Genomic DNA, 144,179 nt, shown 5'->3' with positions numbered 1-144,179 from the left:
CAATGCTTGAGGCTCTTCAGTTCAGAAAGAAGGCACCTGAAGTTACCAAGTTTCAGAGGTAGCTTAACTCTGAATGACAGGTACATGGGAGTGGCAAAAGGATGCAGGTATCTTGCTATCTGTATGCTCCCAGAGGCATAAGTTGGGCCACTGTAAGAGACAGGAAGCTGGACTAGTTGCGTTTTTGACCTGATCCAGCAAGGCTCTTCTTATGTTCTTATGTGCATGCTTAAATCCTCACACAGAAACCAATAGCACTCCAAAGTGCTAATCTTTGCCCATGTAATACAGGTGGAGCCTGTTTATCTGCAGATTTTGTACCCATGAATCGAGCTCAATGTGTGTCCACAGAAAACCCACTTCATTAATTGCAGTTTTCATTATCCATGGTTTTTGGTATCCACAATGGGTCCAGGAACAGATTTCCTGCAGATAGAAAGGCACCACCTGTATATGCATGGTTAATATAACAAGAACCAATTTAAGGCACAGTCCTAACCAACTTTCCAGCACTGACCTAGGCACAATGCAGCCCCAAGGTAAGGTAACAAAGATGCCCTTACCTTGAGGAGGCCCCCCTGACTGCCTCCCCACTGCAGGAAGCAGTGCACACCACACTGGCAGAGCTATGTCAGTGCTGGAAAGTTGGTTAGGATTGTAGCCTAAGGGCACAATCCTATCCTGTACTGGAACAGGCAAGCCAGGAGGCTTGCACTGTATCCAGCACAAGATTGTGGCCAGAAGTGGCTTAGCCAGACACTAGGGGAAACTTTTCCCCTTACCCCTGGGTAAGGGCTGTTGGCCCCAATGGGTCTCCTCGGACTTGCGTCACCTCTGGAGGTGGCACAAGTCCAAGCAGAGTGCAGCAACTTGAAGCCACTCCATTCTCCCCAGGAAGGGGGGTTGGGATCTTGCATAACTGCTGGATCCCAGCCCCGCCTCCTTCTCTCCACCCACCTTCCCGTGGAGCCGCCCATGTTGAGGTCTGAAACCTTAGAAATCCCTCAGGTCTTGTGCACAGGAGAAAAGTTACAGGCACTGTACTTGATGTAGCCTGTTGGTGTTTAATTCTGATGTGCCCCATGTATCTAAGTGGCAGGTGATACTAAGTGCAAACCCTGTGCACCTGAGTTTGGGCATGGCCTTATGTATAAAGTAGGCCTGCAAACAAACGCTCCCGGGGCATAAGGATTGAGGAGCCAGACTGTGTTGCTGTCTGTTTGACTAGCGTTGCTGTCTGCTATGTTGCTGTAAATATCTCCTGTAAATATACCTTGGTGGTGGAACCCAGCCTTCTGTTTGAAGTGGTTATTTGCAACTATCGTGCCTCCTGTGGGACAGTCTTGAGCATCGGCTTCAAGTTTCTGCTGCACAGCCATTTGCATTGCTCTGCTGGAAACTCCTACACTCAACAACATGCCCATTGCCTGCCCTCCCCCCACCCTAGAACATCTCCCTCCCTCCTCCTCCCCGCCTATCTTTTCGACTTGCTTCGGCCCAGCGGAGCCGACGCAAGGATCTTCCCCTCGAGGAGGCGCAAATGTGCTTTACGGCACATTTGCAACCTTCCCAAGTCGACCCAAGGGACTGTGGGACAGTCTTGAGCATCGGCTTCAAGTTTCTGCTGCACAGCCATTTGCATTGCTCTGCTGGAAACTCCTACACTCAACAACATGCCCATTGCCTGCTCTCCCCCCACCCTAGAACATCTCCCTCCCTCCTCCTCCCCGCCTATCTTTTCGACTTGCTTCGGCCCAGCGGAGCCGACGCAAGGATCTTCCCCTCGAGGAGGCGCAAATGTGCTTTACGGCACATTTGCAACCTTCCCAAGTCGACCCAAGGGACTTGGGCCAGCCTAACTACTAGTTAGGATTGCGCTCTTAGTTGCTCATCCTTTTATTTCTGAACATTTGTTCTCAACTTCCATTAATTTCATGCAGCAAATGCTATCAGTTCTTTTTAAAAAAGTACAAATTGAAAAGAATGACAGTTCAACATGTAAATAACATTACTGTAGTCATTATTTGAGTAAAAAAGTAATCTTGACAAATACTCTTTTAATGGACTGAAACTTTTTGCAATTTAATCTTAAATATATTCATGAAACTGCCTTTAAACCTCACTGAGAATTCTGGGTCCCCTCAAAAATAAACCTTTTGCTCTTCTCATCTGAAATAGTGCCGCTTCAGAAATAGGTGAGAACTATCAGTGCAAACCAATGCATGTCCACTCCATTGTTTTGCATCTGGCTTACTCCCAGGAAAGTATGAATAGTATTACAGCCTTTATGCGGCAAATAGAGCCCATTGGAGTGTATGGAATATCCAGCTGGAAGGAAGCTGGTCTCTGGAGGTGGCCTTAGACTGCAGTTGGAATGAAACGGAGCCTCCTCCCAAAGTGCACTGTGACTGCAATTGGCTATTTTTGCCCCAATCTGGCACAACCAGCAGTATTATACTGTTCCCAAAGCTTGCAGAAAAGGAAATATGTTGATGGGAGGCAAAGGCATAGCCTCTCGAAGCAGCTGTTGTTTTCCATCAGATATATTCCTGCATGATGCTGCATTCATATGTGTCAGGGTTGATGTCATCCCAGATGAACTGAGGTTAAAGGGAGTGTATGTGGATTCCTCTGCTTTCCACAGATGCTCTGCTAAGAATACCTTCACCCAAAGCTTTGGCTCATTAATTCCCAGAATAACTAAAGGCCGTTTCACTTATACATATTCTGAAGGGAGTGTTGCCACTATCCAGTGGTGGGATTCAAATAAATTAACAACAGTTTCTATGTCCTAATGAGCAACTCAGCTTCAATTGTCTGCTGCAAAGGAAGTTGAAAGACTACAGCTGCACTCCTATACTGTACAGTACACACTTTCCTGGGAGTAAGTCCCATTGAACATAATGGGACTTACTTCTGAGTAGACAGTCATAGGATTGCACTGTAACTTTAACCAAGTTACTGTAACCCAATGTCTAAATCCAAATTGCAAGGCTGCAATTCTGTCCTCTATAGTCATACTTACAGGCCTCTGGCCACTAGTTTCCAAGGAGGATAAACATGCTGCTGACATGCACACTTCACATGGACATTTTTTCTTGAATTCTCAAGGCAGTTGTATAATGAAATCAGGAAGGCACCAAGAAGAGGAGGTGGGAACTGCCAGGGCTCCAGGTTACCAACCTCTGGAGACACCACAGCAGCATAGCACCTTCACATCTGCACAAACCAACTTGCTGCACTGAGCTTTGAGCTGGGCCACCTTCCTTCTCAGTGGGAACTTGGTGATTTTTACCAGAGCAGTCAATCCTCTCAAGGATCTGGTTCACTTTTAGTGGTGAACATCTGGTTAGCAAAAGTGCACTGAGCACATAGTCATCATCAACCAAAAGCAACAACAGCATAGTAACATCTTTATATCTCCCCTTCTTTTTTGTTCTATTACAGCATTCCTCAGCATCTGCCTCTCGCCTGCTGTACCATTGTGCATGGCCCACCTCTGGGAAGTACAACTGGAAGTAACTGGAATGACTTTATCACCAGTTATTTCCATACTAAGAGGCCAGACATGATGCAACAAACCACGGTAAGAGAGAGGCTCAGGCTACAATCCTATCCACTTTTTCCTGGTAGTAAGTCCCATTGACTATAATGGAACTTACTTCTGAGTAGACATGCATAGGATTGGGCTCCCAGGGTAGATGGGAAGGCTTTTTTGAGTGCAAGAAAAGCAGAACTGAGCCTCCTACCACTGTTTGTTGCATCGTATTGCTGGTCTCACTGCCAGGCAGTGGAGGTCGGGGGGGGGGGGGTCCTGCCATGAGTACCACTGGGCACCACCTCAAGTACCACTGGTGGTATGAGTACTACTGGTTGAGAAATGCTGCTCTATTGCTTTTACCACCCAGCCCCAAAAAGAATTCCAGTGAACTCTAAAGCTTCCCCCTCCAACTTCCAACTCTGCAATCCAATGCACGTCTACTCAGAAGCCCAACAAGTTCAAGGGGAGTTGTTGACTTCCAGGGTTTGAGAGAGAATGGCAGCCTTGAAGGACAGTTTCACTAATGAGCAAAAAGGTACTATGAGGGGACTATTTTTCTAGGTTGCTTTCCAACAGGCAACAGCAGATACCCATCACTTTGGTCTACTCTAATGGCGAGTCTCCCACAAGTTTGAGGGTTGCTACTGACCAGGGAGTGCAAAGCAGGGGCCTGCAGTGGGTGGGGAGGCAGGTGAGGCAGAACCTCCCCACCACAGTCCTTCGAAAGTGTTGCAGCTGTGTAGGTGCCCAGCACCCACAACCCAGCCCAAAAATGAAAATTAAGAGCACATGTAACAAGCCTTGCAGGTTTTGAGGTTCACCCTGATCACAAGTTCTTCCCAGTGCTTCTCCAGTTCTTTTTCATTAGGTGATAAGACCTAAACCCAATTTGCAAACTTGTTCAAAAAATCTTCAATTTCTAGTCAGCCTGGCATTTCACTTGTGTGGGGGGAGGGAGAATAACCTAAAGGAACTTTTCTTCGAGAGAAGGAGCAATGCTAACTGTACCATCCTCAGCACACTGGGAATAGCAGCCCAATCCTATGCAAGCCTACACAGGAGCAAATCACATTCTATAGTCAATTGGGCTTGCTTCCCAGGTGTGAGTAGGATTGCAGCCTAAGGGTTATCCAACTTTCCAGAGCCAATGCAGCCCCGAGGTAAGGGAACAAACATTTCGTTGTCACAAGGAAACCTCCAGGACTTGGTGCTGGAAAGTTACAGTTAAGAGGACTTAGGACCTAATCCTATCCAATTTTCCAGTGCCAGTGCAGCTGTACCAATAGGGCATGCACTGCATCCTGTGGTGGGGGGCAGGGAACATTTGTTCCCTGAAATTATAGAATAAAGAGTAGGCAATAATTACTGTTAAAATAGGGGAGGGGGTCAGGGTTGCATAAGAACAGCCCCACTGGATCAGGCCATAGGCCCATCTAGTCCAGCTTCCTGTATCTCACAGTGGCCCACCAAATGCCCAGGGAGCACACCAGATAACAAGAGACCTGCAAGGCATTCTGGGAATTGTAGTTAAGAAATAAGAACAGCCCCACTGGATCAGGCCACAGGCCCATCTAGTCCAGCTTCCAATATCTCACAGTGGCCCACCAAATGCCCCAGGGAGCACACCAGATAACAAGAGACCTCATCCAGGTGTCCTCCCTTGCATCTGGCATTCTGACGTAGCCCATTTTTAAAATCAGGAGGTTGCACCATACATGTCATGGCTTGTAACCTGTGATGGACTTTGGAAATTTGTCCAATCCCCTTTTAAAAGTATCTAGGCCAGGTGGCATCTAGGCCATCACCACATCCTGTGGCAAGGAGTTCCACAGACCAACCACATGCTGAGTAAAGACATATTTCCTTTTGTCTGTCCTAACCCTCCCAACACTCAATTTTAGTGGATGTCTCCTGGTTCTGGTATTATGTGAGAGTGTAAAGAGCATCTCTCTATCCACTCTGTCCATCCCCTGCATAATTTTGTATGTCTCAATCATGTCCCCCCTCAGGCGTCTCTTTTCTAGGCTGAAGAGGCCCAAACGCCATAGCCTTTCCTCATAAGAAAGGTGCCCCAGCCCAGTAATTAGCTTAGTCCAGGGGCTAGCAACCCATCTGCTCTGGGCAGCAGCAGCAGGAGGCGTGGAGCTGCACCTGCACTTCACAGGGGAAGGCAAGTCTTCCCTTGGCTCTTCTCACTGGGGACCTTGAGCCCATCCAAGCTGGAGAAGTGTGCCGGGGAGACATAAGCGATCTTCAGTCCCTTCCTGTGTGAGAGATGGGGGGGGGGGGGGTTTGATGTCCCTAAGGGGCAAAAAGTCTTCTGGGGAGAGCCACTGGTGGGGTGAGACACTGGGAGACTGACCCTCTTGCCTGGATCAAAGGTGGAGGGGGAGCTCCAAAAACTTCTGCAGTCTGGAGCTGGAAGGAGGAGGTGCCCCTTGGAGGTCCCAGGGCTGTGTTTCATTCTCCTCCAGACTGACAATGCAATGCTAGGCATGTCTACTCAGAAGTAAGCCCCATTGTGTTCAATGGGGCTTACTCCCAGGAAAGTGTGGATAGGATCGCAGCCTCGGTGACGAAGATGAGATGCTTCCTTCTTCGCCTTCTGACTGACAGTGTCTACTCAGAGGTAAGTCCCACTGTATTCAATGGGGCTTACTCCCAGGAAAGTGTGGCAGAGTTTGCCACTCTTTCCTGGGAGTAAGCCCCATTGAACACAATGGAACTTACCTCTACGTAGGCACTGAGCACAATCCTAACCAGGTCTACTCAGAAGTAACTCCTATTTTGTTCAATGGGGCTTACTCTCAGGAAATTGTGGTTAGGATTGCAGCCACTGTCAATCAGAATGTGAAGAAGGAAGCATCTCATCTTCGTCACTGAGGCTGCGATCCTATCCACACTTTCCTGAGAGTAAGCCCCATTGAACAAAATAGGAGTTACTTCTGAGTAGACCTGGTTAGGATTGTGCTCAGTGCCTACGTAGAGGTAAGTTCCATTGTGTTCAATGGGGCTTACTCCCAGGAAAGAGTGGCAAACTGCTGGGGCTGCAATCCTCAGGGCGATGGACGGGCAGCTGAACTGCTCCTAGTCAGCGAGGCTGCACGCTGCGCTCCTGTTGCCCTCGTTAGCGGGAGGGGACACATGGAGGCGGGGGGGCTCGCCCTCCGGGGCAGCGGGGGCTCTTTGAGTGGGAGCGGCTCCAGCGTCCCCCTCTTCCTCCCGCACCCCCGACCCACCGGGAAAGCTGAGCCAGCTAGCTCAGCCGGGGAGGACAGGCGCGGGGCGGGCAACTGCTCCTGTTTCCCTCGTTAGCGGGTGGGGACACATGGCGGCGGCGGGGGGGGGCTCGCCCTTGGGGGCAGCGGGGGCTCTTTGGGCTCCAGCGCCCTCCTCTTCCTCCCGGGCCCCCGACTCACCGGGAGTGCTGAGCCTAGCCGGGGAGGAGAGGCGCATGGCGAGCAGCTGAACTGCTCCTCATCAACGAGGCTGCAGGCTGGCCGTTCGCGCCCTCTCCTGCATTCTCCGCGCAGTCGCAGGAGGGTCATAGCTGCGCGTGCGCTCCCCAGCCAACAACCGGTTCTCCGAACCAAGAGGTGAACTAAGAAGCGGTACTATAGAACCGGGGCGAACCGGCTCAATCCCACCACTGCCACTATCCCTGAAAGACAGCCCAACCATGCTCTTCATGTTTCACCTACTAGCTTCAATAGTTGCTAGGTTGAGCAAAAGATCTTCTGTACTGAGCAAGCAGGGAACCGGCCCTGTGCATGCAGTAGAACGAACAGGATAGAATCCACCCAAAATGAGAGCTTCAGGAAGAAAAATTCTGGCCCAACTTCTCACTGCCTTCTGTGGTTGTTTCGACTTGAAGAGTTTTTGTTTTCTAATATGGAGAACATTCAAATCTGGTGCCCACCTGCAATTTGAAGTGGTTTTGTCCACTCAAGCACTTTGAGGCTTTTCCACCACACTCTGCATGTGACAAATTGGTCTCATGTACTGACTGTCAAAGATTCCAGCTGTGCATACTAGGGTATTATTTGTGTTCTGATTGTGTCCTGGTCAAATGCATCCTGGTCGGCAGCCCTGGACATTCATGCCTGGGGTTGGTTTGCATTCTGGTCACTTGCATCCCTATAACTGGGCAACAAACTCCATGTTATATATCCTAAGGGCACAATCCTAACCAAGAATTAGGAGGGTCGCAAACTAGTAACCTTTTTATTTTCTTTTTTAAAATTATTTAAGAACATAAGAACAGCCCCACTGGATCTGGCCATAGGCCCATCTAGTCCAGCTTCCTGTATCTCACAGTGGCCCACCAAATGCCCCAGGGAGCACACCAAATAACAAGAGACCTCATCCTGGTGCCCTCCCTTGCATCTGGCATTCTGACATAACCCATTTATTTGACATACATTAATGTGATAAACAAAAGGAACAGCATAAAAATTACAAAATCACCAATAACTACAGGCAATTGCTTTCTAGCCAAATAAACACTACCAATGTTTACTCAAAGAAAACACATGTCGTAAAGCACATTCGCACCTCCTCAGGAGTTGGCTGGGCCGGCATAGGGACATGTGCTGGCCTGCAGATGCTACATCCAGCCTGTGTGCCAAATTAGGAAGGGAGGGTTGCATCGGCTGATGCAGGGGTCTGGGTTGGGTGGGAGGAGGTGGGAGGGAGGCGTTCTGGGGCAGGGAAGGGCAGGCGGAAGGTTGTCCTGGGGTCAGGTGGGCAGGAGGTGGGGCTGGGACCTGCCTGTTATGCTGGATTCCAACCCCATTCCCTGAGCGGCGTAGAACAGCTTGAAGCAACTCTGCTCTCCTCGCTTAAGCCATCTCTGGAAATGGCGCAAGTCTGAGGAGACCTGTCGGGGCTGTGGTGGCTTACCCAAGGGTAAAGGGAAGCGTTTCCCCTTGCCTCTGGCTGAGCCACTTCAGGCCCCTATCTTGCCCTGGATACAGCCCAGGCCTTGTGGCCTGCCTGTTCCAGCACAAATTAGGATTATACTGCACGCCTCTTATCCCTGCCATTACCTTACCTAACCGCTGCATTTTAAAAATGAAAAAATACATCTAATATAAACACTGTAGGCTTATATTGGATCACAAATGTGTAGGGATGCAAAAAGAATGGATGTAAATGTCCAATAATGGGGTGTGGTTGACTGGAAGACTGTTGACCAGGATGTAATGGTCCCATCACTCCAGTGGTAGACTGAATTACAATGAGGCCTGCTGCAGTTTGTCTGGAATAGTAGTCTATTATGTTCTTGCAGTCATAGGACCACTTTAGGGCCTGCCAAGATCCAGTGCCTGAATCAGTGTGCCAGCACTGCCTCTCCTTATCTGGTGATGTGGTAGCCTTCATTCCTCAAATTCCCTGGAATGGTAGAAGGAAACAAGGCAAAACAGAAAGTGGGGAAAAGCAGAGAGTGATGCAACACTCTAAACTGCCACTCTTCTCCTCTATCCTCCTCTGCTTTGTCTAATCCAGGGCGTAGGAGGAGCAGTAGCTGTGGAGGTGAGTGGACTGATGGAAGTGGTGGGTATCCTCCACTATTCTGTTGTCTGGGAGCCCAATCCCATCCAGTTTTCCAGTGCTGGTGCAACTGTTCCAATTGGGTGCGCACTGTTCCAATTGGGTGCGCATTGGGTGTGGTGGGAAGGCAGTCACAGAGACCTCCTGAAGCTATGGGAACATTTGTTCCCTTACTTGGGGCTGCATTGTGACTGCACCAGTGCTGGAAACTTGGATAAGATTGGGCCCTGAGACCTCAGTTGTTTTCATTGATTGGTTGGCTCTGACCATTTTTTTTTAACAAGTGCTTTCTGTCTGCTCTAAATAAATAACATCTCAATTATGTTACACTGAACTACGGCATTACCCTTGCCCCTCCCGCCCTCTCTTTCCCAGAACTAAACTTTAAATAGCCCCTTGAGGCATCCACCTTTTTCTTACTTGTTGCTTACACAGCAAAGCCTTAAATGCATCATATGCATTCATAATACTGCATACATAAGAATATTTTTTCCCATATACCAAGGAATAGGGCTGGCCCAGCTATTCAGCAGAATGCAGCAACTTGCCTTAGGCCACTTCTGATCATAGGAAGCTGCCTTATGTTGAATCATAGTCTCCATGAAGCAGACTGAAACACCTGATTTGAGCATGGCTGGTTGGAGGATGTGGCAAACTGACAAGGGGTGCCCCGCCCACCACATCTGCCCGTTGCCTCCCTCCAGCCCGCCAACCACACTGCTGCTTCACCATTTCTCCTAACCATTTCTCGCTCTCTGAGACGAAGATTGGTGCAGCCATGGCAACTCACACCTTCATCCAGCACAACTGCTGATTGGAGCAGTGGTACAGTGAAAAGAAGCATCAGGGGTGCAGTGATCCTGTCTGAATTGTTTTGCCCTAAGGTCATTAAGCAAAATCAGTTGTCCCATCCACCCTGTCTTCTTCTGCAGAAGCAGTTAAGAAGGAGGTGCAGCAACTTGCCACACAGGGCCAGGTCCATCTATGAGGTCAACTGAAGCAGCCATTTCAGGCAGCAGAATGATGTGGGGTGCCCATCTTTGTCCGCCTACTTGCCTCCACCGCTTCTCTTTGCCCTTCCACTCCTTGGATTAGAAAAGGAAGAGGGATCAGACTAGTGCTATTCTAGCACTGAGCTAGAATATTGGCGCATGGGAGAGCAAAGCTGGCACATCATGAGGTGTGGAGGGGGCAGCATTTAGCACAAGAGGTGTTAGGCTGGCCCTGTTCCCTCACCTTCATTACTGTGCTGCCTGATGTTCCTACCTTACCACTTAGCACTCAGGCTAAGAGGAGCGTGGGGGGAGTGGAAGAGAACTTTGCTCCCAACATGCTCTGTCTGCCTGTATGCATCCAGATGCAGCAAGGCAGGAACCAACAAGTAGTGGTGGTAAAGAGGGTACTCAGGGAGCACTGTACTGTCCTTCCCTCCACTGCCCTTGCCCAGCATGTTTTAAGTGGCCAGACAGGAGGAGGAAGAGGAAGAGAAGGTGGTAGTGGTGGAGCTTGCACACTTATGCCTGCACAAGAAGAACAAAGCAAAAGGTGAGGCGGAGAGACATCGAAAAATCAGGGCATCATTTTGGGTGCAGCCTTAATATGGGCTGGGCCTGCTGAGTCCCACAGTTGGCTCCTTTAGAAGCCCATGACTTTCAACAAGAGCTGCTAAAGTCTTTCCAAGATCTCAGGCACAGGTTTTTGCCAGCCTTGCTGCTGAGATGCTTTTAGCTGCAGATGCTGAGGACTGAATCTGGGACCTTCAACATGCACAGCAGATGCTCTGCCTTGAACTATGAACCCCATCTATCTACCCCCAGCTATCTACCCCATAGCTGCAGGTTTGGGGGGGGGGGCAATGCTTACCCCTAAAACATATGAAATGACAAAAGCATCTTTGGGCAAATACAGCATATGTTGTTTCCTCACACCTGAGAAAGCAGAGCTAGTCCACAGGACTGGAGATTAGAGATGCAGAATGTACAAGGGAAAAGCTGTGAATTCTAAAAAGGAAAGAATTAGTAGAGGATTTAGAGCTCCCCTAGTGAAGAAAACCTGAGGTAAAAATGTACCAGCAAATACACCATTATACATGTTATCTTCATGTGTTCAGAAGTGTTCATGATTTAAACCTTCTCAGGCTGCTTGTGAAGATCAAAGTACAGGGGGGAATACTGGTTTGTACAGGGGTTAATCTGCTTCATGAAGGTTTCCCACTAAAAGTCAACTGTAAGGATGCACATATATGGACATGCTTCCGGAAGCTGCTGAGGCCTTGATCCAATTGGATCCAAACCTGATCCAAACCCACAAGTAAAGTTGAAACCTCCTCTTCTGATATTGCTGCTCTGCTTCTTCATGACTCTGGACATGCCCCCGCCACTGTTGGAGGCAATCTGTCACTCTCCCTGTTGGCCCAAGTGAGCAACAACAGTGGCTGTGGGAAATTAAAGGGGTCAGGAACAGGAAAGGCTGGTGAGACATCTGACTCAAAAAAGGAAACTGGGGTTGGGCACAAAGTGTCCTTACTCTCTGTCCCTGAACCAAGACATTAGAGGGAAGCAGAATGACTCTGCCAGAAGTGGCTTAGATACTAAACATCAACCCGAGAGCTCGCCAGTTACTCCTGACCTCAAGTGCAGTGTAGCAAATGCACAGTGAGAATAAGATGTCCAAGACCAGGAGGGACATGAAAAGCCAAGACCTGCATCTGGAGGTGTGGCAGACCTTGCACACTTCATACTTTAAGGGAGCTTACTGAGGATATCTTGCTAATGTCCCTGAAATCTGGAGCTGGTCCTGGTAAGAGGCATCAGCTCAGGCAGGGTGTTGAATGCTCCAGCTACCATAATGTTTGTCTAACTTGGGGCTTGTCCCTTTTCTCCTGTGCTTCTGATGCACCCCAAGCATCTTGGAATCAGAATACAACTGCAGAACAATCCATAGGGAAGGGGAACAGAGGTCTGCCCCAACCTTATGCTGAGTTTTACAGTGAAAGCAGAAGTTCATGGACACCTAGACCCCATGCCTTGGGGGATGCACAGAGTGCTGGTGACCACAAATTTTGGGTTAGCTACCAATGCTAGCCAAAAAACCTTGGGAACCCCATCTGCATATACAAAATATTGCATCCAGCATTGGTGACAGGAAATTACATCTTTACCTATACTAACTATTCAGAGCCAGCATTAGCATGTTATATCCTTTGTCATATGTGAAAGGCCCAGAGCCCTGGAATGTTATTTCTGTATAGCAGATAGGATTCTCATAAACAAATTCAGATAAATTCCATGTGAAGGATTCATTTTATTTAACTTACAAACCCTTGCATCTTAAACATACATGAATTGGTTCTGAAATTAGCAGCCATTACCTCAAGTCCTGACAATATGTTTCCTTCTCAGCATCACAAGTTCCATACAAAACTATTGCACACAGTATTGCACCACAGACGGTGGTGTAGGGAGGAGGGGTTTAGATTCGTTAGGCACTGGGGAACTTTTTGGGACAAACAGGGCCTGTACAAGAGGGATGGGCTTCACTTGAACCAGAATGGAACCAGACTGCTAGCACATAACATTAAAAAGGTGGCAGTGCAGCTTTTAAACCGATCCCTGGGGGAAAGCTGACAGGAGCTGAGGGGCATCCGGTTTGGGACTCCTCATCCCTATGGGACGAGAATGGGGAGGTTAGAGAACAACAAGGTAAAGACAGAGTAGGAGAAGAAATTGGGAATGGTAGCGTGATGGGATGTGATAGACGGTTTGGCACAATGAGAGTATTCAGGGATAAAGGAGCTAATAAGCAGCCCATCCTGGGGCATTCCATGTACAAATGCGTTTATGCAAATGCCCAAAGTCTCCGAGCAAAGATGGGAGAACTGAAATGTCTGGTGACTAAGGAAAACATTGACATAGTGGGCATAACGGAAACCTGGTGGAATGTGGAGAATCAGTGGGATACCGCAATCCCGGGCTATAAACTCTACCGGAGGGACAGGGAGGGGCGTGTTGGAGGTGGGGTAGCCATTTATATTAAGGAAGGGATAGAATCCAGCAAAGTAGAGATTGAAGGCGGGTCCGACTCCATAGAATCTCTATGGGTTAAATTACCAGGGCTGAGGAGTGATGTAATACTGGGAGCGTACTATCGTCCTCCAGACCAGAAACTGGAAGGGGACCTTGAAATGAGGAAACAGATCAGGGAGGTGACAAGGAGGGACAGGGTTGTAATCATGGGGGACTTCAATTATCCTCATATTGACTGGGTCAATTTGTGTTCTGGTCATGAAAAGGAGACTGGATTCCTTGACATGCTAAATGACTGTGCCTTAGAGCAGCTAGTCATGGAACCCACCAGAGGACAGGTGACTCTGGATTTAATATTGTGCGGTACTCAGGACCTGGTTAGAGATGTCAATGTTACTGAGCCATTTGGGATCATGCTGTGATCCGTTTCGACATGCATGTCGCGGGAAGAATACCGGGCAAATCTCTCACAAAAACCCTTGAGCGGACTTCCCTCAAATGAGGAGGCTGGTTAGAAGGAGGTTGAAAGGGAAGGTAAAAAGAGTCTAGTCTCTACAGAGAGCATGGAGGTTGCTCAAATCAACAGTAATAGAGGCCCAGCGGGAGTGTATAACACAAAGGAAGAAGGGCTCGACTAAGTCCAGGAGGGTGCCCGCATGGCTAACCAGCCAAGTTAGAGAAGCCGTAAAGGGCAAGGAAGCTTCCTTCCATAAATTGAAGTCTTTTAGCTATTGTTTCCCTATTAAATCAAAGGGTCAAACCTTTAAAGTCCTGACAGACTGGGTAAAGTACATCAAAAGACGTTTCCCTCCACATAAATTGTCTCAGCTTCAAACAGACCGGGGAGGTGAAGTCTGTTCAGAATGACTTGAAAAGTGGCTTATGCACAGATTAATGTTGCCGTTCTAGCTGAAAACGGGATTTGTGAAAGGAGGAATAGAATCCTTCAGCAGAAATTGCGTTGTTTACTGAGAGACTCAGGGCTTGGCAAGCAATACTGGGCTGAAGCAATCCAAACAGCTAATTACCTAACAAATAGGCTCTGGAACTCAGCCATAGATAAATCATCCTTTGAACAGCTTTACAACCAAAACCCCGACTTAGCCCATTTAAGATCCTTTGGATGTTTCGCCTGGACTCATGTGCCGGGCAAATTTAGGCGTAAAGGGCAAGACAGAGTGCAGTGTTTAATCTTCCTAGGCTACCAGCAAGCAGCAAAAAGTTACAGATTTGCTGATAAACACAATAAAGTAATATGCTCACGTTCAGCGTCGTTCTCTGAACAAGGGTGGCAAAGGGTTAAGGAGAGTTATGTGTCTTTGCCAGAGACACAGCCAAGAGAGTTATTACCGAGACAGGCTGATAAGGAGCCAGCTCCTTCTGAGAGTGAAAGGGAAACTGTAAGTGAGGAGGAGGGGGACGAAATCCCTTTGCAGCCCAAAGCAGAATCGCCAGTGCTAAGGCGTTCTGAAAGAGCAACTAAAGGGAAGGCTCCTCAAAGGTTTATCCCAGGTGCAAATGATGTGACATTGTGCACTGTGATGACGGAACCCCAAAGTTACAATGAGGTACTGCTGTTGCCAAACAGGCGATGAGGGAGGAGTACACTGCACTTTGTAAAAAAGGAGTGTTTAGCAGAGTGCTGCTACCTGCTGGAAAGAAAGCAATAGGCTCTAGATGGGTATTCAAGTTAAAAAAGAAGGCATCAGTCGGAGGCCCAACAATGTGCAAAGCGAGGCTAGTAGCCCAGGGATGTGCACAATCATCTACCAATTACGATGAGACATTTGCACCTACATTGCATAGCGAGAGCATAAGATTGTGCCTGGCACTGGCTGCTAGCCAAGGGTACTATGTCAAACATCTTGATATAGATACCGCATTCTTGAACTCACCCCTGCAGAATGATGTTTATTTGAAAATTGCTCCTGGGTTTGAAAGTGGGGTACCCAGGGAAGTATGGAAACTACACAGGGCGCTGTATGGTTTAAAACAAGCAGCACATGAATGGATGTCTGCCTGGACAGTGCCCTAGGGAAAATGGGTTTCAAACCATTCAAAGCTGACCCCTGCATATACAAAGACCACACAAACACCCTTGTGCTTGTTTATGTTGACAATATATTAACCATGGCAAAGGATGTGAAGCGGGTGCACCAAATAATACAGGAGATGAAAAAGCACTTCACTCTTAAAGAACTAGGTGATGTGCAAACAGTATCTTGAGGTGCAAATCAAACAGATGCCAACAGGTGGGTACCTGTGGCATCAGAGGAACAAAATCATGCAGGTACTTAAAAATTACAGCATGGAACAGTGTAAAGGAGCCAAGACCCCTATGGCCACCGATTTCCTCAAAGGGGATTACAGTAACAGCCCCCAAGTTGACAAACACCTGTATCAATCCACTATTGGCTCTTTACTATATCTGGCCCAATGGTCACGCCCTGATATAGACTGTGCCGTGAACTATCTAAGCCGGTCTGCGTCAGACCCACGGCAGGCCCATTGGTCCGCAGTTAAAAGGGTCATAAGATATTTGAAGGAGATCAGCCACTACAGCCTGAAAATTGAGCCAAAAGAGGCATTAACATTGTCTGCTTACGTCGATGCAGACTGGGGGTCAGATGTTCAAACCAGGAAATCTATCACAGGGTTGCTTATCAGGTTTGTGGGTATTCTGATGGGTTGGGCTTCCGCCAAACAAACGTATGTTTCCATGTCCAGTGCAGAAGTGGAATACAGGGCCTTATCGCAGTTGTGCCTAGAGTTAATATGGTACACCCAGTTGATACAGGATATAGGCCTGGACAGCCCATAGCCTATCCTGGTGCAGGAAGATAACTAAGCCTGTATCATCTTTGCCATCACCAATGGACTGAAGGCCAGGACCAAACACATTGGCATCAGGTATGCCAACGTGAAGGATGCTATAAACAAGGGCCTCATCAGACTGCAATACTGCCCCTCTGAAGAGATTATCACAGATGGCCTAACCAAGCCACTGGGAGTGACCAGACACCACCAGATGGTGAAAGACTTGGGCATGGTGATGGATATGTAAAACTGTAATGATGTAACATAAACTGTATGTACTGCAATGCCTGTAAGACGAAACCAGCCATGTATATGTAACAGAAGAAACATAAACCCTGGTAAAAGTGTTCTAGAGTACAAACCTGAAAAATAGCAGGGATCCTGCCAGAACTCAGGAGAGGTGTCAAAGTTTGTGCCCAATCCCTTTGCTGGGAGTTACTGTTGGATGCCCCTGGGTTTGACACAGGAGGCCTATGTAAAGCCTGGCCCCAGCAGTGGCAGCTAAAGCCTGTTACAAGCAAAAAATTAAGTGCTGAGTCACTCAGCAGGTGCTAGTTGATTGCCTGCTGAGTGACTACAGACGCAGGTGGAAATGGGTGGGGCTGATTAGCCCAAGCCTGCCCTGAAACAGGCACCCATTGGCCAGCTGTTTTATAAAACCAAAGCAGCCACTGCTGGACTAAATGGGTTGTTGGATGGATGGCCGCGGAGCACTTTGTCGCTGTGCTTCACATATTGAGAGAGTAAGTGGCTCTGGTTCCCTGTAGGGGGACCCACACTTATTGCCTGTACTGAACTGCACTGTATCTGTAAATACACATTTGGTGAACGACCCTGCTGTCTCTGCTGTGTGTTTTCATCCTCGACGAAAGCTTTCCAGCACGGCTGCTACACACACACTCCCCGGGAACTGTGCCAGGCTGTGTGACCTCAGGCAGTGGGAGTAAGCTGTCTGCATTCACCAGATGCCAACCAGATAAGGCCCTTAGCCTGTTATCCTTTGATTCACAAATGGCAGTGAAGATGAAAGACTGACTTAACCAAACCTACCCCCACTGAGTCTGTAGTTGGTCAGACTTGACCTCGGTTTTTCCAGTACAACCCTTTATCCACAGATGGCTCTTTTTTTCCCCTCACTAGTAACATGGTGTGTGGGAAGGAAAAACAGTTTTCTGGTGGAATCTCCATGGCAGGGTTAGTCCATGTCATCTGGGAAGCTCCTCTCAAGCAGGCAGATCAGGTTAGAAAGTCTTCCTCAGGGGAGGAAGGAATCCCCTGATTCTCCAGACTGATCTTGCCTCTAGGCACAGTACGTTGGGCTTTTTCTGACCTTCAAAACGGTTTTTTGGGCCCTTCTTTTAAACCAAGCTGTGAGGGAAAGGATCGAGGCCGTTCTGCCTGAGCTCCCCTGACTGCTGTTGGGACAGAAAACAGGGTTGCTTCTCAGCCCTCTAAGCAGCCAGACAACTATAGGGCTTATGCTCCCTCCATTGTGGGGGAGAGCATAGGGAACTGGCTGCAGGGCAATTCTCAGCCATTCTGCCTGAGCTCCCCTGACTGTCATCCTTGCTGGGGCAGAAAACGGGGTTGCTTTTTGCCCCCTAAGCAGCCAGACAACTATAGGGCTCATGCTCCCCTCCAGTGTGGGGGAGAGCATAGGGAAATGGCTGCAGGGCGATTCTCAGTGGTGGCACAGCTCAAGCCCTTTCCCGCCAAAACTGCAGACTGCACCACAGCCACAGGCCACTACTCAGAAACTGTGGGAAAGGCAGAGCTACTCTCCTGATTCCCACTCAAATGGCAGTGCTGACAGACAAGCCTGTTTCCCGCCAAAACACCACACAGCGGGCAAGGTGCTGCCAAGGAAGCTGTGAGGGCATGGCAGAGCGGCAACACAGTCATTCCGAAGCCCCGATTTCTGGGCGAGGCTTCTTTGATTCAATAGGGGGGTGATTTGTGCACAATGGCAAGCCCCTCTAGAGAGGCTTCTGAGACCCCCAGTCCAAGCACTCTGCCCCCTCCCTCCGTCAACTGGGAGGAATTAACAGCCACAATTCAGAGCATGGTTCTGGCCAATGTCTCGTCCAGCTCAGCCACAGCCCAATGCAGTTCCAATCCCTTCTAATCCACTTCAGGGACAGGCTGAGCTAGACCTTGAGCTTTCTCCCGCCCTCCTCAAAAAAGGGTCTCTTCACATCCTTCATTAAGTACTAAAACCCTCAATGTTGGGGGGATTTTTAACCTCAGAATTTTTACCTCAGAAGCTGCCACTGCAGTTAGAGGACAGTTAGGCTCATGCATGGGCACATGCTGAGGGGCAGAATGTGCCCAGGCATGAGCTTAACTATCCTCTACCTATCTCAGCTGAGGGGGGTTTTCAGCCTGTTCAGTGGGGCATGAAGGCAGCACCCCTAAGAAATCATGAGACTGCCAACCCAGTCGTCCTTCATGGAGGAAACATATCCTGGCTGGGACCGTGTCACCTCTCTGCGTCTCAAAGCAGCAAGGCGGAGAGTTCAGGAGCTTACAGACCTCCATGCTCTGTGCTTCGGCATGTTGAGGGTCAGGCAGGCTTCAAAGAAATATGGCGCCCAGGCTGTCCCCCTCTCCCAAGCTTCGCCTTTTCTCCACAGCGTTTGCTGAGGAGTGTCATAAGGACTCCATTTTGTGAGTCATGGTTCCCTCAAGGCTTCCAAGGACGTGACAGTCACTACACCTGAAGTCTCTGCTTTCCTGCATACAGGGGCAAGTTCCCTTTCTCCAGAGCACTGGGGAAAGTGCTGGTTCAGCTGGAAGTTGGCCTGAGGGGGACTTGGGGATACCCCTTGGGCAGGACAAATTTCCTTGGCACAGGCTGCCTTGCCAGTGTCCCAGGAAGCACAAAATTTAGTGCAAGTCTGCGTTGAATGGCTTGTGGACCAAAGCAGCTTTTATATAATGCTACATCAATTCCATAAAATTTCCTACTAAACCACTAGGCTCAGGAGCCAAATTTATTTTTAGCAGATAACTATGGTGCTAAACAGAGGATTCCCTTATTCTTTCCATCGTTGTATATCTCCAAGTGACACACATCCTTTCAATCCAGGATTGTGGCATAGAGAATCACATCTTTGATTTCTTTTTTCTGGCAAGACCACCATGAAGACAACACATAACTTTTGCTTTGATGCTGTGAGTTTCTGCAGTGACCAATGAAAAGGATATTGCATCCTGAATTTATCTAGGTTCATTGGAGCGGCAGATTTCCAGGATCTGAATAAGGGCCCGATCCTATCCAATTTTACAGTACCGGTGCTGCTGTGCCAATGGGGGAAGCACTGCTTCCTGTGTTGGGGAGACAGTCTAAGAGGTCTCCTCAAGGTATGGGAACATTTGTTCTCTTACCTCAGGGCTGCATCAGTGCTAGAAAGTTGGATAGGATTGGGCCCCAAGGCTGCAATCCTAACCACACTTTCCTGAGAGTAAGCCCCATTGAACAAAATAAGACTTACTTCTGAGTAGACCTGGTTAGGCTTGTGCCCTAAGAGACCAATCCTATCCAATTTTCTAGTGCCAGTGCAGCCATACCAAAGAGGTGTGCGTTGCATTCTGTGGTGGGGAGGCAGTCACAGAGGCCTCCTCAAGGTACGGGAACATTTGTTCCCTTACATTGGGGCTGCATTGCAGCTGCACTGATGCAGGAAATTTGCTATTTAGAATCCTTCAATTGCAGATGCTTGCAGGGTCAACCCACCCATGAGACAATTACCTCAGACTGCAGAGTGGAAGGAGGCACCCACATCTGCCCCCCCCCACTCACCTCCACTGCTCCTGCTCCTCCCACTCACTGGATTGAAAAAGGAAGCAATGCTCTAGCCCAGGGATGCCCAAACCCCAGCCCTGGGGCCACTTGCGGCCCTCGAGGCCACTCAATGCAGCCCTCAGGGAGCCCCCAGTTTCCAAATGAGCCTCTGGCCCTCTGGAGATTTGTTGGAGCCTGCACTGGCCCGATGCAACTGCTCTCAGCATCAGGGTGACTGCAGGACCTCTTGCATGAGCTCCATCCACCTGTGATGCAGTAGCGACAGCAAAGGAAAGGCCAGCCTTGCTTTGTGTAAGGCCTTTTATAGGCCTTGAACTATTTCAAGACCTTCATTCATTCATATAAGTTCATCTTTAATATATTCATTTATGTAAATTTATTCAAATTTTAAATGTAAATTAATTCTTTTTTTCTCCGGCCCCCCAACACAGTGTCTGAGAGATGATGTGGCCCTCCTGCCAAAAACTTTGGACACCCCTGCTCTAGCCCAATGGTTCCCAAACTGTGCACTGCTGCCCTCTCACCGGCTTTGCTGGGAACTGCTGTCTTGAATTGGGTGAAATATCACAAGATCCAAGATAGCAGCATCCAAATCTGACAAAATTTGGGTGCTGCCATCTTGGATCACATGAGATCTTATGCCACCATCTTGGATCACACAAGATTTTGTGTGATCGAAGTTGGCAGCACCTGGCTGAGTCAGGAAGAAGAGACTACAGGAGCACCGTGACCCCAATAAGTTTGGGAATGACTGCTCTAGCCTACCACTGTCCACTCCTTTTCCACCCTTCTAGTCCCAGAAGTGGAGGAGCAGAGACTGACACTTCCCCAAGTAAGGGAGCAGCAGCATGTGGTACACTGTTTCAGGTGTCAGGAGGTCTTGGGTCAGCCCTGGACAGTGTGAATATAATCTTAAACTGTATTCAAAGCACTGAACTATGGTTATGTCATTCCGCATGGAGTGCATACAAAATGAAATGGTCAACAATAAATCCAAGAAACTGCCTAGCTCAGTGGTTCCCAACCCAGGGTTATGTGTACCCCCTAAGGTACTTGTCAGAAACTTTAGGAGTACTTGAAAAATAATTGAATAATGGCAGAAAAGGGCAGGTCTGTATGAGAATGTCTTGCGGAGCTCGCAAGGCAGGAAGGAAGGCAGTTAGCTGGCTGTGAAAGCCCCCGATACTGCTAGTTTCTGGTCATCAATTTGTATATTGTCAGATATGGATCAGTAGGTGAAAACAAATAAATTTGAAATAACAGCAACTATATTAATAATAAACACTATATTAATAATAAACTGACTCGGACTAAGCTCTTACCATTTGTTTGCTTACCACTCATTGCTTTCTCAGCCATCGACATTGGCAGCCTCCCTCCTCAACCCTCCCTCTACGCCATCTTGGGCAAACAGAAGTCACCATTCGTCAGCATGAGTGTTAAATGACTTTTCCTTCTAGTACAAATGCCATTCTTTCCTGTAGGAAAAGGACCTTCAATTAATGTGTTTTTGATAGACGCACAATTTTCCAGGAACATATCCTCCTCCTGCATAAATTGATAGCTGCCTGTATATTGGAAAGTCAGAAAAGTATGACATTTGCATTGATCAAAAATCAATATATTGACCACGTCTGACACACTTGCTAGTTCAGGGAACTACCAAGCTGAATATCTGAGGCTGATCCTGATCACATAGAAGTTCCACCAAGTTCAGAGTAAACATGCTTAGGATTGCTCTGTAAGAAAAGACTTTGGTATGGAAACATCCAAGCATTGTTTAGTTAAAACACATTATAGGTGTGCGCCACTTGACGGGGATACAATCTCCTATCCCTGTTGTTATGCAATCAGGTCACTAAGTGAACATTCAGTCCAATCTATTACCTTTGTTGTGTAAACAGACACACCCTGCCAGACACTAGCTGGCTGTACAGGCTACTGAAGATAGATTGCCTCTGCTTTGCATTAAGAGCCTCTCTGTTCTGTAAACAGATACTCTGCTGCAGGCTAAGGGAGTCACGATTGCCTCATTACGAGCAACTTTATTGTGCTTTTACCACTGTAACATATGCAGTTTGTTGTTAAGTGAACGGTTATTAAGTGGCACATGCCTGTAGTTTTACCCAGGAGTGCCTATGGGTTCCGGGTGCTTTTAAGAACAAAAGTCAAAAGAACAAAAGCTTGAGGAGAATGGCAGCATAGCAGAAGAAAAGAATGAACATGTTTTGTGTTTTAATTGTTGAAATTATTTTTAAAAGCAAATTGTAGATAATACTGTGAATGAAAACTGGATTTTATTCTGACTTTTTCCTAGTGAAAAATGTAATGAAAAGCATTTTTTTCATGCTTCTCTTTAAATAAAACCAACCACACATAAGCATTTATTGTAGCTCAGTTTTATCATGGAGTTATAATCCACACATGATGCTATATAACTGCTTTGGGTTCTTCCTGAGATCGCTTCAAGTAAAAGCCTGTAATTTCTTCCATCAAGTTACAATCTCTGAGCAGTAACACTGCCTCAGAAAGACGTCATTTCAGTTTGTGCACATTTTGCTAGGCAGCAATTAACAGTGCCAATGCTTGAATACAAAAATAAATACTGAGGCAAAAAATTTTTTTTGCTTTAATGTAAAAACAAAAATTTAATGCACAAATAAATATTGAGTGCCTAGTGAACATAGTGGGGGAGGGTTTGTTACGTGAAAATCCCCTTTTCCCTTCCAAGTTGTGATTTTTATATCTGGTTGTTATTTTGGATCATACAGACCAAGCAAGCAGGCCACTCCTCCCCCAGCACATGTTTCTAAGGGCCATGGCCAAGCTACCAGCACATGAATTACACAACCCCCACTTCCTTGCAGGTCAATGTATAACCTAATCGCTGTGTCTCCTGATTATGCAAAACAAGCCTGCACCTCCGGAGGAAAAGGTCTATTGTTCTTTTGTTGTACTCTTAAGCACCTTATGCAGATTGCCTCCCTCCCCCAGAGTCAGGCTTTGCTGATAGCTGATTTCTGGACCCTTCCACCTTTTTTTCACCTGGGTGTATACTGAGCATATGCACAGCTCTGGGATACTTCCGGTCAGTTTAGGTCAACTTCCAGGTCAAAGACAACTCTTATAAGAGAGAACTCAGAGCACATGTCTCTCTCTCTCTCTCTCTCTGATTGCCCTCCTGCCGGAGTGGTCCTACACAGGACTCTTCCTCCAACTGCCCCCCCCCGGACAGGTAAATATATCCTGCGTCTAAACTCCCTCCCTTCTTCCCTATCTATTCCTCCCTTCTCCCCCATCTTTAGTCAGCAACTGGGTTTAGCAGATTAAGGAACCTCTAAATACTTCCCTACACCCTATCCGTTTCTGATTCCTTTTCGGATGCACCCAAATACATAGCACATGCAGCCACCACTAGCTAGGTACACTATACACAAGTACTAGAAATCTATACATCAATTCTCCATGTGTATTATGTTTACCTTTGTGTGTTTTTGCAATAAAAATATAATCCTTTGATTGAAAGTTACCTTTCTCCCAGTCTCCTCATTAAGCTAGGCAAGGGATCTCTTTGCTTTACGCTGTCTTGTTATCCAGCCTATGGTCCCAAAAGTTTCCAAAAGGCTAATATACTAATTCCCCTAAATAAAACAGCCTTTTTGGTAACAGGTTGACATTAGACCAATTCATGGAAAAGAGATACAGTGGGTCCTCCTTATCTGTGAGTTTGGCATTCATAGGCCAAAGGTCTCAGAGGGCCTCCTAGCAGCAAATGGAAGCCACTTCCGGTTTGTGTGGGTTACTTCCAGTCGCATCCAAGAGGTGTTCTGAAGTGCAAGGAGGTTGCGCACTGAATCCCTGCGCCTCCCAGACACAACCATAAGCCACTTCTAGTTCACACTGAAAAATTCTGGTCATGTTCTGAGGCATGAGGAGGTCGTGCGCAACCTCCAGAGGGCTCCATGTGATCTCAATGTATCAACAAGGGAAGAACTGAAATCTGAACAGGGAATGGAAATAATCATTTTAGCAAGATGTGTGTGCGCATGTGTGCGTGAATATAGTGTAATAAGATGCATAATGGAACACAGCCAAGGGAATGAGAGTCTTCATGCTTTTATTTCAATGGTACTGAAGTCCAACATCTCACGGTAATTTCTGCTAGAGTTGTAGAGGGTACGCTCTTCAAACAAATAAATCCCTGAGAAATTTTCCAGTTGTTAACAAGGTCATTATTTAAAACAGCGGTTCCCAAACTGTGGTTCTGGACCCACTGGTGGGTGGCGGCTTGATTTTTGGGGGGTTGCCAAAGAGTGATGGAAAGACCAGACAACTTCGTCTTGAAGCTGTTCAAAAGTCAGATACTGTAGCTGCTAATTACCTTACAAATTGCTCAGCTCCTGCAGTTTGCAAGCATGTGTGAAAATAGGGAGATAAATGAGTATGTTTTTCTAGTTATTACTTATAAATAAATAAAATATCAATTCTTTCTAGATCTCCTTTTTTTAGAAGTCTGGTAAACCTAGGTGGGTCCCAACAGAGTGTCGCTTTAAAAAGTGGGTCCCGGTGCTAAAATGTTTGGGAACCACTGCCTTAAAACATTCCCAGCATAGCACTACAATACTGGCTCAATAACCTCAGAAGATTGAGTGTCATCAACTCCACGTTTTGAGACACTTTGAGTTGAACACCAGCTACAAAGTAGGCATGAACCCAAAGTGGAAGGCTGCAAAAAAAAAAAAAAAATCTTAATAAATGAACATTTGAAAAACATGAACTCAAACATAACAAGTTGGAAAATATGTCAGTGCCCATTACAAACCTTGTACAACTTATATTTTACCTTCAGCAGTGAAAATGATGTTGGCTAAATGCTGAAACCACCCCTCCCCCAATCTAGGAGACAATTACTTTCCAGGCTGAACTGCTGTTTTAACCTCTGGTCCAGATGTTTTGCCTTTTCTGTAAAGCATACTCGAGAGCATGTAGGATCTTGTCTTTGCTGCAGAGAATGTTATAGGTGCTGAGATTTAACAGTTTGTCAAAGTTTTCCTCTGAATAGGTCACATGCACTGTTCGATAAGGCGAGGAGTTTGCATTCAGGTTTACTTCGCCCGCACTCATTTCAGAAGGAGTACGTTTCACCCCTGAAAAGTAAAGAGAATACCCACTGATGAGAATGCCTTATGCCCTACATCTGACTTTAGATTCTCATTCAATGTTCAGTTTGAATTTTCAGTGCTTGCCACTTGAAAGCCAACATGTTGGCTGCCAGGTCTGTGCCCTTGTTCACTGGAGGAAAATTAATAATGGCTTATAGTTATGTGCTCCTGATTGCCTTAAACCAGTGAGAATTTCCAAGGGCAGCAGCGTAGGATTTTTGTTTTCCTTTGGATGAGAGTCATGCACACTTATGGTGTATTTATGATAGTTGTTGTTCTGCATGTTGAGAAGCATGTCGTTCTGCATGTTGACCCACCAGAAGTGATGTCATGACCGGAAGTGACATCATCAAGCAGGAAAAATTTTTAACAATAATAGGCTGCAATCCTACCCACACTTACCCAGGAGTAGGTCCCATTGACCATCAATGTTAAAAGAATATTCGTAGTAACTTGTTAAAAATACAGGTCTGTAACATTTCCCCAAATGTAGTCATTTACCATATATTAAAAATAAAATCTTGAAATGAATAGGGACCCACCTAAAATTGGTTCGCAACCCACCTAGTTGGTCCCGACCCACAGTTTGAGAAACACTGTTATAGTGTATATTCCAAGGGCAGTAGTGTAGGGTTTAGTTTAGATTTCCTTTGGATAAGAGTCCTGCAGACTTAAGGTACGTTTATGATACTTGTCTGCATGTTGAGCATAGCGCATAGACAGGGAACCAAGCAGACTGTGCTGGTCTCTGAAGCAGCATACCATCCCCCCAAATCAACTGGCATCTTGTTGGAACTGCCCAATTCCCTTCCATCTAACCAACTGCAAATGTGGCTTTGTTTGCTTCATTGCACAGCTGCAAACAGGTTCATCTGCTATGATCTCAGCCACATTGTGACTGGTATATGTGTTTAGAAACAACTTCCAGCCATTAATACCCATTGAGGAATCACTGACCGTTAAACAAGCAATAATATACGCAACAAATGGTCATTTCACAATTCTTACAATATATTCTACAGTAAAGCTTTCCTTAGAGCTCCCAGTTTAGATAGTTATTTGAATACATCTGCACTAGGTGTATATTGCATGACTTCAGACAACTTAATATACTAGGTATATATTTCATGACTTCAGACATCTCCTGCCACGTTCTGTCTCCTGCGCCACTTGTACATTTGAGCCTGGACCCAATCCAGAGAACTGTAAAAAGCAGCAGATTTGAAGGGGGGCTGGCGGGGGGACAACACCAAGAATATAAAATGTTCACAGTGAATAAATATTGTTTTGTGGTTTGTGAGGTTTCTCCAAGCAAATTGTTTCAGGAACAGTAACTACAGCATCTCAAGAAGCAAAGCACAATCTCTGTTTGCTTCAGAGGCAAGCATCTCCCACAACTTTAAAGAGAGAGTTCTCTTTTTAAAAGAATTTAGTCTATAGACTGGCATGGTATGAAACCTATGATATTGAAGAGTGGGCAGGCCTCCTGCTTGGGTATTTTTGCAGCTGCCACCAGAGCCCGTAGCTCCAAAACATGAATGTGTTGCTGTCTGGGTCTCACATTTATTTGTCGCCAACTAACAGTTGAGGGTGGCCACAGCAATGAGCATGTTGGATTTGGCATTCCTTCCACATACATCAGTCTCAGTGGCAGGAAAGTGCAAACTTATGTTGGGTTCATTATGTGCAGATGTCTCTTATTTTTTGTCACATTCCTACATTTATACTATGGAGGCATTCTATTCATTAAACAGGAATTCAATGTTATGGGTTTTTTTCCAATAGAATACTTCTGCACTGCTTGTTTTACTGAACTATATAGAAAAGTAGAGTAACACAGCCAGCTGCTCTGCTTTGTTCACCATTTTGGCAATAAACCTCCATGAGGAAGCATGTATGTGCCTGCACAACTATGTACTTCGATGCAAACCAGTAAGGTACGACACCCAAGCAGCCACCTCTTCCCACTAGGAAGCAGCAGCAACGTTGGTGGGAGCAAAATTACATTCACTTGCACTCTGTCCACACTCTTTATTTCACATACAAGGAGAAGTGTCAATATTCATATGTAACCTGGAAGTGGTGAAAAAGGACGCACAAATGACTGCACAAAGCCACAGTGATAGTCCTTCCAAATGAAGAGTTGTTGGGATTGAAGAGTTTCTCCCTCCTGAATTGCCCTGGCCACTACAGATGGAGTGGTTCTAGGTCCATCTCTCTATTCCCCTCCCCACTGCATTTAAGTGTGTGCCACAGTTCCCCATCACTGCTTGCTGTCCATGACCACAAGGACAGTGCCAGAAGACTACGGTGCTACCAAGGCAGAAGATTTTCACTCCAGCATTGCTGGCTTCTGTTCTTCCACCCATACTGACTATTCTGCTTGCTAGAAGTTGAGAGCAAGAAACAGGCAATGCCTGAACCCCAAATTCCTACCTGCAAGGGCTCAAAAGTCACTCCTTTGTTACAAGAAGTGCACTAATGTCAGAGAGTCACTGAAATGTTAACACGCTTTGGCTGAATATTTGACAAAAATTACTCTTGCCTAAAGTAAAATTCTGCCACTGATCTGATTTTCCTTACCTTCAGTTATGAAATAAATGATTTGAATTACTTCTCTGAAATTATGCTAATTGCTTCCTACATAGATATATGCAGATAAGCTGCATAGATATATTTTCAAATATAGTGACACTGCACACCATTATAGACATAAGGAGTGCTAGTGAAAAAGGGGGTATAGAAATGCCGCCGCCGCTGCTAATTCCTGACATTGCATTAATCCATTTCTGCCTAGCCCACAGGTATACACTCTTGATCCCTGTTGCATACATGCAATGTTGGGCAGAAATGGCTTAAAGAGGGGAAGCTAGTGAGACTGCTATGTGAAGGAGCTGAACTGAAAGGGTGAGAGTCTAGCCAAGAAAATATTCTGCCACTGATACAGTCCATCAAAATGAGGTAAGGTGAAGCAGTTCCATTTATGAAAAGGGAGCTTGGGGGCCCGGGAGCGTCAATAGCACCTTCTTCCTACCACCACTCAACCATGGCAGGCTGCTGGAGCCATAGGGCCGCATGCATGTGCACTTCTTCCAACTAGGAAGCTTAGTGCCTGGGCCAAGGCCAGCCTTGACTGGGCACAGATAGGGGTGCCTCCCACTATGGCACGGTAAGGTGCCTGGAGGTAGTTGGGGTGATTTTTTTTTAAAGAGAGACCAAGACCTTCCCCCAAACTGATCACTAATGTGAAATTATTGCGCTCTTTTCCATGGGTTTTTTAAAAAATAGATGTATAATGTCTATTGTAGCAGACCTAAACTGTGTCATTCTACAGTTCTGTTTTCTGAGATGTTCTCTAACCATTTCTTAATCCTTTTCCCTTGGGCCATTTTACCAAGGGGAATCACACACACAAACAGCTCTGTTTATCCCCCCCCAAAGAAACTGCAGAAAAGATGTGCATACTCATATCTTCTCTCTAGCTGAGGTAAAAGCAGCTGGGGGAGGTGATTTTGACCCTGAAAGTGGCACAAAGGTAAAGTTTGTTGAACTGTCCAATGCCTACAACGTCTTTTACTCACTGGAAATCCCACATAGGAAAATGTCTCAGCCAGAGGAACAAATAAATATGAATTCAACAAAAAAAAATTGAGAAAAAGTATCTCTGGGAATGCTCAGAATAAAGAATGATACAAGTTGATGAATATTATTAATAATAAGAGTATTTATATACCGCTTTCAAGCTTACCTGGTGCTGTGTACTCTTTGAAGGAAGAATCTACCAGTGGGAAAAAAACCACTATTGGAGCTCTGGGGTCACTGTCATCCGAGAATACATAGCACTCCTTCGGATTCTTCCTGTCTTCTTCACTCAGCTCAACTTTTGGAAAAGGGAAGCCTTGCACTTCACAGTATTTTGCAAACAGCTCTGTTTGCTGAATAAGATACCAAGATAATTCATTCTTGGAGCCAACAATAAAGATACGCAATTTGCTTTCCAGAAATTGCTTAATTCCAGAATAATGGTAAGTCAACAGCTGGAGATCCGTAACTGGAACTCCAACACTCTTTCAAAGCTTAGAAGTAGCTGTGGTACAGAGAAGTACAAATCGGTTGGGGTCAGCTGAACCAGGGGGACAATGTTTAGCCCTCTTCTCACAGCACCAATATTCCAACTGAAATCTCTGTCATGTACACACACACACACACACACACACACACACACACACACACACACACACACAGAGGCCTGGTGCCTGGGGCAGTGACCTCACAACACACAATGTCACTTCTAGATTCAGAGGAGGGAGTCAGGGCCTAGGGGAGGGGGGAAAGGGGGTAATTTGTACCCGAGCCCAGGGTCAGAAAGGGGGCCCAGGAGCCGAAGGAGAGAGCCCAGAAATTTCCTGGAATCTTACATTTTCCAATCTCATCCAGACTCTGCCCACACCAGATGCTGGGAGCGTTACTGTGGGCAGATGGCAGGAACTACTGCCACAAGTCATACACACCAGGTCCAGGAATGCATACATTCCTTAACAGTGTCAGGTCTGGGAGAAAACTGACCTGCTCCAGTAGCTTTTTGGCTTGTGGATCCGCTTACCATGCATGAAGGAGTGTAGAGGAGCTCAGCGATAAAGCTGCGGGACTGCAGCTGCTGCAGAAGTCAGTGTTAGTGTACACAGGACACTTTCCACTCTAGTGTGAAGCTAAATACAATGATACTGATTTCCTGAAATGATTTTCTATATTTTGAAAGATTTTAGGAGTGTGTTTGATTTTCCGTATTACTGTAATTAGCTGCCAGTGCTGGGCAGGCAGGTAGACCTGAGCTCTGCAGCGGAAAGACTGGTAGACCTGGTTTCCAAAGACTATTTCAGCTGTTGCCACTTTCCCCCTGCCTGTTTTGCTCCCATTCTGCCCACCTCCACTGCCACCCCCCACTCTGTTTCACTCCCTACCTCTTTGGGAAGGGGCCCCAAAGAAACTTTGTACCCCCGGATAAAATTCCTCTCAGAGGCCCTGGAAGGAGTGGTGACTACAGCAACTTCACATGCCCCATTCCTTCTTCTGTCAAAGCTCCCAGACTCCAGAGGAGAAGGAACAGGCAGTCATGCATCACCATAGCGCCCAGGGCAGATGTCCCTCAGGCTCCACCCTAGATCCAACTTTGCACACACATGCACACACACAATGCACTTTTAGCCCCACTGTGGAAGAAATACCATGTACATGATGTTTGCTTCAACCAGCCTCTGGCCAGCAGCTTCAGAAATGCAGTTAATCATGCAACTTGGCCTGATGAGGAAGGAGGATTATAGTTTTAGTTATAAATAGAAAGTGGGAAATGTGAAACAGCCCTTGAAAAAACCAATAGAAGTTCCCTCCCAATCAAAAATAGCACAGGAGGGGTACAATCTGAATCAAAACTATAACTGGGGCAAACAACATCTGTCCCAGTGCCATTTGCCCTGTTCCATGGATCCCCCACTTGTTATTTATAATTACAAGTCACTTCTAGATTCTCCTCAGGCTCCACCCTAGATCTGACGCTGCGCAGGCACGCACACACAATGCACTTTGAGCCCACTGTGGTTTCCCTCACTTGTTATTTATAATGAACCTGCATCAGATCAACTTGCATGATCAGGCACATGTCTGATTTGACCCTAATACAGGATGCTCTGTAAACAGGCATCAACATGGGAATTGGTCATCTTAGAGGTTGCTTTGAGGTGACATCTTTCCCACACAGAAAAATAATAGAGAAATAGTGTTCTCACCTTGAAGAGTTTATTCAGATCATAATCCAGCATGATGATGACATCCACGTTCCTCTTGGGGTTAAGGAGCGGTGAGCCACTATTGTTAACGAAATAATCAATATCTATCAAGCAGAGGGACTCGGCTGATGGTGTCAACGCATTGGGAGATTCATCGAACACAGTATCTGAAAAAAAGTTTTAATCTTATCAGAAGAAAGGAGGAGGCTGTGTCATAATGCCTGGGATGAAGGCAAGAAATAATTTCTGGTACTCAAAAGACTTTGCACAACTGCACACCACTTTCTGTTCACAATTTTCTGCTTACTTCCCATTAATTCCCCAGCAGTAGCGTAGCCAAAGGGGACTGTGTGGTAAGTACTTCAGGAGCTGCAACATGCTGTGTAAGCGGCCCTCCCACTTGCTCTCAGAGCCATTTGGGGTGGCAATGGCAATGCTGCTTATAGTGTGTTGTGGTGCCTGCTGCACTTACCATGCCAACCCCCCCCTCCCAGGCTATGCTCCTGTTCCCGTGAAGTCCATTGGTGCTGTGCCAATGTCCACACACTTTTCATATCCTTCAAATCACACAAACTATGTCAGAGAAGGTTTGAGAGAGCTTGAAGTTCTCACACATTTACAAACAGAGATGGATTCAAGGGACTCAGATTCCTTTCCTGGTAGTCAGAGATCAAAAGCTTTGAAGGGAGGTCTGTGCCTGGAACCTGACTTAAACATCAGGGCAGGTGAGTTGCAAAGTCTATTTCTATGGCCATCTTGGTGCTTGGCAGCTGCAGGAAGTGGTACCCTTATAAATGTGGTAGCCTTAAGATGGAATCCTGTAAATTATGACAGAGGCACACAACTACCTTCATACAGGTTATAAAGTGACATATAGCGCATATTATATGACTTTTCCCATGGCTACTACATGCCCAGTGATGGAGTGACTAGCCCTTCACACTTGAAGGTTGAATGAGAATTCTTTGGCCAAATCCAAGAGGTTCATGGAAGACCTGGGGATTAATCTGTCCTACAACTTTGCTACAAAAGGCAGTCAGCACTCTGAACATCTGAAATGCATGATGTAAATGCTAGCTCCTTTCATTACAGGCATGCATCACTTAACAGTAATGACAGACCACATGTAAGACAGTGGTCAGAGCACAACAAAGAGGCTCAATGGTCAGGTCTCCCATAGCCTGCAGCAGAGTGTCTGTTTACACAACAAAGAGGCTCTTAATGCAAGGAAGAGGCAATCTGTCTCCAGTAGCCTGTACAGCCAGCTAGTGTCTGGCAAGGTGTTTCTGTTCATACCACAAATGCACTATATTGGGCTGAATGTTCACTTAACGACCTAATCCATAACAACGGGGATCAAAGAACGTATCCCTGTTGTTAAGTGATGCACACCTATATTATCAAAACTGGCCAAGCTAAATAAGGGGGGCAGTATACCCAATGTGTTCCCACAGTGGTGAACTTCCTTGTTCGGTTGAATAAATCTCAAAGAGCAAGTTCATTTTAAAATGTAGCACTAGGATCAAACTCTTTCATTCATTCCAAGTGCAGAACCGGACATTACCTTTCTTTTTATTATTTGCTGAATACTATCTCATGGAGCCCATAAAAGAAACACAATTCTAGAAGTCTGTGAAACAAACAAGCCTCAAGGCAATATAAGATAATTGTTACAGAAGAAGGATATCCATTTCCTTCAACTTTTCAAATTTTTAAAGTTTAAAAATTGGAATGGAATGATCGTATTTTCTGAATGTTAGCTGCTATGGGAACTCCTGTCAAAAAATGAGAGAGAAATTGAATGGAAAAGAAAATGCATTCCCTGGGTCATGTAGGGCAGCAATTTCCCTACAAAACCAAAAATAATACAGAAAAAAGAAATGGTCTAACTGTGTAACTTATCTCATTGGATTCCAAAGACTGGGAACTAAGTAGGAATCCTTTCAATTGACCAAGAGGTCAATCATAATCAACTTTCAAGCACTGACCTAGCCACAATGCAGCCCCACGAGGATGCCCTCTTGACTGCTTCCCCACTGCAGGATGCAGTGTGCACCACACTGACACAGCTATGTCAGTGCTGGAAAACTGGATAGGATTGTGCCCTGTGTCAACTGACGCAGTCTAAAAGTTTCCAACTGTATTGATTATTAATGTTTAATAATTATTATATATTAATAATATAGCTAGTAATTGATAATATTTAATCACCTCTCCATTGAATAAAATTGCTTTGCTGCATATAGTCTTTATACATAGCAAGGTTTTTCAAGAAGTTGTGCGTTGCCCCCTTCAATGGACGACCAGTTAAAATGTCATTAAAAATTTCACAGAGTTTGCCAGCTGCAGTGTCTGGAGGCTTGTAGACAGTGACGCCTCCATCTTCTGAGTATTTTTTTTCCGCTGAAACAAAACCATGAAAAGATCAATTTCTGGAAAGTTCTTTTTCCAGTACATAACACTTTATAAGACTGGTCATGAATTTATGTTACCATTTTCTAAGAAAAAAGTGTCATCACAATGGGACTCTCCCTGAAAACGAAAGGAAAATCTAGTAGCATTTACAAGAATTATAATGTTGTAAGATACCAAAAGACCACTAAATTCTCTCCATAATTCTACCTGCTGCATGCTCTGGGTTAGCCCTGGAAAGGATCAGATCATAAGATAAATAATTTAGGAATGAGAATAGCCACTTGCTTAGACAGATTACTTCCAGGCAACTCTTTTAAGCAAGCCTGCCTATTTCTATTGACTTACTTGCAGAAAGAACTTGGTATTTTGCATTGGCAAATGGAAGGGGAGGCAGTTGGGAGCACAAACCTTCTGGGAACAAATTCCTTGAAAAGAGGCTTGAAATAATATTCTGGTTTCTAGGAGTCGGTATCAATTTTTAAGGCAGGAGACCTCAGTGAAATAGGGCTGTGGCTTTCAAACGTTTTGGACTGGTGGCTCCCTTGTCCTACTGGGCCATTGGCTACAGCTCCCCATTAGGGCCACAGTCCTATACATTGTATAGGGCAATGTGCTTTTTGAGAGGCTCCCCTGGCTGGTTTCTGCAGCTTCCCAGGAAGCCATGGCTCACAGTTTGGTAACCAATGAAATAGGGGGAAAGGTATTCACATTTCTAGGCAGTGCCATCACATAGTTGTTTTTGTCATAGTTAATAATAATAATAATAATAACAACAACAACTTTATTTCTACCCCGCCTTTCTCCCCGAAGGGATTCAAGGCGGCTTACAACATATTAAAAACAATTTAAAAACAAATAAAAACATATTAACACATACTAAAAACAGCAGTCAGAGTAAAAATAGGTAAAAAGAGCATAGAGCAGCAGCAAGTCATAAAAGAATCAGGCCTGTAAAAAAATATTAAAAGATGTTAAAAAGATGTTAAAAGGCCAAGAACTCAGAAGGCCTGTTTAAACAGAAGGGTCTTCAGGCCTTGCCGAAAGGTCTCAAGAGAGGGAGCCATTCTTAAGTCAAGGGGAAGGGAGTTCCATAGCGTTGGTGCCACTACTGAGAAGGCCCTATTTCTTGCAGCCGCCCCACGTACCTCCCTAGGCGGCGGCACTTGTAAAAAGGCCTTCTCTGATGACCTGAGAGGGCGAGCCGGATTGTACAGGAGCAGGCGATCTCTAAGATACCCTGGTCCAGAGCAGTATAGGGCTTTAAAGGTCAATACCAGCATCTTGAATTGGGCCCGGAAACGAATGGGCAGCCAGTGCAGCCGCTGGAGAAGCGGACTGACAGGGTCGAACCGCCTACCTCCAGTAACCACACGGGCCGCCGCATTCTGCACTAGTTGCAGTTTCCGAACCGTCTTCAAGGGCAGCCCCACATAGAGTGCGTTACAGTAATCTAATCTCGATGTCACCGAGGCATGGATCACCGTGGCCAGGTCTGCACGATCCAAGTACGGCCGCAGCTGGCGCACCAGCCGAAGCTGAGCGAAGGCCCCCCTAGCCACAGCCGCCACCTGGGAATCCAGGAGCAGCTGCGAGTCCAGGTGGACCCCCAAGCTGCGGACCTGCTCCTTCAGTTGTTCATTTAAGAACTGACAAGTAATAAGAATAATTTTTATCAAAAGAAAGAAGCAGTTGCATCATTGCTATTTGCTCAGATACTCTCAGGATCTTGCAAGGAGGGGCTTGTCCTGCAATTCTTTTTTCCTAACAGAAGGTTCAGCAAGGGAGTATTCCTAAACTCCATTATTACAATAAGGCCGCAATCCTAACCAACTTTCCAGCACTGACATAAGGGCAATGCAACTCTGAGGTAAGGGAACAATCCTTTACCTTGAGAAGGCCTCCGTGACTGCCCCCCCCAACTGCAGGATGCAGCACATGCTCCACTGGAACAGCTATGCCAGTGCTGGGAAAGTTGGTTAGGATTGCACCCTAAGAGAACTAAAAATTGATATCAAAATGTTTGGACTTTTCCCATCATTCAGAGCCTCCAAGGATGCAGAAACTCTAACTGGATTCATTAGCAGCCAGACTGGGCTCCTGTTTCCACTCATGGAGGTAGAGTTTGCCCAGAAAACAATGGCCAGTACACACACCGTGGTCACAGCATCTGTATGAGGCTATATGTTGATTCCCTTTAATCCAGGTTTACTGCAGTTATATGTTGTGCTACTGAGAGATTCTCAACCTCTTTGAGCCTGGATAAATGACTTGGGGCCCAATCCTATCAACTAGCATTCCATCAGCACAAAGCCCTCTATATTGGCACTGTAGATGCCGCAGTGTTGCACACAATGGGGCTGCCAGTGTAAATGGCTGGTGGCCGCACTCCACTGGAGTGCCTAGCCATCTCCAGAAGAAGGGGTGAGCAGTGGGTGGGGAGGGACTGCAATAGGAGGGAACAAGAGGTGTGTTGAAGGAGGGAGGTGCTGGATTTTGTGGCAATCGTGCATGTTGGATCCCATCCCCCATTTTTTTACCTACCCCTCCCCCTAGCTGTCCCCGGATATATGCCAGCTATATAGCTGGATAGGTCCAAGGAGACCCAAAAACCATCAGGGGGCCTACACAGAGGTAAGGGGAAAATACATTTCTATTATATTTACCTAGTTTTATTATTTATGTGTATGTATTTTAATAGTATATTGTAAGCTAATTTGGATGTCATTTGGGCAAAAGGCAAGATAGAAATTAAATAAAGAAACAAAGGAAGTGAAAGAGATTCTGTTCTGCATAGAGGATGTCCCGGGTTTCAATTCCCAACATGGAAGAGAAAATCCTGCCTGCAAATTCCTGCCTACAACCTTGAAGTACAGCTTCCAGTCAGTCTTGACAATATGGAAGTCTATGGTCCAATAGTTGGATTCTCTTGAAAGAAATGTCTTATGGCATGACAACAAAATTCATTACTTTATAGGATCAAAAGTAAGGCTGGCAGGATGTTATCCACCTTTAGCTCTCCTGTTTAAAGCAGAAAACTGCTGTGCAAGCAATAAAGTATAAAGTGATCAGTAGTGAAAATCTTACTTTCTGACATGTCTTTGACCCATCGTTCCCAAAATTCTTCTGATGTTGAGGACCAGTACAAACCATCCAGCAGATTCAGAGAGAAAACATTGCTCCAGATACCTGCAAGTCCAACCACACAAGGGTAAGCAGCTGTATCATTTCATATTAAACAGTAGCATCTCTCACCAAGACCAATGAATGTACAAGACCTCACTAAAACAAACTAATTTTCTGACATCAGCTGAAAATGCTTTGGCAAGTTACAAAAAAGACCTGGAATGCTGAAAGCAGACTGGTTGAAGTAAACATGCACAGAACCCCTCTATATAACTGAGTTCTGGTAGGAGGAAGTTGCAAGTCATGCATTCACATAGTTGTCTGAATCTGTGTTATCATAAAAACATATGCACTAGACTACAGGTGAGGAAGGAGCAATCAGGTCATCCACTCTTGAGAGTGCATTTCTTCTACTGAAACATGAAATCAGCTGCAATGTGATACGATTACTTGGTTTTTTCCATGCATAACATTATGGAGTCCTTCCACTTTCCTTGTCCAAAAGGATAGTATAATATTTTGGATAGTATAATAAATAGTGAGATATCGCCCTCACGCACACCCTATTGCCTCAGTTGCATCATCTGATTTGAGAGTGGCTTCCAATCCCTCAGTGCACAGAAGTTGTGAATGAAGTATCAAGAATCAATTACAGAAGAGCACAGATAACTTTGAAAAAAAGATCAACTGCCAGAGATCAACTTGTTGTGCTGCAGCTTCCAGTTTAGCTTATAAGCAACAGATTACCTTCCAGATAACAAATTCGAGACTCTGGGAGCCTCTTCATCAGTTTTCCCATGAAGAATTTGCTATCAAAATCTTCTGCACGAATGTAGGCACCATATTTCAGGAACCCGACTTCATAAGGATTGAATTCCATCCATTCTGCAACCAAAAAAGCACAAGAAGCTTTCATGCCCCACAAGTCAGTAGGTATAAATGCCACACCAATCTTTAAAGAAAAGAAGGAGAGGGGACCCAGGAAGTTACAGGTCAGTCAGCCTAATGCCTGTTCCAGAGAAGATGGTAGAAAGCCTCTGTAAAGATTTAAAAAACCGCATAGAAGTACAAGCCTTGCTGAGGGAGAATCAGCATGGCTTCTGTAAGGGTAAGTCTTGCCTCAGAAACCTTTTAGATTTCTAAAATCTAAACTTTACAAACTTCTACAAACTGCTCAGCAGGCATGTGGATGTGGAAGAACCTGTGGATATTCAGAAGGTATTTGACACAGTCCCTCACCAAAGGCTGCTGAGAAAACTTTCACAATCAGAGAATAGGAGGGAAGGTCCTCCAATGGATTAAGAATTGGTTGAGGACCTGGAAACAGAGAGTGAGTTTCAAAGGGCAATTTTCACAATGGAGACAGGTGAAAAGTGGTGCACCCCAGGCACCTGTCCTGGGACCAGTGCTTTTCAGTTTGTTTATAAATGAACTGAAGATATGGACAACAGTGAAGTGGCCAAGTTTGCAAATGACACTAAACTTCTCTGGGTAGTAAAGAACAGAAGGGATTGTACTTCACACCAGAAGGGATTGAGGATCTCACCAAACTGGGAGAATGGGCAGCAAAATGGCAGGTGTGTTTCAATGTAAGTGCAAAGTAATGTATATTGGAGCAAAAAAATCAAAACTTCACATATAAGCTAATGGGACCTGAGTTTTCTATGGCAGATCAGGAGAGAGATCTTGGGGTGCTGATGGAACAGGTTGATGGTGGCAGTGAAGAATGCCAGTTCCATGCTTGGGATTATTTAAAAGGGAAAATAAAATAGCCAATATTATAATGCGACTGCACAAATCAATAAAAAGGCCACATCTGGAGTACTGTGCTCAGTTATGGTCACATCTCAAAAAGGACGTAGTGAAACTAGAAAAGGTGCAGAAGAGTAACTAGAATGATTATTGGGCTGGGGCACCTCCCTTACGAGAAAAGGCTATGGCATTCGAGGCTCTTCAGTCTAGAAAAGAGGTGCCTGAGGGGGGACATGACTGAGACATACAAAATTATGCAGGGGATGGATACAGTGGATAGAGGGATGTTCCTCCCCCTCTCATACAACACCAGAACCAGGGGACATCCACTTAAATTGAGTGTGGGGAGAGTTAGACAAAAGAAAATATTTCTTTACCCAGTGTGTAATTAGTCTATGGAACTCCTTGCTACCCAATGTTGTAATGGCGTCTGGCCTTTAAAAGTGGACTAGACAGATTTACAAGTTTAGGGTAGCCCAAACAGGTAGTCCTAAGTATGGGCCTTTGGCCAGCGCTGAATCTGGCCCATATTGATTCTACTACAGCCTAGAATAAGGCATTTGCCAAATGGTACACTTCATATTTGGTCAACATGATCCTTCAATAAGGAGCTACAATGGCACAACAGGAGATGCTCACATGTTGCATGTGTTATACATGAGCTGCACTCACCCTATCCACCTGCACACACTGATGTGTGATGCTGAGCACAGAGGGAGCAAGGAGGACAAGGAGCACTGTGGCTTACATAGCTACACCTACCTCTGAAATCAAAGGTACTGATGTCTTTGTCTTTGACATTCATGGCTGTGTAGATAGGCAACGGGTTCTGGCCTTGATTAATAGCCGAGCGTTGTTCTGACAGTTTGCTCTCATTGGGCTATTATAAAAAATGTGGGGGGAAATTCAGAATAAATATGGAAGGCTATACCTCAAAATGCAATAAGAAAGATCTTTGTCTGCAAGTGGAACTTTACGTTTATTATCTTAGATCATTTAACCAAAGGTTATTTAACTTTATTATGCAACTTTTTCCTTATGATATCAGGCACTTACAGCAGCCTTTGCCAAACTGTGGGTCACAAGATGGGTGACCCACACCATCTGGGTCACTGGCTGGGCTCTTATCCTCCCTTTTGTCGGAATGGCTCCAAATTGTAGCCATTCCAGAGGCACTGGACAGCTCCAATGGCTTCTTCCAGGTCTCACTAGGCCAGTGACCCACTCTACCATCCTCTGTGAGGCTTAGAATGGCCTGCAGAAGCCTGAAAGTCACTTCTGCCATTCTGAGGCCCACATAGGCCAGTAGAGGGTCACTGGTCTTGTGCGACCCAGAAGAGGCCCCCTGCCACCTCCCACTGCAAAGGACAAGGTAGGTCATAGTGCCAATAAGATTTGGAACTGCTGACTTACAGTGATTTTGGGTGAACTTGAATGGCTTTGGAATGAGTTAGAATTGTCCCCATTACAATTAATGGAATAATTGTACCCTTCCAGTTTTTTGCTACAATGACCATTTTCAGAAATGAATTAGGTACAGATGAAAGGAGGGAAGACTGTACGAAGCTTCATTCTTGTATCTACATCAGTCCTTAGTTTAAACCAGAAAGAATAACATGAATAGTATTTTCTTATAATACGTTATAAACATACTTTATCATATAAGAAAGCTTCTAGGACAAGGGCCCAGAGGGCTGTGAAAGATGGAAGGTACCCCATTTCTGCCCTCTCAACCAACTCTTTGTGATAGACCTTCAGCCGTTCGATGGAAATATAATCCCACTTGCTCTTCAATATCTGGGGTTTAACTGCTTGGATGTGCTCTTCTAGATTCTTCTGTGACCAATTAGCATCTTGATACAAATTTTTCAAAGTCCTGAATGGAGGAGGAAAGTCTGCAGTTACAAAACAAGTGCTTGCCTACTAATAGCATTCCACGAATATTGATCTTTCAAATAAAAATGCTACAGAATCAACTTTTTCAACACTTACAAAACAAGACATCAGGGCTGCTCAACATATCCTGGAGCCCACAACTCTTTCAAAATTCTACCGTCTCTCTATCCATAATCCTTATATTTGGAATTGATGCCCCCTCCCCAAGGAAGATACTTGCTGAAAGGCATTGATAAGTTCAACTGTAAATTTTCATTTTGTACTTACCGATAAATTTTCATTTTGTACTTGACTGAGATCCACCTCTCATTTTTTCTGGATGAGAGGCACGATGGCTAAAGCAGGATTTGTCCAACCCACCACCACCACCACCAAATCCCAGTGGGCAGGCATAAATGAAAACCAAGAACTAAAATCTGTGCATAAATTATGTCGAATTTAGCTGGTCTGTGACATCCATTTTGTCTCTGGATTATGTCCAGTATCAGTGGGGTTCTCATTAATTAGTTCTTACCAGGTCGATCCAGAAGCACTGGTGATATAGGAAACACAATCCAAAATGTTCAGTTTCTGGAGTGCTAACAGGTTACCATACAACGCTGTCATTGCTCTGAGTCCACCTCCTGTTGCCATAACAGCTACCACTGGGACCTGTTACAGAAAATAAGCAAGTAGGTGTCTGAATCCCCCTTGACCCTTTTCAGTGATAGGGACCCAATCAGGCCTCAGAGTTCAGTGAGGAGAAAGGGATTAGCGCACCCTCCTACCTCTTCTACCAGTCTTCTGTCTACTTTCTTGGGCTTAGCCTGGTCTCAGCCCCACTGGGCAGCCTTGAGGTAGCCTGTCCAGCTTCATCATATTTTGTGTTGCATGTGAAGGTTGTACATAAGAACATAAGAACATAAGAACAGCCCCACTGGATCAGGCCATAGGCCCATCTAGTCCAGCTTCCTGTATCTCACAGCGGCCCACCAAATGCCCCAGGGAGCACACCAGATAACAAGAGACCTCATCCTGGTGCTCTCCCCTACATCTGGCATTCTGACTTAACCCATTCCTAAAATCAGGAGGTTGCGCATACACATCATGGCTTGTACCCCATAATGGATTTTTCCTCCAGAAACTCGTCCAATCCCCTTTTAAAGGCGTCTAGGCTAGACGCCAGCACCACATCCTGTGGCAAGGAGTTCCACAGACCGACCACGCGCTGAGTAAAGAAATATTTTCTTTTGTCTGTCCTAACCCGCCCAACACTCAATTTTAGTGGATGTCCCCTGGTTCTGGTATTATGTGAGAGTGTAAAGAGCATCTCCCTATCCACTCTGTCCATCCCCTGCATAATTTTGTATGTCTCAATCATGTCCCCCCTCAAGCGTCTCTTTTCTAGGCTGAAGAGGCCCAAACGCCGTAGCCTTTCCTCATAAGGAAGGTGCCCCAGCCCCGTAATCATCTTAGTCGCTCTCTTTTGCACCTTTTCCATTTCCACTATGTCTTTTTTGAGATGCGGTGACCAGAACTGGACACAATACTCCAGGTGTGGCCTTACCATCGATTTGTACAACGGCATTATAATACTAACCGTTTTGTTCTCAATACCCTTCCTAATGATCCCAAGCATAGAATTGGCCTTCTTCACTGCCACCGCACATTGGGTCGACACTTTCATCGACCTGTCCACCACCACCCCAAGATCTCTCTCCTGATCTGTCACAGACAGCTCAGAACCCATCAGCCTATATCTAAAGTTTTGATTTTTTGCCCCAATGTGCATGACTTTACACTTACTGACATTGAAGCGCATCTGCCATTTTGCTGCCCATTCTGCCAGTCTGGAGAGATCCTTCTGGAGCTCCTCACAATCACTTCTGGTCTTTACCACTCGGAAAAGTTTGGTGTCGTCTGCAAACTTAGCCACTTCACTGCTCAACCCTGTCTCCAGGTCATTTATGAAGAGGTTGAAAAGCACCGGTCCCAGGACAGATCCTTGGGGCACACCGCTTTTCACCTCTCTCCATTGTGAAAATTGCCCATTGACACCCACTCTCTGCTTCCTGGCCTCCAATCAGTTCTCAATCCACGAGAGGACCTGTCCTCTAATTCCCTGACTGTGGAGTTTTTTCAGTAGCCTTTGGTGAGGGACCGTGTCAAACGCCTTCTGAAAGTCCAGATATATAATGTCCACGGGTTCTCCCGCATCCACATGCCTGTTGACCTTTTCAAAGAATTCTATAAGGTTCGTGAGGCAAGACTTACCCTGACAGAAGCCATGCTGACTCTCCCTCAGCAAGGCCTGTTCGTCTATGTGTTTTGAGATCCTATCTTTGATGAGGCATTCCACCATCTTACCCGGTATGGATGTTAGGCTGACCGGCCTATAGTTTCCCGGGTCCCCCCTCTTTCCCTTTTTAAAAATAGGCGTGACATTTGCTATCCTCCAATCTTCTGGCACTGTGGCCGTTTTGAGGGACAAGTTGCATACCTTAGTCAAGAGATCTGCAACTTCATTCTTCAATTCCTTAATAACCCTTGGGTGTATGCCATCAGGGCCCGGTGACTTATTGATCTTTAATTTATCAATGAGGTCTGAAACATCTTCTCTTTTAACCTCTATCTGACTTACCTCCTCGGTTAGGAGGGGCCGTTCGGGCAGCGGTATCTGCCCGAGGTCTTCTGCCGTGAAGACAGATGCAAAGAACTCATTTAATTTCTCTGCCATCTCTAAGTCTCCTTTTATCTCCCCTTTCCCTCCCTCACCATCCAGAGGGCCAACCGCTTCTCTGGCGGGTTTCCTGCTTCTAACATATTTGAAGAAGCTTTTATTATTCCCCTTAATGTTGCTGGCCATGCGTTCCTCATAGTCTCGCTTGGCCTCCCCTATCACCTTCTTACATTTCTTTTGCCACAGTTTATGTTCCTTTTTATTCTCTTCATTAGGGCAAGACTTCCATTTACGGAAGGAAGCTTCCTTGCCCTTCACAGCCTCTCTAACTTGGCTGGTTAGCCATGCGGGCACTCTCCTGGATTTAGTGGAACCCTTCTTTCTTTGCGGTATACACCTCTGCTGGGCCTCTATTACTGTTGTTTTAAGCAGCCTCCATGCATTCTGGAGAGACTGGACTCTTTTTACCCTCCCTTTCAACCTAGGGTTGTGGATGACCACAAGCAAAGTTGGGGCAATGCAGCTTATGTACCACACCCAAGTCAAATAGTCGTTTGACACCAATTTCTTCTAATGCCATTTACAGCCTGAACATGTGTTAAATATTTCATTTCAGCATTAAAAGTTCAGTGCTTAATTTTGAAAATGAGAGCTGTCTGTATTTAAATCTACCTACAAGCTACATCTTCTGTTTTGGAAGCTTGTACTCTTGGGGCCTATATTCCCGAAAAGGAGCGTAAAAATAAACACAAATAAATTAGTTGGCCATAGACATTTTTGCCCCTGAAGGGAGAAGTCAAAATGAAAACCTGCTGTGCCCTGGACAGCCCACTGAGATGGACACTGGAGGCCTGAAAACTGGAAACCCCCTATGGAATCCTTTTCCCAAAGTGACAGTTGGTTTTTGGACAGACTAATCCTGTCCCTAACCCAAAAGTATGGGGAGATTAATTTTAGAAGGAAAGAAGTTTTGTGGGTGCTCTCTTGCCTTTTTCCCCCCTCTGTGACATGTTTCATGCTGACTCAAGAGCTCAGCACTAAATGAATGTCATGCCTACTTCAGATACAGACCCAGTTCAATTATTCCAATGACCAAATCAAATGTAGTAGATGTCCCCTCACACCATCACAGAGTGTTCACACACACACACCTCATCCTCAGGAAGGTATCTTCTCAGGTTAAACAGTTTATTGAAGGCATCAGCAACCACTTGCTTCCTTTTGTGTAGGAAATCCTGTTCCGCAGCACATAGCTCATACCCCAAACGCACATCGAGATTCTGTGACCTGGAACAGAGAGACCGATCGTGTCATCAGACAGGTGTAGATTCTTTTCATTGGTTCCTGTGTGTGTGCGCGCGTGTGCGTGTCCTTTACAGCAACTGTACTTTCACAGGCTTCACCTAACAATTAAGAATATTGAGTCAAATTTGCAACCTAAAAAACCAGCCTCCCAACTGAAGGCATATTTTACTACTGACATGGATGCTCCTCTTTTCAAGCACAAAGCACAACTGTTTATCTGGGAATTGCACACAGTTTTCCAGGTATTATTTAGCATAAAAGGAGGTTGTGTTGTTTCCAAGGAAAAGAAAGTCAGGGCTGGACCAGTTGGGGTACCGGCTGAGGTCTTATTTCAATCAGAAAGCCAACCCAGCTGAGGCCCTCCCTAACCCTCAGTACCAGGACAGGACATGAGCTGCTATAATGAACTCAGCTTAAGACTTCATGTAATGTCTGAGGGCTCCCAGCAACATGGTGTCCTGACACTGACTGTTGCCACAGACTGTTCCCATTACTGTGCTGGTTTGCAATCTTGTTCCCATAGCTTGGCTGAACAAGGGTGCAAATTTGATAAGATACAAACAAATGATGCACAGATCAGATTTCCTAGATCTGTCTGCCTAGTGATGCGCAACTAACTATTTATTTCTGCAGGTCAGTGACAGCTGTATAGAACTGATCGCATTTTGCATTGAATGCATGCAGAGGGGGAATGAAACTGGGCCTGCTGTGGTTCTACCCCTGCTCCCTATATGCATTCAGTATAACCTGCAGAAGAGCAAACACACGGATTCTGTACAAATGACAGGGAACCTTTCCTATCCAAGAGTTAATGCATTGTGCATGCAGATCATTCAAGTGTGGGCTCTCTTCCAGGTCGCGTGTGGGCTCTTTTCCAGTGCACCCAGGAGGTGGAGCCAGCAAGCATGAGCGACTGAGCACAATTCCACTTGCCCAGGCCTGGCCCAGGTTCTTTTGGCATTTGAGCCAGTGCATTATGGCTGTCCGTTCCCCCCCAGCCACCCACCCTTGTTCTTCTCCTCTGGGCATGCAAAGCACACCAGCTTGCTACTGCCTCATATTTTGGAGCTCATTAGAGAGCCAGACCTGTGCGAACCAAACAACATGGCTGAAGACAGACTGCTGAAGGTAATCTGAGAATTTCCAGCTTCAAGCAAAGAGTAAGACACAGAATGCCAACCAGCCTTATGGAGAGAACTTCACATGTTCAGTGGCCACAGGTTTTACATAACATGAATGGCACTGTAACATGAGGCCATGTCCTACCAGAGACAAGAGAGGATAAGATGGTAAGAGGTGACTGGTCCAGCTGCAGGTCACTGAACTATCTGACGAAAGAGGAGGTAACACCGAACAGGCATCCAGAAGAAGGGAATGATACCAATAGCAAGGAAACAAGAGCCAGCAGAAAGGGTTAAAAAGGGATCCAACAGCAGTTCATCAGAGATGGCTGACCAAAACAACAAGGCAACAAGCATATGCATGAAGCAACTTGAGTTAGCTTTCATCAGCAGCTGATGATGGAGGGAGTGAGGGGGCAGCAGATCTAGGGTGACCTTCACCCTCTGCCACCACTTCCCTCCAGCCCACCCCAGACACAAGCCACATGGATCTGTTCCCCCCTTGCTAAATTAAGTGAGAATCAGATCAGCCACTTCCCTCCCTTGATGAAGGAGTGTGTCACTACACCTCCCCTCACTCCCTACTTGCATGGTATGTAAAGGGATGTGATCTTTTTAAACCCTGTGCAAGGATGGACTGAGGCAAAGGGGCAGCAAATCACTCCTTCCTCACATTGTGTTTGAAGGGAATGGGCAATGGCTCAGGCCCTGGCAGGACAAATTCTGAACAACACAGTCCTGGAACGAGCTGGAATCCCTAGCATGTATGCACTGCTGAAACAGAGACGCCTGCGTTGGCTCGGTCATGTTATGAGAATGGTTGATGGCCGGATCCCAAAGGATCTCCTCTATGGAGAACTCGTGCAAGGAAAGCGCCCTACAGGTAGACCACAGCTGCGATACAAGGACATCTGCAAGAGGGATCTGAAGGCCTTAAGAGTGGGCCTCAACAAGTGGGAAACCCTGGCCTCGGAGCAGCCCGCTTGGAGGCAGGCTGTGCAGCATGGCCTTTCCCAGTTTGAAGAGACACTTTGCCAACAGTCTGAGGCAAAGAGGCCCATAGCCAGGGAGACAGACCAGGGACAGACTGCACTTGCTCCCAGTGTGGAAGGGATTGTCACTCCCGAATTGGCCTTTTCAGCCACACTAGATGCTGATCCAGAACCACCATTCAGAGCGCGATACCATAGTCTTTCGAGACTGAAGGTTGCCAACAACAACAGGCCCCTCCAATAAGATCTTTGAGCTGAGCTGGATCATCTTTCAACCAGCAACAGCAAAGTCTGCATGACATGAATGTGGCTTCATTTCAGCTGATAGACTAGAATCTTACCATGACTTTGAGAACCAACTGTTTCAAGCAGAATGGTGGCCCCCTTCCCTTATCCATGCCCTCGAGCTAGCAGCACCAGAAAGAACACAAGAACAGGCATGACTTACCAGTCAATTACCTGGAGATACAGCTCCAGAGCTCCACCCTGAAACTAAACAATACCCACATGAAGACTTCATAATTGGAGACATAAAAGGACAAATAAATTAGGCATTCAGAAGAACAAATACCAGGAAGGAGCATCATGCATGATAATTGGAGATGTGGCAATTGTTTGGGATGACTGTCCCTGCAGAGTCTGGGGGAGAGGGCTTTCATCACAACTTTGGAGGAAGTGGGAGGCAGTGGGGGAAGAGGAAGAAGAGCTGATGATGGCAAAAAGAGGAAGCAGCAGCAGCCACCACCAGGGCAGCATTGACTCAATATCTTTCTCTTTGTACCTTCACAAAAGGAATCATCATGGCAGGGGAGAGCAGGAAAGTGAGCAGGAAGAAACTTTTGGCAGGAAACAATCCCTTTAAAACTGGGCTGAAACAATCCCTTTAAAAGGGCTGTAAAACCCTGCAGAGAATCAAGCACCTTTTGAAACCACAGCTTACAAATGTCTTTTTAAAAAACAAGAGGGTAGAGCACTTCAGTAGAAGAGCACAGGAAGGTGTTTTAAATGGGTAAAGTGGGAGGGAAAATCTGCTATGTCTACTGGTATACCTCTTGCATATCTACTGTTGAGGGGAGGATTTGCAGACAGTGGGAGGGACAGTAGCAGCAGGGAATAGAATGGATGAATAACCCAAGAGCTTTCTGTAGTCTGGTTTAGCAGGATGAGTATTGACAAAAAGACTGCAATAACTGCAACATGTGGAAGCACCATTGCCATTTCACATGTGACAATGAGCAGAAAAGCAAAAGCAATATAAGCAATCAAAACACTGTTCCTTGCAAGAAATGCAATACATGTGAGGTAAGAACATGAGACGAGTCAGGCCAAAGGCCCATTCAGTCCAGCTTCCTGTATCTCATAGTGCCTCCCTGATATTCAGAGATGCAACAGGCAACCTCCAAAACATTGATATTGCATACAATCATGACTTAAAACCTGTGGTGGATCCCCTTTTAAAGGTATATAGGTCAGGTTCCATCAAAACATCCTGGGATAAGGAATTCCACAGATTATGATTAATTAACTAGCACTTGAAAAATATCCTTGTTCTTATTCTGAAAGTCTGAGCAACTGCAGAAACCTTTTTTTCTTTGCCGTTCTGATCCTTCTGAAGGTTATTTGCTTCTTCCTTCTGCCAAAACAAACTTAGAGCCCAATTTTGTGCATGTGTACTCAGAAGTCCCATTATATTCAATGGGATTTACTCCCAGGTAATAGTGGATAGGACTGCAGCCTTACATTCCAGGTGTGCCCAGAAGGGCCTTATTTATTTATTTGAAGAGATTTATACCCTGCCTTTCCTTCAGTCATGTAGGCACAGCAGGTTGAACATCCGATGGACCTAATCAAGATACTCCTGGATAGAAAGGGTGTACATCGAGATAAACCGCAAAAACTCCAGACGCTCTGCTTTCTCCACCCCCCCCCCCAAAGGTGAAGGCTCTGGGGATGTATTACAGTCAGAGCAAAGGAGAAGGAAAATATCAAGTGCAGACAGAAAGTAAACCTGACCACCCCCCCACCCCCCCACAGCTTTGCATTTCTGGACATGTAGAGGAGAATGAACTTAAGAGAGAAAGAGAAACAAGTGGATTTAAGAGACACGAGGAATACCCACAGGCGGGATAATAAATAAAGAACTAACAACTAAAAGGAAAGAAATCCAAAAAGAGACTGTAAGAATGGAGACAGCATATTTATGGAATAATAGTGTAAATATCCAGTTGAGAAGATTTTAAAGATTGGAAGATGGAAAGAGACATTTAAAAGATTTTTTAGAAGTTGTTGTCTGCAGTTGTAAGACAGAGGAAAGACTGCTTTGTTCACCTTGTTGTTTTTTGGGGGGACTGTTTAACACTCCAACAATATTTGTTTTGGTTACATGAGATAACAGAGAGACCACATTTCTTGATTTCTAGTCAAACGCTACAGCTGTTTTTCCTGTCAAGATATTTAAAGAGAGTATACCAACACCCAGTGGAGACTTAAGGAAAAAAATAAATAATTTAAGACTTCAAAAAGTTATAAAGAAAGAAACAATGGCTTCAAGGAGACTTAATACATTGGAAGGGTTACAAAAAGGAAAATCTCTCCCTAAATCTCAGGGGAGAGAACTGAATTCAGAAACTATTTAAGAAGTCTTGGAGAAGATGTAGAAAAGACTGGAGAAGAAGGGAAATTTGAAGCATTATATCAAGAATTTCAAGGGATGAAATTGCAGGTGCAGATATGTCACATTTGGATACAATGTGGAAAGAAACAGAGAGAGAGATAAAAGGGATAAATGACAGAAAGTGTATGAGAAAAAAATTCAAGGATTCAGAAACCAGGGAGCACAAGAATCAAGACATGCTTGCACTGATGGAACAGGTGCAAAATGAATAAATTTTAAGATTTAGAGCAGAAGGGAGAAGAGATAAAAACCAGAATGAAAGAGATTCTAGCAAATTTTCTTCAAATAGATTCTGATGATTTTGGGTTTGATTTTGGTGTCCCCACAAAGGGATTGAAGACAAATCTGAAAAAGAGATTAAAAATACTAAAGGGAAATTGCCAAAAAATTTCTTACTTGGTAGAGGCTTTAGGGATGGTGGACATTTGGCAACAGATGAATGGGAATGCAAAAGAGTTCACTTATTATTCAGAGACACACAGATCATTTTCAAGAATTGATATGTTTCAGGTGACAAAGGACCTAGCAGTTAAAACATCTAAAACAAATTTTACCAAAACTTTTTCAGATCATAACTCAGTAACTATGGTGATTAAGAAGAAAGCTACAACATACAGATAGAGATTGAAAGAGTTATTGTTGCAAAAGGAGAATATAAAAAAAAGAAGCTAAGCAGAAATTAAAGGAATTTTTTTTCCAGTTGAATATGAACAAAGGGACAGTGTCAAGAATAGTTTGGGATGCAAGTACAGCCTTTATGAGAGGATATTTTATTCAGAAAACTACTGAATGGAAAGAAGAGACAAAACAAGCTCCAGAAGATTGAAGAGGAAATCTAAAAAAAAAAAAGAATATGAGTTGATAAAATCTCTGGGTGATAAAAAGTAGTACAACAAACAACAGCCTTACAGCATCAAATATCTTTGATGACAGTGAATCAAATGGAAGTTTGCTAAACAAAGATATTTTGAATATGCCAATAAACCAGGAAAATGACTGGCCCATAAACTGAGGGAGGAGAGAGAAAGGAGAGTAATTTCAAAACTGCAGGAGGCAGAAAAAAATGTATACTGCCCAGGAGGACATACAAAAAAAATAATTACAAGATATTATGCTAATTTTATATAAAAGTCAAAAAATAGATCAAGAACAAGTAAAAAGTTACTTGGATAAACAGAACTTACCAAAGGTGTCTGAAGAACAAAGAAGAATTTTAAATGACAGAATAACTTTGTGGGAAGTTGCAGAGGCAATAAAGAAAATTAATGCAGATAAGACTCCGGGACTAGATGGCCTAACAGGCAGATTCTATAAATGTTTAGAAGAAGAAGTAAGCCTACCATTGCTAAATACAATGAATGATATTTTATAGACTGGAAAAAACACCAGAGTCATGGAAAGTGGCAAATATAACTTTGATAACTTTGTCCTCTTGAAGGACAAGACTTAATGGATATAAAAAATTTTAAAGAATGGCAGAAAAACGTGGTGGGATTTATATGGTGAGGGGAAAAACTGAGAGTGAAGTTTAAGATTTTGCAGGATGCTAAAGAAAGAGGAGGCTGAGGACTGCCGGATTTGAAAATTTATTATGCTTTGTGTGACTGAAAGAATGGTTGTTGCTGTGAAAAAGAAAACGAATTTAGAAAGATATGATTTAAGATGTACTATAAATATCCATGCCAATCACAATAAATTCAAAATAATGTTGAATTTAAGAATCACTATGTTAGGCATGCATTGTGGAGGATATGGAATCACTATAAAAGCAGAATCTACAGCAAAATTCCACTCTTGACTTCACTAGAGGTAGCACCCTTTGGTCTAGGAACAGTACTGAGAGATAAATGGTTATTATATAGAAATATATTGAATTTTACACAAGGACAATGCAACCTGAAATCTAGAGAAGAATTGATAGAAGAGGGTTTTAACTGTAAATGGTTCCTATACGTACCATTAACGGAAAGATTTAAAATTGATTAAAAATTATATGGATTTGGAGAGGGAGAATCAATACTGGAACAACGATTAAAAGCACAAGGGCAGGTAATCTCTAAAATATATAAATGGTTATTAAAATTTGAAACGGAAGATGAACAGCTTAAAGAATATGATTCAATGGGCGAAGTACATGGGTCATGAACTTTCAATGGAAAAATGGGAGAAACTATGGACAAAGCAAATAAAATTTACTTTGAATGTCAATATTAAGAAAAATGTATACAAGAAGATTTACAAATAGTATATCATGCCAAACAAATTAGCAAAAATGTATGAAAGTATGACAAATAGGTGTTGGAATTGTAAAAAACAAGGGGGAACTTTTTACCATATGTGGTGGACATGTTCTAAAGCAGGGGTCTCCAAACATTTTGGCCAGAGGGCCGCATCAAATATCTGGCACAGTGTTGAGGGCAGGAAAAAAATTTAAATATAAAATTTAAATAAATAAATTAGAGATGGAACTTAGATGAGTGAATAAATGAACGAATGGCTATTCAACCTCTCCGGCCCTCAGAACACCCTCCTGATGCAACCAGAGCACAGTTCCAGTCATGTTTGGCCAAGTGGGTCAGAGGCTTTCAGGGGACAAGAGGCTGGCCGTGGGCTGGACACAGGCTTGCCGTGGGCCGCATCTGGCCCATGGGCCAGGGTTGGGAGACCCATGTTCTAAAGCAAAATAAATATTGTTCACAGATATGGCTGATTTTGAAAACAGATGTACAATTGAAGCCTGAAGATTTTTTGTTGGACACGATAGATGAATATGTGGAAAGAAGTGAAATTTTGCTCTTATATCTAAGTGCAACTACAATACTTTATGCACAATAGTGGAAAACCATGGATATATCGTCAATTGAAGAATGGTGGACGAATATTATGGGCTTCGCAGAAATGGATAAACATAAGTTAAAAGAGACTTAAGAGAAATCAACAAAAACTTTTATGAATGACTGGAAAGAATCATTGACGTTTTGCAAGAGAGAGAGAGTGTAATGATAGGCGACCCAATCCTGAGCTGCCCAGTGCACAGGGCTGCAGCAGCGCCAAAATAGGCTCCGCTGCATCCAGCACAGCCCAGACAGCGGTCGCTGCCTCTTCAGGAGAAGGGGACTTTTGTCCCCTTCCCCCGTGTAAAGCAAATAGCCCCACAATGGGGCTACTCGATTCTACAATGACCCAAGTGTCAGCGTAGAATTCAGAGCCTCCGTGTCAGGCAAACAGCCTGACACGGAGGCTCTGGACCTGGTGGAGCAAGGCTCCACCAGTCCCACCTCCCTCCCCCAACACACATCCTCCCCACCCTACCCATCCTCCCTCCACATCCCCCACCACAGAACGCTTCTTCCCCACCTTCCCCCAAGCCCCCACCTACCTCTCCACTGCCCAGTGGTCTACATGACTGCTGAGCAGCGGAGCTCTGGTGCTCTACCAGCACTAGCCCAGCACCAGCCAGCGCAGGGCTAGAACTGGCGCTCCCCTGGTGCTAGGGCCTGCAAACACCATTCAAAGCGGACTGAATATAATTTGGGTGTGTATCATATATTAAATTTTTCAGCAATGGTGAAGAAGCCTGATTAAAAGAAACCACACTTACCTCCTCTCGTGGTAGGCGTACTTTGACTTCTTGTCCCAATGGAAACTGTTTCAAGGGCAGAACTAATGGATAGGCCGAGTCAGTCCCCTCTTCATGTGAAATGCTCTGGGTGAAGGAGGAAGATAAGAACTTTGGCTGAACACAAAAAAATGATCAGATAAATTGGGGAGAAAAACGCAACTCTACTAAAGATACAGTTGTTAATTTTGACCTGCCTTTGAACAGAAATGGGCCTCTAAGGGCACAATCCTAACCAGGTCTACTCACAAGTAAGTCCTATTTTGTTCAATGGGGCTTACTCTCAAGAAAGTGTGGTTAGGATTGCAGCCTAAATGAGTTAAGTTACAGCTATACATTCAGAGGCAATCTTAGATTTGCATTGTATCCTGAGTCAACTTGCCAACTATTTTATGCAGAGACATTCCTCAATCTTTTCTCCTGGATTTGCCCACATTGCTTTTCTGTTAACCATTTTTGCCCAATGTTGCATAGATGCAACAGGGATCAGATGTATACAGAAATTCACATCTGCCCCGGGAGGCGGGGGTGGGGCCAGAGGCAACTGAATGGCTGTGCTTTTCTGAGCTCTTGAAAGCTCTTGGGAAAGCATGCTATTTCCTGCCAAAAAACCTTGGGTCCGAGGAGATCCGAGGATCTGTGATCAGGAGAGATTCCATCCTACAGATGGTGTACGGTTTCGGAGAGGAAGGGTCCAGCCAGGGGCTGTTTTTTCTCCAAGGGAACCCAGCCATCAGTGTCAGTGTTGATGAGGATTCATGTTGAAACTCAGCTGAAGGCTCCAAGCAGGGAAAGACATTGGAAGAACTAAGTGAGTGTTGTTTTGCTGTGTATGTCTGGCATTGATTGATTAACTGACTGCATGATTAAGCTTTTGCCTGAGGGAAGAAGAAGGAGGGCAGGTTTTCCCCATCTGGGAAGAGGAAAGAGGGGGGAGGCTTTCTCCGAACATTTGTTTGCTTGTGTGAGAAGAAGCTTTGGAGGAGACCTTCCAAGTTTGTTATGGAAATATGAGAACATAACTCTAACTTTACAAATCTAAAACTTAGTTTCGTTTTCCTGTGGAGATCTTGGAGTGCCTGTGGAGAGGGCTAAAGAACTGCATTTCTTTGTTTGGCAAAAGTGGCTTCATTGTTTGAATTGCGGTTGATATAGCTACAAAGGTAAGCAATAGAATTAAAACAACAGAAGAAGAATAGAACATCGGGGACATCTAGTGGATGTAAAAAGACATTGCAAGGATAAGAACAGGACTTGACAAGTGAAGGAAGGAGGACAATACGCTGAGGACATCTAGTGGCATTAAAAATATTACAAGGCAAAGGTTTTATTTGACTTAAAATTTCCTTGTGTTGGTTTTTATGGGTGAACAGTTGATTTTTTGATGATATGATGTGATGTATGGGTAACTGATAGTGATATATGTGATAACAGATATTTGAGTTTTACAGGAAAGAAGATATAAGAAGGAAGAAAAGGATGACAGGAAAAGGAGCAAAAGTTAGGGGCTCTCCCGCCCTGGAGTCAAACTTGGGAAAACTAACACAAGAGGAACCAAAAGGGAAAGACTGGAAGCAGACAATACAAGACAATATAGAAAAATTAGTGGCAATGGGACAGCAGCACACAAACCAATTTCTGCAGGTTCAAGCTAGTCTGGATGTTTTAACTACACAACTAAATGACTTTAGTGTGCAACTGAAAGCTGCTAAAGGCCAAGCAGATGAGAATACACAAAAGATTAGAAAATTAGAAAAAAAGACAACAAAAGATCAATCTAGAACAGGTGTGCCCAAACCCCGGCTCTAGGGCCACTTGTGGCCCTCAAGGCCTCTCAATGTGGCCCTCAGGGAGCTCCCAGTCTCCAGTGAGCCTCTGGTCCTCTTGAGGTTTGCTGGATCCCACACTGGCCCCACGCAACTGCTGTCAGTGTGAGGGTGACCGTTTGACTTCTCACATGAGCTGTGGGATGAGGGCTCCCTCCACTGCTTGTTGTTTCATGTCTGTGATGCAGTAGCGGCAGCAAAGGAAAGGCTGACCTTGCTTTGTGCAAGGCCTTTTATAGGCCTTGAGCTATTGCAAGACCTTCATTCATTCATATAAGTTCATCTTTAATATATTCATTTATGTAAACTTATGTAAATTTATTCAAATTTTAAATGTAAATTAATTCTTCCCCCCCCCCAGACCCCGACAGTGTCAGAGAGAAGATGTGGCCCTCCTGCCAAAAACTTTGGACACCCCTGATCTAGAATACTGGAGATAGAACAAAACCAATACGATGGAGAGGCAACTTTAATGGAAATTCAGATGGAGAGTGCAGCTCGAGCGGTGAAAATACAAAATGTACTAGAACAGAAAGGGGAAGATACACGACGTCTGAGTGGTGATTTAATATCAGAGTGGATTGACACGCCAACAGAGGAGATACTCATGGATCTGGACTCAGCTAGAAGAGTGAGCACTTTTTATCTAAGAAAACATGGAACTACCAAGAAAAATCCATGTGAAACTCATCAGAACTTTTTACAGAGATAAAATATTGAAGATCTCACAGGAAAAGGAATGGTTGGTGGAGGGTAGCAAAGTGAAAATTCTGAGACATGTCCCATGGAGAGTGAGAAAGAAGAGAAAAGAATATGAAGAGCTAGCAAAATTTTTAAGAGGAAAGCAAATACCATATAGATGGCTTCTCCGGGAAGAAGAGAATTTTTTCAATTCCAGTCACAGAGATATAAATTCAACAATGAAAGCAGAAAATTTTTTAGTACAGTGATGAAAGGTGAGACAAGAAATGAAGAAAATGAGGAAGAGGAACTGAGAAGAACTAGAAAGTGTAGAAATGGAGCTGGAAGAAATCATATGATTCAGAGACAACTGAGGAATCAGAGAAGGAAGAAACTAGAGGGGCAAGGAGGCATTCACCGATAGCAACAAGAAGATGACAAAAAGAGAAGGTGAATAGATAAATGACATTAAGAGGCTAAACTAGAAGAGGAACAAGATTAGAAGATATGTATTGATTGATTAGATATATTGATATATGATTGCCTGCACCCTCCAATGGTGTGTTTTTGTTTTTTTTGTGTTATGTATTGAGTTTGTGCTTGTTATGTGTTTATTTTTGTTGTTTTTATTTTGGAAAATAATTAATTAAAAAAAGAAATAAACATCTGCCCCACATCTGTGGGACAGGCAAAAAAGTGTTAAGTTCTTAAACCAGTGGTTCCCAAACTGTGGGTCAGGATCCACTGATGAGTCACAACCTGATTTTTATGGGGCTGCCAAAGGGTGATGGAAAGATCAGATAACTAATCGCCTCAAGCCCTGAGGCTTTTGAAAAATTAGATACTGTAGCTCAGCCATTTTCAACCACTGTGCCATGGCACTCTAGTGTGCCACAAACTGCCCCAGGTGTGCCGTGGGAATTTGGGAGAGGGTCATTTATCAATAGGACCATTGGGGGATGTGAGCCCCCATTGACAGCACAGTGTACCTTGTCAATTGTCAAAAAGTTGAGGGTGTGCCTTGACCATTTTAGTGCATTGCCAGTGTGCTGCGAGATGGAAAAGGTTGAAAAATCACTGCTGTAGCTACTAATTGTCCTGCAAGGAGCTCAACTCCTGCAGTTTGCAAGATAGCTGCTAACTGCCCTGCAAAGAGCTGAGCTCCTGTAGTTTTCAAACTTGTGTAAAGCGATAAAGTTCAAGGGTCTTTTTTCTGGTTATTATTACTTATAAATAAATAAAATATTATTTCTTTCTAGATCTCTTTATTAAAGTTCCAGGTGTCATTTTAAAAAGTGGGTCCTGGAGCTAAGACGTTTGGGAACCACTGTCTTAAACAATACTGTTGGTACAGTCCATTAATACACTATCAAAGATCTGAACTGTGTTAAAGTACTATGCAGTCTAGTACAGCCCTATACAGTACTGTCTATCAAGCTTTTAGACTTCTTGATCGAACCATCACTCTTGTGGTTTTTTCTGGAGGAAAAATCTTTTTCTGGAGGAAAAATCCATTATGGGGTACAAGCCATGATGTGTATGCGCAACCTCCTGATTTTAGAAATGGGTTATGTCAGAATACCAGATGCAAGAGAGGGCACCAGGATGAGGTCTCTTGTTATCTGGTGTGCTCCCTGGGGCATTTGGTGGGCCGCTGTGAGATACAGGAAGCTGGACTAGATGGGCCTATGGCCTGATCCAGCGGGGCTGTTCTTATGTTCTTAACTACAATTCCCAGGAGGCCTTGCAGGTCTCTTGTTACCTGGTGTGCTCCCTGGGGCATTTGGTGGGCCGCTGTGAGATACAGGAAGCTGGACTAGATGGGCCTATGGCCTGATCCAGTGGGGCTGTTCTTATGTTCTTATGTGGTTCAGTCTAGCAGCCTTTATGCTGTCCGAATTAGCATTCCAACACTGTATACTCTTTTACAGTCCCAGTGTGTGCAGCCTGGCTGCTCCTGCAGGCAGCAAGTAGCTGACAGCCCACTCCTAAGCAGCCCATTGCGCCCAGATTGTCGTGGTGCCGAAATGACTGCCACAGCATCCTGCACGCAACAGGGCAGCCACCAGCAGCTCCTCAGGAGAAGGGGACTTTTGTCCCCTTCCACTGGATAAGGCAAGTAGACCCACAATGAGGCTACTTGATTCTGCAGCAACTCTTGGGCTGCCGTAGAATCAAGAGTCTCCATGTCAGGCCCACGTCAGGCCAGGCTCCGTAGTCTTGCCTCTCTCCACCTGGCATGCCTCCTCCCCGCCCTCTCCCCACCCTCCCTCTCCCCTGAAATGCCTCCACACCCTCCTACACATCAGCACTAACCCCCCTGTCGCCTGGCAATTCAGGTAGCTGCAGAGTGGCAGAGCAGCAGTGTCCACCAGTGCTAGCCCAGCGCTGCCTGGTGCTAAGCTAGCACTAGACCAGTGCCGAGGGTTGCAGGCGTGCCTTATGGCACATTTGCAACACTCAGCACCATTAGACTACTGGCAATAAGAGCTCATGATTGGGCTCTCAGTCCGTGCAATGGCAGACAACAGACATCCACCAGAGCAGGTCAGCCCACACAGGGGTTATAAGAACATAAGACTGGGAGGAAGGTAGGGAGAGCATGGGATGGTGCAGAGGTGGGTGGAATAGGGAAGCAACAGGTGTGATGAGGGTGGACCAGGCCCAGGAAGAGAATGGATTCAGTGGCAGCAGTATCTACTGAATCCTAACCCTATTCGCAAGTCTGATCCACCTTCCCAGGTCAATGCAGGCTTACACCAGCTGTAGAACTGGCACAGGTCCAAAATGATCCATGAAGGTTGCTGGGGCTTACTCCAGGGCAAGGTCCTCCAGAAGCTGAAACTCCCCTGTGGGATGCAGCGGAGGCTGCACTGTTCCACTACATTGGAGTGTGGGGAGTTACAATTAGGCTGCCTGATGTTCACAAACTGTGCAGCATCAGAGCAGCTTGCTCAAAGCAGAGCCCTTTACCATGTTAGCTATATAGCCTGTAGGTATGCTTGATATTTAAGGCAACTGTACAGTACTGTGGACCAAGTGGAATTGTAGCTGCAAAGAGACAGGACATTATGAGGTTGCTGTCTGATAGCCAATTGCAAGACCCAAAACAGATGGGAAAAAGCAAAGGAGTGGAGCCGAAGCAAGATCCAGTGGAAGTATATTGCATACATTTTCCTAATGGTACCTATGGGCACATGCGGCAGACAGTGACCATTACCTGAATCTTGACTTTTAGTACTGGTTCCCAACTCTTGATGCAATGAAAAAGGAAGGAGTCAACATCTTTGGTTGTTTTCTGCGTGCCTTCATAAGACTCTTGCACAGTAAGTATGATAGTTTTCTTGGCTAGAAAATGTGATAATATTGTAGTTACAAGTTACAGATTCGTGCTCTTTTAAAATGAGTGAGTGAATACCAATACCACCATTCCCAGGTACTTGTTACACTGTAAAATCTCTCTACATCTTTTGTGTCATTGAACATATAGTTCTGTATAGTCTTTCTGCTCTTGTATATATTCATTTAGGACTTTTTTTCTATATACAGCTCATATGGAACTTTCATTTAAGCACAGTGGGAACAAGTCAACAATTTTCTTGAAATTTGGATATATCAACTATACACCAATAGCAACAATCTCAACTGTTCTAATACATTATAACAAGGCTAGTCTTCTCTGCTAATTAAGGAAGTGTTAATGCTGGCTTAAAGCAGACTCTAAAATTAAAAACAATCAAAATTCACTTATTGTTCATAAATTTGAATGAAAATCTCAAATCTGAAACTCAAATTCAAGAAAGGTGAAGCTCCCAGGGTTCAGTCAGTTGAGGCACTGCTTAAGGGCTCACAGCCCCTCAAAGGCCATTGGGTCAAGCCCCTCACCCAACATCCCAGAAGAAATCAAATATACATGAAGCAGCAGCAACACAACTAAATCAACCGAGCAACAGTCAATGCAACTCTATCCCAGTTGCCAATTTTCATCCTCCCCCTAAATTTGTGTAACATGGGGCAATTTGCTACCCTAGTCTCCTGAGGGAAATGTGTCATTTCACCTTTAAGCAAACACTCAAAGAGTATCTGACAGAGGAGAATTTTTGGAACCAAATTATGTTAGCCCTAATTTGGCCTGATTTCCGCTTTATAACATGACACTGGTTTTTGGTGCCTACAAATTGGTTATATATTATAAGAATACAAGGGCAGGCTGGTAGAACACTAGCTGGCTACATGTCTGGGAGAGAGACCAACCTTTCAAAAGCTGCTCATTCACCTCCTTGCCCACTATAACCTCCAGGACAGAAAGTTCTCGGGCCTGCAAAAACAAATAGGCACAAAGATGAAAAACAGGGCCATGTGTACCTGGATGTTGGAAGAAAATTTTTTTTACAATTATTTTAATTGCATTCAGTTCTTGTTTACATTTACATAATTCTATGCCTAATAAAGGTTTATTCATTCATTCATTCATTTACATAACATCCCACAGCATCGTCTTTCTTAAAGGAAGCCTTCACAAGTGGGTGGAAAACTGAATAAGAATCAAGAGCTTAAATGCAAAGAATTCTTACCACAAGCACTCCATTGGAAATTAGATGCTCAGGAGGTCCTGCACTGAAACAGGAAAAAGAAAAAAAACACAAATTAATGTGGGCCCAATTCAGGTGTTGGCATTGAATAAATAAGACTATGGAAGTGCGTGATCAAGAGCAACAAGTGCTCTGTGATAACTTATCATATGGGAATCTGCTGGCATGGTTTATCTGTTCATAATCCTATTCTGTACACCAGAAATACAAGGATTAATAAAGGAGCAAGGATAGACCAGGCCTCAAGAGGCCTAGAATGTGGCCCAGGGGGAAAAAAGGTAATGCTATTTTTTATTTTTATAAAACTCTTATTCCTGTTATTGTTAAAGTGCTATTCAAGTGCATGGTAATGTGGAAAGAGAACAACCCTGTCTGGTCCCTCTAATCAAGGGAAGGAGACTGAAGGCCCAGTCCTAACCAACGTTCCAGCAGGGATACAGCCACAATGCAGACCTGGGGTAAGAGAACAAATGCTCCCTTACATTGAAGGGGCCTCTATGACTGCAAGCCACCCACCCACAGGATGCAGCACATGCCCTTTGGCATGGCTGCATCAGAGCTGGAAAATTGGATAGGATTGGGGTCTGAGTAATATCTGTTAATATATATCCTCGCCATTGGAGTGCCATAAAAATTAAGAAACGATTGTTCCACATAAAATGCTTCTAATACAGCAAAAATAAACATCTTCAACACACTCCTTAAGCATCTCATTGTTCAGAACATACACTCTCCTCTTTTTAAAGAATTGTATCTGTTCTTCTTACTTGCAAGCTACTATAGATATTAATCATCAGGACCTCTGAGAGGAATTTTATCAGGGGATATAAAGTTTCTTTTCGGCCCCTTGCCCAACAGGGAGGAGGGCAATGGGGGCAGACAAACAAGGGCCAAAATAAGGCAGGGGGAGAGTGCTGACAGCCAGCTTTCGAGCCCAGGTGTACCAGGTTTCTTGATATGGAGCCCAGGTCTACCTGACCAGGAGGCACTGGCATTTAAATAAAGCAGTATAGAAAACCAAGCACATTCCCAAATCTTTCTAAAATCTTTGAAAAATAGAAAATCCATTGCAGAAAATTAGCATCATTGTATTTAGGCTCACACTAAGATGGAGTGTGTCCTGTGTGTACCAAAATGAACTTCTGCAGCAACTATAGCCCCACAACTGGGTCTCTGAGCTCCTGTTCACTCCTTCATGGTTATTGGATCCACAAGCCAAAGAGCTACTGTTGCAGGCCAGTTTCCTCCCAGATTTGACACTGTGTTAAGGAGGGTCATGGATGCATTCCTGGGCTTGATATGTATGGCTTGCAGCATCAGTTGCTACTGCAAGCCAGCAGTATTGCCCCCAGTATTATGCACAGGCAGTGAGTTCAGGTGAGAAAGGAAAATGTCAGATCCCAGGAACTTTCTGGGCCCCCTCCTTTGACTCCTGGGCCCCCTTTCCAACCCTGGTCCCTGTCTCCTAGGCCCTGCTAATCACCTGTTCTTCTCATTCCCACTTTCAAGATGTTTCTGATTTTGATAAAGTCATGCTTTCTCCTCCTTGCAGGACTTCAGTTAAGTCACTTTCCAATTTGTTTTAGCAAGTTGTAATTTGTGGCAAACTCCTGCTGTTTTAAATAATTTATTCTGAACCTCCAACTGATAGATTTGTTGTTGGAAGTCAAGTTTTTCTAGTTTCCTTTGTTCTTTGTAGGCTGCTAATAAAATAACATGACTGCCAGTCACAGCCTTTGCAACATCCTCTTTCATACCCTGGGCTAAATCTCTCAGGTCATTTCTTTCAAAATACACATGCAACATTTTTATACACAGATTTTTTATTTTTGGATTTATCTCAACGCAATGGGGGGGGGGGAATTCAAAGTCACACTTTGCCTCCTTTGCCCTGCTCTGGTGTCTCACTCCGTTTCTAGGCATCCCACAACACTGAAAAAGGCTGTACCTTGCATAGGCACAGAAATAGTCCTGGAGCCAGAGGCTCCTGAAGATTGTGTGCCTTGCGGAGGAACAGTAAGACTCCTATAGCCCCTGAGCCATCAAAGAGATTGAAGAGGGGAAGCCAAGGGAAAAACCTCTTAACTAAACCCCCAGGGAATGTAGCCATGCCACCAGAGTGTGTGCAGTATCCTGTGGGGGGGGGGCAGATTCCCAGAAATCTCCTCAGGTTTTGTTCTCTTGCCTGGGGGTAAGCCCATGCTGCCCAAGTGGATCTACTCTGACCTGCCTCAGCTATTTTGTAGCACAAGTCTGAGCGGACCTGGGAAGGTGAACCAAAGCAAGGAAGGGGTTTAGATATTGGAGGAGCCTCTGCCACTAATACCATCACCTTCCTGGCCTCACTCTGCCCCCCTTGTGCCCTGTTCTGCCCACCCCATGCCTTCCACCCCCCCCCCACCCACCCCCACTGACTTACCAGCACCATGGCTTCTTGGCAGGCTGCTGTCACACAGCTGCTTACCACTTGAGGTGGCACCCCAGCCATACTGAATGGTGTGTCACCTGTTGCAATAGCCTTAAAGCAAGCTATTCTACTGGAACACAAGTTCAGGTGGCACAGCATCCCATTAGAATTGGTCCCTTAATTTCTGTAATTTATTCAATTGTTGTTCAGCTATCTCACAGATCAGTTTTGCACCATCCAATATATCTTTGGAATGCACCAATTTCTATCTTAATTGGAAAAGGCAAGCACTATAACAAAGCAAATCTTTGGTCCATCTGAACAGGAATCTTGATTAGCAGAAGACACTGTGCAAAACTGACCACACATTCAAGAAAGCAGCTTCTCAAGAACTGGAAAATTATCACTACATATTAGCAGCAGAATCTGGGAAAACAATCAATGAATACAATTCATTATTTAATGCACAATGTAAGATTATGACCCAAAGATGCTGCCTCAACTAAAAAAACAATGATAGAATTCAGAAGTAAACAGAACTGGAACATGTAATGAAATATTTGATGGTGAAGTCATATTAAAACCAAGAGATTCGCAGAAACACAGAAGCCTCAGCTGACTACTAGATAACAAAAGAAAAAGAGGAATTCCCAACACCAACAATTTATTAATATTTTCTCACCAATACACTTCCAACAAATCACTTACATTGCAGACAATCTGAATTCCACTTCCAGAAATTCAGGATTGCGAGAATTTTCTTTCTGATAACATAAAAAGTCAGTAAATGATCATTCGACCAGTCAATGCAGAAGTCTCTCAGTGAAGAACTGACAAGTCTCTTCCACTGTGCTGCCACCCTGGCCAACTCAAGTAATGGGTTTAGTAACACTGGAGAATAATATCCAAGTATTCAAATGTCAAGTAACTGCTTAGTATTAGGAAAAGAGGCAACATTCACCATTTTATTTCTTGAGCCTTACCTCTGGCTTTAAAGAGAATTTCTCAAGGACTGTTGCTCCAGGCTGGACTTTTGCCAAGTCAAAATCAACAACCACCTGTACGTCATTCTTTGAGAATAAGTGATCCCCATGGACTTCCAACTGTAAGATATTCTAGAAACAGAAGAGAAGGCATGGCAAGATGGTATATTCCTTTTAACTGAGAGGGCCATCTGGTCATTTTTGTTATAACCCACATTCCACTGCTAGTATAAATCAAGTAAATCCCATTCAAGCAAACCAGTTAATTGGCTTCACACATACATGTGAGGTTTTCTGATTGTAGTTAATGGAAGGGAATAACAGCACATGATTTCACTGATGCTCCAAACTGGGCTGCACATAAATGATACAGACTGGGCTGTAAAGAATTATCCAGACTGGGCTGAACATAAATGGGAGAAACAGTGTGACAAGCAGTTCTCTCTTTTTCCAAAATGTTCAAAAGACTGTCATGTCAGTAGCATGATACTTCTGCCTTATCTCCTTTAAGCTTCACCTACCAGCTGTTCTGATCTTTACCCTGGAACATCTGGCTTCAGTGGCATCACTAGGGTTTGCTTCACCTGATGCGGGAAGCCAGTGCACCAGCCCTATGACGGATCTCCTCCCATGCAATGGGCAGGGCAATGCCCTGTGCGGTGGGCATGGTGATGTACCATTGCCCCACTTTTGACAGAATAGAGATATTTCAACACGGTTTGTTTCATTGCATTCTGCATTAAATTATGCATCAATTGATATACAACATGATGATATTACAGTAGAACCTCCAAGTTGACCACCTCTCTATAATGACCACCTCCTTAAGTTGACCTAATTTTCTAAAGCCTTCGGTTTTTCTAGACCTAATTTTCTAGAGCCTTTTTTCCATATGTTGACCACCTCCCTATATTGACCAATTCCTCCAGTCCCTTGGTGATCAACTTAAGGAGGTTCTACTGTATTTGAAAATAACAAGATTTAAAAAATTTTGGCCAACAGTCTTGTCAGCTCCCTCCGGTGCGCATCACCCAGGGCAACCCGCATCACCCAGGGAGACCCTCTGCACACCCGTAGCGATGCCACTGCCTGACTTTCTTCTTTCCTTTCCTCTCCAACATTCTGCCCTTATTTTCATCCGCCCTGCAGGCCTTCCAGGAAAGGGGATGGCAGTTTGCGTTTTGATACTTTACCTTAATCTGAGTTTGGATTCTAAAGTAGAAAGTCTCATTCCAGACTGGTTTGTTGGAGTCCCTGATGGTACGGGTTCTGAACTTCTCACTTGAGGCTGATGGCAGATGCAACGTCACGTAGCAATCACACGGAAACACTGCAGTGGGGAATGGAACAATTGGTAAGCTTTGTAATCAAATATTTAAAATATCTTAAACCTTAGCAGAAAAGAGTGAGGGTAAGGTTTCTGCTGTCTTGCTTTGACACAGCAGTGGCATCTGTCCTAACGTATTTTTATATCAATAATCTCTACTAGAGACTGTTAGCCCAATCCCACCCAGGATTTGTTCTGCATAGAGAAGGATTCATCACAGTGGAACAGAGTACCACTGTCGTAAAATGGTTTTTGGCAGCAGCACACGCAACACGCTGCCAGCGGCCATTTTGTGGGTGCTGCTACAAACAGTAGCAATGCAGGAAGCCCACCACTGGACAGGGAAAGTGTCCAATGGCAGCAAGGGTGGAACGGAGCAGAGAGGAATGAAGAAGTTCCTGGGTGCAGTGGAAGGTGGGGAGGGAGGTGGACCGGGGTGGGATTGATTATACTAACATGCACCAATATCCTAACCCGGGCCCTGGCCCCTGCCCCATTAAGGAGTATACCCCTTGGGTACACATACCCAAACCCTTGCAGCCTCCCGGGGGGGGCGGGGAGCCCAGCGCGACCTGAAGCAGGGCTCCCCACAGCAGTGAAAGAAGATGCAGAGCAATCGCGCTCCACTTCCGTTTCCACCTAAGCTCCTGCAGCCCCTGAGCGGTGTGATCCTGAGGATCGTGCTGCTGCCTTCCCCCACCCCTGCTGCCTCCCCCCTCCCGCCCATGCAAGAACTTAGTGGCTCTCAAACTCCCACAGAGAGTTTGAGAACCACTGTCCTAACCCCTTCTGTCACCCTTTCCAACACTGTTACACTTCTTGACGTATGCCTGCAAAACAGCAGGAATAGATCTGAGGAGTCCCATGGATGTCATGAAGGCTTTCCCTAGGGTAACAGAAGTCCAATTGGACCCAGGAGAACAGATCAAAGCCAAGAAGGGAGATTGGGCCTGCCAATATCCTAATAGGATTGGGGTGTAAATTATCAGTAGGCTGAACTGGTATTTATGGTATCTTGTTGGGAAGAGCTGTGCCCAAAGAAGACTCTCCGAAATCCAAATGTTTGTATCACTTCACAGCAACTAGTTAATCCAATAAAGAAGATCATTTCACCTGTCCTGTCTTTATATAACTACAGCAGACTAGATGACTTTCCTGTACCTTCCAATGATCTACTTCTGTGATAATCTACACACACTCCAACCCATTTCAGGACGCAAGCCGACCGATTGCAGTCATTGCTAATGGGCAAAGGATGCAGAGCGTTGGCATAAACAAAATGGCCTGGATATACTTGATAAAGAATTCTTTATGGTGTGAACTTGTGACCTACTGTGCAATAGAACAGTGATATGTTACTGTACAGTCATAACTGCCAGAAGATCCTGCTACGCAAAGGTGGCTCTAATGTCACAACTGATGACCCTAGTGACCAACCAGAAATTAGAGGAAATTTCTTCCTCAGCCTACACTGAGGGATTGCTTAGCAAGTTAAGCTTGACACCTGTGACCCAAAGCTAAAGTTCAGCTTAATTTAGGGCAGATTTAGACCATCAGGCTGACAGACCAAGATCCTAAGCATAGAAAATCAGATGTACACAGTCAAAACAATGAAAGCACACAGTGGGAAGCAGTGCAATAATAGCAAGCCCCCCCCATCCTAAACTACATATGTTCACGAGACTGTCTGCACAGTTCCCTTAAAAACTGTACATACGTACTCTATGTGGTGCAGAAAATCCCAGAGGGCTCTCCATCATGACTACATGCATGCAATTTAACAGTATAGTTAACACATGCAAGCAGGGCCCAAGAGAGGAGGGTGCAGGGGTACATTATACATCACACCTGGGTCAAGGGCAAGAAATGGAGCCTCGGAGCCACAGTGACACAAACCCTAGTGACATTTCTGTTTCCCCCTGCCTCCTATGTGTTTATTGTTCATGGTTTCAGTATCTGAAAAGAGCTTGTTTCAAAGGAGATAAGGCCACATTCACAACACAGCAGTTTGGGGACAGTGAAATCCCTCACTGTAACCATGTGAGTGGGACTGATTGCAAGGTTCTTTCCCCCAGTTGTCACCCTGCTGTGAGGGGGGGCAGCACCCCGTGACTCTCTTTCACATCATGTGACACGATAGACCTGGCATGAGACATGATCACACTTAGCACTTCCTTGCCTCAAAAGGCACCTGTCAGTAATGAGAGGCAGGAGTGGGGAAACACCCAGCAAAATGACATAACGTCATGTGCTCTGTTAAATTAGGTGGAAAGGGGGAGGAAGAGATGAGGAGAGGCTGTAGTTCTTATAATGGCTATCACTGGTCCCAATTGTATACAGTGGTACAGTATACATTCCCACAAGTGGTACAGTACACAATATACTGTAAACAATATACAGTACAGTAAACAACACAGCTGTAATTGTTACAGTGGTATAAATAACTGGTTGCACTACTGTAAGCAAAGGCAATTATCAGGAGTCTGGAATCTTCTCCCCCCCCCCCCCACACACACACACATGCATTGTAGGAGCCACATTCTCATGGAGCAAACTCATGCTGCAAAATCTTGAAAAGTGTTCACCACCAGGCTCTTTCTCACCTAATCATCACTGTGCTTCAAGAGAGAGCAACCACTGAATGGGAAAGCCTCTCATGGCTGGCCAGGCTAACATGACTCCCAGATGACCTTTGTGGCCATGGTTTGTTAGGCAGCTAGATCTGGGCTCCTGTCTAGACTTGGAGCCGAGACCTACATGCTGGGTGGACTTGGGCTCCCAGTTTAACTGCCTTTTGGAGCCACCTCTTTCAAGCAGGTACACCTGGACTCCTGCCTAGACAGAGCCCAGATCTACTTGCTGGGTAGACCTGGGCTCATATAACGACTGCCACCTGGAGCCACCTCTTCCAGGTGGGTAGACCTTGGCTCCCTCCCAGACTTGGAGCCCAGAGCTACCTACTGGGTAGACCTGGGCTCCCTTTCTGACTCTACCTCTCTCATCCTACCCAGTGGGTATTTCCCAGCTTTCCATCCCATCAGGCGCCCTTTCCCACTGGCACAACAGTTTAGATATGCAGCTACACGTAGGGATGGCTGTGAGAGTGTGTGAAGGGGGGCCCATTCATTGCAATTAAGATTTCATTGGAAAAGTCTATTGAATCAACTCTCTCCACATGGTTGTGATACCACAGACATTCTCACATACTCTCCAGTGGTGTGGGATTGGTTGTTCTGGGTGACCCATGCCTAGTGACATCTAGATTAGATTACTGCAGCACACTCTGTGTGGGGGCTGCCTTTGAAGACTGTCTGCAGTTAGTGCAGAATGTGGCTGCCTGTGTGGTTGTGGGCTCACTGGGTGCGACTCACTCGGGCTGCTGCTTTGGTGACAACACTGGCTGCCAGTTCATTTTCAGGCACAACTCCAGGTGCTAGTTTTGACTTTTAAAGCCCTTTATGGCTCATGATTAGGGGATTTGGGAGACCACCTCCTTCCATATATAACAGGTGGACCTCTGAGCTCATCAGAAGGGGTCCTTTGAACCATGCTGCCATTAATGGAGGTGAGGGGGTAACAGCGAGTAACAGGGCCTTCTCAGTGATGGAATCCCAATTGTGGAATTCCCTCCCCTTGGCACTAAGAATAGATCTCTCCTTGGAGACCTTTCAGGATTGTGTTCAGTAACTGACATGATGTGCTGGCATTTTAATCAATGTAATTTTAACTGTTGGGATCTGTTTTGTTTTGTTATTTATGCTTTATTATTGTTTTTAATTCTGTAAGCCACCTTGATTGCCCTTACCAGAAGAAAGGTAGGGAATGAATGAATATGAAGAGGGCCTCTGTTCCACTTAAACCATTGGAAAACTTTGCAAAGACATACATATAGTATGCACTGGGATGTCCATCCTAATATATTTATTCTTGAGTATAGCAACAAAGCAGCTTAAGGGCTTGGGAGATCCTCCAGGAAACTTCAGCTCTCAGACACCAGCAAGGCACTTCAGATCTGCAGATACTTAAGCTATCCAGGATTTCTCACAATGACCCTGGGTGGCCATTTTATTTAAAGCAGGTTGCAATCCTATGCACACTTTCCTGGGAGTAAGTCTCATTTAACACCTTGATGCCTACTTCTGAGTAGACATGCATAGGATTGTTCCGGCAGTCTTGTCCCTTAAGCATATTTTGAGTCCAGTGGGTTAATGAAGGATGTAGACAACTTACAAGAGGTGATATTGGCTTGTACGATTCGGACAGACAGCAGGAAAACAGGAAACTCTTGGCTCTGCAATGAAAACAGAACAAAACTGAGCCAGTCCTGGCATTTTAGTAGGTTCTTTGGTATCCAGCATGGAGAGATACAACAAGCTAACAAAGGGACAGAATCATGTCCTGAAGGTGAAAAGCTTACAAATTGCTACACTAATCTATTTTTCAAGTTCGTCCAGTAGCCCTTAGCCCAGGCATGTCTATTGTATGTATTGTATCTAGTATGTATCCAGGCAATAGCCAATTAGGAGACAGGGTGGCCCAACAGCAGATCAGGGGAAAATAACTGCCTTGCTCTTCTGTTTCATAGAGCAACAGCAGATTCAGCTCCTGGCTTGCCACAGTTTGCCCTCTTGATGGATCTATAGACCATGTTTCCAATCCAGACATTCCGCCTAATCATCTACAAGTTCTTAGGAAGTTGCCTGGCATGACTTACAGCCCAATCCTATCTCCCGGTTATGGCCATGATTGCACTGCATTACTCCCATGTGGTAGATAGATAGGTAGTATCAGTTGTTCCATCAGCTGTTCCATCCAAGTCCATATTGTCAACACAGAGTGTCAGCCACTCCTGTAGGTTTCCAGGCAATAATTTTTCTCTGTTTTACCTGGAGATGCCAGGGATTAGACCTGGATCAACTGCATACCAAAAAGGTGCTTTACCACTCAATCATGGTCCTTTTCCTTTTGCAAAATCCAGCAGCAGAGGTGGGCATACAATTGGGATTTGTAGCTTGCTTAATCACAGCCTTCCCTGATCCAAGGGGTTGCAAAATCCAGCAGAGTCTGGAGAGTCTACCAGAATTTGCAAACAAAAGTTTTGTTTATTAACAGTATTAACAGTATTTATATACCGCTTTTCAACTAAAAGTTCACAAAGCGGTTTACAGAGAAAAATCAAATAACTACACTCTACACCAGAAGTTCTCAAACTTTGAGGGAGCTTTACTCCCTCAGTAAGTTCTTGCTGTGGGAGGGGCTAGGGCAATCCTCAGGATCACATCGCTAAGGGGGGGGGCAAGGGAGGGTGCTTTGCACACACTTTATGTATATGCAGGCTGCAGGAGACTCCCTGAGGCTTAGAATGTTTGCTAAAAGCGGGCGCAAAGCACCTCCTGCAAAACAATGATAGTGAATGGGACTTACTCCTGGGTAAGTGTGGGTAGGACTGTAGCCTAGGATTGTTAAAAATGTTACTGCACAATGTCACGTCCAGTCATGACATCACTTCCAGTGGGTCCTGGCAGATTCTCAATCTAAAAAGTGGGTCCCAGTGCTAAATGTGTGAGAACCACTACTCTACACTCTTCTGGTTCACGAGGTTACAAAATCCACCATGATGGACCTCACTCCCTCCTCTCATCCATAAGTTGCAGACTCGGGCGAGGAAGAGGTTCTGCTGGAATGTGGAATCTTTCACCTTAGTCACCTTGAGTGTTCAAGGAATGGAAAGGCGGGAGTTACATGTATGAATTAAGTAACACTTGCTAACTGGGCAAAGAGGCACCTTTTAAAATGGGGTCCTCTTATACTGAGCAGGGGGAGAGCTACTGTCCCTCTTCACCCCAGCATGGCATCTTTTCCAGTGGCTGCCACTGGTGTCTCTTCTGTTTTGTTTTGTTTTAAGATTGTGAGCCCTTTGGAGACTGGGAGCCATTTATTGATTTATTTTACTACGTAAACCATCTTATGAACTACTCTTGATGAAAAACAGTATAATAAAATAATAATGCGAATGTTATTTTCTTCACTATCAAGAGGCTGAAGAATCTGACAAGGGAACATATTGTCGTAGAAACATCAACCTTTTGCCTGTGGGCTTCTGGACCAGGGTTGCAAATTCCAAAACACCACCATCTGCCCCGTATTGTTCATCAGGGACAAAAACAATTATTTCAGACAGGCATGGCATCGTGGGTTGGCCAAGACTATGGCCAAGGGCCCATCCCATCAGAGGGCTCACTAGTCCTGGCTGAGCCCTGAAACCTCACTACTGGTGGCAGTGGTAGCACTCAATGCCCCAACATGGGAGGCCCACGCAGGGCTTCACTCAGGGACCCCAGTAACCTGCTATAGGCACCAATTTCAGGCAGGGCTGGCTTACCGATGAAGTGGAGTGCAGCAACCTCAGGAGGCAAAGTTGCACAGGGGAGCATTCCCCACCACCGCACTGTGCCTCTGTTGTGTCCCTCTCTTTTCTGGCGATATTCCTCCTCCTCCATGGGGAAGATGAGGTATGGGAAAAGGAAGTGTGGAGCAGGAATAGGAGGGTGGGCAACGTCTCTGCCCTAACCCACAACATTCCCACTCTGCACTTCCTTGTTCCATGCCCTGAACTCTCAGAGCAAGGGCAGGAACAGAGGCAGGGGAAGGGAAAGAGAAAGCCACTTCAGGCACCAGAGGGGCTGGACTTCGTGTCAAACAGGGAAGAACACAAATTCTGGCAGGGTGTCTGTCCCTGACAGACTGTGCATCTCGTTAATTTGAAAAGGTAGCACAGTCTGGCCCTTTCTTTCAGCACCAACACATTTTGAAAGCCCTGAACCAAACCTCCCACTCTCACCTCTTTCAGAGCAAGTTCCTCCCAAACAATTTCATGTTTAGAAGGTCAACCCCTGTTGTTTATATGCTATAGGAGTCTGTACACCATGGAAGGAAGCTAGTAGTTGTCTCCATTTACCAGCATATTGTGTTAGCCTCTGGCAAGACTCTCCAGTAAAGGAAATCAGACAATTTCATAGCTCAAAGAATCTCAACTACTAATACTTTCTCCTGGTTACACATCCCTGCTGTAACATTAGCTGCCAAGTAAGTCCTGTTTGCTTGACTAAAACTAAAGAGAGTCATGTTTCAGTTAGTGGACATATTTGTTCCAAGGAGCAGGTACACTGAGAGTGCAAGGGACAGCCACTTGGACAACCACATTTCAATCTGCTGTTCATAATAGAAAATTCGTTTTTGACAAACTAACAGGAAACAAGTTAGTGGAATGATGTTACTAACAAGTCAAGGGAATTGCTGTTTTCTGACAGCAGCTCACTGACTGTGATGCGTTTCATGGCCATTGATCTGCCCAGCTGCAGAGAGTGCATTCCAGTAGCATAGCTACAGGGGGCAGCGCAGTAAGTCTTGCAGGTGCCACAGCGCATCATGTAAGCATCCCTCCCACTCATTGTCAGTAATGCTGCATGATGCCATCACCGCCCAGAATGCCTCCAACAGCAAGTGGGAGGGCCACATGCAGGTACCACAATTGCCATGTAGTACTTACTGGGCTGCCCCCCAAAGCTGCTCTAGTGGAATACAAATATCCAAAAACATAGAGACTGAAAGAGAGCTACTAGGAAGAAGGATCTTGAACAGCAGCCATCTTAGCTTGGCATAATCTTGTCCTTAACTTCTCACTATAAGCCATTCATTTCTGAAGAAATGAATTAAATTTGCACATTTCTCTTTCATTGCTTGGTTGAAACACTGATATTCTGCCTTTCTCATATGAGCCAAAGCAGCAGAAATACCGATAACAGAAATATATATAGTCATTACTATCAAACAAGATTCAGCACGCATCAAAATTTAACAACATAAGTAAACAGCAGTGTAAGTAGAGCACACAAGAACCCAGTAGGCCACAAATGACATAAGAGTCCCACTGGATCAGGCCAAAGACCCATCTAGTCCAGCCTCCTGCTTCACAGTGGCATACCTGATACCTCAGAGGTAACACAACAAGAGACCTGCATCCTGGCACCACTCCCTTGCACCTGGCATTCTGAAGTAACCCACTTCTAAAACCAGGATTTTCTTAACCCATTTCTGCCCTGCCCACAAGCGTACACATTTTATCCCCGTTGCATATATGCAGAATTGGACAGAAATGGCTTAAGTTTTAAATTTTAGGAGACAATTCACTGTTGCAATATTGGGGCAGAAGGACTCCATAGAACTCTGAAGGAAAGGGATAGAGAGTAAAATTGGCATAGCACTTAGTTGTTAGTGACTTGCACTCCTCTCTGCTCACACTGCCATTGAAAGCCCAGAATTTCCTGGGGAAATGGTAGCCTCAGTGGCATAACTAAAGGGGGTGCAAAGCACTAAGTTTTGCAGGAACCCTCACTGTGGTGTACAAGCAACTCCTCTCCTTGGAGACATTCCAGGTGGTGGGAGCAAAAGAGATGTGCCTCTCTTTTGCTCCCACTCCCAGGAATAGCTTCAAAGGGGAGGGGCCACTTGTACAATGCCCTAAGGGTTCCTGCAAAACTTAGTGCTTTGCACCCCCTACAGCTATGCCATTGGGTAGCCTCTTCACTGCCATCACCCAAGAAGCTAAGACAGACAGAAGCTGCCTTGAAGGTCTTTCCAGTTAACAAAGGGCCACAAAATTCAGGCAATCCACTTGGAAATAAACAGTATTGGAACATAAGGATGTTACAGACAAGACAATCTTCTCCCTCTCAGATGAACTCAGTTCAGGCAGGTAAATCAGTGCAGTGTGAAATGCTTATTAAGTGACTATTATTATTATGTACAACATATATCAACACAATCAAGATTTGAACAGCCTGTTAAGTGGGCAGAAATGCATTTTTTTTAAATTCACAATCTCTCTTGGGTTTATGAATTAATCATCTTAAAGATTAAAAAATAGAATTCCTAGAGGTTCATACATACTTGAATATCAGGTTTCAGGTACACATATACACATTTCTGTATAACAGCAATTCATTTATTGTTGTGTTTCCAAACCTAAAGATATTCAGATACTATAGCTCCATCCCTTTTGCAGGTGAGGCTGTCTGCAAAACTTAGTGCTTTTTAGTAGCACCCCCTTAGTAGCAGCCCCTGTAGCTGCACCACTGACTGCAAGCAGTATTTTACCACAAACCTAATGAAACAATTGCATTTTTTTCCAGAAGACATTTTCTGGATCTCCTAAATCCAGCTAACTCACCTTTTCTTTCATTGTATTGGCAACCTTCAGTCTCGAAAGACTATGGTATCGCGCTCTGAAAGGTGGTTCTGGCACAGCGTCTAGTGTGGCTGAAAAGGCCAATCCGGGAGTGACAATCCCTTCCACACCGGGAGCAAGTGCAGTCTGTCCCTGCTCTGTCTCCCTGGCTATGGGCCTTCCTTCTTTGCCTCTTAGCCTCAGACTGTTGGCAAAGTGTCTCTTCAAACTGGGAAAGGCCATGCTGCACAGCCTGCCTCCAAGCGGGCCGCTCAGAGGCCAGGGTTTCCCACTTGTTGAGGTCCATCCCTAAGGCCTTCAGATCCCTCTTGCAGATGTCCTTGTATCGCAGCTGTGGTCTACCTGTAGGGCGCTTTCCTTGCACGAGTTCACCATAGAGGAGATCCTTTGGGATCCGGCCATCATCCATTCTCACGACATGACCAAGCCAACGCAGGCGTCTCTGTTTCAGCAGTGAATACATGCTAGGGATTCCAGCACGTTCCAGGACTGTGTTGTTTGGAACTTTGTCCTGCCAGGTAAGACCTGCCAGGTCTTTCATAACCTCTCATAATAATACAGTTCTTTCTAAAGCAAAAGTATGCTCACTTCTAGGCCATCTAGATGCCCACAACATACTTTTAGCATTTCAGAGGAAGTGTTGGAGGCTCCCCATTAGAAGCTTCTCCCCAGCACTTCCATCAAATGCCTCAGAAATAGTTGAGCTGATCTGTCCTACCTTTTCTGCAGTGTTCCCCATTCTCAGCAAACTGCAATCACGATGCATGAACAACAGGTTGCTCCTCTTGCATACATCCCAAAGGCAACAATCATTTATGTGGATTTTGAGCACCACCCACTAAATGTCTTGGATGAAGCCACAAGGAAAAGAACTGTGACTACAACAAGCACAGAGTGACCAGCTACAATGGAAGACAGAGTGCCTATACCTTTAACTTGCAGTTTTCAAACTCTCTGGGAGTTTGAAAGGCACAGTAAGTGCTTTCAGGGGCGGGAAGGCAGCAACGCAATTCCCAGGATTGCATCGCTCAGGGGGGCTGCAGGGACTGGGATGTACTCACCAATGCCTGCAGTAGCATCCTGGGGGTGCAAGGAGCCCTGCGCAAGCATCTGCAGGGCTCAGGAAAAAGGAAGGAAGGTTTGGCAGCTCTGCCAAACCAGAAAGAAAAGGAAACTTCTCAAAAAGTGTGGCCCATATTAGTCATGTATTAGCATAGATGAAATTACTGACAAGTAGACCTGATACTTGTTAAGACTCAGTCGATGGCAGTTCTAGTTTTTTACAAATCTAGAGATGTTAAGGATACTTAAAAACCTGGGCATTTCCATGCAATATCCTTTTCCCAGGAAGAGAATGTAGCCATTGAATGAGATCCATTATTGTACTGTTTCATTCCTCCTGGAAATCAAATTGAGAAACTACTTTTTTCCCAGTTGATACAGGTAGCCAATAACACCACAGACCATGGACTAAAAGATCTCCACAAAGTTATCTACGGGTTTTTTGGGAGGGGGGGGGATGCATTTATAGGTACAGACCTGCAGAGCTACAGTTCTGCCTGAGTCATGATGCCTGTGAGAACAGTAAACCATGTCATATCCCTTTGCTGCCTCCCTTGCCATCGTTAACAGCCTGTAATTTAGGGTGCAATCCTAACCAATTTTCCAGCACTGACCTAGCTGCAATACTGCCCCAAGGTAAGGTAACAAATATGCCCTTACCTTGAAGAGGCCTCCTTGACTGTCTCCCCAAAGCAGTGCATGCCACATTGGCACACCTATGTCAGTGAGGGAAAGCTGGTTAGGCCTTAGACTCTCAAACACCAACTCAAACTGAACCAAATTGGGGGAATTATAGAGCAAGAAGTCAAATTCAGCAGTATCTGGGATCATTAACAGGAATGGGCAATTCAGCATGGCTTGACTTGAGTCAAATCACAAGTCTCTGCCCCACAACTCGATGAGTCATAATGGGGGGTATTTTCTTAGTCGCAATGCTGCCCTTTCTTGACTCTAAAGGACTTGAGCCACCCCCTTGAAAAACCCAGCAGTGGAAAAAATGGGGCTGCTGCCAAGGGGTGTGTATGTGCCAGAGTTCTCCTTTAATACTCCCCTAATAACCCTGCCAATCTGAAAACAAGGCAGGAGGAGGTGGGAGAGACTGCATGAGAGCAGGATCAGAAGTGTCGAGATGCAGGAAGGTATTCTGTAGTTGCTGCAAGGCTTACCAGGATGACCCAATCCTTGGCAGCTCTACTCAAGAGTCATCTGACTGTAGCCAGACATTCAATGAGTGTCCCTCCTCCCAAGTAACAATGGAGGTCAGAGCAGCCATGCAGTGGAAAGCGTGATCACTATAAATTGCCTTCCCTCCTGGTTTTCCTGCTTCCTCCCTGGACTTCTCCACCCCATTAGGCTGAGGTATTCAATCTGGGGCTCCCCAGAGAGGCATGGCTAGCTCCCAGGGGCGTTCTTGAGGCATCTTGGGGAGAGAGGTGGCCACAGCTGCTTAGCTCAGCTCAGCTGCACATGCTGCCTCCCTACTTGCTGCTTTTCTGCTGCTGTGAATGAGGTGGGGAGGGCAGTGTGAAACATGGCGTGGGGAGGTGGAGGAGCCTCCCTGCCAAACCTAGAGAAGGCTGGCTGGGCAGCAGTGGAGGTGCTGCATCTCATCAGCACAGGGCACTCTCCTGGCAGGCTTCAAACTGGGAGGGGAGCCTGAGCTAGAGAGAGCAGCACAGTGCTTTCCTCCACTTGGGAAGGAGGGAGCCCAGCCTGCTTAGGGGTGCCCAAATGCCCCAGCCTGCATTCCTCTGTCGGGGGGGGGGGGGGAATAGGGGTGGCATCTGCATGTTGAGGTGTGTGAGCAGCCCCTATCTACTTTGGGGGTGAGTTGTAATCTTGCTCTGTGTGGCTGCAATCCTATTCATGCTTTCCTGGGAGTAAGCCCCATTGACTCAAATGGGACTTACTTTTGAGTAGACCTACATAGGCTTGGGGTCTGTCAGCTTAACCAAGGATCTTTACCTTTCTCTTTTTCCTCCCCCTTCATAAAAGAAAAAAGTCAGGCTTGATCAGGCAAGCTTTATCTCCAGAAATTGATTAAAAACACTTTTGCTTTTCAACCATCCTCTTTTTTTCCTCCTGCCTCCTTGGGGGGGGGGTACTTCCCATGTTGGTTGCTATTATGAGACAAAAGGCACAATCCTCGCTAGGTCTACTCAGAAGTAAGTCCTATTGTGTTCAAGGGGTCTTACTCCCAGGAAAGTGAGGTTAGGATTGCAGCCAAACAGTCTCTGGGTCTCTGTTTCTCATCAGTCAGCAATTAGTAGATACACACAAAACAAAGTCTTCCCCTCCCTCATAAAATTCATCACTTTTTCTCCCCCTTTCCAAAACCTTCCAGGTGTGCTGCTAGCAAATTCAGGGCACAATCCTAACCAGGTCTACTCAGAAGTAAGTCCTATTTTGTTCAATGGGGCTTACTCTCAGGAAAGTGTGGCTAGAATTGCAGCCTCAGAGTGCTGGCAACTGTTTTTTTGTTTCTAGTGTATAATTATAACACCTCCATCCCCATTTTGGGGGTAACTGAGGTGAGGTGATGTAATGGGGAGCTGTGGCCAATGGCCACAAGGATCAGGGAAGACACGTGCTGGAAAGGTTTGAGAACCACTGCCATAAGGCAAGAATCCCCTTGGGTTCCTCCTTGGCCAAAGACTGAGAATGCTCTGAAATACTTCAGAATGCTCATCCAATGATCATTGGTTCTTTCAAAGACTGGCAAGAAAGCCTACCCCCAGCTCCTTCCACCTCTCTGGGATTCTTCAGACAATCTTAAATACAACTTCTGACTAAGTAGCAAAGGTAGGACTGTTCAATTCCAGGTTCCAGGGGAGAAAAATAAGAGGTCTCTATGGGGAAGTGACCCACAAAATGCACAGCTGGATGGGCATCTTGGCAAATGGCAAAAAACACTCAGCAGCATGGATACTTCCAGAGCATTTAGAAGTGACCTAAAATGGAGGAAGTTTCTACTGACAGGAAAAAAGCCAAAGCACAGCATGGGCATTTCCAGAGGGTTTAGGAGTGATGAGATTTGCTTTCAGAGCAGAGGCATTTCTAGGACTTTGCAAAAGGAAACAAAGCATTTCTAGGTTAACAAAGGAGATGGGAGCTTTCCTTTGAGTTATGCAGCATATGTGTCCTGTACTTCAAGAGCACACAAAAGGCTAGCTTGCTCCACAATTGGAGAAGTTGCACCCAGGCTCCAGACAACATTGCTTCCACTTAAGGGCCCTTAATTAGCATGACCTTTCTTGAGAGATCAGCATGACCTCACCCCTTGCAGAGCAAAGTCCTACTTGGTTCTCAGGATTGCCAGCCAGAAATCAAGATGGAGTTGCAGTAATTATTACAGTACTGTAGTTTAGGCTGCACATCTATTGGAAAAATGGGAGTGTTGATACCCACATCATATAGCAGTCCTGCTAATCTGAACTCATCCATGATGTGACGCAGTGGGGATATTGCTTGACGTGACCAGTACGCATTAAGCTCCGACAAAGGCATTAGGCTGAGCATAATTCAGAAAGCAACCTTCATCAGGGTCTGATTTTTTCTTGGCAGAATTACTTTCTTGCTGGATTTATTATTATTTTCCTGATTTGTTGCATTTAACCACTCAAGGTAGCTTCCAGCAAACTTTGAAAGCATCAGCACAAACCACTAAAAAATAATTAATAAATCCACAGCAGATAAAACACAAAAAGAACAGTACAAGGAGAAAGCCACCAGAAAGAAAATCATCCAACCTAGTGGTCCAGAGCTGGATGCAAGCATTTTCTGACAACATGCCATCAGGGAAGAGGCAATGGAGCCTTTCAAAATGGAGAGTTTTCAACTGAGAAATCAACTGCTAACAATGCCTCAGATGGAAGCAGAATGCTCAGAGATACCTTAGGGTAGCCTATAGACCCTGGAGTAAAGGTTCCATGCAAAATGTTCTCCACTTTTTGTTGGTTTGGACAGGATCCACTTAAATGTACAGAACTAAAACAGATTTGTGCTCAGTGGTGAGTTAAGAGCTTTTGCCAAATTTGAGGTCCAGGGATCAAAATGAGAGGCCTGAAAATCCCATGTGCACCACATTTTTCCTGCTCACACCTGAGGGTCTCATGTTTTTATAATCTCAGTGCATGGCTTGCAATAGCTGCATCACAATAGAAACACAGTGAGCAGCTGCAAACCGTAAATCAGTCTGAATTTCAGTCCTTTGGATTATGAAACTGGAATAATATAGTTATAATCAGCTATTATCCTATTATCCTGCCTATGTATTAGCAGCCTAAATTATTACTGGGGAAATGCAAGGATTACATTAGATGTTGATAGGCATTACAGTTCTAAACACATTGCAGGGCTTTGGTAGTATTAGGATAAGAATAGATTTCAGTTGGTAGTGCAAATGAACTGGCATAGATAAACTGCAGTGCCTCCTCATCCAATGCGCCATTACAGAAATATATTATGTGGGTGCATGATCACTAAAGTTAGTAAGTAAGGAGACTATTAAAGAATGGTGAATGCTTTTAAAAAAGGAATACAGGTCATGCCTCATTATCCACTGGGGTTCCATTCCAGAATCCCCAGTGGATAAAAAAAACAGCGGATACAAAATCAGTGGAAAAATTGCTTATAAAGACCCACTTTCAGGTTTCTTGCTCCTCTATAGTTGCCCCAGAATGCACTGGTATAGATGCTATACCTCATTCAGCCATTAGATGGGGTGAATAATGGAATGAAATTATAATTATTTAACAGCATGAAGGTGGGAAATTGGAATTTGGTGCTTTTTCCTTGCTACAAGGCATTTAAAGGTGGACCTGGTATCAGTGGTGAGTCACATTGGTGGATACCAAATCAGTGGATACTGATGTTCCACCTGTATAGCATGGAACCAATTAAAAGGTAAGCACACTGACATAGAAGCAAGTCCCATTGACTTCAGTGGAGCTTACTTCTGAGTAGGCATGCACAGCATTGGCTATTTTAAAAATTAGTATGGAACTAGCCATGCATATTTGCAGGCAGGATCGTGTACATACCCTCTCTAAGTAAAACAGCATTAAGGTGAAACAACCAAAATTAACACAACCATTTTTTTTAATTTGAAATGTTTATATCCTGCCATTCTCTTCCTCATAGAGGCACCCAGGGTGCCTTGCAAAATAATTTAAAAACAGTAATGCAATTACAGTTATTATTGTTACAGTATTTCAATTTATATCTCACTTTATCTTGGAGTCTGGATTACTTGTCTGTTATGTGACAAAGCGGTGGATGCTATATGTTGCCTTCCTCAGCATAACAGTTGTACCTGGCACATTGCAGATCATTGCTGAAATCTTTAGTCAATAAAGTTGTGGCTCAGTACAGTGATCTCACCTATGAACACAAATCAAGAGTACATGCAGCAGTTGCAGAATTCTTTTTGTGGATTTAAGCAAGGATCAGTTCCAGTAGTGTAGCTAGAGAGGGTGCGAAGCACTAAGTTTTGCAGGCACCTGAACAGACCATGCAAGGGCCCCTCCCCCTCTGAGCCATTCCATGCCTCTGCTTTGCTCTCTCCACCAGGAATGGCTCCGAGGGGGAGGGGCCCTTACAGGGCCCATTCAGGCCCCTGCAAAACTTAGTGCTTTGCACCCCTTCTAACTATGCTACTGGTTGGCTCCAACCTCTTGCCATAGAAAATGGTGTGCCTGGCCCTAGAAGCCCTACAAAGTGGAGCATCATGAACCAGATTCAAATCCCACCCTCTGGTGACTGCAAGCTGCTCTAGCTTATCCACCCTATTTTCTAGCTTATATACTCTAGTTTATCCACCTCAAGCCATAGCTGAGGCCACAAATCAGTGGAATTGCTGGCGGTGGAATCGCTAGGGGGGTGCGGGCCGCACTAGGTGACGCGCACGGTGGGGTGACATGCTAAAATTGTGGTGGTTAGTAGTAAGCCCGTCAAATTATATACCGTTGGATGCGGAATTTCGAGTGGAACAATACAGAAAACCAAAGTGAAATATATCCTCTCTGTCAAAAGTTATGGCCAAAAAACCAGAGAACAAAAAATGCATGGATCCCTTCTGGTGGGTCTTGGACAGATTGTCATTCTAAAAAGTGGGTCCCAGTGCTAAAAGTTTGAGAACTGCTGCAATAAGGTGTTAGTAAGTTGACACCCGGGGGGGGGGTGACACCACTAGTGACCAAATCACTAAAATCATAATTTGGAAGAATAATATCATCATGTTATACATCAATCAATGTGTAATTTCATGCAGAATGTGTTCTATATTTGTTCTATCAAAAAGTACAGCCAAAAAACCAGTGGGGGCGGAGTGATGGTACATCACCACACCCACCACCTGGGGTGTTGCCCTGCCCTCTGCATGGGGGTGACGCGCTGGAATCCTGATCGGGTGACGTGACGCCACTGATTGCTGGAACCCATCAATATTAGTGCAGATTAGGGTTCTTAATCTGGGGGACCTGCAAAGTAAAGGGGGCCCAGGTTGTGTTTGAGAGGAGGTCCCCGAATTCAGAATTTTATTTTTTTTTTGTCTTGGTGCGCATTGCCTTGATAAGGACAATTTCTTGAAGCTTTTGAATTCAGCCTTGACTACTGATAGACCAAAAACAATAACACATTTTCTTTTTGGCCACAATTCTTATAACTTTGCTACCTTCTCATTGATTTTTTTCATGAGTTTTTTGATGTCTTCAAATTCTATGAAGCAAACTCTTTCCCCTAAGATCATAATTCCACGTTTCTTGAAACATATACCTGTATAGTCCATGCAATTTTGCAAAAATAATAATAAGTGACATAACAGGAATAAGACAAAAGTTTTTGTGGGGTTGATCAGGCACAAAAGGTTAAGAAGCTCTGGTGTGGATGCTGTGAATACCAGGATGCCATCAGCAGTTGCCTCCAATCCTAGTTGTACAGACATGCTGCTAATTTTGTGTTCCCATTACACAGCTGCTGACTACAGTTGTGTTTTGCCAAGCTTTCATTTGTTTTGCTATGTAAACCGCTTTGTGAACGAATTGTTGTTGAAAAGCAGCATAGAAATCTTAATTAATAATAATAAGGATAATAATAAATACAATAATATTAATTAATAATAAAGAAGAGCACAACTTTGTCTCTCTGCCCTTTGTACCCATTTAGGCTTTAAAATGATTAAAAAAAATAAAAGGTCGTATTTCACTAAAGAACAACAGATGCACTGAGTTCTCTCTCTCCCCCCCCCCCCCCCAATTATTATGGCACCCTATTGCATACTGATATGTTATTCTTTAGCTCAGTGTTTCTCAGTCAGTGATACAGGTAACCGCCAGTGGTACTTGAGATGGTGTCTGGTGGTACTTGTGGAACCCCTGGACCTCTGCCACCCAGCACCAAATTGGTGGACTGCAGTGGAGGACACACATTGAGAAACATTGCTCTAGCTAGGAAGGATTGGACCTGTGTGGCAAATACTTTTGAATGAATGCTAGGCAATTACTTATGTAATTAAGGGCAAAACAGCCTGCATGACTTTCTGTAACTTTTGGTTATGGACCCATATGTCAGCAGGATTCTGTAAACAGGCAAAAATAATAATAATAGGGCAGGAACATAATTATTGTACTGAAGCTGTGTTACACAGGTTAGCAGCCAGGAATGCAGGCCAGCCAGTGCTTTTGAGAGGAGGCTTCTTAATAGCTCTTAAGTTGTTGATGGTCCTGACTGGGAGCCTTCATTGGGGAACTCAGGAGTCTGCACATCTCCCTGAGAGGAAGGGCTGAGGTATGAGTGTCAAATGACTCACCTCTGGCTCTTCAGCATGACAAAGGCAGCATGAGCAGTAGATTCTGGAAGGATTGGGACTGAGATGGGATTTGATCTGAGAGAGCCTGCCATGGAAGCTAAGAAAAGGAACTGGCAACTAGTTGCTGCAGACGTGCTTGGAAGATGCAGTAGCAGAAATTGCTTGTAAGAGTGCACACAACTTCAGGGCTGGCCTTAGGAACTGCGGGGCCCAAAGGAAACATATTTTGTGGGGCCCAGGATTCACAGCCAAGGTCTGTAGAATCTTAGCGCACAATCCTAACCAGATCTACTCAGAAGTAAGTCCTATGTTGTTCAATGGGGCTTACTCTCAGGAAAGTGTGGTTAGGATTGCAGACTTAGAGATACAAATGTAATTTAGTATATAGACTTTATATCTCTACAGGAGAATGGAAAGCAACCAAAACGTGCACTTTAAAAGTACATGTGATTTAAAGAACCAAGTGGATCTAAATGTATTTTAATATAGAATTGCATAAATTTAAGCCTACAAGTAAACAGACAAAATGTGTTGATTACCTTTGAAAAGCAAATAGTTACAAAACCTCTTGTTTTAGTGACTGTGAAATGATTTTATTTATAATTTATAAAAATTATTTTTTAATTTTATTTTTTATTTTTACCCTAGCTTGGGGGGCCCTTAGGTACAGGGCCCAGTTGGGAGCAGCTGGTTCAGTTGGCCTAAAGCCAGCCCTCCACAACTTAACTCTATCCAATGCTCAAACCTATTTATTTGTAAATAGGATACCAAAAGCCTTCAGTGATTTCTCCTCAAAAGGAAGCCCAAACCCAGATAGCACTGTATCCCTCAAATGTCTCACCACTTAGGGAGGGAGGGACACAAGCATGTAATAGCTAATTACCTTGGCAAGGAGGACATACAGTGCAGAATTTAAGAAATAACTTTGACAGCTGCATCCAAGTGATAAAACTGGACCAGGAGGAGATAAACGTCAGATACCAACCTGTAATGTTAGAAAATTGGGTGGAACAGAACCGAAGCTTATTATTATTGCTATGCATTCTGAACATACTTCACTTTGCACTGATTCTTTGTGGGTTTGTGGCTTCATGTTAGTCAGGCTAAAAGTGGATGTTCCAAGACCATGTTAATCAGTCCATATTTGTAAAGGATGTTACAAACAGCAGCTGAAAAGGGTTGTCAATATGCAGCTGTTATGTCCCAGCTTGTCACAAAAGTTTGAAATGGCCATAATTTGCATTTCATTACTCTGACACATTTTTTCTTCCTGAGTTCTGGTTGCTGTTTTTTTTTCTTTTCTGAAAGTTATAATACATAATCCCAGATCATTTTCTACTACACATTTCTTCCCTGTGCACTGGGATCAACATCAGAAGTCCTGCTTCTCATCCCCCCACCAATTGAAATAAACAAAAGGGCCTTTTCAGTTGTAGTTCCATCACAATGGAACACTCCTTAACAACATATGAGTGAGTTAATTTTATCACCTGGCTGTTCCAGACGTTCTTGGGAAAGGAACAGCTTGTTGGCTTCAAGTAGTGACTTTGCAAGGGTTTGCAGGTCATACCAGATGACGCACACAGGGGGTGACACCGCTACTAGCCAAAAAATTTTAAATCTTGGCATTTTTGAATAATACCACCATGTTATATAACAATCGATATATGATTTCATGCAGAATGCAATGAAACAAACAGCATTGAAATATTTCTATTCTGTCAAAAGTTATAGCCAAAAAACTAGCAGGAGCGGGGTAATGGTATATCACCATGGCCATCGTCTGGGGCATTGCCCTGCCCACTGCATGGGAGGCTACATCTGGAGTACTGTGTCCCCATTGCTGCATCTCAAAAAAAAAGATAGTGGAACTGAAAAAGGGGCAGAGGAGAGTGACAAAAATGTTTAATGGGCTGGGGCACCTCTCTTATGAGGAAGGGCTACAATGTTTGAGGCTCTTCAGTTCAGAAAGAAGGCACCTGAAGGGGGACATGATTGAGACATGAAAAATTATGCATGGGATGGATAGAGGGAAGTTCTTTTCCCTCTTGAACAATGTGCCATCCAGGTGCCAGGTGCCATCCACTAAAACTGACTGCCAAAAGAATTAGAACAGATAAGAGGAAATATTTCTTTACCCAGTCCATAATTAATATGGGGAACTCCTTGCCATAGGATGTCGTGGTGGCATCTGACCTAGATGACTTTAAAAGGGGATTGGACAGATTTATGGAAGAAAAGTCCTTCACACTTTACAGGTCATAATGACTGTATGCAAGTCCAGAAGGGTCACTCCAAACTGGCAGAATGGGCAGCAAAATGGCAGATGCGTTTCAATGTAAGTAAGTGTAAAGTCAGGCACATTGGAGAAGAAAATCAAAACTTCACATATAGGCTAATGGGTTCTGAGCTGTCTGTGACAGATCAGGAGAGAGATTTTGGGGTGGTGGTGGACAGCTCGATGAAAGTGTCAACCCAATGTGCGGCAGCAGTGAAGAAGGCCAATTCTATGCTTGGGATCATTAGAAAAGGTATTGAGAACAAAACAGCTAATATTATAATGCTGTTGTACAAATCTATGGTAAGGCCACACCTGGAGTATTGTGTCCAGTTCTGGTCGCCGCATCTCAAAAAAGACATAGTGGAAATGGAAAAGGTGCAAAAGAGAGCGACTAAGATGATTACTGGGCTGGGGCACCTTCCTTAGGATGAAAGGCTATGGCGTTTGGACTTCAGCCTCGAAAAGAGGTACCTGAGGGGGAACATGATTGAGGATAAAGCAGATAGAGAGATGCTCTTTACACTCTCACATAACACCAGAACCAGGGGATATCCACTCAAATTGAGTGTTGGGAGAGTTAGGACAAACAAAAGAAAATATTTCTTTACTCAGCATGTGGTTGGTCTGTGGAACTCCTTGCCACAGGATGTGGTGACGGCATCTGGCCTGGATGCCTTTAAAATGGGATTGGACACGTTTCTGGAGGAAAAATCCATTACAGGTTACAAGCCATGATGTGTATGTGCAACCTCCTGATTTTAGAAATGGGCTATGTCAGATGCAAGGGAGGGCACCAGGATGCAGGTCTCTTGTTATATGGTGTGCTCCCTGGGGCGTTTGGTGGGCTGCTGTGAGATACAGGAAGCTGGACTAATGGGCCTATGGCCTGATCCAGTGGGGCTGTTCTTACGTTCTTAAAACATGACAGCACCATTCTGTGCAACCTGGCCACTGCTACAAGTGGTGGGCAGTCAGGTCCATGTGAAGAGGGATGCCAGAGCCCCACCAGACCAAGTAAGGCAGTGCAGGGGTTGGGAGGAGATTGGGAGAGGGTGGAACAGGTTGAGGGTGGGCAAAGTGGTAAGGAGGTGGAGTAAGGAGGTAAGGAGGGAGCCTTGGCAGGAGTGGCCCACTCTTTATCAATAAGCTGTTTGAAGTATTCAGGGAGAGGAAAACACTGAAGGGGCTCTTGCTGGTGAGGGAAAACAGGAAGCCGCCTACTGGGAGGTACCCGGCTGCGTTTCAGAAGCCTCTGATGCCAGGGTGGAAAGAGGTTGGAGCTCCAGAGTACTAATGATGCCCTGGAAAAGCTTAGGAAAGTGCTCCGGGGCAAACAAGAGGGCATTATATTGGTCGAGAGGGAGGGTCATTCTCCTTGGATACCACGCCCTCCTCAGATGCAGAGCCAGGGGGGATGTTGTCATATTCAGAATCCTGATCTGAGGCATCTGGGGGGAGGGTCCTGAGGGGTACAGGGAAGAGAAGATTTATTTGGCTTCTTAGCAGGAGGAGAAATTTCTACCTCAATCTTGGTGTGCTTGTCCTAGGCAGAAGTCATAGAACGATCCTTAGAGCCTGATGGCAATGGGGCGATCTGGGATGGAATGAACCCTTGAAGAGAGGCCAGTGCAGAAGCCGTGCTGGCAGAGACTGAGGCTTGCAACATGCTTTGGATAGTGGCAGACAACTCTTCCCAGTTTATAGAGGTTACAGCCCCCAGTGATGGGGGGAACATTAGGAGCCTCCTTAGCAGGGCCAGCCACGGCGATCAGAGCTGGCCCTCTAAAAATGAGAGAAAAAACAGGGAATTGGGACTCACACCCAAGACCGTGATGGCTAGGACACTCCCCCTTCCCTGCAGAAAAAGGAGGGGAGGGAGGATAACAACCCATACCCAGGGGTCCCCCCATCAGGAATCAGACCCAGAGAAGTTGGGCTATAAGCTCAGTTACTCTCTCTCCTCACTGCCAGCCAAACCCCCCAAACTCCCACTGTTCAAATCAGCAGGGGTGTCTACTTACCGGTGGCTGGAGAGGAGCTGAAGCAGGAAAACCGGCTGTTGCGTGCCCTCCTCTGCGTCTGGAGCGAAGGTTGCTGGCCTGGCAACATACCAGGGCTAGGGAGCCTCCAAGCTCTGGCTGCAATCAGGTCCAGCGGAGCCACGCGTTCCCTGCAGCCTCCTTGCAGGCAAAAAAGGTGGGAGTGCTTCTTCCTGTCGTGCTGGGGCTCCCAGCTAGCCAAGCCCCTCTCAAGCACACAGCTGCAGGAATGAGGAGGGCCCTACAGTTGTCTGGCTGGCTCCTGCGACCCCTCTCCTGCCCCCTCGGGCGGCAGTTACGGGCACAGAATGACACGTGCATGCTTCCAAGGCAGAAAAAATGGCGGCCACAGCCTGCTGCCTAGAGCTGAAGGAGACTCCAGGAGCAAAAGACAAGGCTGCACGGGAAGCAGAAGCGAAAGGGCTGCTAGGCCAGGGGTGTCCAAATATTTTGGCAGGAGGGCCACATCATCTCTCTGGCAGTGTGTTGGGGGCCGGGGGGGGAGAATTAATTTACATTTTAAATTTGAATAAATGAGTTTGTTACTTATATGAAGTCTTGCAATACCTCAAGGCCTATAAATGGCCTTGCACAAAGCAAGGCCAGCCTTTCCTTCACTGCCAGTGCTACATCACAGATATGAAACAAGCAGTGGAGGGAGCCCTTGTCCCACAGCTCACATGAGAAGTTGAACAGTCACCCTCATGCTGAGAGCAGTTGCACCGGGCCAGCCCGGGCTCAAGCAAGTCTCTGGAGGGCCAGTCTCATTGGAAACTGAGGGCTCCCTGTGGGCCGGATTGGGAGTCCTCAAGGGCCACAGGTGGCCTCCGGGCCGGGGCTTGGGCACCCCTGAACTAGGCTGTCCCATGGGGAGGCTGGGCACCCCCTTCCCAAGGAAAAAGAGAGATTGGCCTGCAAGGCAAGCCAGCAAAGAGGAAATCCAACCTGTTCTCCAGAGGTGAAGGTCAGTCTGGGAAGCAACGGGGAGCCCCTCCACTCAAGAAGCTTTGCCTGACCTGCCTATCCTGAGAGGAGGAGCTACCCACCTTAGGAAGACTGACCCCACCATGGAGAACCCACCAGAGAAAACAAAGTTCTCTGGTGGGATCTCCATGGCAAGGTCAGTCCTTGTCATCTGGAAGCTACTCCCTCTCAGGCAGGCAGGTCAGATTACAAAGTCTTCCTGCGGGGAGGGACTCCCCCGATTCCCCAGACTAACCTTGCCTCTAGGCACAGTACATTGGGTTTTCCTTGGTCAGCTTACCTGACCTTCAAAACTGTTTTTTGGGCCTGTTTTTTGGGCCTTTTAAACCTTTTAAACAAAGGTTTAAAAACCTTTGTTTTTAAACAAGCTGAAAGGATTGGGGCTGTTCTGCCTGAGCTCCCCTGACTGTCGTCCTTGTTGGGGCAGAAAACGGGGTTGCTTCTTGCCCCCTAAGCAGCCAGACAACTATAGGGCTCATGCTCCCCTCCAGTGTGGGGAGAGCATAGGGAACTGGCTGCAGGGCGATTCTCAGTCGTTCTGCCTGAGCTCCCCTGACTGTTGTCCTTGTTGGGGCAAAAAACAGGGTTGCTTGTTGCCCCCCAAGCAGCCGGACAAGTATGGGGGTCATGCTCCCCTCCAGTGTGAGGGAGAGCATAGGGAACTGGCTGCAGGGCGATTCTCAGTGGTGGCACAGCTCAAGCCCTTTCCAGCCAAACTGCAGACTGCGCCGCAGCCACAGGCTGCCACCCAGAAACTGTGGGAAAGGCAGAGCTACTCTCCTGATTTCCTCTCAAATGGTGGTACTGACAGACAAGCCTGTTTCCCGCCAAAACACCACACAGCGGGCAAGGTGCTGCCGAGGACGCTGTGAGGGCATGGCAGAGCGGCAATGCAGTCCTTCCCAAGCCCCGATTTCTGGGCGAGGCTTCTTTGATTCAATAGGGGGGCAATTTGTGCCTGATGGCAAGCCCTCTAGAGAGGCATCTGAGACCCCCAGTCCAAGCTCTCTGCGCCCCCCCTCTGTCAACTGGGAGTAATTAATGGCCACGATTCAGAGCATGGTTCAGGCCAATGTCTCGTCCAGCTCAGCCACAGCCATGGCCACCCTCCAGAGTTCGCTGGCACCAACACGGTTCCGATCCCTTCTAAACCACTTCAGGGCCAGGCTGAGCTGGACTGCCAACCCAGTCATCTTTCACTGAGGAACCAAATCCTGGCTGGGACCGTGTCACCCCTTCACATCTCAACGCAGCGAGGTGGAGGGTTCAGGAGCTTACTGGCCTCCATGCTCTGTGCTTTGGCACATTGAGGGCCAGGCAGGCTTCAAAGAAAAATGGCGCCCAGCCTGTCCCCCTCTCCCAAGCTTTGCCTTTTCTCCACAGCACTTGCTGAGGACTCCATTTTGTGAGTCGTGGTTCCCTCAAGGCTTCCAGGGACGTGACAGTCGGCACACCTGAAGTCTCTGCTTTCCTGTATACAGGGACAAGAATTGGTGCAACCCGAGGCAAGGGGAAAACTTTTCCCTTACTTCGTATCGTGCTGCATTGGCCCCAGTGGGTCTACTCAGACCCTCAGGAGGTGGTGCAAATCCAAGTAGGACGGCTGCTCTGTGCCACTCAGGAACAGGGTCAGGATCCAGCATAACTGCCGGATCCTGGCACCGCTCACCCACCTACCCGCAGGAACGCCTAGTCCCTGCCTCCTTTCCATGCCCCCCCCCCAAACCCCTGCTTCAGCCAAGCTCAATCAATGCAAACCTACCCTGCCGGGCCTGGATCTGGTGCGGTGAGGCCAGCGCAACTCTGGCCTTCCCTGACTCTAAAGTTGCCGCAAACATGCCTTACAGCACGTTTGTGACACTCCTGGGTCGGCACAAGTGACTTGTGCTGGCCTAACCTGGAGGTTAAGATTGCGCTGTAGGTCTCTCAATTTTGGCTCAGAGGCTAGATCACCTTCTGCCTCTGCCAGTCTAACCAGGCCAGAGGCCAAGGGTCTGTTTTTCCTCAGAGTACTACCAAGCCACCTGAGGTTTCCTTCCAGAGGCATTTAAGTCCATCTTGGAACCAGAGTGGGCGACACCATCTCAGAAGAAACATACCTCCAAATTGCTTGGTAAGCTTTATTCTCTACCTCAGAGTACCTTGCGAACTCCGTCGATGCTCCTACTGCTACCTTGTCTTTATATGCTGTAATTCCATCAGAGGGTGAAGGAGGACCCAGGGACCCATGTGATACAAAGGATAGATGCGGCTCTCAAGGGAGCCTTGGAACCTCTTCTGATGCTTTCATAGCAGCTGCCACTAACTCCCTGATGTCTAAAGCTCCACCACATCCTGAGCCTCCCTGTCAGGCTGTCTGCATGACATGAAGGCTCTAAATTCTACGCTGACCCTCAGATCCTCGTAGAATTGAGTAGCCCCTCTCCCCGACATGCCTCCTCCCCACACTCCCTTCGCCTCCTCCCACTCTGGCACACCTCCTCCCCACCTACCTCTCTGCTGCCAGGTGGTCCACGCAACCGCCAAGTGGTGGAGCTCCAGTGCTCCACTGGTGCTAGCCCAACGCTGGGCTTGCACCAGCACTAGGACCGCAAATGTGCCTTACGGCATGTTTGCAACAGTGCACACTGCAGGTGAGCCGGTGCACTCTGAATAGGATTGGGCCCTACGTGTTTAGCTCTGAATTCCTTAAGAACTCAACTGGCCACATTCCTGTTTTGTGTCCGAAGTACCTGCTTTTGTACTTCAAATTTCCATATAATAAGAGGATGATACAATATATAATATACTATACCATATAATATATTATTTCTGGGTGGTCTCTGCATAGCTTTCTTTAACATGTATTAGCATGTTGTTCATACTTTTAAATAAGATCCTGAAATGGTATAAATCAAATTAACCCTAGTTGATTCTGAAGGACTGAGATAATTTGTCCCATATTAAGATCTGGTTTTTAATACTTTACGTTTGGAGGTGGTGACAAAGGACTCTTTTGAGTCTACATAGGACATTGCAAAGCTTACCCTCAGGACCATGGTTGCATCTTCCAGAGCATTCGTAAGTATATAGAAACCAAATTTTATCAGGCACATCTCTTATATACCAAGGAATTTAAAGACTTTTCCCTTAAAAACCAAACTGTGTTTTAACCAGTGCTCTCTCCCAATATATTTTATACATGTTATCATAGTCATCAGGTCTGTAACACATCTTGTAACTCATGGAGGGAGGCATAAGGACACTACCAGAATTAGGAATTTGTTAATAGTTCAGTTTCAGAATCTTTATTGGCATGTCACGCACATACATACATAAACAATCAATTCACAGACTTGAAGCATAGTAATGATTCCTTAAATGTTAGAAGATTCAACCCATTTCTCTAATACTATTGACTGAACTGCGATGTTTCAGAAGATGCTTTAGGAAAGCCCCCAAAGTCTCAGTTAAAGTCAGATACTCAGATGACAGCAAGGTCTTCAGTTGAATATCATCCAAACAGTCTGCCCACTTGTTCAAATAGGGGGCTAAATATTTCTTACAGATGAAGCATGCAATGCAAAATCATGTGGGAAAGAGATTCCATCTTACCTGGCTTATATCTACAGCATCTTTCATCATACAGGGTCTTATTAAATCTTCCCTACAGCACAGCCAAGGGAAATACATTGCACATGGCCAGGGTGAATGCCCTGAATTCATAGGGGCGTTTCAACAAGGTAAGGTACAATGGCATATGATCAGCATTGGTAGGGATTTGAAGGTTCAGTGAGGAGCAGACTTTGCTCGCAGCACTGTATAGATTCTTTGCATGAATGTCAAGAAGTCTCTTCTTGATTAGTTGAAATGCCACTGTGCTGGGCAGTGAACCCAGCACCACCAGGCTGATGCCAAAGTTAATAGGCTTTTGTTAAGCATACTGAATCAGAACACCCAACACAATAATATAGGGATAGTGATGGTCTCTGCTAGTCCAGACAAACTAGCTCTGGGTGTCAAACTAGTTTCACAGAGAGGGCTGGTTAGTATTCATGCTACCTGCTGAGGGCCGGAAGTGACATCGTTAAGCAGAAAGTGATGTTATTATGCACTGGCCAGATGATGGCCAGAAATAAGCACTTTATTCTCACATAGAAACATTATCTGCAAATGACAAGAGAAAATGTGCAAGCCCTGTTCATATTTTCAAGATACGAGAAATCCCAATAATAAAGGGGGCTGGATAAATTGCTTCCAGGGGCCACTTTGGCCCGCAGGCCTTATGTTTGACACCCCTGAACTAGTTGAATTAGTGGGGGGGAGGGGGGACAGCAAAGTAACCAGCAAAAAAACCCTAATACTATCAAGTTCACTCTCATTGGTACCCCTTCTGTGGAATGCTTAATACATAAATGCCACTGTTTCCACTGGGAGAAACAGCTGTCTGGAAGCACCTCATGTGCTGCCTTGTGTACCAAGTCAGATCAGTAGTTCTTTTCGCTTAGTATAGTCAAGACTTAGTCCAGGTGGCACTTCTCGTGACTGTCTCCAGCTGAGAAGAAGTTGAATTTAGGTTTCATACATGCAAAATATGTACTCTGGTGCTTAACCAGTTCTTTCCCAACATGAGAAATATTTGTATGCTCAAAACTACATTAGGGTTGTATTTTAAGTGCAGTAAAGTTCTTTTGACCTCAGTGAGGTGCAAATGCTTTTACTGATGAATTACTTCCTCCAACATTCCAATACATGCATCTGAGCTGCTTTGGGAATACCAAGTTCAGAGAGAACTTACAGCTAAAAGTTACTTCAAACATTAAAATAACTTTATATTATCACAAACCGCTTTACATTTATCACAAAACCGCTTTGTGAACTTTTCATTGAAAAGCGGTATATAAATACTGTTAATAATAATTAATAATTATATAACAGAGCGGTGTCAAGGACTGAATTTGCTGTATTAACCATGAATTCACAAGTTACACGCAAGCAATGAAAACACTATTGTAAATAGTGCATTTAATGAACAACATATGACACAATATTAAATACTCAGTGTTAACAGTGCTGCGATTATTGTTTAGCTGAAATGTATCAACAAGGAAGAACAGAAATCTTAACAGGGAATGTTCAGATCATTTAATCAAGGGGTGTGTGTGTGTGTGTGAGAGAGAGAGAGAGAGAGAGAGAGATGAAGCATAATGGAACAGAGCCAAGGGAAAACCACTCTCCATGGTTTTATTTCAGTGGTACTGAAATTCAACACATCGCAGTCAAGTCTGCTAGAGTTGTACAGGGTAAGCTCTCCAAACAATTTTAAATAAATCCCTGAGAAATTTTCCAGTTATTAACATACCAAGGTCATGCCTTAAAACAGTGGTTCCCAAACTGGGTCTGGACCCACTGGTGGATGGCAGCCTGATTTTTGGTGGGTTGCCAAAGGGTGATGGAAAGATCAGACAACTAATTACCTCAAGTCCTGAGGTGATTCAAAAATCAGATAGTGTAGCTGCTAATTACCTTACAAATTGTTCCTGCAGTTTACAAGCATTTGTAAAAATAGGGAGATAAATGTTTTAGGGTCTTTTTCTGGTTATTATTATTTATAAATAAATAAAATAGATTCTTTCTACATCTTTTTTTTTTAAGTCTGGTAAACCTAGATGGGTCCTGACAGAGAGTCATTTTAAAAAGTGGGTTGCAGTGCTAAAAAGTTTGGGAACCACTGCCTTTAAACATCCCAAGCATACACTACAATATCAGCTCAATAACTTCAGAAGGTTGAGTGTTACCAACTCCACTTTCTGAGACACTTTGAGTTGAGCACCAGCTACAAAGTTGGCATGAACCCAAAGTGGATGGCTGTAAAAAAAAAAAATCTTAATAAATGAACATTTGAAAACCATGAACTGAAACATGACAAGGTGGTAAATATGTCAGTATTCATTACAAACCACATAGTACAACAAATGTTTTACCTTCAACGATGAAAATTATCCTATACAACTTTCCAACACTGGTGTAGCCGTAATGCAGCCCCGAGGTAAGGGAATAAATGTTCCCATACCTTGAGGAGGCCTCTGTGACTGCCTCCCCACCAGCACTGGAAAATTGGATAGGATTGGGCCCTGAGTTGACTAAATGCTGAAACCCCACCCAATCCAGGAGACAGAGGCTGCAGTCCTAACCACACTTTCCTGAGAGTAAGCCCCATTGAACAAAATAGGACTTACTTCTGAGTAGACCTGGTTAGGATTGTGCCCAGAATTACAGTGTAGGCTGAATTGCTGTTTTAGGACCAAATCCTATCCAATTTTCCAGTGCCAGTGCAGCTGTGTCAATGGGGTGGTGTGCTCCATCCTGCAGTGGGGAGGCAGTCACAGAGGCCTCCTCAAGTTATAGGAACATTTGCTCCCTTACATCGGGGTTGCATTGCGGCTACACCAGTGCTGGAAAGTTGGATAAGACTGGGCCCTTAACCTCTGGTCCAAATGTTTTGCCTTTTCTGTAAAGCATACTGGAGAGCATGTAGGATCTTGTCTTTGCTGCAGAGGATGTTATAGGTACTGAGGTTTAACAGTTTGTCAAAGTTTTCCTCCGAATAGGTCACATGCAGTGTTTGATAAGGTGAGTAGATTGGATGCAGGTTTACCTCGCCCCCGCTCATTTCGGAAGGAGTGCGTTTCACCCCTGAAAAATGAAGAGAAGACCCACTGATAAACATGCCTTATGCATGTATTTAGATTCTCATTTTGATGTTCAGTTGGAATTTTCAGTGCTTGCTACTTGAAAAGCAACATGTGGACTACCAGGTCTGTGCCCTTGTTCACTGGTAGAAAATTAGTAATAGCTTATGGTTATGTGCTCCTGATTGCCTAAAACCAGTGAAAAGTTCAAGAGCACTAGTGTAGTGTAGGGTTTAGTTTAGTTTTCCTTTAGATAAGAGTCCTGCAGAGTTATGGTGCATTTATGATAGTTGTCTGCATGCTGAGCATAGTGCATAGACAGGGAACCAAGCAGACTGTGCTGTCTCTGAAGAAGCATACCATCCCCAAAAATCAACTGGCATTCTGTTGGAGTTGCCCAATTCCCTTCCATCTAACCAGCTGCAAAAGTGACTTCTTTGCTTGCTTCAGTGCACAGCTGCAAACAGGTTCATCTGTTATGATCTCAGCCCCATTGTGACTGGTATGTGTGTTCAGAAACAACTTCCAGCCATTAATACCCATTGAGGAATCACTGACCATTAACAAGCAATAACATACATAAGAAATGGTCATTTCATAACTCTTACAATATATTCTACAGTAAAGCTTTCCTTAGAGCTCTCAGTTTAGATGGTTATTTAAATACATTTGCACTAAGTGTATATTGCATGACTTCAGACAACTAAGGGCCCAATCCTATCCAACTTTCTAGCACCGGTGCAGCCACAGTGCAGCTTCGAGGAAAGGGAACATATGTCCCCAGACCTTGAGGAGGCCTCTATGATTGCCTCCCCATCAGGCAAGGAAGCACCAGGATGCACCAGGAAGCAGTGCATACCCCATTGGCACAGCAGCACCTGCACTAGAAAATTGGATAGGATTGGGCCCTTAATATACTAGGTGTATATTGCATGACTTCAGACAATATACTAGGTATATATTGCATGACTTCAGACATCTCCTGCCACGTTCTGTCTCCTGCCCCACTTGTACATTTGAGTCTGGACCCAATCCAGAGAACTTTAAAAAGCAGCAGATTTGAAGAGGGGGCTGGCGGGGGGACAACACCAAGAATATAAAATGTTCACAGTGAATTAATATTGTTTTGTGGTTTGTGAGGTTTCTCCAAGCAAATTGTTTCAGGAACAGTAACTACAGTATCTCAAGAAGCAAAGCACAATCTCTGTTTGCTTCAGAGGCAAGCATCTCCCACAATTTTAAAGAGAGAGTTCTCTTTTTAAAAGAATTTAGTCTATAGACTGGCATGGTATGAAACCTATGATATTGAAGAGTGGGCAGGCCTCCTGCTTGGGTATTTTTGCAGCTGCCACCAGAGCCCGTAGCTCCAAAACATGAATGTGTTGCTGTCTGGGTCTCACATTTATTTGTCGCCAACAGTTGAGGGTGGCCACAGCAATGAGCATGTTGGATTTGGCATTCCTTCCACATACATCAGCCTCAGTGGCAGGAAAGTGCAAACATATGTTGGGTTCATTATGTGCAAATGTCTCTTATTTTTTGTCACATTCCTACATTTATACTATGGAGGCATTCTATTCATTAAATAGGAATTCACTGTAACGGGGTTTTTTCCAATAGAATACTTCTGCACTGTCTGTTTTATGGAGTTATATAGAAAAGTAGGACAACACAGCCACTTCCCACTAGGAAGCAGTGGCAACGTTGGTGGGAACAAAACTACATCCTCTTGCACTCTGTACACACTCTTTATTTCACATACAAGGAGAAGTGTCAATATTCATATGTAACCTGGAAGTGGTGAAAAAGGATGCACAAATGACTGCACAAAGCTACAGCGATGGTCCTTCCAAATGAAGAGAGTTATCAGGATTGAAGAGCTTCTACCTCCTGAATAGCCCTGGCCACTACAGAGGGAGTGGTTCTAGGTCCATCTCCTTATTCCCCTCCCCACTGATTTAAGTGTGTGCCACAGTTCCCCACCACTGTATGCTGTCCATGACCGTGAGGGCAGTGCCAGAAGACTGCAGTGCTACCAAGGCAGAAGATTTGAATACTGCAGAGCAGAGCTCCGTGGGGCGGTCGCCCAGCTTCCGTGGCTTGGCGGTCTCCTGGACCACCAAGCCGCAGCACAGTAGGCAGGGGTGGGGACAGGGACGGTGGTGGAGGCGTTCTGGGGAGGGGGGAGGTGTGCTGGGGGCAGGCAGGAGGCGTGCCTGCGGAGCTCTGCTCCGCAGGATTCAAGGTGCTCGTGTAGGGCTCCACGCCCTACACGAGTGCCTTTACCTTAAGTGAGTACATTTAAGTGAGTAGCCCCATTGCGGAGCTGCTTACCTTACCTGGGAGAAGGGGACAAAAGTCCCCTTCTCCCGAGGCACCTCCCCAGTAGCTTGGGGCGTGCAGGATCCAGCGGCAGCCCTTCTCGGTGCCATTGAGCCTGGGCGCCCCAGGCAGCTCAGGATTGGGCTGCTACACTTTGTGTCAATCTATGATTCTGTTTTCTAAGATGTTCTCTAGTCATTTCTTAACCCTTTTCCCTTGTGCAGTTTTTTCATAAACAGAACAACTCTGTTTTTCCCCACTCCACTGCAGAAAAGATGTGCATACTCGTATCTTTTCTCTACCTAAGGTAAAAGCAGCCCGGGGAGATGATTTTAACTCAGAAAATGGCACAAAGTTTATTGAACTGTCCAATTTTGGACAATGCCTACAACATCTTTTACTCACTGGAAATCCCACATAGGAAAAGATCTCAGCCAGAGGAACAAATAAATATGAATTAAACAAAATATCTGAGAAAAATATCTCTGAGAATGCTTAGCATAAAGAATGATAAAAGCTGATGAAAACTAAGCTTACCTGGTGCTGTGTACTCTTTGAAGGAGGAATCTACCAGTGGGAACAAAACTACTATTGGAGCTCTGGGGTCACTGTCATCTGAGAATACATAGCACTCTTTTGGATTCTTCCTGTCTTCTTCACTCAGCTCAACTTTTGGAAAAGGGATGCCTTGCACTTCACAGTAGTCTGCAAACATCTCTGTTTGCTGAATAAGATACCAAAATAATTCAGTCTTGGAACCAACAAAAATTTACACAGTTTGCTTTCCAGAAATTGCTTAATTCCAGAATTATGGTAAGTCAACAGTTGGAGATCCGTAACTGGAACTCCCACACTCTTTCAAAACTTAGAAGTAGCTGTGGTACAGAGAGGTACAAATCAGTTGGGGGCAGCTGAACCAGGGGGACAATGTTTAGCCCTTTTCCCACAGCACCAATTTCACACACACACACACACACACACACACACACACACACACACACACACACACACACACAGAGACAGAGAGCCATACTGCCCTGGTGCCTGGGGCAGTGACCTCAGAATGTCACACAATGTCACTTCCAGATTCTCCTCAGAGGACAGGGTGGTCACTACTGCAGCTTCAAATGCCCCATTCCTTCTGTCAAAGCTCCCAGCTTCCAGAGGAGAAGGAACAGGGCGCTGTCAGCACCTCCTCCATAACTAGAGCAGAGCGTGGGGCAGTCATATGTTAGCATTGCGCCCAAGGCAGATGCCCCTCAGGCTCCACCCTAGATCTGACTCTGCACACACATGCGCGCACACTGCACTTTGAGCCCCACTGTGGAAGAAGTGCCATGTACATGGTGCTTGCTTCAACCACCTTCTGGCCAGCCCCTCACACATGCAGTTAATCATGCAACTTGGCCTGATGAGGAAGGAGGATTATAGTTTTAGTTACATAAGAACATAAGAACAGCCCCACTGGATGAGGCCATAGACCCATCTAGTTCAGCTTCCTGTATCTCACAGCGGCCCACCAAATGCCCCAGGGAGCACACCAGATAACAAGAGACCTGCATCCTGGTGCCCTCCCTTGCACTGGCATTCTGACATAGCCCATTTCTAAAATCAGGAGCTAGCACAGTGGGAGATGTGAAACAGCCCCTGAAAAAACCAATAGAAGTCCCCCCCCCCCCCAATCAAAAATAACACAGAAGAGGTACAATCTGAATCAATGCCACAACCGGGGCAAATGAAAACTGTCCGAATGCCATTTGTCCTGTTCCATGGCCCCCTCACTTATTATTTATAATAAAATGAACTTGCATCAGATCAACTTGCATGATCAGGCACATGTCTGATTTGACCCTAGCATGGGATTGCCGGCAAACAGGCATCAACATGGCAATTGTTCTTCTCAGAGGTTGCTTTGGGGTGACATCTTTCCCACATAGAAAAATAGAGAAATAATGTTCTCACCTTGAAAGGTATCACACCATAATCCAGCATGATGATGACATCCACGTTCCTCTTGGGGTTAAGGAGTGATGAGCCACTATTGTTAATGAAATAACAAATATCTGTCAAGCAAAGGGACTCGGCTGATGGTGTCAGCTTGCTGGGAGATTCATCAAACACAGTATCTGAAAAAAAACATGTTTTAATCTTATCAGGACAGGAAGAAAGGAGGAGGCTGTGTCTATGTAATGGAAACGCGCAAGATCCTTCGAGGAGATAGAGTGTGGTGTCAACAGTGGCCCCTTGCTCTGGCCAGTAACCAGGGCCTCCAGGGCTTTAGATTGCAGTAAATGTGCTGCACAGCTGCAGCCACCTGAAGACAATAGGGATAAAAGCAGCACCTGCAGGAAGAAAAAGGGGTAAGGGTAGTAGTAGGAGGAAAGCTTGGAGGCAGGAAAGAAGGAAACTGAACTGAGGAACTAATGGTTGATGGACTGATGAACTGACTAAAGGACAGCTAGGTGAATGGACTTTGGAGACTGCTGGAGACACTGGAGATAAGTGTATGGCTACAATGCCCAAGACCTTCTGAGGACCAAGGCATTGCTGTAGTGGCTGGAGAAGCTGCTGTCAGGAAAAGGGAGGATGGAAGTCCTCTGCAGGTTGAACAAGTGGTGGGGTCCAGCAGTCCTGCAGTGCAAAACTAGGGCCATTGTTGGGGAACAAAGGGGAGCTAATTAGCTTAAAGTGGACATGTTCTCTAGGTGAAGCTTGAACTGGGAATTTGGCAAAACAGTCAGAATGCCTGGAATGAAGGCAAGAAATACTTTCTGGTACTCCAAAGCTTTTGCACAACTGCACACCACCTTCTATTCACAATCTGCTTACTTCCCATTAATTCCCTAGTAGTAGCGTAGCCAGAGGGGTGTGTGTGGTAAGTACTGCAGGTGCCGCAATGTGCCGTGTCAGTGGCCCTTCCACTTACCATCAGAGCCATTCCAGGCAGTGACAGCAACACCGATAACACAGAGCGTTGTGGCACCTGCAGCACTTTCCATGCAGGTGAGCCAGAGCATACCGTATGACTTTTCCCATGGCTACTACATGCCCAGTGACTAGCCCTTCAGACTTGAAAGTTGAATGATAATTCTTTGGCCAAATCCAAGAGGTCCATAGAAGACTTGGGGATTAATCTGCTCTACAACTTTGCTTCCGAAGGCGGTCAGCACTCTGAACATCTGAAATGCATGATGTAAATGCTGGCTCTTTTCATTACAGGCGTGCGTCACTTAACAACCGTCTGCTTGATGACAGACCACATATAGGACAGTGGTCAGAGCACAACAAAACAGCTCTTAATGAGGCAGTCAGATTTCCCATAGCCTGCAGCAGAGTGTCTGTTTACACATCAGAGGCTCTAAATGCAAGGAAGAGGCATTAGAGGCAATCTGTCTCCAGTAGCCTGTGCAGCCAGCGAGTGTCTGGCACGGAATTTCTGTTCACACAACAAATGTACTATATTGGGCTGAATGTTTGCTTAGCGACCTAATTGCATAACAGGGATCAGAGAACGTATCTCCATCGTTAAGTGACGTACACCTGTATTATCAAAACTGCCCAAGCTAAATAGGGGGTATGCTCCCATAGTGGTGAGCTTCCTTGTTCTGTTGAGGAAATCTCAAAGAGTAAATTCATTTTAAGGTGTAGAACTAGGATCAAACTCTTTTATTCATTCCAAGTGCAGAACAGGACTTTACATTTCTTTCTATTATTTGCTGGATACTATCTCATGGAACCCAAAAAGGAAACACCATCCTAGAACTCTGTGAAAGAAACAAGCCTCAAGGCAATAAACATTATTCCAGAAGAAGGATATCCATTTCATTCAACTTGTTTTCAAACATTTAAAGTGTTAAAGTTGGAAAGGAATGATTGTATTTTCTGAATATTAGCTACTATGGAAACCCTGGGGGCTGGGGGATAAGAATAGGTCCTCAGTTTGGCTGTACTTGTCGTAAGAGGCGACTAAACAGCCACCGGGTAGATGGGACTCGTTAGCCTGGAAAGGCAGCTCATCTGAGAGAAGGAAAACTCTGACCCCAAACCTCCACTGCCTTGTGGCTACATCCAGTTACGGAAAAGGCTTCAGGAGTCAACCTCGAGGCAAAATCCAGAGCCAGAGTCCCTGAGGCAGTTCATGACTGAACACAGTCACGTTCTGGCAACTCCTGCGACGCCGCTGGAACCAACCGTATTGGCTTCTGCCTTTCCATTGGACCATTTCAGCGACGTGGAGAGGGGGGATTTGCTGCATGGGAAACAGTCTGTCCTCCATATCTACTCTACTCAGGCTTCGCACCCTGGAGAGGACACTCTGTTCCAGAACCACTATTCAGAGCGCGATACTATAGTCTTCCGAGACTGAAGGATGCCAACAACAGATACTATGGGAACTTCAGTCAAAAAAATGAGAGATAAATTGAACAGCAAATACATTCCCCAGGTCATTTAGGATGGCAATTTCCCTACAAAACCAAAAATAGCACAGAGAAAAGAAATGGTCTAACTGTGTAACTGATCTCATTTGACTTCCAAGGACTGGGAACTAAGTAGGAATCCTTTCAATTGACTGAGAGTGCAATCCTAACAAACATTCAAGAACTGATCTAGCTGCAATGCAGCCCCAAGATGAAGTAACACTCATGCCCTTACCTTGAGGAGGCTCCCTTGATTGCTTCCCCACTGCAGGATGCAGTGCGCACCACATTGACACAGCTATGTCAGTGCTCAAGAGTTTGTTAGGATTGCACCTTGAGTCAATTGACGCAGTCTAAAAGTTTGCAAGTGTATTGATCATTAATGTTTAATAATCATTATATATTATTAATAAAGCTAATTATTGATATTTCATATTTAATCACCATTCCATTGAATAAAATTGCTTTGCTGCATGTAGTCTTTATACATGGCAAGGCTTCTCAGGAAATTGTGCGTTGCCCCCTTCAATGGACGATCAGTTAAAATGTCATTAAAAATTTCACAGAGTTTCCCAGTTGCAGTGTCTGGAGGCTTGTAGACAGTGGTGCCTCCATCTTCTGAGTATTTTCTTTCACCTGAAACAAAAACATGAAAAAATCAATTTCAGGAAAGTTCTTTTTCCAGAATGTAACACTTTACAAGACTGGTCATGAATTTGTTACCCTTTTCTACGAAAAAAGTATCCACAAATTGGAACTCTCCCTGAAAATGCAAGGAAAATCTAGTAGCGTTGACAAGAATCATAATGTAAGAGACCAAAAAACCACTAAATTCTCTCCATAATTCTACCAGCTGCATACTTCAGGCTAGCCCTGGATAGGATACTATCTCATGGAGCCCAAAAAGGAAACACCATCCTAGAACTCTGTGAAACAAACAAGGCTCAAGGCAATACAAGATAATTATTACAGAAGAAGCAGCAGCAGCCATCCTGGGGTGTGGAGAGCCCTGCGCGAGCATCTGCAGGGCTCCCCAGCCTGCAGAAAGCTAAAGTGGAGTGATCGCGCTCCACTTCCACAAAATCAGAAGTGGAGCGCGATTGCTCAACTTCTGATGAGCTAGGGAGCCCTGTAGACACTTGAGCAGGGCTCCCCGCACCCCAGGACGGCTGCTGCAGGGAATGGTGAGTGCATCCCAGTCCCTGCAACCCCCCTTAGTGATCCTGGGGATCGCGTCGCTTCCACCTCTCTGCCTCCTTGCTGCACCCACCCCATAAGTGGGTAGAGGCCAGGGCCTTCAGGCTGGGGCATCACGACACACCAGTTTGAAAACCACTGCTACACATTGTATAGGGCAGTGCGTTTTTTGAGAGGATTCCGTGGCTCCCCTGGCTGTTTTCTGCAGCTTCCTTGAGAGCCATGGCTCACAATTTGGTAACCACTGAAACAGGGGGAAAGATTCACATTTCTAGGCAGTGCCATCACAATTTTTGTTATAGTTGTTCATTTAAGAACTGACAAGTAATATGAAAAATTTTAATCAAAAGAAAGAAGAGGTTGCATCATTGTTATTTGCTCAGGTATTCTCAGGATCTTGCAGGGAGAGGCTCGTCCTGCAATTCTTTTTCCTTAACAGAAGGCTCAGTAAAGGAGTGTTCCCAAACTCCGTTATCACAATAAGATAGCTAAAAATTGATATCAAAATGTTTGGACTTTTCCCATCATTCAGAGCCTCCAAGGATGCAGATGCTCTAACTGGATTCATTAGCAGCCGGACGGGGCTCCTGTTTCCTTTCATGGAGGTAGTTTGCCTAGTAAACAATGGCCAGTACACACACCATGGTCACAGCTTCTGTATGGGGCTACATGTCAATTCCCTTTAATCTAGGCTTACTGCAGTTATATGTTGTGTTACTGAGATTCTCAGCCTCCTTGAGGTTGGATGAATGACGTGGGGCCCAATCCTATCAACTAGCATTCCATCAGCAAAAGGCCCTCTCCATCAGCACTATTGATGCCGCTGTGTTGCACACAATGGGGCTGCAGTGTAAATGGCTGGTGTCTGCATTCTACTGGAGTGCCTACCATCTCCAGAGGAGGCAGAGGTGAGCAGTGGGTGGGGAAGGGCTGCAATAGGAAGGAACCAGGGGTGTGTTGGGGAGGGATGTGCTGGATTTGGTGGCAGTCATGTGTGCTAAATCCTATCCCCCATTTTTTTGGCCTACCCCACCCCCTAGCTGTCTCTAGCCATATGCCAGCTATATCACTGGATAGGTCCAGGGTGACCCATACACCATCAGGGGGCCTATACAGAGGTAAGGGAAATATATTTCTATGATATTTATCTAGTTTAATTATTTATGTGTATGTATTTTAATAGTATATTGTAAGCTGCTTTGGATGCCTTTTGGGAGAAAAGCAAGATATAAATTAAACAAAGAAACAGATCACATGAAAGAGCATCTGTTCTGCATAGAAAGCATCCCATGTTTGAATACCCAACATGGAAGAAAAAAATCCTGCCTGCAAATTCCTGCCTACATCCTTGAATTACAGCTTCCAGACAGTCTTGACAATACAGAAGTCTATGGTCTAATAGTCGCATTCTCTTGAAGATAATGTCTTATGGCATGACAGCAGAACTCATTGCTTTAGATTAGAACAGTGGTTCCCAACCTAGGGTATGTGTATCCCCAGGGGCACAATTGAATAATGGCTGAAGACAGGTCTGTATTAGAATGCCTTGCAGGGCTGGCATCAGAATGACTTGTGGGGCTAATATGAAGAGTACAATTTATGGAAATGGGCTGCCAAGGGGTATGGAAATGAATAAAATGTTGGGAACCACTGCTTTAGAAGACCAAAAGTAAGGCTGGCAGGATGTTATCCACCTTTAGCTCTCCTGTTTAAAGCAGAAAACTGCTATGCAAGCAATCAAGTATAAAGTGATCAGTAGTGAAACTCTTACTTTCTGACATGTCTTTGACCCATCGTTCCCAAAATTCGTCTGGTGTTGAGCACCAGTACAAACCATCCAGCAGATTCAGAGAGAAAATATTGCTCCAAATACCTGCAAGTCCAATCACACAAAGGTAAGCAGCTGTATCAGTTCAAATTAAACAGTAGCAACTCTCACTAGGACCAATGAATGTACAAGACCTCACTTAAACAACCAACTAATTTTCTGATGTCAGCTGGAAATGCTTTGACAAGTTACAAAAAAGACCTGGAATGCTGAAAGCAGACTGGTTGAAGTAAACGTGCACGGAACCCCTCTGTATAACTGAGTTCTGGTAGGAGGAAGTTGCAAGTCATGCATTCACATAGTTGTCTGAATCTGTGCTATTCATAAAAACATATGCACTAGACTAGAGGTGAGGAAGGAGCAGTCAGGTCATCTACCCTTGAGAGTGCATTTCTTCTATCGAAACATGAAATCAGCTGCAATGTGATACGATTACTTGGTTCTTTCCATGCATAACATTATGGAGCCCTTCCACTCTCCTCGTCCAAAAGGATAGTATAATATTTTGGATAGTATAATAAATAGTGAGATATCACCCTCACGCATGCCCTATTGCCTCAGTTGCATCCTCTGTTTTGAGAGTGGCTCCAATCCCTCAGTGCACAGGAGTTGTGAATGAAGTATTGAGAATCAATTACAGAAGGGCACAGATAACTTTGAAAAAAGGATCAACTGCCAGAGATCAACTTGTGCTACAGCTTCCAGTTTAGCTTATAAGCAACAGATTACCTTCCAGATAACAAATTCGAGACTCTGGGAGCCTTTTCATCAGTTTTCCCATGAAGAATTTGCTATCAAAATCTTCTGCACTAATGTAGGCACCATATTTCAGGAACCCGACTTCATAAGGATTGAATTCCATCCATTCTGCAACCAAAAGAGCACAAGAAGCTTTCATGCCCCACAAGTCAGTAGGTATAAATGGCACACCAATCTTTGAAGAAAAGGGGACTCAGGAAGTTACAGGTCAGTCAGCCTAATGTCTGTTCCAGAGAAGATGGTAGAAGGCCTCTTTAAAGATTAAAAAAACCACATAGAAGTACAAGCCTTGCTGAGGGAGAATCAGCATGGCTTCTGTAAGGGTAAGTCTTGCCTCAGAAACCTTTTAGATTTCTAAAATTTAGAAGTTTACAAAGCTCAGCAGGCACATGAATGTGGAAGAACCTGTGGATATTCAGAAGCTGTTTGACACAGTCCCTCACCAAAGGCTGCTGAGAAAACTTTACAATCAGGGAATAGGAGGGAAGGTCCTCTAATGGATTAAGAATTGGTTGAGGACCTAGAAACAGAGAGTGAGTTTCAAAGGGCAATTTTCACAATGGAGAGAGGTGAAAAGCGGTGCGCCCCAGGCATCTGTCCTGGGACCAGTGCTTTTCAGTTTGTTTATAAATGAACTGAAGATATGGACAACAGTGAAGTGGCCAAGTTTGCAAATGACACTAAACTTCTCTGGGTAGTGAAGAACAGAAGGGATTGTGAAGTACTTCAGAGGATCTCACCAAACTGGGAGAATGGGCAGCAAAATGGCAGATGCGTTTCAATGTGAATGCAAAGTAACGTATATTGGAGCAAAAAAAATCAAAACTTCACATATAAGCTAATGGGACCTGAGTTTTCTATGGCAAATCAGGAGAGAGATCTTGGGGTGCTGGTGGAACAGGTTGATGAGTCAGTCTAGTGTGTGGTGGCAGTGAAGAATGCCAGTTCCATGCTTGGGATTATTTAAAAGGGAAAATAAAATAGCCAATATTATAATGCGACTGCACAAATCAATAAAAAGGCCACATCTGGAGTACTGTGTTCAGTTATAGTCACCACATCTCAAAAAGGACATAGTGAAACTAGAAAAGGTGCAGAAGAGTAACTAGAATGATTTCTGGGCTGGGGCACCTCCCTTACGAGGAAAGGCTACGGCATTTGAGGCTCTTCAATCTGGAAAAGAGGTGCCTGAGGGGGGACATGATTGAGACATACAAAATTATGCCGGGCATGGATACAGTGGATAGAGGGATGTTCCTCCCCCTCTCATACAACACCAGAACCAGTGGACATCCACTAAAATTGAGTGTGGGGAGAGTTAGACAAAAGAAAATATTTCTTTACCCAGTGTGTAATTAGTCTATGGAACTCCTTGTTGTAATGGCGTCTGGCCTTTAAAAGTGGACTGGACAGATTTACAAGTTTAGGGTTAGCCCAGACAGGTAGTCCTAAGTATGGGCCTTTGGCCAGCGCTGGATCTGGCCCATATTGATTCTACCCCAGCCTAGAATAAGGCATTTGCCAAATGGTACACTTCATATTTGGTCAACATGATCCTTCAATAAGGAGCTACAGTGGCACAACAGGAGATGCTCACATGTTGCATGTGTTATACATGAGCTGCACTCACCCTATCCACCTGCACACACTGATGTGTGATGCTGAGCACAGAGGGAGCAAGGAGGACAAAGAGCACTGTGACTTACATAGCTACACCTACCTCTGAAATCAAAGGTGCTGAAGTCTTTGTCTTTGACATTCATGGCTGTGTAGATAGGCAACGGGTTCTGGCCTTGATTAATAGCCGAGCGTTGTTCTGACAGTTTGCTCTCATTGGGCTAATATAAAAAATGTGGGGAAACTTCAGAATAAATATGGAAGGCTACACCTCAAAATGCAATAAGAAAGATCTTTGTCTGCAAGTGGAACTTTATGTTTATTATCTTAGATCATTTAACCAAAGGTTATTTAACTTTATTGTGCAACACAATTTTTTCCTTATGATATCAGGCACTTACAGCAGCCTTTGCCAAACTGTGGGTCACAAGATGGGTGACCCACACCATCTGGGTCACTGGTGGGACTCTTATCCTCCCTTTTGTCGGAATGGCTCCAAATTGAAGCCATTCCAGAGGCACTGGACAGCCCCAATGGCTTCTTCCAGGTCTCGCTAGGCCAGTGACCCACACTACCATCCTCTGTGAGGCTTAGAATGGCCTGCAGAAGCCTGAAAGTCACGTCTGCCATTCTGAAGCCCACATAGGCCAGTAGAGGGTCACTGGTCTTGTGCGACCCAGAAGAGGCCCCCTGCCACCTCCCACTGCAGAGGACAAGGTAGGTCATAGTGCCAATAAGATTTGGAACTGCTGACTTACAGTGATTTTGGGTGAACTTGAATGGCTTTGGAATGAGTTAGAATTGTCCCCATTACAATTAATGGAATAATTGTACCCTTCCAATTTTTTGCTACAATGACCATTTTCAGAAATGAATTAGGTACAGATGAAATGAGGGAAGATTGTATAAAGCTTCATACTTGTATCTACATCAGTCCCTAGTTTAAACCAGAAGGAATAACATGAATAGTATTTTCTTATAATAGGTTATAAACATACTTTATCATGTAAGAAAGCTTCTAGGACAAGGGCCCAGAGGGCTGTGAAGGATGGAAGGTACCCCATTTCTGCCCTCTCAACCAACTCTTTGTGATAGACCTTCAGCCGTTCGACGGAAATATAATCCCACTTGCTCTTCAATATCTGGGGTTTAACTGCTTGGATGTGCTCTTCTAGATTCTTCTGTGACCAATTAGCATCTTGATACAAATTTGTCAAAGTCCTGAATGGAGGAGGAAAGTCTGCAGTTACAAAACAAGTGCTTGCCTACTAATAGCATTCCACGAATATTGATCTTTCAAATAAAAATGCTACAGAATCAACTTTTTCAGCACTTACAAAACAAGACGTCAGGGCTGCTCATCATATCCTGGAGCCCACAACTCTTTCAAAATTCTACCGTCTCTCTATCCATAATCCTTATATTTGGAATTGATGCCCCCTCCCCAAGGAAGATACTTGCTGAAAGGCATTGATAAGTTCAACTGTACTGATAAATTTTCATTTTGTACTTGACTGAGATTCACCTCTCATTTTTTCTGGATGAGAGGCACGATGGCTAAACAGGATTTGTCCAACCCACCACCACCACCACTAAATCCCAGTGGGCAGGCATAAATGAAAACCAAGAACTAAAATCTGTGCATAAATTATGTCGAATTTAGCTGGTCTGTGACATCCATTTTGTCTCTGGATTATGTCCAGTATCAGTGGGGTTCTCATTAATTAGTTCTTACCAGGTCGATCCAGAAGCACTGGTAATATAGGAAACACAATCCAAAATGTTCAGTTTCTGGAGTGCTAACAGGTTACCATACAACGCTGTCATTGCTCTGAGTCCACCTCCTGTTGCCATAACAGCTACCACTGGGACCTGTTAAAGAAAATAAGCAACTAGGTGTCTGAATCCCCCTTGACCCTTTTCAGTGATAGGGACCCAATCAGGCCTCAGAGTTCAGTGATGAGAAAGGGATTGGCGCACCCTCCTACCTCTTCTACCAGTCTTCTGTCTACTTTCTTGGGCTTAGCCTGGTCTCAGCCCCACTGGGCAGCCTTGAGGTAGCCTGTCCAGCTTCATCATCTACCCCAGGTGCCTTATGTAGTTCTAAGCTCTCCTCTGGGGGATCCACCCCTTCCTGAGCTGTCTCTCCTTAGGCCCAGCCCCACTTTACTTGTCCCACCCCATAGTTAAAGGGGTGACATTGCCCCAAAGTGGCGAGTCCCTCATCCTGCAGTGAGTAGTCAAAAAGGAGGCCCCTGCCTGCTCCTCCTTGTGAATGAAATACACAATCAAGGTCCTTCCCCTCTGCCACTATAACAACCACTAGCCAGCTGAATTATGGCAGCACAGCCCCTCTCCTGAGACTTGGTGCATATTCATAAAGATTTGCAAGAGGCTGGAAGTTGTCTCTGGCATTGTACCCTGGTGGCCCAGGGAATGGTGGATGGGCCAGGCACATATCTGGGCTTTAGTGGTATGGTGCGGTGCCATTTGCTGCTCCCCTACTGGGGGTTTGATGGGGTGCCTGTTGCTCCCAAGGCATTGCAGTGAGTCCAGAAACGGACAGCACATAAAAGCAACACATATTGTGGGTGTGGATAACTGGATAGCCAATGGGTGAATGCTAATCTGAAACTTAATCATCTGGTCACTATCCAGTTGCATCTTGTTTCATGCTTATCACTTTTATGGTTCAAAAAAAAACTAACCTGAGTTACATTTGGACTAATTTGTGAGCAGCAACTGTTACCCTGCACATGCCCGATCTCATCTGATCTTGGAAGCTAAGCAGGGTCAGGCCTGGTTAGTACTTGGATGGGAGACCACTTGGGAATACCGGGTGCTGTAGGCTTATACCATAGTCTTTCGAGACTGAAGGTTGCCAACCAAATTTGTAAGTGCCCAAAATTTGGGAAGACCTGTAGCTCACTAGAGTAAACTGGGACCTTCCACCGATATTATGGAACCAGAAATTGATTGCTAGGATTCTGCCCTTCAGAATAATATTGGGAAACAGATAAAAAGAGGCACTTTTTAAGTGGTGCTCCTCTTACATCTAATAGGGAGAGAGTAACTGTTCACCAGGGCATTGCATCTTTTTTAACTGCTGTTTGCTAGTGTTCCTTCTGCATCTTTTCAGTTTGCGAGTCCTTCTGGGACAGGATAGATAATAAATTTATTATTTTGCTCACAAACTGTTTTGTGAACATTTAATTGTGTGTTGGCAACCTTCAGTCTCGAAAGACTATGGTATTGTGCTCTGAATGGTGGTTCTGGAACAGCGTCTAGTGTGGCTGAAAAGGCCGATTCGGGAGTGACAATCCCTTCCACACTGGGAGCAAGTGTAGTCTGTCCCTGGTCTGTCTACCTGGCTATGGGCCTTCCTTCTTTGCCTCAGACTGTTGGCCAAGTGTCTCTTCAAACTGGGAAAGGCCATGCTGCACAGCCTGCCTCCAAGCAGGCCGCTCAGAGGCCAGGGTTTCCCACTTGTTGAGGTCCATCCCTAAGGCCTTCAGATCCCTCTTGCAGATGTCCTTGTATCGCAGCTGTGGTCTACCTGTAGGGCGCTACACCCTAGTCACTGAATGTGACTACACTACACTACACGACTACACTACAATGTAGTCACCGAAGAAGCACTGAACATTTAATTGAAATGCAGAATATAAACATTCATAATAATATTAATAATAAACAATACTTACTCCAGTGACTCCCCCCCCAAAATAAGATTACAATAACACACACACACCCCTCTCTTAATTATATCATAAAATTTAGCTAGTAAGTATGATTCCAGTTTCAGAACAAACATTCTACAGGCAGCAAGCAATGAGCTCTTCAGGCAAAACATCCAATATCAATACACCTGATGAATGAATAATTTGGCACAATGTAAGTCTGCAGAGAGAACTTTATAAAATGAAAAGACAAAAGTTATGAAGACTGAAATCCTATGTTAAATGGAGCTTATAGATCAGTTAACAGTGCAGGGGTGGGAAAACCCTGGTCCATGGGCCATCTGCAGCCCTCAGGGACCCCAAATTTGGCCCCCAGGGAGCCCCCCATCTCCAACAGGCACTTGGCCCACTGGAGACCCACCATAGCCCTCGCTGGCTCAACGCAACTGCTCATTGTAGCAGCAACAAGGGAATGGCTGGTCCTGCAGAGCTCTTGCGCGAGAGTTCTGAAGAAGCCCCACCCATTTGGCAAACAGGAGAAGTTCAGGGAGGCCACAGCTAAGGTCACATGTCCCATGGGGTGACCAACCATGGGTCAATTTGAATGTGCCACTTGAGTTTGAATTGGGAGGGGCAGGTGGGCACCAAGATACAGCAAAATGGGGCCATTTGAATGTGCTGCTTTGTTTATGAACTGGGAGAAATGTGTGCTGGGCAAGTGAGTGAAGGTGCACGTATGTGTGGGGAGGGGGTGGCAGAGGAAGGGAAAGCCGGATGGGGTTCTGATTGTGCTCTGGAGTTTAGTTGGAAGGAGGTGGGACCAATTGGAAAGGAGGTTTCTTTCCAACCTGGAGCACTGGGTGACTTCAAGCTCTGAGGGGAAAAAACACAGTTGCAGCAGCTGCTGGGCGCTTGGTTCAGTTACTTGGTCTCTTTTGGGGGGGGGGGTGAAACAAACATGGTGAAGGCACATCTCTGACTGCCCCAAGTGCATCAATTTATGCCTCCATGTGTTTGCTGCCTTTTCCTGGGTGTTTTATTCCACTCCCCTACCCACATCTGGCTTGGTCTGAGTCTGTGCTTTGTTGATTTCTTTGCTGCCTGTAACCTCCTTCACCCAGGTGCTGTATTCTGCTGTTTTTCCCCATGTGCATCACTACCTTTTCCTGCAGTTATCCCCCCCCCCCAATTCCTGGTTTAGTTATGATTCTGTTTAAAAAAACTTGGAAGTGCCTGGTGCCTCCCATTTCGTCACTTAGCGATGCTCATTTCATCCCAGATGTAACTGCTTTTACTTTTTTTTATTCTGCTCTCTCTGGTTTGGTGGGGGATTGGGCAGTGTGGTTTCTTTCTGGGTTTCCATTTTCTGTTTGGAAAATATTAGAAATCCCTGGTGTTTTCCTATTTCATCCTTCAGATATATCTACTATTTTTCCCATGTTTTTCCTGACCTCTGATACAGTTATGTTTCAATCTACTTTATTCTTGGGGGTGGGGGAAAGAGTGTGGTCATCATGGGCTAGGTTTGCCATCTCTGCTGAAATCAAATTCCTCAGCATTCCATTTTCCTTGCCTTTGATAAAGTTATTTCTCAATCTGGGCTTTATGTTCTGGGGGTTGGGGGGAAGAGACTGCCCGTAGTATAGTTTTCATGTGAATAAGCTAAGTAATATAATAAGCTAAGTAAAATTCATTCATTCATGTAAGTTCCATCTCTAATACAGTGGTGCCTCGCAAGATGAAATTAATTCGTTCCGCGAGTCGTTTAGTATTGCGAAATTTTCGTCTTGCGAATCGCGATTTAAAACAAACCAAAAAAAAAAAGGAAAAAAATTTGTCTTGCGAGTCACCAAAAAAACCACCAAACGCTTTCGTCTTGCGAGGCATCACTGTACATTCATTTATGTAAACTTATTCAAATTTCAAATGTAAATTCATTCTTTTGCCCCATCCGCTGACCCAGTGTAAGAGAGATGTGGCCCTCCTGCCAAAATGTTTCCCCACCCCTGACTTAGTGGAACTTACTTTGAAATAGGAATGCATATTTTGTGTTGCATGTGAAGGTTGTGGATGACCACAAGCAAAGTTGGGGCAATGCAGCTTATATACCACAGCCAAGTCAAATAGTCGTTTGACACCAATTTCTTCTAATGCCATTTACAGCCTGAACATGTGTTAAATATTTCATTTCAGCATTAAAAGTTCAGTGCTTAATTTTGAAAATGAGAGCTGTCAGTATTTAAATCTACCTACAAGCTGTATCTTCTGTTTTGGAAGCTTGAACTCTTGGGGCCTATATTCCCGAAAAGGAGCGTAAAAATAAACACAAATAAATTAGTTGGCCATAGACATTTTTGCCCCTGAAGGGAGAAGTCAAAATGAAAACCTGCTGTGCCCTGGACAGCCCACTGAGATGGACACTGGAGGCCTGAAAACTGGAAACCCCCTATGGAATCCTTTTCCCAAAGTGACAGTTGGTTTTTGGAAAGACTAATCCTGTCCCTAACCCAAAAGTATGGGGAGATTAATTTTAGAAGGAAAGAAGTTTTGTGGGTGCTCTCTTGCCTTTTTCCCCCCTCTGTGACATGTTTCATGCTGACTCAAGAGCTCAGCACTAAATGAATGTCATGCCTACTTCAGATACAGACCCAGTTCAATTATTCCAATGACCAAATCAAATGTAGTAGATGTCCCCTCACACCATCACAGAGTGTTCACACACACACACCTCATCCTCAGGAAGGTATCTTCTCAGGTTAAACAGTTTATTGAAGGCATCAGCAACCACTTGCTTCCTTTTGTGTAGGAAATCCTGTTCCGCAGCACATAGCTCATACCCCAAACGCACATCGAGATTCTGTGACCTGGAACAGAGAGACCGATCGTGTCATCAGACAGGTGTAGATTCTTTTCATTGGTTCCTGTGTATGTGCGCGCGTGTGCATGTCCTTTACAGCAACTGTACTTTCACAGGCTTCACCTAACAATTAAGAATCTTGAGTCAAATTTGCAACCTAAAAAACCAGCCTCCCAACTGAAGGCATATTTTACTACTGACATGGATGCTCCTGTATTATCCCCTTCTTTTCAAGCATAAAGCACAACTGTTTATCTGGGAATTGCACAGAGTTTTCCAGGTATTATTTAGCATAAGAGGAGGTTGTGTTGTTTCCAAGGAAAAGAAAGTCAGGGCTGGACCAGTTGGGGTACCGGCTGAGGTCTTATTTCCATCAGAAAGCCAACCCAGCTGAGGCCCTCCCTAACCCTCAGTACCAGGGCAGGACATGAGATGCTATGGTGAACTCAGCTTAAGACTTCATGTAATGTCTGAGGGCTCCCAGCAACATGATGCCAGCACTGACTGTTCCCATTACTGTGCTGGCTTGCAATCTTGATTCCATAGGTTGGTTGCACAAGGGTGCAAATTTGATAAGGAACAAATGATGTGCAGATCACATTTCCTAAACCTGTCTGCCTAGTGATGCATAACTAACAATTTATTTCTGCTTGCTGTAGGTCAGTGACAGCTGTATAGAACTGATCGCACTTTGCATTGAGTGCATGGAGAGGGGGAATGAAACTGGGCCTGCTGTGGTTCTACCCCTGCTCCCTATGTGCATTCAGTATAACCTGCAAAAGAGCAAACACACACAGACGCTGTACAAATGATAGGGAACCTTTCCCATCCCTCCGCCCCCTGAGCTCACTGCCCTCCTCTCCCTTCACCCCCACCTGCCCCGCATTGGTTTCCCTTTTCAATTTTGCCTGCTCTGCAGGCTAAAGCTCCCTGTTTTTCCCTTCCCCAACTCTCCAGCAGGATCAGCCAATCAGCATCCAGCAGGCTCCTGGCTTTTTCTGTTGGAATGGCTCAGAGCCCTTCACTGGCAGACAGACCAGCCAATCCTGAGCCTCCCTCCTTCTCAGCCATTGCGAGCCCTTGCAGCCTGCCTTTCCCTGAGCAGGTCCCCACTCAGTGCAAGGAGAGGCTTTTCCTCCACAGCTGAGGAGACATCCTGTGTGTCTACTCAGTTGTAAGCCCCATTACAGCAGATGAAGCTTACTCCCAGGAAAGGGTGCCTGGGAAGGCAGCCTTGGAGCCAGTGGGAGCCAGCACAGGTCTGTTCGAGAGTAAGCCCCGATGTAGTCCCTGGGCTACACCCAGGAAGGTGTGGAGGGCTGTAGCCTCAGCCTCCTCCTGTGCAGGTCTACTCACAAGTAAGCTGTAGTCAGTGGGGCTTCCTCCCAGGAAGGTGTGGAGGGCTGTAGCCTCAGCCTCCTCCTGTGCAGGTCTACTCACAAGTAAGCCCTGCTGTAGTCAGTGGGGCTTCCTCCCAGGAAAGTGAAGGCAGCCTCAGCCCCCTCCTATGCAGGTCTACTCACAAGTAGTCAATAAGGCTTCCTCCCTGGAAAGTGTGGAGAGGACTGCAACCTGAGAGCTCCAACCAACTTGTCTGCTCAGAAGTCCCATTGTAGTCAATGGGGCTTACTCCCAGGATAGTGTGGAGAGGGTTGCAGCCTGAGTGAGGGAGGGCAGGCAGGCAGGCAGGCAGGGCAGAAGCTGACCTGTGGCTGCCCCCCCTTCTTCTCTTCCCCACCTCTGGAGTCTGTGTCCTTTCTTCCTTCCAGCAGGGTGCCTCTGGAAGGTGGGGGGAGTTCTTTAGTATCCATGTAAGATAAGCAGATGTCATAACCGCCATATGTATTGGAATCCTGGAAGATCTGGTGAGGAGGTAGATGTGGTGTCAGCAGTGGCCCCTTTAAGGGCATCCAGCAGAGTGTGCTGCACAGCTGCAGCCACTTGAAGGCAACAGGGCCCTCAAGGATATAAGGAGCACCTGAGGCAGGAAGAGGGGTGTGAGTTGGAGAAGGAGTGTAGACTGACTGGGCTTATTGACTTTGACTTGGATACTCTGACTGATTTACTTTGGACTCTGACCTTGGCTTATTGACTTTGGACTCTGCCCTGGATACTCTGATTGACTTTGTGACTAATGGACTGCTGGAGACACTGGAGTTTGAAGTGTGGCTGCTGTGCCCAAAACCTGCTAAGGACCAAGGGTCTGCTGTAGTGGCGGGAGGCTGCTGGCAGGAGAGAGGACATCTGAAGGTTGAACAGGCAAGCTACTCTGGAGTGGGGTCCAGCAGGACTGCAGGGCAGAGCCAGGGTCATTTGTTGGGGGAAAGAAGGGGAGCTAATTTGCTTAAAGTGGGCATAATTCTCCAGGCAGAGAATGGCCTTAGAATCAGGCAAAACACCATAGAGGACCAGGCGTCTGAAAACACAGGACAACAATGTATGACAAAACTAACTAAAAGCTACAAGAGGGGGCTGCATTATAAAAATGGGACCTATAAGAGCATAAAGGTAAAAAAAAACTATATATGCAGTATTATCTTCATTTTAGATGTCAAAAGGGTTTTGTGGCTCCTGAGGTGTTTTTTTCCTCTGGAAAACAGGTCCAAATGGCTCTGAGTGTTTAAGGTTGCCGACCCCTGGACTAGAATCTTACCATGACTTTGAGAACCAACTGTTTCAAGCAGAATGGTGGCCCCCTTCCCTTATCCATGCCCTCCAGCTAGCAGCACCAGAAAGAATACAAGAACAGGCATGACTTACCAGTCAATTACCCGGAGGTACAGCTCCAGAGCTCCACCCTGAAACTAAACAATACCCACATGAAGACTTCATAATTGGAGACATAAGAGGACAAATAAATTAGGCATTCAGAAGAACAAATACCAGGAAGGAGCATCATGCATGATAATTGGAGATATGGCAATTGTTTGTGATGACTGTCCCTGCAGAGTCTGGGGGAGGGGGTTTTCATCACAACTTTGGAGGAAGTGGGAGGCAGTGGGGGAAGAGGAAGAAGAGCTGATGATGGCAAAAAGAGGGAGCAGCAGCAGCCACCACCAGGGCAGCATTGACTCAATATCTTTCTCTTTGTACCTTCACAAAAGGAATCATCATGGCAGGGGAGAGCAGGAAAGTGAGCAGGAAGAAACTTTTGGCAGGAAACAATCCCTTTAAAACTGGGCTGAAACAATCCCTTTAAAAGGGCTGTAAAACCCTGCAGAGAATCAAGCACCTTTTGAAACCACAGCTTACAAATGTCTTTTAAAAAACAAGAGGGTAGAGCACTTCAGTAGAAGAGCACAGGAAGGTGTTTTAAATGGGTAAAGTGGGAGGGAAAATCTGCTATGTCTACTGGTATACCTCTTGCATATCTACTGTTGAGGGGAGGCGTTGCAGTCAGTGAGAGGGACAGTAACAGCAGGGAATAGAATGGATGAATAACCCAAGAGCTTTCTGTAGTCTGGTTTAGCAGGATGAGTATTGACAAAAAGACTGCAATAACTGCAACATGTGGAAGCACCATTGCCATTTCACATGTGACAATGAGCAGAAAAGCAAAAGCAATATAAGCAATCAAAACACTGTTCCTTGCAAGAAATGCAATACAAAACAAACTTAGAGCCCAATTTTGTGCATGTGGGTCAGAGGCTTTCAGGGGACAAGAGCCTGGCCGCGGGCTGGATAGAGGCTTGTCGTGGGCCGCATCTGGCCCGTGGGCCAGGGTTGAGAGACCCATGTTTTAAAGCAAAAAAAATATTGTTCACAGATATGGTTGATTTTGAAAACAGATGAACAATTGAAGCCTGAAGATTTTTTGTTGGACACGATAGATGAATATGTGGAAAAAAGTGAAATTTTGTTCTTATATCTAAGTGCAGCTACAATACTTTATGCACAATAGTGGAAAACCATGGATATATCGTCAATTGAAGCATGGTGGACGAATGTTATGGGCCTCGCAGAAATGGATAAACGTAAGTTAAAAGAGACTTAAGAGAAATCAACAAAAACTTTTATGAATGACTGGAAAGAATCATTGATGTTTTGCAAGAGAAAGAGAGTGTAATGATAGGCAACCCAATCATGAGCTGCCCAGTGCACAGGGCTGCAGCAGCGCCAAAATAGGCTGCTGCTGCATCCAGCACAGCCCAGACAACGGTCGCTGCCTCTTCAGGAGAAGGGGACTTTTGTCCCCTTCCCCCGTGTAAAGCGAATAGCCCCACAATGGGGCTACTCGATTCTACAATGACCCAAGTGTCAGCGTAGAATTCAGAGCCTCCGTGTCAGGCAAACAGCCTGACACGGAGGCTCTGGACCTGGTGGAGCAAAGCAAAGCTCCACCAGTCCCACCTCCCTTCCCCAACACAATCCTCCCCGCCCTACCCATCCTTCCTCCACCTCCCCCACCACAGAACGCTTCTTCCCTGCCTTCCCCCAAGCCCCCACCTACCTCTCCACTGCCCGGTGGTCTACATGACTGCTGAGCAGCGGAGCTCTGGTGCTCTACCAGCACTAGCCCAGCACCAGCCAGCGCAGGGCTAGAACTGGCGCTCCCCTGGTGCTAGGGCCTGAAAACACCATTCAAAGCAGACTGAATATAATTTGGGTGTGTATCATATATTAAATTTTTCAGCAATGGTGAAGAAGCCTGATTAAAAGAAACCACACTTACCTCCTCTCGTGGTAGGCGTACTTTGACTTCTTGTCCCAATGGAAACTGTTTCAAGGGCAGAACTAATGGATAGGCCGAATCAGTCCCCTCTTCATGTGAAATGCTCTGGGTGAAGGAGGAAGATAAGAACTTTGGCTGAACACAAAAAAATAATCAGATAAATTGGGGAGAGAAACGCAACTCTACTAAAGATACAGTTGTTAATTTTGACCTGCCTTTGAACAGAAATGGGCCCCTAAGGGCACAATCCTAACCAGGTCTACTCAGAAGTAAGTCCTATTTTGTTCAATGGGGCTTACTCTCAGGAAAGTGTGGTTAGGATTGCAGCCTAAATGAGTTAAGTTACAGCTATACATTCAGAGGCAATCTTAGATTTGCATTGTATCCTGAGTCAACTTGCCAACTATTTTATGCAGAGACATTCCTCAATCTTTTCTTCTGGATTTGCCCACATTACTTTTCTGTTAACCATTTTTGCCCAATGTTGCATAGATGCAACAGGGATCAGATGTGTACAGAAATACACATCTGCCGGGGGGGGGGGGGCAGAGGCAACTGAATGGCTGTGCTTTTCTGAGCTCTTGAAAGCTTTGGGAAAGCATGCTATTTCCTCCCAGAAAACCTTGGGTCTGAGCAGATCCGAGGATCTGTGATCAGGAGAGATTCCATCCTACAGATGGTGTACGGTTTCGGAGAGGAAGGGTCCAGCCAGGGGCTGTTTTTTCTCCAAGGGAACCCAGCCATCAGTGTCAGTGTTGATGAGGATTCATGTTGAAACTCAGCTGAAGGCCCCAAGCAGGGAAGGACATTGAAGAACTAAGTGAGTGTTGTTTTGCTGTGTATGTCTGGCATTGATTGATTGACTGCCTGATTAAGCTTTTGCCTGAGGGAAGAAGAAGGAGGGCAGGTTTTCCCCATCTGGGAAGAGGAAAGAGGGGGGAGGCTTTCTCCAAACATTTGTTTGCTTCTGTGAGAAGAAGCTTTGGAGGAGACCTTCCGAGCTTTTATGGAAATATGAGAACATAACTCTAACTTTACAAATCTAAAACTTGTTGGATTACAAATTAATCGTTTTGGAATATAAACTTTGCTTCGAAACGCTCAGTTTTGTTTTCCTGCGGAGATCTTGGAGTGCCTGTGGAGAGGGCTGGAGAACTGCATTTCTTTGTTTTGCAAAAGTGGCTTCATTGTTTGAATTGCGGTTGATATAGCGGTTGATATAGCAACAAAGGTAAGCAATAGAATTAAAACAATAGAATAAGAAGAATAGAACATTGGGGACATCTACTGGATGTAAAAAGACATTGCAAGGATAAGAACAGGACTTGACAATTGAAGGAAGGAGGACAATACGCTGAGGACATCTAGTGGCATTAAAAATATTGCAAGGCAAAGGTTCTATTTGACTTAAAATTTCCTTGTGTTGGTTTTTTATGGGTGAACAGTTGATTTCTTGATGATATGATGTGATGCATGGGTAACTGATAGTGATATATGTGATAACAGATATTCGAGTTTTACAGGAAAGAAGATATAAGAAGGAAGAAAAAGAATGACAGGAAAAGGAGCAAAAGTTAGGGGCTCTCCCGCCCTGGAGTCAAATTTGGGGAAAAACACAAGAGGAACCAAAAGGGAAAGACTGGAAGCAGACAATACAAGACAATATAGAAAAATTAGTGGCGATGGGACAGCAGCATACAAATCAATTTCTGCAGGTTCAACCTAGTCTGGATGTTTTAACTACACAACTAATGATTTTAGTGTGCAACTGAAAGCTGCTAAAGGCCAAGCAGATGAGAATACACAAAAGATTAGAAAATTAGAAAGAAAAAGTCAACAAAAGATCATTCTAGAATACTGGAGATAGAACAAAACCGATGGAGAGGCAACTTTAATGGAAATTCAGATGGAGAGTGCAGCTCGAGTGGTGAGAATACAAAATGTACCAGAACAGAAAGGGGAAGATACACGACGTCTGAGTGGTGATTTAATATCAGAGTGGATCGACACGCCAACAGAGGAGAAACTCATGGATCTGGACTCAGCTATAAGAGAGAGCACTTTTTATCTAAGAAAACATGAACTACCAAGAAAAATCCATGTGAAACTCATCAGAACTTTTTACAGAGATAAAATATTGAAGATCTCACAGGAAAAGGAATGGATGGTGGAGGGTAGCAAAGTGAAAATTCTGAGACATGTCCCATGGAGAGTGAGAAAGAAAAGAACATGAAGAGCTAGCAAAATTTTTAAGAGGAAAGCAAATACCATATAGATGGCTTCTCCCAGAAGATGTTTTTTTCAATTCCAGTCACAGAGATATAATATAAATTCAACAATGAAAGCAGAAAACTTTTTGAGTACAGTGATGAAAGATGAGACGAAAAATGAGGAAGAGGAACTGAGAAGAAAAGAACTAGAAAGTGTCGAAATGGAACTGGAAGAAAAGAAATCAGATTATTCAGAGACAACTGAGGAATCAGAGAAGGAAGAAACTAGAGGGGCAGGGAGGCATTCACTGATAGCAACAAGAAGACAACAAAAAGAGAAGGTGAATAGATAAATGACATTAAGAGGCTAAACTAGAAGAGGAAAAAGATTAGAAGATATGTATTGATTGATTAGATATATTGATATATGATTGCCAGCACCTTCCAACGGTGTGTTTTTGTGGTTTTTTTTGTGTTGTGTATTGAGTTTGTTATGTGTTTGTTTATATTTGTTGTTTTTATTTTGGAAAATAATTAAAAAAGAAATACACATCTGCCCCACATCTGTGGGACAGGCAAAAAAGTGTTAAGTCCTTAAACCAGTGGTTCCCAAACTGTGGGTCAGGATCCACTGATGGGTCACAACCTGATTTTTTGAGGGGCTGCCAAAGGGTGATGGAAAGATCAGATAACTAATTGCCTCAAGCCCTGAGGCTTTTGAAAAATTAGATACTGTAGCTCAGCCATTTTCAACCACTATGCCATGGCACACTAGTGTGCCACAAACTGCCCCAGGTGTGCCGTGGGAATTTGGGAGAGGGTCATTTATCAATAGGACCATTGGGGGATGTGAGCCCCCATTGACAGCACATTGTACCTTGTCAATTGTCAAAAAGTTGAGGGTGTGCCTTGACCATTTTAGTGCATTGCCAGTGTGCTGCGAGATGGAAAAGGTTGAAAAATCACTGCTGTAGCTACTAATTGCCCTGCAAAGAGCTCAGCTCCTGCAGTTTGCAAGATAGCTGCTAACTGCCCTGCAAAGAGCTGAGCTAATGTAGTTTTCAAACTTGTGTAAAGTGATAAAGTTCAAGGGTCTTTTTTCTGGTTATTATTACTTATAAATAAATACATTATTATTTCTTTCTAGATCTCTTTATTAAAGTTCCAGGTGTCATTTTAAAAAGTGGGTCCTGGAGCTAAGACATTTGGGAACCACTATCTTAAACAATACTGTTGGTACAGTCCATTAATACACTATCAAAGATCTGAACTGTGTTAAAGTACTATGCAGTCTAGTACAGCCCTATACAGTACTGTCTATCAAGCTTTTAGACTTCTGGTTCGAACCATCACTCTTGTGGTTCAGTCTAGCAGCCTTTACGCTGTCCGAATTAGCATTCCAACAGTGTATACTCTTTTACAGTCCCAGTGTGTGCAGCCTGGCTGCTCCTGCAGGCAGCAAGTAGCTGACAGCCCACTCCTAAGCAGCCCGTTGCGCCCGGACTGTCGTGGTGCCGAAATGGCTGCCACGGCATCCTGTATGCAACAGGGCAGCCACCAGCAGCTCCTCAGGAGAAGGGGACTTTTGTCCCCTTCCACTGGATAAGGCAAGTAGACCCATAATGAAGCTACTTGATTCTACGGCAACTCTTAGGCTGCCGTAGAATCAAGAGTCTCCATGTCAGGCCCGTGTCAGGCCAGGCTCCGTAGTCCTGCCTCCCTCCACCTGGCATGCCTCCTTCCCGCCCTCTCCCTACCCTCCCTCTCCCCTGAAACGCCTGCTCCGCACCCTCCTACACACCTACACTAACCTCCCTGCCAGCTAGCAATTCAGGTAGCTGCAGAGTGGCAGAGCAGCAGTGTCCACCAGTGCTAGCCCAGCACTGCCTGGGCAGGAGGTCTGGTCTAGAGGGTAGAGCCTCCGTCTGCCTGAAGATAACATCCACAAGGTCGCCAGTTCGAGGCCACCGGCACCGTGCGACCTTGGAGCAGCTGACAAGCTGAAGCCAAGCAATTCCATTTGCTCTGAGCATGGGAGGATGGAGGCCAGAATGTGAAACCAGATCGGAATGAAACACCTTGAATGTAGTCGTTCTTGAAAGAAAGAACCTTCTTTGAAATTGTAAAAATCCCTATTTAATAGGGATTTAATAAAGCTTGCCTATGTAAACCGCCTTGAATAAAGTCTTGAATAAAGACCAAGAAAGGCGGTATATAAATACCTGTTGTTATTATTATTATTAAGCTAGCACTAGACCAGTACCGAGGGTTGCAGGCGTGCCTTATGGCACATTTGCAACACTCAGCACCATTAGACTACTGGCAATAAGAGCTCATGATTGGGCTCTCAGTCCATGCAATGGCAGACAACAGACACCCACCAGAGCAGGTCAGCCCACACACGGGTTATAAGAACATAAGACTGGGAGGAAGGTAGGGAGAGGGTGGGATGGTGCAGAGGTGGGCGGAATGGGGAAGCAACGGGTGTGATGAGGGTGGACCAGGCCCAGGAAGAGAGTGGATTCAGTGGCAGCAGTACCTACTGAATTGTAACCCCATTCGCAAGTCTGATCCACCTTCCCGGGTCAATGCAGGCTTACACCAGCTGTAGAACTGGCACAGGTCCAAAATGATCCATGAAGGTTGCTGGGGCTTACTCCAGGGCAAGGTCCTCCAGAAGCTGAAACTCCCCTGTGGGATGCAGCGGAGGCTGCACTGTTCCACTACATTGGAGTGTGGGGAGTTACAATTAGGCTGCCTGATGTTCACAAACTGTGCAGCATCAGAGCAGCTTGCTCAAAGCAGAGCCCTTTACCATGTTAGCTATATAGCCTGTAGGTATGCTTGATATTTAAGGCAACTGTACAGTACTGTGGACCAAGTGGAATTGTAGCTGCAAAGAGACAGGACATTATGAGGTTGCTCTCTGATAGCCAATTGCAAGACCCAAAACAGATGGAAAAAGCAAAGGAGTGGAGCTGGGGCAAGATCCAGTGGAAGTATATTGCATACATTTTCCTAATGGTACCTATGGGCACATGCGGCAGACAGTGACCATTACCTGAAACTTGACTTTTAGTACTGGTTCCCAACTCTTGATGCAATGAAAAAGGAAGGAGTCAACATCTTTGGTTGTTTTCTGCGTGCCTTCATAAGACTCTTGCACAGTAAGTATGATAGTTTTCTTGGCTAGAAAATGTGATAATATTGTAGTTACAAGTTACAGATTCGTGCTCTTTTAAAATGAGTGGGTGAATACCAATACCATCATTCCTAGGTACTTGTTACACTGTAAAATCTCTCTACATCTTTTGTGTCATTGAACATATAGTTCTGTATAGTCTTTCTGCTCTTGTATATATTCATTTAGGACTTTTTTTCTATATGCAGCTCATATGGAACTTTCATTTAAGCACAGTGGGAACAAGTCAACAATTTTCTTGAAATTTGGATATATCAACTATACACCAATAGCAACAATCTCAACTGTTCGAATACATTATAACAAGGATAGTCTTCTCTGCTAATTAAGGAAGTGTTAATGCTGGCTTAAAGCAGACTCTAAAATTAAAAACCATCAAAATTCACTTATTGTTCATAAATTTGAATGAAAATCTCAAATCTGAAACTCAAATTCAAGAAAGGTGAAGCTCCCAGGGTTCAGTCAGTTGAGGCACTGCTTAAGGGCTCACAGCCCCTCAAAGGCCGTTGGGTCAAGCCCCTCACCCAACATCCCAGAAGAAATCAAATATACATGAAGCAGCAGCAACACAACTAACTCAACCGAGCAGCAGTCAATGCAATGCAACTCTATCCCAGTTGCCAATTTTCATCCTCCCCCTAAATTTGTGTAACATGGGGCAATTTGCTACCCAAGTCTCCTGAGGGAAGTGTGTCATTTCACCGTTAAGCAAACACTCAAAGAGTATCTGACAGAGGAGAACTTTTGGAACCAAATTATGTTAGCCCTAATTTGGCCTGATTTCCGCTTTATAACATGACACTGGTTTTTGGTGCCTACAAATTGGTTATATACTATAAGAATATGATAGATATTTCAGAGGGTTAGCTTATCTTCTCTAGTTTGAGAAAAATAACTGAAAATGGAGCCAAGAGAATGACTGTTCCCCTTAAACCAGGGGTGCCCAAACCCTGGCCCTGGGGCCATTTGCGGCCCTCGAGGACTCCCAATGCGGCCCTCAGGGAGCCCCCAGTCCCCAATGAGCCTCTGGCCCTTTGAAGATTTTTTGGAGCTCGCACTGGCCCAACGCAACTGCTTTCAGCGTGAGGGTGACTGTTTGATCGCTTGCGTGAGCTGTGGGATGAGGGCTCCCTCCACTGCTTGCTGTTTCACATCTGTGATGCAACAGTGGCAGCGAAGGAAAGGCTGGCCTTGCTTTGTGCCAGGCCTTTTATAGGCCTTGAGCTATTCCAAGACCTTCATTCATTCATATAAGTTCATCTTTAATATATTCATGTATGTAAACTTATGTAAATTTATTCAAATTTTAAATGTAAATTAATTATGTAAAGTGACATACATTGTCACATGGATACTTTATTTATCTCACATTATTTAATGTGATTTTCTGAGTGTAGTTCTTTGAGAAACAAGATGGGAAATGAAGAGTGAACATATGTATCCAAACTGAATCAATTGGCTTGTGTAACTTACTAAACAGTTGTAATGAAAGCCTCTAAACCCTCCCAAAAGTCTGTGACTATTTGGCATTTCGTCAGTGAAAAGAATCTGACAAATCTTTCCAACAAATACAAGGACAGGCTGGTAGAACACTAGCTGGCTACATGTCTGGGAGAGAGACCAACCTTTCAAAAGCTGCTCATTCACCTCCTTGCCCACTATAACCTCCAGGACAGAAAGTTCTTGGGCCTGCAAAAACAAATAGGCACAAAGCTGAAAAACAGGGCCTGTTTACCTGGATGTTGGAAGAAAAATTATTTACAATTATTTTAATTCCATTCATTTCTTGTTTACATTTACAAAACATCCCACAGCATCGTCTTTCTTAAAGGAAGCCTTCACAAGTGGGTGGAAAACTGAATAAGAATCAAGAGCTTAAATGCAAAGAATTCTTACCACAAGCACTCCATTGGAAATTAGGTGCTCAGGAGGTCCTGCACTGAAACAGGAAGAAGAAGAAAAACAAATTAATGTGGGCCCCATTCAGGTGTTGGCGTTGAATAAATAAGACTATGGAAGTGCGTGATCAAGAGCAACAAGTGCTCTGTGATAACTTATCATATGAGAATCTGCTGGCATGGGTTTATCTGTTCATAGTCCTATTCTGTACACCAGAAATACAAGGATTAATAAAGGAGCAAGGATAGACCAGGCCTCAAGAGGCCTAGAATGTGGCCCAGGGGGAAAAAGGTAATGCTATTTTTTATTTTTATAAAACTCTTATTCCTGTTATTGTTAAAGTGCTATTCAAGTGCATGGTAATGTGGAAAGGGAACAACCCTGTCTGGTGCCTCTAATCAAGGGAAGGAGACTGAAGGCCCAGTCCTAACCAACGTTCCAGCAGGGATACAGCCACAATGCAGACCTGGGGTAAGAGAACAAATGCTCCCTTACCTTGAAGGGGCCTCCAAGACTGCCAGCCACCCACCCACAGGATGCAGCACATGCCCTTTGGCATGGTTGCATCAGAGCTGGATAACTGGATAGGATTGGGGTCTGAGTGATATCTGTTAATATATATCCTCGCCATTGGAGTGCCATAAAAATTAAGAAATGATTGTTCCACATAAAATGCTTCACATAACACCAGAACCAGGGGGCATCCACTAAAATTGAGTGTTGGGAGAGTTAGAACAGACAAGAGAAAATATTTCTTTACACAGCGTGTGGTTGGTCTGTGGAACTCCTTGCCACAGGATGTGGTGACAGCATCTGGCCTAGATGCCTTTAAAAGTGGATTGGGCAAGTTTCTGGAGGAAAAATCCATTACGGGTTACAAGCCATGATGTGTATGCGCAACCTCCTGATTTTAGAAATGGGTTATGTCAGAATGCCAGATGCAAGGGAGGGCACCAGGATGCAGGTCTCTTGTTATCTGGTGTGCTTCTTGGGGCATTTGGTGGGCCGCTGTAAGATACAGGAAGCTGGACTAGATGGGCCTATGGCCTGATCCAGTGGGGCTGTTCTTATGTTCTTAATACAGCAAAAATAAACTTTTTTCTCCAACGCACTCCTTAAGCAACTCATTGTTCAGCACATATGCTCTCCTCTTTAAGAACTATATTTGTTCTTCTTGCTTGCAAGCTACCATAGATACTCATCACCTGTTCTTCTCATTCCCTCTTTCAAGATGTTCCTGATTTCGATAAAGTCATGCTTCCTCTTCCTTACAGGACTCCAGTTAAGTCACTGTCCAACTTGTTTTAGCAAGTCGCAATTTGTGGCAAGCTCCTGCTGCTTTGAATAATTTATTCTGAGCCTCTAACTGATAGATTTGTTGTTGGAAGTCAAGTTTTTCTGGTTTCCTTTGTTCTTTGTAGGCTGCTAATAAAATAACATGACTGCCAGTCACAGCCTTTGCAACATCCTCTTTCATATCCTGGGCCAAATCTCTCAGGTGATTTTTTTTTTTCAAAATAATATTACAAGTCTATAGTTATTTTTGAACATGCTTCTGAATTCAGTACAAATAGGGTATAGGCAGCCCAATCTTAACTAAACCCCCAGCGGATGCAGCTGTGCCACCAGAGTGGGTGCTGTATCCACTGGGGGGGAAGTCCCAAATATCTCCACAGGGAAGGGAATATTTGTTCCCTTACCTGGGGGTAAGCCTATGCTGCCCTAGTGGCTACTCTGACCTGCCCCAGCTATTTCACCACACAAGTCTGAGCAGACCTGGGAAGGTGAACCAAGGCCAGGAAGGGGTATAGATATTGGAAGAGCCTCTGCCATCAATACAGTCCCCTTCTTGACCTCGCTCTGCCCCCCTCATGCCCCGTTCTGCCCACCCCATACCTCCCACCCATCCACCCCTCCACTGACTTACCAGCACCAGAGCTCCTTGGCAGGCCACTGTCAAGCAGCTGCTTACTGCTTGAGGTTGCGGCCCAGCCATGCTGAATGACCTATCAACTGTTGCCATAAAGCATGCTGTGCTACTGGGATCACTTCAGGTGGCACAGCATCCCATTAGGATTGGGCCCTTAATTTTCATAATTTATTCAATTGCTATTCTTCAGTTACCTAACAAACCAGTTTTGCACCATCCAATATATCTTTGAAATGCACCAACTTCTATCTTAATTGGAGAAGGCAAGCAGAAGAACAAATCAATTCTAGAATTAATACTAATTTATTGGTTAAAGGCACTACTGTAAGCAATGAAAATTTTTGGTCCATCTGAATGGGTATCCTGATTAGCAGAAGACACTGTGCAAAATTGACCACACATTCAAGAAAGCCTCTCAAGAACTGGAAAATTATCACTACTTATTAGTGGTAGAATCAGAGAAAACAATGAATAACAGGTATATACAGATATAACCCAATTATAATTATACAGGTATGACCCAATTATACAGGTATAACCCAATTATACAAGGATTTTTCACCTGCAGTTTTATCTCAATAAGATGAAAAGGGCCATTTAAATTAGAGGGAAAAAGTCATTTTAAAAAAAGCCTTGTTAATGGGAGAGAGGGCAGATTGTTGACAATCCATCAATCATTCCCTCTCCAGGCACTTAGAACAGCTTCACTCCAAGGCAAGTGACCCCTCTCTTGCCCTTCAGCACATGAAAGAAAGATATTCACTTTGCATTCTTTCACAGTGTTCCGCTCTGGGTGAAGGGAGGGGTTGGCTCAGAGTGAAGCCTTTCTAAGCACCTGGAGAGTGACTGATTGAGGGATTGTCTGCCTAATGTCTCTGTTTTACATCACAAAGGACAGTGAGGCTGTTTTTAAATTGCCTAGCAAGGGGACATTGTTTTTTAAATGGATTTGTTTTAATGCAGTTTTTGCCATCTGGGAATGGAATCCTCAAGAATAACAAGACTCAACCTGTAATTCATTATTTTCTGCACAATGTATGATTATGACCCAAAGATGCTGCCTCAACTACAAAAACAATGACAGAATTCGAAAGTAAACAGAACTGGAACATGTGATGAAAGGATTACTGTAGATACTCGCCTATATGGCAAGAAATTTCTGCAAAAATCATCATGAGTGAATTGCCCCCTTGCCAGACTGAGGGGGCCATCTGTACCTGGGGGGGACTCTGTAGGAGGATGGGCAGTGGTGCCTCCTTGTGTGCAGACCTGCAGAGGGTCTGCTTCTGAGTAAATCAGGTTGCAGCTATGTGCAGCTACACTTGGTCAATGATTCCTTGTTGCTTGTCTCTCTGCTGTGAATTGAATTGCACACTCCCAGTTATGTTATATATGTATAGAGTTACTGGCTTAACACACCATGCACCTTAAAGGAGGATTTGATTAATGGTTTTACTGGTATGCTATTTACAGTGCACTCAGAGCCCAACCCTAGGCTTTTCTAATGGAGCTTACTCCCAGGAAAGTGTGGATGGGATTGTGGCCTTACTCTGACAAAGTTTACAAAAAGGTTGTGAAGAATACGATTTTAAAGTTAATGAATTGTTAACTTTAAGTTAAGACCATAATGTATCTTATGGTCTATGAGATAGAACATAGGTAAAAATGTTCAGGTAAAAATCTGACAAAATTAGTCAGGCTTGGACACCCCTCTAAGTTTAAACCCACCCACCCCCAACTTATCTGAGGGTCATAGAAAATCCCATTATTTTGACTCAAAACCTGCCCTCGACTTATCTGTGAGAGCAACTTATGGGCAGGCATCTGCGGTGGTTGTGAAATCAGATTAAAACCAAGAGATTTGCAGAAACACAGAAGCCTCAGCTGACCACTAGATAACAAAAGAAAAAGAGGAATTCCCAACACCAACAATTTATTAATATTTTCTCACCAATACACTTCCAACAAATCACTTACATTGCAGACAATTTGAATTCCACTTCCAGAAATTCAGGATTGAGAGAATTTTCTTTCTGATAACATAAAAAGTCAGTAAATGATCATTCGACCAGTCAATGCAGAAGTCTCTCAGTGAAGAACTGACAAGTCTCTTCCACTGTGCAGCCACCCTGGTCAACTCAAGTAATGGGTTTAGTAACACTGGAGAATAATATCCAAGTATTCAAATATTAAGTAACTGCTTAGTATTAGGAAAAGAGGCAACATTCACCATTTTATTTCTTGACCCTCACCTCTGGCTTTAAAGAGAATATCTCAAGGACTGTTGCTCCAGGCTGGACTTTTGCCAAGTCAAAATCAACAACCACCTGTACGTCATTCTTTGAGAATAAGTGATCCCCATGGACTTCCAACTGTAAGATATTCTAGAAACAGAAGAGAAGGCATGGCAAGATGGTATATTCCTTTTAACTGAGAGGGCCATCTGGTCATTTTTATTATAACCCACATTCCACTGCTAGTATAAATCAAGTACTGTAAATCCCATGACAACAAACCAGTTAATTGGCTTCACACATACATGTGAGATTTTTTTATTGTAGTTAATGGAAGGGAATAACAGCACATGATTTCACTGATGCTCCAAACTGGGCTGCACATAAATGATACAGACTGGGCTGTAAAGAATTATCCAGACTGGGCTTTATATAAATGGGAGAAATAATATGACAAGCAATTATCTTATCTCTTTTTCCAAAACGTTCAAATGAGTGTGACTGTAGTAGTGTGAGACTTCTTCCTTATCTCCTTTAGTCTTCACCTACCAGCTCTTTCTCTGAAATATACTGCAGATATCTCTTCTCCTCCTTGTGCAGTACCTACCAGATCTTTGGCCTGGGAACCTAGCTTTCTTCTTTCCTTTCATCTCCAACATTCTGCCCTTATTTTCATCTGCCCTGCAGGATTTCTACGGAAGTGGGTGGCAGTTTGTGTTTCATTGCTTTACCTTGATCTGAGTTTGGATTCTAAAGTAGAAAGTCTCATTCCAGACTGGTTTTCTGGAGTCCCTGACGGTTCGGGTTCTGAACTTCTCGCATGACGCTGACGGCAGATGCAATGTCACATAGCAATCAAACGGAAACACTGCAGTGGGGAATGGAAGAACTGGTACATTTTTGTCATCAAATATTCAAAATATACTAAACCTTAGCAGAAAAGAGTGAGGGTAAGGTTTCTGCTGACTTTCTCTGGCACAGGGGTGGCGTCTGTCCCAACATGTTTTTGTATCAATAGTCTCTACTAGAGACTGTTAGCCCAATCCCGCCCAGGAGTTGTTCTGCATGGAGAAGGATTCATCACAGTGGAATAGAATACCACTGTCGTAAAATGGCTTTTGGCAGTGGCACACGCAACATGCTGCCAGCGGCCACCACTGCAGGAGGCCCACCACTGGACAGGGAAAGGTGAGTTCAGTGGCTTTGGGGGTGAAATGAGGCAGAGAGGGAGAGGAATGGGGGTGTTCCTGGGTGTGGTGGGGAGCACAGGCGTCGCTAGGGGGTGCGGGCCGCACTGGGTGACACACCAGGGGTGTGATGCGCCCTGGGGGAGGATGCACTAAGCGTGGTGTTAGGAGCTACCGTGTCATACCATAAACTGTTGGGTGCAGAATGGCCAGCGGAGTGCAGTGCAAAAACCAGAATTGAAATCGCTCCTTTCATTCAAAAGTTATGGCCAAAAAACCGGAAGGAAAAAATGCATGGAGCCCTATGGAAAGTGAAAGTGAGCCGTATTGCGCGTTTACTCGCGAGTAGGTGCACTTGCCATAGTCCATCGGAAAGGGCATGCTGAGAGGAATCCAACAACACCAGAATGGTCCTGATCCAATGAATGTAGCCCCCCAAAAACACCTGAGAACCTCCCCCTCCCAGCTGCAAGTCTGAGCCCAAAACGAAGCAACGTGGTCGCGTTTACTCGCAAGTAGGCAGACGTGCCTTAGTCAAGGCAAACTGAAAGGGAGGCTCAGAGGCTCCAAGGACGTCAGAATGGTCCTGATCCAATGAATGCAGCCCCCAAAAACACAGAGAAGGAGGTTGCCCTTCCCAGCTGCTAGTCTATGGAGCTCTGTGGAAAGTGAAGTAGCCTCGCATCGCATTTACTTGCAAGTAGGCAGACGTGCCTTAGCTGGTGGTCAGGCCAGGCAAAGGGGAATGTGAGGACACTGGAATGGTCCTGATTCATGGACCTGGAGCGCAACAAATGCTCCAGAAGGCAGCCTCCTCCCCCCTCCCCCCACTAAAAAGGACAAAAACATGGCTTGAACTGATAAGGGGATGTTTTCTATTTTGCACTTGCAAAGCCAGGTGGGTCTTTATCTTGATATGCTTGAAACAGAAGAACTTTAAACTGTGCACTGGGAGGGCTGGAAATCTCACTGATTCTTTTTGGGAGGTTGTTATTGCAGGCAGGCTACAGAGTAAGCTCCATTGACCACAATGGGACTTACTTCTGAGTAGACATGCATAGGATTAGGCTCACAGGCTGCAATTCTACCCACACTTTCCTGAGAGTAAGCCCCATTGACCACTATGGGACTTACTTCAGAGTAGACATGCATAGGATTGGGCTCACAGGCTGCAATCCTACCCACACTTTCCTGAGAGTAAGCCCCATTGACCACAATAGGACTTACTTCAGAGTAGATTCACTTGGTGGAACAGGACTGGCCCCCCCTTATGTAATTATTTTATTTTAACAATAACAATAACAATAACAACAACAACAACAGTATTTATATACCGCTTTTCAACTAAATGTTCACAAAGCGGTTTACAGAGAAAAATCAAATAACTAAATGGCTCCCTGTCTCAAAAGGGCTCACAATCTAAAAAGATGCAAAAAGAATACCAGCAGACAGCCTCTAAAACAGACAGTGCTGGGGTGAGGTGGGCCAGTTACTCTCCCCCTGCTAAAAAAAGGAGCACCCACTTGAAAAAGTGCCTCTTACCCAATTAGCAGGGGTTTTTAATTTTAATTTAATTATTTATAATTATTTATTTTAATTTGCTTGATGATGTCACTTCTGGCCATGACATCACTTCCAATGGGTCCTGGACAGATTGTCATTCTAAAAAGTGAGTCCCAGTGCTAAAAGTTTGAAAACTGCTGCAATAAGGTGCTAGTAAGTTGACGGGGGGGGGGGGGGGGTGAGACTCTACAAGTTTTCAAAATCACGAAAATCAGAGTTTGGAGGAATAAGGCCATCATGTTATATATCAATCAATGCATAATTTCATGCAGAATGCAAGGAAACAAACCACATTGAAATATCCGTGTTCTAACAAAAGGTACAGCCAAAAAACGGGTGGGGGCAGGGCAATGGTACATCACCAAGCCCACCTGGGGCATTGCCCTGCCCACTACATGGGGTGATGCACAGGCCTCCCGCACCAGGTGACTCAAATCCTAGTGACGCCACTGGTGGGGAGGGAAGCGGACCAGGGTGGGATTGATTACACTCACATGCGCCAATATCCTAACCCCTTCTGTCTCCAACACTGTTACACATCTTATGCCTGCAAAACAGGAGGAATAGATCTGAGGAGTCCCATGGAGGCTTTCCCTAAGGGTAACAAAAGTCTAATTGGACCCAGGAAAGCAGATTAAAGCCAAGAAGGGAGATAGGATATTGGCAGGCCCAAATAGGATTGGGGCATAAGTTATCAGTAGGCTGAACTGGTATTTATGGTATCTTGTTGGGAAGAGCTGTGCCCAAAGAAGACTCTCCGAAATCCAAATGTTTGTATCACTTCACAGCAAGTAGTTAATCCAATAAAGAAGATCATTTCGCCTGTCCTGTCTTTATATAACTACAGCAGACTAGATGACTTTTCTGTACCTTTCAATGAGCTACTTCTGTGATAATCTACAGACACTCTAACCTATTTCAGGACGCAAGCAGACTGACTGCAGTCATTGCTCATGAGCAAGGGATGCAGAGTGTTTGTGTAAACAAAATGGCCTGGATATACTTGATAAACACAGACAAGAATTCTTTATGGTGTGAACTTGTGACCTACTGTGCAATAGAACAGTGATATGTTACTGTACAGTCATAACTGCCAGAAGATCCTGCTACGCAAAGGTGACTCTAATGTCACAACTGATGACCCTAGTGACCAACCAGAAATCAGAGGAAATTTCTTCCTCAGCCTACACTGAGGGATTGCTTAGCAAGTCAAACTTGACACCTGTGACCCAAAGCTAAAGTTCAGCTTAATTAAGGGCAGATTTAGACCATCAGGCTGACAGACCAAGATCCTAAGCACAAAAAAGTCTTTTTGTATGTACAAAGTGAATACAGTGAAAGCACATGGGGGGAGGGAAGCAGTGTGATAAATAGCAAGCACCCCCCCCCCCATCAACTACATATGTTCACGAGACTGCATAGTTCCCCTAAAAACTGTACATATGTAGACTCTACATGGTGTAGAAAACCCTGGAGGACATCATGACTACATGCATGCAATTTAACAGTACAAACACATGCAAGCAGGGCCCAAGAGAGGAGGGTGCAGGGGTCAGATTATATCTTATACCTGAACTAAGGGTCAGAAATGGAACCTGGGAGTCAAAGGAGGGGAGATGGAAATTTCCTGGGATCTCAGAAAATGTTTGCCTATGTTTTGTGAAGACTAGCATTTGCATTTTATGTAAGCCTACATAGCTTTATGTATCTTAATTCATAGAAATTATGATCCAATGATTGCATAAAATTATGACCCAAAGGAGAAGGGAAGGAGTCCAAAATAAATTTTGTGCCTTATGTAACAAAAAGTGGATTTTTAAAACTCAGAGCTGACCAGTGAGGCCATTTGTTTTGAGAGCCAATAAGGAGTTCTTGTGATACAACAGGAAACCAATAAGTCTTGGTATTTTTGAATAGGCATTAGTATGAGTCAGCTCTCGTTTCCATGTATCAGAGCTCATACCAGACATCTTATTATTTGGTTGTATGAGTGTCATCAGTTGGCCACTAGTTTTTTGTTGGTTACTGATTTGCTGTGGGGACTATACTGTTATATATTAAAATAAAGAAATAGATAAAATTAATGGGGGTGATGCCAACCTTGGTGATACCAATGAATTAAGGCTATGCATATGATATTCTAATTTATTATGTATGGACTAGTATGGGAGCAGGTCCAATACAGGGGTGATGCAATGAGCTCTCACACTGAGTGACACAACCCCTAGTGACACTTCTGTTTCCACCTCCCTCCTATGTGTTTATTGCTCATGGTTTCAGTATCTGAAGAGAATTTGTTTCAAAGGGGATAAGGTCTTATTTACAACACAGCAGTTTGGGGACAGTGAAAACCCTCACCATAACCATGTGAGTGGAACTGATTGCAAGGTTCTTTCCCCCAGTTGTCACCCTACTGTGCGGGGAGGCAGCACCCCATGACTGTGTCTCACATCATGGAACATGATGGACCTGGCGTGTGACATGATCACACTTCCCTGCCCCCAAAAGCACCAGTCAGTAATGTGAGGCAGGGGTGGGGAAACACTCAGCAAAGTAACATCATGTACTCTGTTAAATTAGGTAGAAAGGGGGAGGAAGAGATGAGAAGAGGTTATAGGTCTTATAATGGATATCACTGGTCCCAATTATATACAGTGGTACAGTATACATTTCCACAAGTGGTACAGTACACAATATACTGTGAACAATATAGTGGTACAGTAAACAACATAGCTGTAATTGTTACAGTAGTATAAATAACTGGTTGCACTACTGTAAGCAAAGGCAATTATCAAGAGTCTGGAATCTTCTCCCCCCCCCCCCCCACACACACATGCATTGTAGGAGCCACATTCTCATGGAGCAAACTCATGCTGCAAGTCTTGAAAAGTATTCACCACCAGGCTCTTTCTCACCTAATCATCACTGTGCTTCAAGAGAGAGCAACCACTGAATGGGAAAGCCTCTCACAGTTGGTCAGGTTAACATGACTCTCAGTTGACCTTTGGCCTCTGTGGCCAAGGTTTGCTAGGCAGGTAGACCTGGTCTCCTGTTTGGATTTAGAGCCCAGACCTACATGTTGGGTGGACTTGGGCTCCCATTTTAACTGCCTTCTGGAGCTACCTCTTTCAAGTGGGTAGAGCTGGACTCCTGTCTGGACGGAGCCCAGATCTACTTGCTGGGTAGACCTGGGCTCCCATACCAACTGCCACCTGGAGCCACCTCTTCCAGGCGGGTAGACCTGGGCTGCCGCCCAGACTTGTGGCCCAGATCTACCTGCTGGGTAGACCTGGGCTCCCATCCTGACTCTACGTCTCACCCTACCCAGAGGGCATTACTCAGCTTCACTCCCCATTCCAGCAGGTGCGCTGGATGTCACTTCCCTGCTGGTATGACAGTTTGGATATGCCCCAAAAGCTACACATAAGGATGGCTGTGAGAGGGTGTGAAGGGGGGCCCATTCATTGCAATTAAGATTCCATTGGAAAGATCTGTTGAATCAACTCTGTCCACACGGTTGTGATATCCACAGACATTCTCACATACTCTCCAGAGGTTTGGGATCAGTTGTTCTTGGTGACCCATGCCCTAGTGACATCTAGATTAGATTACTGCAGCACACTTTGTGTGGGGTCTACCTTTGAAGACTGTTCAGAAACTGCAATTAGCGCAGAACGTGGCTGCCTGTGTGGTTGTGGGGCTCACTGGGTTCAACTCATTTGGGCTGCTGCTTTGGTGGCTACACTAGTTGCCAGTTCATTTTCAGGCACAACTCCTGGTGCTAGTTTTGACTTTTAAAGCCCTTTATGGCTCATGATTAGGGGATTTGGGAGACCACCTCCTTCCATATATAACAGGTGGACCTCTGAGCTCATCAGAAGGGGTCCTTTGAACCATGCTGCCATTAATGGAGGTGAGGGGGTAACAGCGAGTAACAGGGCCTTCTCAGTGATGGAATCCCAATTGTGGAATTCCCTCCCCTTGGCACTAAGAACAGATCTCTCCTTGGAGACCTTTCAGGATTGCGTTCAGTAACTGACATGATGTGCCAGCATTTTAATCAATGTAATTTTAACTGTTGGGATCTGTTTTGTTTTATTGTTTATGCTTTATTATTGTTTTTAATTCTGTAAGCCACCTTGATTGTCCTTACCAGGAGAAAGGTAGAGAATGAATGAATATGAAGAGGGCCTCTGTTCCACTGAAACCATTGGAAAACTTTGCAAAGACATACATATAGTATGCACTGGGGTGTCCATCCTGCTATATTCATTCTTGAGAACAGCAACAAAGCAGCTTAGGGGCTTGGGAGATCCTCCAGGAAACTTCAGCTCTCAGACACCAGCAAGGCACTTCAGATCTGCAGATACTTAAGCTATCCAGGACTTCTCACAATGACCCTGGGTGACTATTTTATTTAAAGCAGGTTGCAATCCTATGCATACTTTCCTGGGAGTAAGTCTCATTTAACACCATGGGGCTTACTTCTGAGTAGACATGCATAGGATTGTTCCAGCAGTCTTGTCCCTCAAGCATATTTTGAGTATAGTGGGTTAATGAAGGATGTAGACAACTTACACGAAACTCTGCAAGAAGTGATATTGGCTTGTATGATTCGGACAGACAGCAGGAAAACGGGAAACTCTTGGCTCTGCAATGAGAACAGAACAAAACTGAGACAGTCCTGGAATTTTAGCAGGTTCTTTGGTACCCAGTATGGAGAGATACAACAAGCTAACAAAGGAGGAGTGGAAATCATGCCCTGAAGGTGAAAAGCTTGCAAGTTGCTACACTAACATATTTTTCAAGTTCTTCCAGTAGCCATGGGCCCAGGCATGTCTATTATTATGCCTTTACAAGCAAACACTGGGCATGCATATGCAGGGCTTTTTTTGTAATAGAACGCACGGGAACCTTTTTTCCCCTTTCACTGAGGGAGGGATTCGAACCTCTGACCTCGGGCTCCACCTTTTTTTTTTTTTTTTTTTTTTTGCACCCTCGGCTCTGACCTTGTGCTCCACCTTTTTTTTTTAAACTGCGGGCTAGGGAGGGATTTGAACCTCTGACCTCGTGCTCCACAGCCCAGCACTCTCTCCATTGGGCTATAGGAAAGCCTGTAGTCAAACTGCTCAGAACTTATAAGGTCTTGAGCCCAGCTGGTGGCCATCAGCACCTCAAGTATTAGTTCCAAACACTTTGAGTCTAAGAGTGCCTATGGCTCAATTGTTAAAGTGCTGGTCTGTGGGGGTTCAAATCCCTATGAGGAAGGATTTTTTTTTTTTTTTTGGAGCAAAGGTGCTCCATGGCTGCAAAATATAAAGGTTGGTTACCAGTTGCCAAAAGGGGGGCCAGTTGAGGCTGCAAAACTCCTCAAAGTTCAGTTGATAGATAGATAGATGATAGATTAACAAGTGAGTTCCTGCACCTTTTTTTTTTTTTTTTTTTTTTTACAAAGAAAGCACTGTGCATATGTATCTGGGCAATAGCCAGTTAGGAGACAGGGTGGCCCAACAGCAGATCAGGGGGAAAAGCTGCCCTGCTCTTCTGTTTCATAGAGCAACAGAAGATACAGCTGCTGGCTTGCTACTGTTGGCCCTCTTGATGGATCTATAGACCATGTTTCCAATCCAGGGGTTCTGCCTAATCATCTACAAGTTCTTAGGAAGCTGCATTGCATAACTTACAGCCCAATCCTATCTCCCGGTTAAGGCCATGTTGGCACTTCTCTATCAACATATGGGGTGTTAGGTAACATTGGGTTGTTCCATGGTTGGTCCATTCAAATCCATATTCTCAACACAGAGTGTCAGCCACTCTCTAGGTTTCCAGGCAATAATTTTTCTCTGTTCTACCTGGAGAAGCCAGGGAGTAGACCTGGATCAATAGCATACAAAACAGGGGCTTTACCACTCAATCATGATCCTTTTCCTCTTGCAAAATCCAGCAGCAGAGGCAGGCATGCGATTGGGATTAGTAGCTTGCATAATCACAGCCTTCCATAATCCAAGGAGTTGCAAAATCCAGCAGGGGCTGAGAGTCTACCAAATTTGCAAACTTTTATCTCTACATTCTTCTGGTTCATGAGGCTACAAAATACACCACGATGGACTTCCTCCTCTCATGGATGAGTTGTGTACTTGGGCAGAGGAAGAGGTTCTGCTGGAATGTGGAATCAGAGGAAGAGGTTCTGCTGGAATGTGGAATCTCTCACCTATATCTCACCTCAGTCACCTTGAGTGTTCGAGGAATGGAAGGGCGGGATTTACGTGTATGAATTAAGTAACCCTTGCTAACTGGGCAGAGAGAAACCTTTTAAAGTGGGGTCCTCTTATACTGAGCAGGGGGAGAGCTACTGTCCCTCTTCACCCCAGCATGGCATCTTTTCCAGTGGCTGCCACTGGTGTCTCTTTGGTAGTTTTTTTTTTTTTTTTTTTTAAGATTGTGAGCCCTTTGGGGACAGGGAGCCATTTATTGTTTTATTTTACTACGTAAACCATTTTATGAACTACTCTTGTTGAAAAAGTATAATAAAATAATAATGTTAATGGGTGATAGTGTCTCTGCCCTAACCCACAACATTCCCACTCCGCACTTCCTTGTTCCATGCCCTGAACTCTCAGAGCAAGGGCAGGAACAGAGGCAGGGGAAGGGAAAGAGAAAGCCACTTCAGGCACCAGGGGGGCTGGACTTCGTGTCAGGCAGGGAAGAACACAAATTCTGGCAGGGTGTCTGTCCCTGACAGATTGTGCATCTCGTTAATTTGAAAAGGTAGCACAGTCTGGCCCTTTCTTTCAGCACCAACACATTTTGAAAGCCCTGAACCAAACCTCCCACTCTCACCTCTTTCAGAGCAAGTTCCTCCCAAACAATTTCATGTTTAGAAGGTCAACCCCTGTTATTTATATGCTATAGGAGTCTGTACACCATGGAAGGAAGCTAATAGTTGTCTCCATTTACCAGCATATTGTGTTAGCCTCTGGCAAGAATCTCCAGTAAAGGAAATCAGACAATTTCATAGCTCAAAGAATCTCAACTACTAATCCTTTCTCCTGGTTACACATCCCTGCTGTAACATTAGCTGCCAAGTAAATCCTGTTTGTTTGACTAAGTAAATCCTGTTTGCTTGACTAAAACTAAAGAGAGTCACATTTCTGTTAGTGGACATATTTGTTCCAAGGAGCAGGTACACTGAGAGTGCAAGGGACAGCCTCTTGGACAACCACATTTCAATCTGCTGTTCATAATAGAAAATTTGTTTTTGACAAACTAACAGGAAACAAGTTAGTGGAATGATGCTACTAACACGTCAAGGGAATTGCTGTTTTCTGACAGCAGCTCACTGACTGTGATGCGTTTCATGGCCACTGATCTGCCCAGCTGCAGTGAGTGCATTCCAGTAGCATAGCTACAGGGGGGCAGCGCAGTAAGTATTGCAGGTGCCACAGCGCATCATGTAAGCATCTTCTCACTATAAGCCATTCATTTCTGAAGAAATGAATTAAATTTGCAAATTTCTCTTTCAGTGCTTAGTTGAAACACTGATATCCTGCCTTTCTCCAGTGGCATCGCTAGGGGGTGCAGGCTACACCGGTTGACACGCAAGGAGGGTGATGCGCACTGGGGGATGACGTGCTAAAATCACGGTTTTCGGAGCAAGCCTATCATGCCATACACTGTTGGATGTGGAATTTCCAGTGGAATGCAATTCAAAAAACCAGAGCGAAATAACTCCTTTCCTTCAAAAGTTATGACCAAAAATCTGGAAAGAAAAAAGTGCATGGAGCCCTATAGAAAGTGAAACCAAGCCATATCGCACATTTACTCGTGATTAGGTGTACTTGCCATAGTCCATCAGAAAGGGCAGGCTGAGAGGAATCCAATGATACCAGAATTGTCCCTATCCAATGAATGCAGCCCCAAAAATCACCCAAGAAGGAGTTCCCTCCCTCCCAGCTGCAAGTATATTGAGCCCTATGGAAAGTTAAACAAAGCCACGTGGCTGTGTTTACTTGCGAGTAGGCGAACGTGTCTTAGTCCACTGAAAAGGGCAGGCTGAGAGGATTCCAACAACATCAGAATGGTCCTGATCCAATGAATGCAGCCTCCAAAAACACCCGATGAGGACGTCCCTCCCTCCTAGCTGTGAATGTATTGAGCCCTATAGAAAGCGAAACAGCCTCACGGTCTCATTTCTCCATTTTCATGGAGTAGGCAGACATGCCTTGGCTGGTGATCAGGCCAGGCAAAGGGGAATACGAGGACACCAGAATGGTCCCAATTCAATGGAACTGGAGCGCAACAAATGCTCCAGAAGGCAGCCTCCCTCCCCCCTCCCCACACTAAAAAGGACCAAAAAAAAAAAAAAAAAGAGGCTTGAGCTGGTAAGGGGAAAGTTTTCTTTTTTGCACTTGTAAAGCCAGGTGGGTCTTTATCTTAATATGCTTGAAATAGAACTTTAAACTGGGCACTGGGGAGAGCTGAAAATCTCACTGATTCTTTGCGGGGGGGTGTTATTGCAGGCAGAGAAAATTCACTTGGCAGAACAGGGCTGGTTCCCCCTTATTTAATTATTTCTTTTATTTTAATTTAATTATTTATAATTACTTATTTTAATTTGCTTGATAATGTCACTTCTGGCCATGACATCACTTCCAATGGGTCCTGGACAGATTGACATTTTAAAAAGTGGATCCTGGTGCTAAAAGTTTGAGAACTGCTGCAATAAGAGGCATGTGAGACTCTACAAGTTTTCAAAATCACTGAAACCAGCGTTTGGAGGAATAAGACCATCATGTTATATATCAATCAATGCATAATTTCATGCAGAATGCAATGAAACAAACCACATTGAAATACCTGTGTTCTATCAAAAGATGCAGCAACGCCAACACAGCCACTGCATCCCATGGGGGAGTTTCAGCACATTGATACCCCTTGGGGTAAGGGAACATTTGTCCCCTTGCCCTGGCAGGTGCCATGGGTCAACTCAGACCCATGCCAGTTTTATAGCTGGTGCAAGTGCGTGTTGACCCGTGAAGGCAGATCAGGCTGGGAGGGGTTAGGATTTGGCGGCCTCCGTTGCCACTGAACCTGCCGCAGAACCTATGCTGTACCTCTTATCTGGCTAGCTGTTTCCCAGCAGGCAGCCTACATCAGAAAGCACAGGATTAATTAACACATGACCTAGTGCTGCTTTAGTGTCTGAGACACTTTCATTACAGTGCCAGCAAATGTAAATTAATTTGAGATGCTAGGTGCTGCCTGACAGCCTTGTTATTACTTTTATTCAAATGCTGGACGCATGACATTCTTGTATATTTGTGTACGTGACACAGGGTGCCTGCCACGACAGCACCACCAAGGCCAGCACTATACTTTTAAATTGGACTGATGGACTGAGGCCTCTGATCTGAAAAACCACCAGATCTCAAAATCACCCCCCCAAGTGGGTCACAAGCCTTATGTTAAGTTCTTAATCAGTTGTCATGGTCTCCTATCAGGGATTTTTCAACCACTAGCCCTCCAGTTTGTGGAATTTAGAGAGACCCACCTCAGCTGCAGTCTAAAAAAATCTTAGGAGGCAAATCACTGTTGAAATATTAGGGCAGAAGGACCCTGTGGAACTCTGAAGGAAAGGGACAAAAAGTAAAATTGGCATAAGAACATAAGAACAGCCCCACTGGATCAGGCCATAGGCCCATCTAGTCCAGCTTCCTGTATCTCACAGCAGCCCACCAAATGCCCCAGGGAGCACACCAGATAACAAGAGACCTCATCCTGGTGCCCTCCCTTGCATCTGGCATTCTGACATAACCCATTTCTAAAATCAGGAGGTTGCGCATACACATCATGGCTTATACCCCGTAATGGATTTTTCCTTCAGAAACTTGTCCAATCCCCTTTTAAAGGCGTCTAGGCTAGACGCCAGCACCACATCCTGTGGCAAGGAGTTCCACAGACCGACCACACGCTGAGTAAAGAAATATTTTCTTTTGTCTGTCCTAACCCGCCCAACACTCAATTTTAGTGGATGTCCCCCGGTTCTGGTATTATGTGAGAGTGTAAAGAGCATCTCCCTATCCACTCTGTCCATCCCCTGCATAATTTTGTATGTCTCAATCATGTCCCCCCTCAGGCGTCTCTTTTCTAGGCTGAAGAGGCCCAAACGCCGTAGCCTTTCCTCATAAGGAAGGTGCCCCAGCCCGGTAATCATCTTAGTCGCTCTCTTTTGCACCTTTTCCATTTCCACTATGTCTTTTTTGAGATGCGGCGACCAGAACTGGACACAATATTCCAGGTGTGGCCTTACCATAGATTTGTACAACGGCATTATAATACTAGCCGTTTTGTTCTCAATACCCTTCCTAATGATCCCAAGCATAGAATTGGCCTTCTTCACTGCCGCCGCACATTGGGTCGACACTTTCATCGACCTGTCCACCACCACCCCAAGATCTCTCTCCTGATCTGTCACAGACAGCTCAGAACCCATCAGCCTATATCTAAAGTTTTGATTTTTTGCCCCAATGTGCATGACTTTACACTTACTGACATTGAAGCGCATCTGCCATTTTGCTGCCCATTCTGCCAGTCTGGAGAGATCCTTCTGGAGCTCCTCACAATCACTTCTGGTCTTCACCACTCGGAAAAGTTTGGTGTCGTCTGCAAACTTAGCCACTTCACTGCTCAACCCTGTCTCCAGGTCATTTATGAAGAGGTTGAAAAGCACCGGTCTCAGGACAGATCCTTGGGGCACACCACTTTTCACCTCTCTCCATTGTGAAAATTGCCCATTGACACCCACTCTCTGCTTCCTGGCCTCCAACCAGTTCTCAATCCACGAGAGGACCTGTCCTCTAATTCCCTGACTGTGGAGTTTTTTCAGTAGCCTTTGGTGAGGGACCGTGTCAAACGCCTTCTGAAAGTCCAGATATATAATGTCCACGGGTTGTCCCGCATCCACATGCCTGTTGACCTTTTCAAAGAATTCTATAAGGTTTGTGAGGCAAGACTTACCCTTACAGAAGCCATGCTGACTCTCCCTCAGCAAGGCCTGTTCGTCTATGTGTTTTGAGATCCTATCTTTGATGAGGCATTCCACCATCTTACCCGGTATGGATGTTAGGCTGACCGGCCTATAGTTTCCCGGGTCCCCCCTCTTTCCCTTTTTAAAAATAGGCGTGACATTTGCTATCCTCCAATCTTCTGGCACCATGGCCGTTTTGAGGGACAAGTTGCATACCTTAGTCAAGAGGTCTGCAACTTCATTCCTCAATTCCTTAATAACTCTTGGGTGGATGCCATCAGGGCCCGGTGACTTATTGATCTTTAATTTATCAATGAGGTCTGAAACATCTTCTCTTTTAACCTCTATCTGACTTAACTCCTTGGTCAGGAGGGGCCGTTCGGGCAGCGGTATCTGCCCGAGGTCTTCTGCCGTGAAGACAGATGCAAAGAACTCATTTAATTTCTCTGCCATCTCTAAGTCTCCTTTTATCTCCCCTTTCCCTCCCTCACCATCCAGAGGGCCAACCGCTTCTCTGGCGGGTTTCCTGCTTCTAACATATTTGAAGAAGCTTTTATTATTCCCCTTAATGTTGCTGGCCATGCGTTCCTCATAGTCTCGCTTGGCCTCCAGTATCACCTTCTTACATTTCTTTTGCCACACTTTATGTTCCTTTTTATTCTCCTCATTAGGGCAAGACTTCCATTTACGGAAGGAAGCTTCCTTGCCCTTCACAGCCTCTCTAACTTGGCTGGTTAGCCATGTGGGCACCCTCCTGGATTTAGTGGAACCCTTCTTTCTTTGCGGTATACACCTCTGCTGGGCCTCTATTACTGTTGTTTTAAGCAGCCTCCATGCACTCTGGAGAGATTGGACTCTTTTTACCCTCCCTTTCAACCTCCTTCTAACCAGCCTCCTCATTTGAGGGAAGTCCGCCCGTCGGAAGTCAAGGGTTTTTGTTAGAGATTTGCCTGGTATTCTTCCCCCAACGTGCACGTCAAAACGGATCGCAGCATGATCACTGTTCCCCAATGGCTCAGTAACGTTTACATCTCTAACCAGGTCCTGCGTACCGCATAATATTAAATCCAGAGTCACCTGTCCTCTGGTGGGCTCCGTGACTAGCTGATCTAAGCCACAGTCATTTAGCACGTCAAGAAATCCGGTTTCCTTATCATGACCAGAACACAAATTGACCCAGTCAATATAAGGATAATTGAAGTCCCCCATGATTACAACCCTGTCCCTCCTTGTCACCTCCCTGATCTGTTTCCTCATTTCAAGGTCCCCATCCGATTTCTGGTCTGGAGGACGATAGCACGCCCCCAGTATTACATCGCTGCACAAGCCTGGTAATTTAACCCACAGAGATTCTACGGTGGAGTCGGACCCACCTTCAATCTCTACTTTGCTGGATTCTATCCCTTCCTTAACATAAACGGCCACCCCA

At 45.0% G+C, this 144,179-nt stretch overlaps 2 protein-coding genes and 1 pseudogene across 2 annotated transcripts; 1 reads left to right on the top strand and 2 right to left on the bottom strand.

Moving 5' to 3' along the window:
* Positions 1–24,673: 24,673 nt before the first annotated feature.
* Positions 24,674–93,896, bottom strand: LOC136639843 (cytosolic phospholipase A2 beta-like). The gene is made up of 19 exons (XM_066614458.1): positions 93,884–93,896; positions 63,925–64,061; positions 62,732–62,863; positions 62,457–62,512; positions 59,324–59,366; positions 59,004–59,067; positions 57,970–58,097; positions 52,225–52,329; positions 46,398–46,435; positions 43,683–43,818; positions 40,387–40,523; positions 39,630–39,852; positions 38,739–38,856; positions 36,972–37,109; positions 36,186–36,287; positions 32,898–33,089; positions 30,687–30,853; positions 28,652–28,838; positions 24,674–24,888 (listed from the first exon to the last, which is right to left on the bottom strand). Exons 1-19 carry the CDS (start codon positions 93,894–93,896, stop codon positions 24,674–24,676), a joined length of 2,331 nt encoding a protein of 776 aa, XP_066470555.1.
* A 42-nt stretch (positions 93,897–93,938) lies between these two features.
* On the bottom strand, positions 93,939–136,891 carry LOC136639784 (cytosolic phospholipase A2 beta-like). Its single transcript, XM_066614332.1, has 19 exons — positions 136,792–136,891; positions 129,706–129,842; positions 128,993–129,124; positions 128,718–128,773; positions 124,808–124,850; positions 124,537–124,600; positions 122,771–122,898; positions 117,500–117,604; positions 115,588–115,625; positions 112,699–112,834; positions 108,026–108,162; positions 107,289–107,511; positions 106,394–106,511; positions 104,644–104,781; positions 103,858–103,959; positions 101,334–101,525; positions 98,434–98,597; positions 97,009–97,195; positions 93,939–94,153 (listed from the first exon to the last, which is right to left on the bottom strand). The coding sequence occupies exons 1-19, from the start codon at positions 136,889–136,891 to the stop codon at positions 93,939–93,941; spliced, it is 2,415 nt and encodes an 804-aa protein (XP_066470429.1).
* LOC136638022 (5S ribosomal RNA) lies at positions 109,022–109,141 on the top strand (annotated as a pseudogene).
* Positions 136,892–144,179: the final 7,288 nt, after the last annotated feature.

This window comes from Tiliqua scincoides, chromosome 1 (genome assembly GCF_035046505.1).
Source record: "Tiliqua scincoides isolate rTilSci1 chromosome 1, rTilSci1.hap2, whole genome shotgun sequence".
NCBI lineage: Eukaryota > Metazoa > Chordata > Lepidosauria > Squamata > Scincidae > Tiliqua > Tiliqua scincoides.
Note: the sequence above shows the minus strand (reverse complement) of the source record. Positions and strands in the feature narration are given on the sequence as shown.

Excerpts from the sequence above, each read along its gene's own strand:
- LOC136639843 (XM_066614458.1), bottom strand. Across the intron at positions 39,853-40,386 it reads AGTGCTTCTGGATCGACCTG|GACTTTGAAAAATTTGTATC; the intron begins GTAAGAACTAAT and ends TCCTCCATTCAG. Across the intron at positions 33,090-36,185 it reads GGTCAAAGACATGTCAGAAA|CGGAAAAAAAATACTCAGAA; the intron begins GTAAGATTTTCA and ends GTTTTGTTTCAG.
- LOC136639784 (XM_066614332.1), bottom strand. The coding sequence starts at position 136,891 with ATGGCCACCAGCTGGGCTCAAGACCTTATAAGTTCTGAGCAGTTTGAC. Across the intron at positions 129,125-129,705 it reads GAATCCAAACTCAGATCAAG|AATATCTTACAGTTGGAAGT; the intron begins GTAAAGCAATGA and ends TTCTGTTTCTAG. Across the intron at positions 122,899-124,536 it reads GAATGAGCAGCTTTTGAAAG|CCAAGAAAACTATCATACTT; the intron begins GTTGGTCTCTCT and ends CACATTTTCTAG.